Source organism: Neomonachus schauinslandi, chromosome 8, assembly GCF_002201575.2.
Source record: "Neomonachus schauinslandi chromosome 8, ASM220157v2, whole genome shotgun sequence".
Taxonomy (NCBI): Eukaryota; Metazoa; Chordata; class Mammalia; order Carnivora; family Phocidae; genus Neomonachus; species Neomonachus schauinslandi.
The window spans coordinates 136,638,994-136,783,172 of NC_058410.1; the positions used below are offsets into that span (position 1 = coordinate 136,638,994).

A 144,179-nucleotide genomic window follows, 5' to 3' on the forward strand; every position below is an offset into this window, starting at 1 on the left:
CATCAGCACAATGTGTTCTTCAAGCACTTGGCTTTGACCTGGAGGTTTTCTTGAACATGTAGGGCTGAGAAGCAGCAGACTTGTGTTGTCTGGAATGGTGCCCACTGCCCCCCTACTTCACTGGCATGCTCAGATTCCCCCCACAAAGGACGAGGGAGCCCCTTCCTTTCAGGAAGCACATTCCTGACTGACATGTGCAAAAGTAGAGTGAGGTTGCAGAGTAGGCACGGGAAGACTCCTGTGTCAGAGCAGTGCCATTTCTAAATTGCAGTGATTCAACAGATTTGGGACTGTGATTGGGACCTGGGGGGGGGGCAGCAGGTGGGGGGAGTGAGTTGGTTTTATCATCTGTTTTAAACATCACACACATGAAGTGTCCAAGGTTTTGGAGTGAGGAAGGCACATCATAGCATACCCTACAGCTTCTGGATTATTGTGTGACCTTTTCTTGAACTGAATACAACCGGCTAGGTTACGGGGGGTTCCCACATACATTTGTTGAGAAAGCACTTCAAGCAAAATCACCGTGTCATCAAGGTGTGCCTTTATTTGAGGAGGTGAAGGAACACGGTCCTGCTTTGATTTGCCCGCGTTCTGATGTTGTCAGTAGACGCAAAAGGACAAATCAGGTACAAGGTGTTTCTGATGAGACGTGCCTGGGAAGTGTTTCTATAAAAACAGTGTTCTGCCAGGGTGGGAAGGCAGGCTGGGGCGGGGGGGGGGGGGTCCTCAGAAGTGGGAGAGAGAAGGAAAGGTGTCCTAGCGGGAGACGTGCAGACAAGCAACAAGCCTTGAAGGCCAAGAAGTGCAGCTTCCCGGTCTGGGCAGGATGAAGGACACTAAGGGCGGCCGCGGGACACCCTGCCCCGGATTTGGGCGGCAGCCGCCCCAGAAGGGCGAGAGGGAGCGGCGCTGAGCGGTGCGGCGAGCGCAGGAGGGCGGGCGAGCGGGCGCGCCGCTGCCCGGGGCTCGGACAGGGTTCAAAGACCATCACCTGCGGCGGGAGTGCGACCCACATGGGAAGTAGGAAGTGCCGCGCCTGAGCTTCCTGTATAAATCAACGCGCGGCTCCCGGCGCTGCTGCCGGCGAGCTGCGCCCCACGCTCCGCGGGGCTCGGGGCGGCGCGGCCGCTCGCCGGGGCAGCGTGCGGTTGTCGGGCCTCCTCCTCCTCGTCGTCGTCCTCCTCCTCCCCCTCCCCTTCCTCCCCCTGCCGCCCGCCCCCGGGGCTGGGCGGCCGAGTCCCGCCGCAGTCCTGCGGAGCGCCGAGCGGCCGGCTGCAGAGCGCGGAGGACCGGGGCGAGAATGACACGAAGCCGCCTCCGCGGGGCGCGCGGCGGAGGCTGCTGAGAAGCCCGGCGGCGCCCGGACCCACGGGGCCCTCCTGCCAGGTAGGTTCCACGAGCTCTCGAAACGCCGCAAGCAGGGCAAGGCAGGCTGGGTCCTGGACTAGGAAAAGGGAAAAAAGAGAAAAAAAGAGACTAGAGACTATGATTCCCTGGTTCGGAGCTTTCTTTCCTGCCTCCCTCCGGTGCTTAAACCGTACAGCGTGGAATTCATTCCGAATGCCTTAAACACCTGTTAGCTTTTAAAAATAGACGCCTCGGTCAAGGTAAAGAGAAACTAATTTCTAACGAAACAGTCTCTGCAGAATGTACTGATTGGCAAATTCAAGAGGAGATCAGACCTCCCTGTGTCTTTCTTGAGGGGACACCAAAAGTTGGCGTCATCTCAGACGCTTACCTTCTGTTACTTTGGAAACGCACAGCACAATGTTGACATACATAGATAGGCATAAGCTGGGATCTTGGCCACACACGATCGTATTTTGTCAGGTAATTGCTGATAACACAGAGTGAAGCTCTCATCCTATACTGCTGTTCTCAAGTTTAAGTTAAAATGAAACTGATTGCGTTTCAGCAGAGAAAAGGTATCTTGAGCTGACTTCTATCAGGGCACCTTTTTGCTTTTCTTATTAGTTTCAGGGATTCTGCTGTGAGTCTACTCCTGATGCATATAGGTCTCACATTCAGATTTCTCAGAAATGAATTCTCCTGTCTGGGAAAATTCTTCTTTCTTGCTGCCACTATTGTGTGGCACTTTATTTCTTGCTGCTGTACAGTCTTACTAAACATTAGCTGGGGGTCCCCATAGGACTGTCTGTGTTTCTGTAATGTGGCATTTCTGGATGTTTATTTGAACACTGCAAGGTCTGAATTATAGAACAATGTATCTAACATTTCTGAAGCAGCAGATTGGTGGTGGTAGTGGTGGTGGGGGGGGGGAGGGGTCCTAGGCCCAGAAGCAAAATAAATGAACTTAGAGATGACTCAGTTCTTAGGGTGTGGGTAGGAGGCCAAAGGAACCCAGCCAGTCTTCACTGAGTTGCTGGCTAATTAAAGTATCTGGCTGTTGAATTTTCACGGGATGAGCCTCCTAGTCCCTTTCACATCCCACTGCTTTGTGGGTCCCTCCTTCTCCAGACTCTGTCCTCCCTTCCCTTATGAACGGAGCCTTAGTCCTATTCATAAGTAGTGGCCCCTTAAGTATTTCTGAGACTCTCTTGAGGAAGAGGTGGAGGGGGCAAGAAAGATCTATGTAGCAGACCCACGGGCCACACTGAGATAATTGTGTTAAATCCAAGGCCACGTTGTCAACACACCTCCTGTTTTTACCCTTGCACACCTGCGATGGTCTTTTTTTCTTTGTGGTGGACACACACGTGGAAAAATAGAAAAGAGAAAAACCCTTCTGTTTCTAAAGTAGCCTCTGACTAATTGAAACTGTCTTGATGAGTAAACAGATACAAGGTAACTGTGTATAGAGAATGTTAAGTATAAAAAAGATGTCAGAGTAGAAGAATCGGGATGCTTGACTTTTTATTTAAAACAAACAGAAGAGGGGCACCTGGGTGGCTCAGTCGTTAAGCGTCTGCCTTCGGCTCGGGTCGTGATCCCAGGGTCCTGGGATCGAGCCCCGCATCGGGCTCCCTGCTCGGCGGGAAGCCTGCTTCTCACTCTCCCACTCCCCCTGCTTGTGTTCCCTTTCTCGCTGTCTCTCTCTCTCTGTCAAATAAAAAAAAATCTTAAAAAAAAAAAAAAAACCAGAAGAAAATATACCTCCCTCCTCCAAAAAAAAACCAACCCCAACGAATCACCCTAGATAACTTTCTCCCGCACTACTGTGCTGGAAGTGAGGTGTGAGTGTGGTCAAACACTGTCCATTTACCCAGAGTTTTACAAATATTTACAGCCATTCATGCCAAATATCTTTGAGCTGAGCCCCACAGAACATTCTCAGCATTCAAAAGCTCCATTCTCATGAATGGCTTCAGTTCATTGGCAATTTAAAGGCATCCAGGCTTCCAAACTAGGTCAGTTTAAGACACGTCGTTTTTTTTTGTGTGTGTGTGTTTTTAATAATTAGTTTTTCGGTCTCCCAGATTGTGAACCAGGTTTTCTGAGGCAAACTTGACAACAGAGAGAAAAGTTATGCTCTGTCTAAAAAGAAAAAAAGCTTATTTCATCTATATAATAACCATTTAGCTTCCTGAAAACGATCTTTCTCTTCAACAGTATGAGTCCTTTTAATCTGAGAAAGTATATTTAAATGTTTGTTTTTGAGAAGCAGTTTTAATATTTTAGGTATTTAGGAACATTTATTAGGACACCAGAGTCATTGCTCCGTGGTGTTTCTGCGAATTCTGGCTTCCGTGTTTCCCCTGGCCTTGACTTACAACATCACTTTCTCGTTGAGTGAGGTTCTTCTTGTTTGAAATCACCAGTTTGAGGTAGAGGTCAGGAATCATGCTGAACCCAGATGTTGGTGGAGGAACAAAGTCCAAATAGTTTTGGGACTAAACCTGCTTTGTGCAACTGATTATTTTGGATATGGGGAAGGAGCCAAGATGCCACACAAATCATGCTTTCCACCTTGAGCTTGGGGGGAGTAGGCATCTGCAGCCATTGCTCCTGAGTCCTAAGATTTTGTTTTCCAGATATGCCCACCTTAATTTATAGAAGCTCCTTAGCTGTTGCAAATTATCAATATTTTTAGACTTTGAATTGCTGGAAGGGAATGCACATGAGAGTTAGGCCTTTAATATTCTCTCTCCTCCATGCGCTTGGAAAGAAATTATCCACTGTGGGATCCAGTGACTACTGACTGTTTGCCAGGTGTGGGCTAGATGCTGAACATGGAAAGATGGATAAGATACGCCCCCTTTTATACGAAAACAATGAATCGTGGAATTGGTGTAAGCTTGGAAGTGACATTGTTCTGGAGTGGCAGTTTTGTTGTTTTGTTTTTTTAAAGATTTTATTTATTTATTTGACATAGAGAGACAGTGAGAGAGGGAACACAGCAGGGGGAGTGGGAAAGGGAGAAGCAGGCTTCCCGCGGAGCAGGGAGCCTGATGTGGGGCTTGATCCCAGGACCCTGGGATCATGACCTGAGCCAAAGGCAGACGCTTAACGACTGAGCCACCCGGGTGCCCTGGAGTGGCAGTTTTTAATTTGTGTTGTTTTACCTGAGTATGTTAGAGGTTTTTCATCTTGACTTTTTTTTTTTTTTTGGATAATGTTTCCCATATGTCATCCAAGCATTAAGTAACTTGAAGGGGCATAACAGCACCAAAGTTAACTTATTTAATTATTTAAATTTTAATTTGCTTGTTTACCTTTAGGTATATGTGGGAGGTCTTGTACTAATGTTCTATTTTTATTAACTTTGGCATTTGCTTTTGCTCGGTCGATGTGTACTTCTAAACCCAATGCATCACACTGCAGTTTTAACAACACGGAAGACTAATAGAATACATTAAAGAGAGAAGTGGCCAATGTTTTTGCAACACAGAATGAGAAACTTCTCGTATGTGACAAGACCTCCATCCTTGAACTGAAAAACACAAGGACGTCGGTGAAATAGACTTCTCTTATTCACAGCTGGAGAGATTGCAATTCACATGGCTTGTAGCATCTGTTAAAGAACATACTCTGAAAGCCCTGTCTTACTGGTTTCCAGTTCCTCTGCAGTCATGAGTTTGAGTCCCAGGCCTTTAATCAACTGGTTCTTTGTCTTTGGGGGGAGATAGAACAAGACATCTCTCATTTGTCTCTTTGCTGGACTTATGGCTGAAGCTATAAACCCACAAATTGTCCTGTGTATTATTATATATAAAACTACTTGTTAACAATCTCCTCCACTACTTTACTCTTTGTAAGCTGGGACTGGGTTTAACTACCTTTACATCCCTAGCATCTAACATGCAGAATTCAGTTCTTCGTGGGTTGACTCGGTTTCCTGCATTATTGATTTTTTTTAAGAAACCAATTTGGCAAAGGCATACAAAAATACACATGCTGTCCCTTGTTTAGCATGGGATGGAAGGGAGCCCTCTCCCAAACCAGTTTTAAATTTGTTTCTAATTAAAATTTCCGTATGAAACTTTTAACTTTCACAAGGCAGGGTAATATATACATGTGTTTTTATTCACTTGGAGAAAACATTTTGATTTAGCTATTTGTGCTTTAGCCACTATAGTTCCTGGTAATGTGTTGACCCAAGAAATCAGCCCATCTCTTGCTCTATGGGGCTTTCTGAAATAACACTTCTCCTTGCCCTGTTAATTACATCATTGTCTGACCTGCCTTTAAGCCGCGTTCCTTCCTGCTTCTGAGCTTTGTTGTTATGCCAGGCAGGGGGAGGAAAATTATTCAGCAGGGCTGTATGAATAATTGTGGGAGGCAGGGGAACCATTGATTAAAAAATGGGGTTGGGCAGGGCACAGTGGAGTCGAGGAGGGAGTTACCATGATGAATGTGAAATTACAGTGCCAAAAATATCATTGGGCTCTTATTCTCATGCTCATTCCTACCTTCTTTGATAAGTTTTTATTGTTGGAAAAGCCGGGAATGGATTTTCTCCTCCTGGGCCTTTCCCTATAGTGGCAATGAGAACATGGAAAGAAGGCAAGAAAAAAGAAATGTACGTTTTAGAAGGATCAGCATTTTGCACATGTTAAAATTTGCCATCCCAGATGCCTGTACTCTGTAGGATTTAGAGAATTAGCTTTTCACAATGTCATCCACTTCGTTGGCCATTATGTCCACAAATCTTTCCATATATTTCTCCTATATATTTTGTAGGAAAAAAAATAGAAAAATTAGATCTTATCGTTCTCACCATAAAAAAAAATTGTAAGGGTCTGAGGTGGTGGATGTGTTAACTAGCCTTATCATGGTAATCATTTTGAAACATGTATAGACAGATATGAATATACCCACACATATGTATGATCATTACATTGTATCCCTTAAACTTACACAACGTTGTATATCAATTATATCTCAATAAAGCTGGAAGAAAATTAGATCTTATTAATAGCTGTACCAGACTTTGTACATAACCTAATTTCAAATAGCAAAGAGACTGTTTAGAAACAATACTTGCTAATATTTAAGAAGCTCCTCCTAGGAGATTATGCTAAGTGAAATAAGTCAAGCAGAGAAAGTCAATTTTCATATGGTTTCACTTATTTGTGGAACATAAGGAATAGCATGGAGGACATTAGGAGAAGGAAGGGAAAAATGAAGGGGGGGAAATCGGAGGGAGAGATGAACCATGAGAGACTATGGACTCTGAGAAACAAACTGAGGGTTTTAGAGGGGAGGGGGGTAGGGGGATTGGTTAGCCCGGTGATGGGTATTAAGGAGGGCACGTACTGCATGGAGCATTGGGTGTTATACGAAAACAATGGATCGTGGATCACTACATCAAAAACTAATGATGTATTGTATGGTGACTAACATAACATAATAAAATTAAAAACAAAACAAAACAAACAAAAAAAGAAGCTCCTCCTAATGGAGTGTCTGTCCTTTTTACCTGCGTGATAGTTAATAGGGATATATTTGCACGTCAGTTCCATTTTTAGAAGATAGCAGTTTCCATGTTACACATTTATAGTCTTATTTCCATCCTGGTAACTGTTGAGATGAAGATGTTAAAGCTAAGGAATTACAGACCGAAGTATTTTTTCATTTCCTGGTTTCCTCTGAATGAGGCTGAGAAGCAAGGGGGAAGGATACTGGGATCCCCTTTCCTAGCACATGAGGCACAATGGTAAACAGTCGTCTTCAACAATACCGCGAACTCACAAGGCCCGAGGAGGTGAATATTTACTTCCATCACATCTAAGAATTAAGTATTTCTTAGATTTGTTTATACTAGAGAATAATGTCTAATCTATTTTTTGCAAATAATGATAAAGCGTCCTTTATGTGATGCCAGGCATCTACTCATTGGCCTTGAGAATTATTCTTTTAAAAAACAATTAAAGAGATACAAAATATTTCTGTTTTTCTGATATTACTGGATTTGTATTGGTTCCTCTAGACCTTGAATGACCAGAGTGGGTCAAAGATGCAAGCAGAGAGGAGAACCACTGGCCACTATGGAGGTCTACCCTAAGTCCTTGCCTCACCAAACACTAGTACCCACTGTTCTGGCTGCTGTACCAGCCAGCTGGTCTACCTTCCATTCCAGACTGTATTTAGGGTAGAACTACAGCAAATGGCTATTGGCTGATGATGGCCAGCGCTTCTAGACTCAGTCAGTACTATTTGAGTCATTAATAGCTTCTGTTAAGGACATGAACTAGCAGCGAAATAAATAATTGTATTGGGCAGAAGTGCCAAGGTCAACACGATACTAATTTTCAGATTTTGCTGAGTAGAATCTGGTTGCCTGACGTGTCATTCTCAGTTGGTATTGGGAGAGCTTTCCTAACAAGGCAGAGATGGAATCTCTGGATTGCTGTATCTTTCTACTCTGTTAGAGTATTGGCTTCCTGAGAAAATCTCTCCATTATAAAGGCAACACTTCAGCCTTACCTTCCCCAGCACCTACCCGTCTTGAAAACCTTTCCCTTTGTTAGCCCTCCCTGAGTCATGCATTCATATCTTTTATTCCAGCTACCTCACAGCAATGACTCAGTGTCCTACATGGGCAAGTAAACATTTTGAGTGTATTCATGTGTCTCTTCTGTTTTATGCCTTGTTCTTGAGTAAATCTTAGACTTTCATAGCATAGTTTAGAATTAAGACCTCAGCACAGATCAACTGGATTTTTACATAAATATTCTGTTACATCGGTAATATCCAGTTGATTGATTTTGTCCACTTTCTCCTTCCCTTGGTCTCCTTAATTGTGCTTTATCCATTTATCTAAATTTTACAGTTTTTGCTGAATGGTGTAAAAATTCCTGGACAACTAGATAAGTATCCTGGTGAAACATTATCCCTTCCAACTGCATTATCTTTTTGTGCAATGAAATAATTGCCGTGATTTTGGGTAGTGAAACAGACGTAAACTGCATTAGTTAAAAATACTTCAAATGTTGGCTCTCCAACCCTCTGCATTTTTGGAGCAGATTGCTTTTTCAGGCTGCCAGCAGAATATGAAAATTCCTTATACATCCTGTGCTTCCAGGATAGTTTGTGAGGTATTCCTTTCCTTGGCAATTCTAACGAAAACACATGAGGGGAAAAGTGACTTTTCTGTTCTTTCCTATCAGATAGTACTAGCTTCTCACATAATGAACACTTTATAGTACGGAGACAGTCGGGGTAGGTAGAACTGCTGGTTCCCCTTTCTTGGTAATTTGGTGCAAAATCAAATGTTTTAGAGGGGCTTTCTTTGCTTGCATGCCCCAACCCATCTGCCCTGTTACATGGCTGCTTATATTTAAGCAAGTGATACTTATGGGTGAAGTCCACTCTCACCGCCCCTCACCCCCAACCCTGCCCCAACTTTAAAAAATTCAAACCCAAAGGCAGCTGTCCCTTTTCCCCCCCCCCCCCCCCCCCGCAATATACCCCTTGTGTGCTCTGCCAAAATTCTTTTCTCATTGGGTTCTTGACACCCAATAAGAGGCTCGGTCACATTTGTAATAATTATAAATGCAGTTATAATTGTTACTGTTTTTAAAACAAGCGGGAAGGGGGGGTGGTGGTGTGGAACATTCAAGTCCCTTTCTTATTTTAGGTAAAACATGAGGTATGAGGCAGAACAAGTTGGGCAAGCTAGTGAGAAGGAATTACCGGCTCTCTGGACGGGAAGACTTTTCTTGGAACCTGGAGGGGAGTGGGTGTGGATTGTCCATGTACCTGTGAAGATGTAGTCCTGTGAAAGGGTCAGGAGCTGCAGGGGTGTGGTCACCTTCCTCTGGACAGCCCCTCTGAGGTTCATGCCATGTGCTCGTGGTTTGGGTGGCTGGTGAGTTTCTACTATTGGTGCTTCCACGTCCGAGACGGAGGAATCCCAATAAGACATAAATGGAAGACCTCTAGGACACCTGGGAGCCATTCACCAGCATCTCGAGGGAGAGAACTTCAGGATTCTCCTGATGATTGCTTGAAGAGCTCTATATGCAATGAATCAATGGGAAAAGGATTTCCTTTTTTTTTTTTTAGGATTTTATTTATTTGTGAGAGAGCGAGAGAGAGCGAGAGAGCATGAGCAGGGAGAGCGGCAGGCAAAGGGAGAAGCAGACTCCCCGATCCCAGGACCCTGGGATCATGACCTGAGCCAAAGGCAGATGCTTAACTGACTGAACCACCTCGGTGTCCCCGGGGAAAGGATTTTTTGTTTGATGCTCTTTTTTTCTTTATGAAGCACTCCCTGTGTGCCATTCATTTTTAAAACATTCATTATTGATTTTGCCCAGAGTGAAAAACCAAGAAGCTGGTCTCCAACTGTCCCTGGCAACGCCACCAGCTTCCATGATGGTGCCTGGGAGGCTGCTGAGGCAGAGCTCCAGGGGGCCTGGCCCAGTGCTCCCGATACTGCTTCCACCAACACTGGGCCACCTTCTCTCCTTGCCATGGTGGCAGTTTACTTAAGACTGTGTTTTTGTAGAATTCCATTGCTTGACAAATGTTTGAATGCCATCACTTTAGGGAATTGCTGTTTATGGTGCCCGGAAAAATAAATCACTTCTTTTTGAAGAATCATTTTGGATTGCTCACATCTCAAAGAGATGAAATATGTGACCTCCTTCCTCTGTCTCAGTCACAAGCACTGCCTTGTTTGGGATGCTTGGAATTTTTGTCACTGTGGTTTTAACAAGACAGGTCTCTGCTTTGGAAAAGGCTTTTGTCATAAAAATATTTTTATATATAAAATATACTTTAAAAAGTTGTATGTATATATTAAACTACTTTATTGAGGTATGGTTGACGGGCAAGAAGCTGTACATATTTAATGTAGACAACTTGATGAGTGAGAAGATAAATATATGCCTGGGGAACAGCATAATGCCTCTATTTAACAATGCTATATTGTATACTTAAACATTTGCTAAGAGGGTAGATCTTATGTGAAGTGTTCTTACCACAAATACACGCACGCAAGTAATAATAAATAAAGGGGGCAGGAGGAAACTTTTGGAGGTGATAGATATTTTTATATTTTTATAACTTTGATTTGTAACTCACAAAGTAAGGAGTGAGCACTTAATGTGTATATGGCGAGAGATAAGATTATGTTTCAGATGGTCACGATGAACACAGTTTCTAGTTCTGCCTTCAAAAGACTATTGCTAAGAGATAATCTAAGAAGTAGTCAATTATGTCTTCGTTTCTCAGGTGTTATAGGTCTCTTTCTAAAAAATGAGATCGAGGCAACTGGCTGGCTCGGTAGCGCACACAACTCTTATTCTTGGGGTCATGAGTTCGAACCTCACATTGGGGGTAGAGATTACATTAAAAAATTAAAAAATTAAAAATAATATAGGTTGAGACTGTCAGAAATAATTGACTTTGTTGAAGAATACCTAGATCTCCTGTTAGATTGGAACAACAGGATTTACCTATTCATAACCGCTTCCTCCAAATGGGCTCTTCGTGTAATTGACATTTGTGGTGTTGGGTGGTTCGGCCTGTGTCATTCCCGTCTTCCCTCCTCAGGAAGCATTTACTGGCAGCATTTCTTCTTCTTCCTTCTTCCTTCTCCTTTCTTCTTCTTCTTCTTCTCCTCCTCCTCCTTCTTCCTCCTCCTTCCTCCTTCCTTCTTCCTCCTCCTTTCTTCTTTCTTCTTTTCCTCTTCTTCTTCCTCCCTCCCCCCCCTCCTCCTTCTAAAATTGTATTAAGTTTTAACATTTTAATTCCAGTATAGTTAAAATACAGTGTCTTGGAGAAGCAAACAGGTGATAGTTGTCTGTGCATAAACTGGGAAGAGGAGAGAGGCAAAATCACTCATTTTTACTCCTAATTGACCCTAAAGAGAGATTTTTTTTAACTTCAAAACACAGAATTTGATAGGCATGTTGATTTGCTCTTGCATGAGAGCTCATTAATAGTTAATCAAATAAGAACACCATGTCTTGAACCTTATTGGGCCTTTCCCAAGAAATATTATGGAAGCCAGTCATTGGTTAGCTTCCTATTCAAATTTATTTTTAATCCAGTCTACTACTACTCAGGGAGTAGGTGAAAAACTTTGAATATTTCAGGTTAGTAGAGTTAGTAACTATTGATTCTTTCTGGTATGACATTAAGATAGTGCAGTTAGATCTCATAGATATTTTTTTCCTTCTATCTAATCCAATTTGTTTTGCCCTCCCTTGATTTTGTACTTTTGTACCTATACGTTGAGATGTAAGCCACTGTGGGGCTATGTAACAAATGCCAAACATGTAATTTCTTTTGCCCAAAAATGGGGACAGAAAGAGTCTGGTTCTGGTAGGGGGAGAGGCTGTTTACAATGATTTCTGTGGCCAAATTTATTAGAATTGGCCACAGTCTTTTAAAGTAGTAAGAACTTTAGGATTTTGCTTCTCTTTAATTAGAACATGGAATTTCTTGATATGATCCAAACTATAGATTATTTTCACAATTATTTTACCTCTTTTAAAGATCATCTGAATAAAAACAAGTGGAAAGACTTCAGCTCTACTTTTTATTTTTCATTGTAGAAAAATCCTTTCTATAGTCATGCCATGTTTGGAGATAGATTTCACTCTGTACAGTTTCAGTGACCTTATGGTACTTGTAGTCATGGGCTTTTTGTCTCTTTCTCTCTTTTTTATCCCTCCCTCCTTACCCCTTCCTCCTTTCTCTCTCCCTGTTCCATCCCTCCATGTAATATCCGCTTGTGAGGCAGCTAATGACATAATGGACCAGGCACTGGGCTTGGTCTCAGAAGATGGAGGTTTGAATTTTGCTCTGCTATATCCAAGCTCTGAGAACTTTGGCAGATTATTTAACTTCTTAGGACCTCAATTCATCTATAAAATGAAGGAAATAATCCTCATGGTTGCAAAAGTTGAAATGAAATGACGTATGTGAAGGAACACAATTAACACTGATGCCCTGTTGAAAAAAAAATTTATTGGTATAAAATATACATAACATAAAACTTACCCTTTCAATCATTTTAAGTGTGTAATTTGGTGGCCTGAAGCACACTCACAGTCTTGTGCACCCATCACACTATCCATTTGCAGAACTTTGTCATCATTCCAAACAGAAAGTCTGTACCCATGAAATGGTAACTCTGTTTCCCCCATCCCAGCCCCACCTTTCTACTTTCTTTCTCTATGAATTCGACTTGCTAGGTACCTCACATTGATGGAATCACACAATATTTGCCCTTTTGGGTCTGGCTTATTTCACTTAGCATAACGTCTTCAAGATTCATACTGTAAGCGTGTGTCAGAGTCTCATTCCCTTTTAAGGCTGAATACTAATCCATTGGATGTTTATATCACATTTTGTTTATCCATTCATCTCTTGATGGGCATTTGGATAGTTTCCACCTCTTGGCTGTTGTGAACAATGGTGCTAGGATCCTGGGTGTGCAAGTATGTGTTTGCATCCCGGTTTCAGTTCTCTTGGGTGTACACCGAGAAGTAGAATTGTTGGATCATATGGTAATTCCTTGTTTAATTTTTTTGAGCGATATCCTATTTTCAAGTGTCTCTCTCTCTCTCTTTTTTTAAATCTGTTGGATTGTAGCGATGCAACTCCTAAATGGTGTGTTTGTTCCCTGTGGTCTTTTCATTCCTGTAATTTACACGAGAGGAGGCAGGATGGTGAGGTTGTAAATGTCAGGACGCCAGGAGCACCTTGCCAAGGTGCCAAGCTCTGGAGCCCACAGTTCTCAGAAAGGCCTTTGCTGTGTGCCTAGACAGCATGGAAGGTGAAGGTTTGCCCTGGTGGGGCCCAAATGTGTTGAATGAATATAATATTCAGCTGTATGAATGACTATAATATTTTCTGCTTTGGACCTTCCCGTAGGGATTGAGGAGACCTGAAGAACACCGAGGATAGGCTGATGGGCTCAGGTGACAGGTTCCAGTATCTCACCATGAGCACTGAAAATCCGACGGCAGGAGACTTGGCTCCAGCTCCCCTTGTCACTTGCAAGATCTGCCTATGCGAACAGTCCCTGGACAAGATGACCACACTCCAGGAATGCCGCTGTCTCTTCTGCACAGCTGTGAGTTTTCCTTGATGCTTTCATTGCGAGCGTGAGAAAATACAGATGTGGGGGTAGCACTGTGAAAGGACAGGACCAGCTTCCGTGGCTTTCTGAGAAGCCAGGGTTTGCGACAACAGCCTTCTGTTTTGGAGAGTGCTTCCACCTTTGGATCTGTTTCCAAGTAGTATCTTGAGTGGTAAATCTGGTATTTACTGGTTTTGAGGCAAAGGATAATGTATGTGTGAAATTTAATTATTGGTTAAATAAGCAGAATCTGTTCTTCAAGGACTAGGCAAGGAACAAAATAGAAATATTTCTAACATGTCTTAGTTAACTACCATCTGTAAGGCATTTTGAATGATGGAGAAAGCAGGTAGCAATTTATTGAATTTTCTTGCATAGACTTGCTCATCTTCTACAAAGCACATGAGATCTAACTCTTTGACTTTGTCATATCTTCTTTTTTTTTTTTTTTTCTATTTTCCCAATATGCCCGATGGTACTTATTTGTCATAAACAAGAGAAGCCTGTAGATCTCTAGGGGTGGGCTTGTCTCTTTTATTCTGACACTTGATATCAATGTCTGTGACCCTGATCACACGGACCCCTGACGGTTGGTTGGTTAAGGTGTGAAGATAGGAAACAGGCTGATAGATTCAAAGTGGCTGCTAGAAGTATGAACCCAGGTGGTCTTATTCAAATTTTCATTTATTCAAACATCTTTTGAGCTCCTACCATGTACCAGGGACTCTGCTGGATGTTGGGAATATAGCAGTGAATGAGATGCTTCCCACAGGGAAGATGGACACATTGAAGGAGCCATTCAAGTTTAGTGAAATCAGGAGAAGCTCGATGTACCAAAGGAACTCTCACCCACGTGGGGGTGGGAGGGACATCCTGGTGGCAGTGATCTCTGAGCTGAGGCTTTAAATAAGAGTTGCAAACGGATGCTCGTGGACCGTGTCTGGGCTCAACACATTTTTGTTTGGATCCCCAGTTGGGGTATTTCATGAGAAAATGAAAAAGTGGTAAGATAGAGCTACTCTGGGCCTATATTGATAGGCCCAGAAATAGATGATCTTAAAATTTATTTATTTAAGATTTCTTTTTATTTATTTTAAAGAGAGAAAGCGAACAAGCACGCAGGTGGGGAGAGGGTCAGAGGGAGAGAACCCCAAGCAGACTCCACGCCCAGCACAGAGCCCGACACAGGGCTCAATGCCACGACCCATGACAGCATGCCCTGAGCTGAAACCAAGAGTCGGATGCTCAATCGACTGAGCCACCCAGGCGTCCCTCCTCTGTTTATATTACCTGCCTCTCTCCTGTTTGTATTTGCATCAACTATGCTTTTAAACTGAAGATGGATTAAGACTCATGCAGGATGCCTGCTGGGATCTCGGCATGGCAGAGGCCTGATGCCTGAGTTACAATATTTAACATTTATCTTTGCTTTGGTGGGCCTTATATGGGCAGACTGTTAATATTTATTATACAAAAAGTATAATAATCACCAGACAAAGGCAGGTTTTAATGCCCTGACTTGCGAAGGAAATTGAATTGTTCAGTTACAGTGACCAGTGCTTACATCAAGGGGAGCAAGGAGAAAGGAATCGTTAAGGAAGTAGAATCATTTATCAAGAGGTATGTTTACTAAGCATACTTTAAAAAAAAAAAAAACAACATAACAAGTTAAGGTGAAATAAATTTTGCTCCATCTCTTTCCGCTTAGTTAATTTAATCAACACATGTTCTCAAGCTCGTGTATATCAATTAAAAAATTTTTTGGATTAAGGATTAGAGTAGGGAAAAGCCTTGGGATGATTTTTAGGTAAAAGGAAAGTGACTAAAATCCTTCCCTCAGGTCTCCAATTCTGAGATCCAAAGATGACAGCGAGTAGTATTGTTTATCCCTTTGATCATTTGGTCCCCACTGAGCCGTACCATGTCCCAGGAACTGTTCTAGGCACTGGGATTTAGCAGTTTAAGAAACAAAACCCAGCAGAGATCCTTGCTCTTAGGAGATTGCATTCGATCAAAGGCAGTTGCATAATAAACAATAAACATAATAAATGGGCAAGTTATACAGGGTTGGGTAATAGGGCTTTGGGAAGAAGCAGAGCAGGGCTAGGGAGGTGGAGCTCAGGTCGGAGATGTTGCGTTTCTCATCGGGTGTCAGGCCGAGGCCTCGCTGACATCTGTGCTGGTTCATCCTCTTCTCATCAGCCTGTGTTGCTTAAGGAAGTGACCTTGTCACCCAGGGGTGGCTTCAGTTTCCTTTGGTTTTGCTTTGCTGCTGAGGGCCGTGCCTCCGAAGGGATTATTTCTCTGACTTTCTCACCTATGTTTCGGACCCTTGCCTAATCCTTGAAACAAATGAGTCAGAAGCAATGCTTGGTTAAAGGCAGGATGGAAATTTTTGTCTCGGGGTGACTGATGTTGAAAAAGCAGGATCTGGAATTGAGTTTTTGCAACGAGACTAAGCAGTTCAGGATTCCAGTTTGTGCACGGGCGTCTCTCTCTCTCTCTCTCTCTCTCTCTCTCACACACACACACACACACACACACACGCAGATGTGGTGTCTGATCCTGTCACAAGCATTGTTGCAAGAGCTCTTAGTTCCCAGTTAAAAACACCACAACGGCCTCTCAGTTCTCCTTTGGCAATTTGACGGTAGGCGTTAGGACAATTAGATTATTCTGTCATCTGCGATCATACTTCCTCATTGTTGGGGAGGGAGTGCTCCAAACCAGAACGTCAGATGGCTTGGTATTTTTGATATCCCTCCAAGTCTGGAACTTTTTGTGCCTATAAACATTAACCTTCCCTGGCTTCCTGATACCCCATTCCCTGTGATCTACCAAAACAGTAAGCTGCATGTACTTGATTACATTAGTGTCTGTAAATTTGCAATTGGCATCAGACTCACCTGAAATACTACTCTAACTTTTCATTGTTTAGACCTTTTATTTCTTCTTTTAAAAAGCTATTAAAGGATGTGTCTGATCCCCCAGATTTTATTTTGCACTTAAATATTACGTATTAAATATTGATATTAAAGATACCAAGTGTGTTTTGTGTTTTCAAGGCTGAAAAGAAATTTGTGACTTTGTTTTTTGAGGATTTTATATATTTATTTGAGAGAGCGAGAGACGGAGATAGCATGAGCAGAGGCGAGGGGCAGAGGTAGAGGGAGAAACACTCTCCACTGAGCAGGGAGCCCGACTCAGGGGCTCCATCCCAGGACCATGAGATCATGCCCTGAGCCAAAGGCAGACAATCAACCAACTGACCCACCCAGGGGCCCCGTGTGACATTTTTTAATAGGGCATATACTACTAATTTCCAGCTTTAAAATGATTGGATGACATCTCCTAATTATTGGCTGGGAAAGGCATCTTTTGCATTCTGTGTCTTTAAAATAGTTTTGCTGAGATAGTTCTCCCTCCCCTCCTCATTAGGAGGGTGACCAAATGGAATGGTCCTCCTGCTGGATCCAGTATACTTTCATAGATTTATTATTATTATTTTTAAAGATTTTATTTATTTATTTGACAGAGACACAGCGAGAGAGGGAACACAAGCAGGGGGAGTGGGAGAGGGAGAAGCAGGCTTCCCGCCGAGCAGGGAGCCCGATGCGAGCAGGGAGCCCGATGCGAGCAGGGGGCCCTATACGGGGCTCGATCCCAGGACCCTGGGATCATGACCTGAGCTGAAGGCAGACGCTTAATGACCAAGCCACCCAGGTGCCCTTACTTTCATAGATTTAATAAAGCTTTTTATACCTTTTATCCTTGTCCTGTTTTCCCTAAGAAGTATCCCTGACCAGGTTGCAGTGAGCTTAAATTCTTTGTTTCCAAGATCAGTGTGCCCTGGGGAAGCAGTATGGAGAGATGTGGAGTGTCTGACTTGACCATTGGATGTGAGCCAGCTCATTCCTTATCTTTCGGGAGATCTGGCCTTTAAATAGGTGCCCCCAACCCACATGTGTTCTATGGACCCCCAGCTCTGTGAAACAGAGTGATCCTTGAGTAGAGTGTTCCGTGGTCAGATTAGCTCAGAAACTGGTATGTTCTCTCTTTCTCTTCTTAGAAGGGACATAATGCACTCGAGAGGCTCTGTGAAATCTTGTGGTTAAAAGAAAAGCAAGGGGACCCTGTTTAACTTCTCCTGAGGAGGCATTTCCATTTGACCATGCCACCTTTTTAGTTGAATACCCCTTAACTTCCCCACAATTTGTGCGCTGGAAAATGCTGCTTTAAATCATTTACGTGTAGGTAATTCTTGATTTAAATGACATCCAGAGAACAGAATGTGATGGATGTTGCTTCAGATACTCCATCAGTATAGCTAGTTTCTTGTTAAAGGAAACTTCGTGTGTTCTGTTTCTGAGGGTGGTTTCTGTTAGACTGTTTGCTCAGCTTTAATATACAGAAGAAAGTGTAGTATAAAGCAAGGAAGTCTGTACGGGACAGAAATGGGTATAGCTCTCATTAGCATGACTGAACTCATAGATCATGAGGTGCATTATGGAGCCAAAGAAGTTGATATTTTGGGGTTATGGAGAGAGGTGTTGCGAAATTACTTGTTCTTGCCCTTGAAGGGTAAGTATCTCAGGGATGTTAGTCAGCTAACTAATGGTATGCAAAATCTCTCTCTCCTCCCTTCTCTCTCTTTCTCCTGTGGATTTAAATAACCCAAACATGAAAATTCAAAATTTCCTTTTCTGGCATTTGCACCATACTCTTTCAGATAATACCACACCATTATAATTCAAGTGGAAGAAAAAAAAATTCACAAAAGTCAGTTATCAAAGGAGGGAAAATTTGTAGGTTTGCTCCCTGATGAGCAACTTTTGCCTCTCTGATTTATTTTGGAAGGTATTTCTGTCCGCCATGAATTAAAGAATAATGGAAACAGTTGTTGCTTGTTTTCATAACCTAGATAATTTCACCTGAAAAGAGTCGGTATGTTGGGCATGGCCTATTTACCTTTCAGATTGCAGACAGGATGTGCTGAGCAAAAAGAAAATAATGTCCAGCCATATTCTTGCCTTTTTTCCATTACATTTTGTTGGCTCTAAGTAGTTAGAACTCCTTTTACTATTCATTTCTGTGAGCCAAATGGATTTTCCAATGTTTAAAAAAGTGAGAGGAAATATAAAACTTTTTAGACCAAGCCCTTCTTTTCCTTGGGGCCTGTTGAGTGACCTTTAAGAAAAGCCCACATACGGCCTGGGAGACGTTTACAGTTTGGAAAGAGTTGCAGTGCGTGCGTGCGTGCGCTGGTGCATGCGTGCGTGTGTGTGTGTGTATTTGCGTTACTTGTGCTCATGTGTGTGCCCACACGGGGTGGTAACTTTCAAAGGAAGCTGAGAACCTGTAGTGGTTCTTTCCTGGATTCTAATCTACGGTATCTACGGTAGGATTTCGGAAGGAATGCTGTCTTTCTACTACCACCTCCATGTTCCCTTTCCAGTGGTGGTGAACCATGCAGATTTGGAGGGAGGGAGACCCCTGAGGCTCAGGGGCAGGCTTCGCCATCCATGAGTGTGACTTTGGGCCAGATCCTTGGCTTCTCTGAACCTTAATGTCCTCTCCTGGAGGGTGGAGGGAGGTAGGGGAGGATCATGGCGATCTGAGAGCGTTGTGGGAGGCATCAGGTGGGAACCCCAGTGCAGACCCTAGCGCAGTGCCAAGTCTCTGGTAAGTTGGCATTGTTACTCCTTTCTTTCCCAAGTTCCGTCAGTATGCTGAGCTGTTCTGTGTTTCATAACTGCTTTAGAGAAAGGAAGTCCTGTAAAGACTTGACTGTCTTCCTCATTAGCCTTTTATAAAAAGATGGTTATATAGGTGATTTCAGCCTTACTACTATTCTGAGACACCCACAGACTCGCAATTAGGATAGAGAGAGAGGTTTCTCTGTTGGATTTGTCCGAAGATTGGCTGATGGCTGGGTGCTTCAACCGAAGAGGTAGAAGTAGGACTTAGAGGAAAAGCAATGTAACTTTAAAAGTGAACAGAAGAGGGTATTTACCCAAAGAGTATGAAAACACTAATTTGAAAGGATATGGACCCTATGTTTATTGAGGCGTTATTTACAATAGCCGAACTATGGAAGCAGTCCAAGTGTCCACTGATAGATGAATGGATAAAGAAGATGTGATGCACACACACACACACACACAGGAATATCACTCAGCCTTCAAAAAGAATGAAATCTGGCCATTTACAACAACATGGGTGGAGCTAGAGAGTATTATCCTAAGTGAAATAAGTCGGTCAGAGAAAGACAAATACCATATGATTTCACTCATATGTGGAATTTAAGAAACAAAACAAATGTGAATAAAGGAAAAAAAGAGACAAACCAAAAAAACCAGATCTTTAACTCTAGAGAACAAACTAGAGGGGTGGGGGTTGGGGGATGGGTGAAATAAAGGGCATTAAGGAGGACGCTTATCCCGATGAGCACTGAGTCATATATGGAGCTTTTGAATCACTATATTGTATACCTGAAACTAATGTAACACTGTACCTGAACTATACCAGAATTAAAATAAAAATGATAAATAAATAAAACCTTAAAATCATAACCGTGAATAGATCAGCACATTTCTGATGCATGTAAGAGATCAGATGGAAATGTCTCAAGCTATCATTTATTTAAAAGCTACTTCTCCCCAATAAACATATAGTAATAGAGTAACTTGTTGGCTTGATATGTATAGTCTAACGTCATTTTAAGTTTTTTTTCATTGGGAATTCTCTGGAACTGCAAGAAATCATGAGGCATCGTAGGCCAGCAAGGTCACAAAAATTTTCTGTCCCCTCCTCTGGTCATGACCTGCCTTTCCTGAAGCTTTCAAATTCTCCAGTTCTCTGCATTCCCCTGTCTTCTAGTACTATGAAATGGACAGAAGTCAACGTGGCCAGTTTAAAGCCCTCTCTTATTCTGTTGGGTTTCTGGTACTAAAATATACGTATGGTGTGTAAGGTTCATCTTATGGGTAAAGTGAATTTATCTTTGTCAGGGTTTCAGTGGCTTTATCTGTCACTGTTTATAAATGACTTCAGTATTCTCACTGCTCAAACTCGAGAGTTCCGATGATCGTGCTGTGATGACTTTGTATTTACCAGGGAAGTCACGGATTTGAAATGCAAATTTTGGTCCTATATTTTCCCACCACCGAGGGAGCTGCTGCGGGACAGATAGCATCTGAGAAGTGGGAGCAAATTGTAACAGCATGAGAAACGGAGTAGGGATGACTCAAGGAGGAGTTGGCTTTCTAGACCCATGATCTCATCCATGCTTTAGTGCTCACCACTCACTTATTCAAGGCAAGTGGTAAAAGGTAGCAAGAGGAAAGGGCAGCAAAAGGAAGCCACACTCTGTGGGCTTGAGTGACTCTGTTGTAGCTCCTCTTTCTGGATGTTGGTCTGGTTTGGTGTCTACGAGACTGTGTCTCAAATCTGGTTGCTTGGGCTTCATTTCTTCCACATATACAAAAATATTTATTATGCTATGTATAGTTCTGAGGGTCAAGATCTAGTGGTGAACAGTGGAGTCAAGGCCCGGTTTTCAGACAGCTCACATTGTAGTGCAAAGCAAAGGTACTGACAAGCAAATACAGAAGTCAGATGATGATAGAGGCTCTGACTTAAAACAGAGCAGGGTGAGGGGGACGGCGAGTGCTGTAGGGGAGGCAGTTGGATGGTCAGGGAAGCCTCGCTGATAAGGGATTACTTGGGCAGAGACCTGGAGGATGTGGGAAACAAGCTGTGTAGGTATCTGGCCAAAGAGAGTTTTTGGCAGAGGGGAGCAGTGTGGAGGTCCGAAACTAGGATTGTGTTTGGTGTTTAGGTACAGCAAGCAGGGGGAGGGGCAGAAGGAGAGGGAGAAGCAGACTCCCCACTGAGCAGAGAGCCTGATGTGGGGCTCGATCCCAGGACCCTGGGATCATGACCTGAGTCGAAGGCAGATGCTTAACTGCCTGAGCCACCCCGGTGCCCGATTTGACCATGTTTTAAATGGATCACTGTGTTAATAAGGGTTATCCAGAGAAGCAAATCTATTGGAGATAGATATACATATCTCCAGTATGAGATATAGATGCATGTGTCTATATATAAAGAGATTTATTATAAGGAACTCGCTCTTGAAATTATGGAGGTGAAATCTCATGATCTCCTGCCTACAAGCTGGAGACTAGCCTCAGGAGAACCACTGGTTTAAGTTCCAGTCTGAGGGCAGGAGAGGACCAATGTCATAGCTCATGCAGTCAGGCAGAGAGAATGAATTCTCCCTTCTTCTGCCTTGTGGGTCTGTTCAGTCTCATCGGGTGAGGCCCACCCATGTGGGGAGGCAGTCTGCTTTCCTATGTCTACCAATTTAAATACCTGTCTCATCTGGAAACACCCTCATAGATCCACCTAGAAATAATGTTGCACCCAGATATCTGGGCATCCTGTGGCCTGGTCAGGTTGACACATAAAATTAACCATCACAGTCACCCTGACTGCTGCATAGAGCATTAACTATAGGGGCAAGGACGAAGGCAGGGAGACTAGTGAGAAGACAATACAATAATCCAGACCAGAGGTGATACTGGCTTGGACCAGCAGATGGTAGCCACTCATGTGTTTGGGTAGTCTAAGGCTTCATTTTCTTTTATAGAATATAGGGATAATAATAAATCATCTAAGGTTATAGAGAAGATTGCAATAGGTAATCTGGGTAAAGCATTTAGTCTAGTGCCTGGAATGCAGCTAGCATGTACATAGGTCTCTACTAATTTTAGTGTGATCCTTGAGATTTTGCTTGAAAACCTCCGGGAGTGGGACATACTATGACACTGCCTATTCAATTACAGAATTTTAATTCTTTTTTTTTTTTTTTTTAAGATTTATTTATTCATTTGAGAGAGCGCACGCGAGCAGAGGGTGGGGCAGAGGGAGAGAGAGAGAGACAGTCTCCAACAGACTCCCCACTGAGCAGGGAGCCCGACTTGGGGCTCGATCCTAGGACCCTGAGATCATGACCTGAGCTGAGCCAAAATCAAGAGGAGGATAACCGACTGAGCCGCCCAGGCACCTCTACAGAATTTAAAATTCTAAGCTGTGTTTTCTTCTATGTCCATTTGAAACCTATTTCCATATAAATTCTACCTATTAGTGCTGGTCTGCTCTCCAGAACAAAACTGGTTGAAATTTAATTTTTATTCTACTCACTTAGCTCTATATTATTTAAATGAGACTTACCTTACTGTTAGGACAAGATTATTCATTAAAAATTTTCCCACAGTGCTCCGTCCATTGTGGGGATATTAATAAATAGAACTTCATTCCCCACCCCTCCACCCCTTTTGTTGACACAAGCTTTTGGAATGAGCTTTATTTGCACAACATTCTTGACTTTGATCATGGGTTGAACAAGTACTTCGGGCGTTTCTATATTCTCTTTGGAAAGCATATGGTATCAGGGAAGGGGGGCGGTACTGGAATATGGAACAAGATTTAATTTCTCACAAAGAAGGTTATAAAAAGATGGTACGTTGGCAATCTGTGTTGGTGTGTTGTGGAGACTCTTTTTTTTTTTTTTTCCCACAGTATACCTTGCCAAAGTTTAATTTTTCATACCACATATTAGAATATGATAGTCTGGCCAAACATGCAAACTATGACCAGAGAGCCAGCAGAAGTGGGAGTGGAGTGAGAGAACTTTCCCTTACAGCCACTGAGTCACCAAAGCTTTTCTGTTTATTCTTTTGTAGTTGTATCTTTATTCCAATTTCCTGTAAGTCTATTCTCATCTTTTTTTTTTTTAAGATTTTATTTATTTGAGAGAGAGAGCGCACGCACAAGCAGGGGAGAGGCAGAGGGAGAAGCAGACTTCCCGCTGAGCAGGGAGCTCAATGTGGGACTTGATCCTGGGACTCCAGAATCATGACCTGAGGTGAAGGCAGACGCTTAACCGACTGAGCCACCCAGGTGCCCCAGCCTGTTCTCATCTTTTTTTTTTTTTTTTAATTAATTTATTTGACAGAGCAAATGAGCACAAGCAGGGAGAGCGGCAGAGGGAGAGGGAGAAGTAGGCTCCCTGCTGAGTGGGGAGCCTGACGTGGGGCTCGATCCCAGGACCCTAAAATCATGACCTGAGCCAAAGGCAGATGCTTCACCAACTGAGCCACCCAGGCGCCCCAGTCTGTTCTCATCTTAATCCTGATTCTACTTTTCCATTTGCTATGGCCACGTACCGGCCACGGCTCTGTGTGGATAGGCGTAACCAGTCTGGTTCTCCTGTGGGAAGCAGACCCTCTGATGAGGGAAGTACAGTGTGCTGTGGGAGCATAAGGGAAGCCACCTAAACTAGACTTGGGGAGGTCAGGGAAAGTTTCCTGAGCGGCTGAGACCAAGAGAAGACTCAGAGGTTGCTTGATGGCAGTGTTGGTGAGGCTGTGGACAGGAAGAGCTCCCCAGGGAGGACAGGCAGCCCCAGGTGAAGGCACAGAGCCAAGGAAGGGTGGCATACCGAGAAACTGAACTGAGAGACGTTCCTGGAACATATTGTGGGAGGTGTGAGGGTGCTTGAGCATGAGGTTGGAGAGGATGTCCAGAGGGTCTTGTAGACCTTGTTAAAGAGCATTATGGAGCCACCGAAAGGATTTGTTTGGGAGTAGGGTAGGGAGAACGGCTCTGGCACAGAGTGGAGAATGGTCTGGAAGGGAGCAAATGAGGGGGGCTGATGAGAGTGTGGAGAACACTCCCCTCATCCACATATGCTGTGTTTATTATGGCAGACTGCAATTTTGAGGTCTGGAGTATGAAAAGTATTTTCGTGTCCTGATTTCTCCTTCCTATGCATTTGGATACTAACGTCCGATTTCTTAAAATGTTGCTGTCAAAATGCCGCTCCTGTCATTCTTTGACGCGCTCCTGCTTGAATCCTATTCCTTAGGGCTGACGCTGAGGTCCTGTTGCACAGTGTCCAGATCACCTTCTGCTGCCTCTTATGGGACATGTTTCACACTTCCATGTCTTTCCTTCTTTCTAGAATCTTCCTCTTTTCTTCCTTTAACACACCACTGGCTCAGTTCCTGATGAAGTCTCATTGCCTGGTCAGGGCAATTGCAAGTCAGCAAATACTTTGACAAGCAGAATACTCAACTGGGGGGATTTATTGGTGAAAAATTCAAGCATGGTTCTTACCCTGGTGGCATTGGCTACCGTAGCATAAAAATGATCGACTGTGCTCTGAAAGCATTTAGCATTAAAATTGAATCAAATGGATCTCATACAAATATCTGTATTGTGGGGGTACCTGGGTGGCTCAGTTGGTTAAGCGTTTGCCTTCGGCTCAGGTCATGATCTCAGGGTCCTGGGATTGAGCCCTGCATCGGGCTCTCTGCTCCGCGGGGAGTCTGCTTCTCCTTCTGCCTCTGCCTCTCCCGCCTTCATGCTCCGTCTCTCAAATAAATAGATCTTAAAAAAAAAAAAAAACACCACCAAGTATCTGTATTGCCTTCCATTCCAGCACTCTGACCTCGATCCATGTGATCCTTGACTTGAAGTTCACTTGGGGCAGAAGCCCAGGAAGAGAGGCGTCACTGATGATAGCAGCAACCATTCATCCACCTGATTCAGCATGAGGCACTGTTTGAAGTGCTTTAACTCATTCCGTCCATCAAGGGATGACCCACATCGGTCATTAAAACCTATCCCTACTTTAAGGATCATGAAGTAGATACACGGTAGTTCCTCGTTTACTTGCCTCACCGGTGTTGGGGTTTGTAAGCTCACGTTTTGAGGCCCACGCAGCCCTCTCTCCCAAGCCAGTCGTTCACACGATTGCCAGCTGCCTGGAGTACTTGGGTCAGGTGGCAGCGAGGGTGCCCGAGCCAGGGAGCTACTGCAGTTAAGGCCACTGCTTCGGCAGAGTTTGCAGTCATTTCATGGTGGACTGTGCAGGGTTTTAGTTGCTCTGTGTATCTCTTTGTAGAATGGGAAGTCAGCAGGCAAATGAAGGCCCCAAGGGACGAGGCAGAAGGAAAGGGCACAAGGCTGATTGCTCTCCTCTCTTCCACTGTGAACCCAGAAGGGCTTTGGGTCCCAGACTTTGATTTCAGCCAAAATGAGAAAGTATGGGTCCCCAATTTCATGTACGAGGATGGGGGTGGAGGATGTAATCAGAAATAGCATGAAACCTTAGTTGCTTATTTTCTTCCTTCTTACCCCATTTTTCCTTGCTCTCTCCTTTTTAAAGACTAGTTTTTACTCTTAATAATAACCCAGTAATATGTGCCGGGTTTTTATTTTTTAATTTTTTTTTTTAGGGAAAGAGAGAGCGGGGGGCGGGCGGGGTGGCAGAGGGAGAGGGAGAGAGGATCCTAATCAGGCTCCATGCCTGGTGCGGAGCCTGATGCGGGGCTTGATCTCACGATCCTGCCATCATGACCTGAGCAGAAATCAAGAGTCAGACACTTAACCGACTGAGCCACCCAGGTGCCCTCATGCTCGTTTTAAAACAAAACAAAAACAAAAGCTTCCAGGGTATCGACTGTATGATCAGTTTGCCTTCCAGACTCCTTCTCTGTGTGCAAATATGTGAACACAAGGATGGTTATATATTCATACACATCATTTCATAGAGAAATGGGATCTTTATAGATATTTTTCTTTAACTTGAGTTTTACAAATTTAACTTCGTGTATTGTGGACACGCTTCTTTGTAAGAGTACATAGACCCACCTTCCTTTTTTTTTTTTTTTTTTTCTCTTAATTTTTTTTTTTTTTTTTTTAAAGATTTTATTTATTTATTTGAGAGAGAGAGAATGAGAAACAGCATGAGAGGGAGGAGGGTCAGAGGGAGAAGCAGACTCCCTGCCGAGCAGGAAGCCCGATGTGGGACTCGATCCCGGGACTCCAAGATCATGACCTGAGCCGAAGGCAGTCGCTTAACCAACTGAGCCACCCAGGCGCCCCCCACCTTCCTTTTTAAGTGTTTGCTATTATAAATGAAAAATTTTTGTACTTGTATAAATGTGAAACTGTTATCTATTTAGGAAAAATTTCTAGCAGTGGAATTGCCTAATAAAAAGGTATGTGCATTCTAAATTGGTATGTCGCCAAATTGCCCCCCCCAAACTGTTGTGCCAACAGCCCCCACCAAATGTGTAGGAAAACCCCCTTCTTTGACACTCTGGATATTTTCAAATTTTTTACCTTCTCTAATCTGAGATGTGAAAAGAACATAGGTCATTGTTTAATCAATGTTTCCTCTTTTCAGGAGGAAGCAAATTGTAGCAAAACAAGCTCTTCTCATGAGTCTATCTCTAAAAAATACACAGTATGTCCAGTGCTAGTACAGTTTCAGCTGATTTTATACCCTGGTATCCACAGTACTGTAAAGTTAGAAAAATGGGTCCTATCAAGAAAAGTGTATTGTATTTTGGAGACATGAATGAATGAGAACATAATGCTTATAATGTTGGCCTAATGTTGGTGAAAGATACATTTTCACACAAAAAAGTTTATGTTCTCTGATAAGATGTTACTATGTAGGAAAAGGAACTTATAAAAATGTAGACAAGTTGAAGCCAAAGAGGTTGCAAACTAGAAAATTCAGTGAACTCTAAAGCTCCACTTTCTGACTATTTAAGTGCATCAAGGATTAGTTATGTGGTGGATTTCAGGTAGACGTGGCACCTCTTGGGATCAGGCTAGACCCAGTCAATGCTCATTTCCATAGAAATACATAAGCTCTGTGTTAACCAAAAGCCTCAGTGGTTTTGAAGCATTTCCCACCCCCAGTAGGGATGTCCTTTTGGTTTGACTCTTTTGGTAAGTGTTTGTGAGTTATTAGCCACATGACTGTAGGGTGGAGGGTTTTTATTCTATGTCTTTGACCCTCAGTTTACTCATCTATTAAAAAAAAAATCAAGGAAGGACAAGAGAGGCCTTTAATTACCTGCCATGTAATATGTAAAATGCAAGAGTACTATTTTTTCCCCTGTTTACTCTTACCCTCCAGTTTACACATTAAGAAGCCAGGCAGGGGTGCCTGGATGGCGCAGTTGGTTAAGCGTTCCACTCTTGGTTTTGGCTCATATCATGATCTCAGGGTCGTGGGACTGAGCCCAGTGTTGGGCTCCATGCTGAGTATGGAGCCTGCTTAAGATTCTCTCACTCCCTCTCCCTCTGCCTCACCCTCCCCGCCCCAGCTCTCATGCTCTCTCTCTCTCAAAAAAAAAAAAAAAAAAAAAAAGAAAGAAAAAGAAACCAGTGCAGAATTAAGTTACTTGCCCAAGATCCATAGTCTTAATTCCTGAATCATAGGGTTGTTTGGATGATAAGAGCAATGTTTGTAAAAATTCATAATATACTGCCCAGGACATAGTATGTGCTCCCTTAATTTTATTTGTTAACATGCACAGTGGATGAGCCCCATGATTAGGTTTTACGATTCTACCTGTAGTTTTAAAGTTTGACAAGGGCCTATATAATGCAAAAGTGACAACTGGTTTTCATGTACATAAAAGTTTAGTTAGTACAAAGAAGATGTAAAGTGCAATTGATTAAAAAAAAAATCCAATAAGTTTTCTAGAGCCCGGAATGTATAGAATCTGAACACACTTGTGGCCAGAGCCCCAGACCGAAGGGATTGAGCGGTGTGCTGTGAACTTTCAACTATGTGACTTCAGGCACATTATTTGAGGACACCCCAAGGGCTGAGAGGTTTAAGGCATCTGGTTTGCACACTTGGAAGCTCCCAGCAAACTTAGTATAGATTCAGATATTGAAACTAAAGTCAGTGTTCGGGGCCCGACCTCCAGGTTCAAAGACTGATGTTCTTCCACACCCAACGACATCACGTTTGTGGAAGTTACTGGTATTCACAGGAGGACTTGTTTCCAAGTGATTCCTGTGTGCTGAGGGTAATGAATGGATAGGGGACTCCAAAGCACAGAGATCTTTCCTTACCACAATGGGGGAAAAAATTATAGCTGTAAAATCTGCTTTTCCTAGGTAGGGTGTTTATACAAATTGTTTTCATATGGAATGATGTCTAGTCTTTGAAGAGCTTTAAAGTTTATGGTGTTGAGAACCTTCCGAAGGAAAAAAGGTAGTGTTTTCAACTTGTAAAGATCTCAGTATTTTCTCATGCTTGAGTGTGAAATGAGGATGATAATACCAGTCTCCGAGTTTCTGTGAAGAGTAGATGACAGAATATTGAGACACACATCACACCTACCATTGGAGTTTGGCAGATATTCTCCTCCCCACTGACCACCTTTCCCCTGCCTCTCATGTAAGGAATTTTAGTTATAGGCCAGTGGTTCTGCAAGTGTCGTCCTCCAAGCAGCCACTGTGAACCTATTAGAATTACAAGTTCTGGAGCCCCACCTACTAAATGAGAAACGCTGGGGGTGGAGCCCAATGATCTGAGTTTCAGCTCATCCTCCAGGGGGTTTGTCCTGGTCTGGGGTCCTTGCAGAGCAGTCTTTGGGTGAAGCACATATGAATTGCTCAGTATCTTGTGCTTTCAAATACATAGGCTCCCTCTTCCTCTTTTGTGAGCACTGACATACATTTCTGAAACATCATATGGCTTTGACTTAAGATCTTTGCCTTAATGGTCTAATTTGCTAGAATATGGCGCTAACTCAAAATATTTGGGAGCGCCTGGGTGGCTCTTGGTTTTGGCTCAGGTCGTGATCCCAGGGTCCTGAGATCGAGCCCTGAGTCAGGCTCTGTGCTCAGTGAGGAGTCTGCTTGAAGACTCTCTCTCTCTGCCCCTCCCCCAACACACACACACACACACACACACACACACACACACACTCTCTCTCTCTCTCTCTCTCTCTCTCTCTCAATAAATAAAACTTAAAGAAAAATTTGGAAAGTGGCCATTCAAGGATAGTAACTAGGTTAGATTTTAACAAGACAGTCAAGAGCAGTCTTGGATATGCAAGCCTATGGATTTTTTAAGAGAAAGAAAAGGAAGACTGACTCAAATGAGGGCAGTTAAAGTGAAAGTAAGCACCACCTACAAAATCTCCTGATTTCTAGAAATTTGCTTTTTAGGAATGGCGGAAACATTCCCGTTTTTGCAGAATAAAGTCTTGGGGGAAAATTATGAGATGAGGGATAGTTGCAAGTTTGTTACCATCTCTATTATAAGTAGAAAGATATTCTGATTTTGCTGTGGAGTTGTTGAATAAAATCAGTTAAATTAATTTTGAATATTACAAGATAGCTCACATTCAACCTAGTCACTGTTAATCCAGCTTTTTCAGAGTTCACGTTTCTTAAATCTAATAAATTCTCTTTTGTAAACGTAGCCAAGGAAGAAGTTTGCTTAAGGCTTAGGTCTTATTTTTTTTTTTTTTTAAAGATTTTATTTATTTATTTGAGAGAGAGAGAGGGAGAGAGAGAGAGCCCGAGCTGGGGGAGGGGCAGAGGGAGAAGCAAACTCCCCACTGAGCAGGGAGCATTAATGCGGATGCAGCGAGGCTCGATCCCAGGACCCTAGGATCATGACCTGAGCTGAAGGCAGACGCTTAACCGATTGAGCCACCCACATACCCCAAGCTTAAGGCTTATGTCCATGTTAAACTGAAAGTAAGTCTTTTCTAACCAGTAGTCTATGTAGAGAAAAAAATATCCTCTTGAAGAAACTAACAGCATCACTGTTGTTTAACCCCTGGGTCATTGATGTGACCTATTTTGCATGCTGGCTTTATGTAGGTTATATCCTGTAGAAAAAAAATGTAATTGATGATGAGTTAGCTTGTCTCATTTATACAATGTAAATATTCTTGAAAAATTTCAAGAATTTAGATAATCATTAATGTTGCCGTCATTCATTTTCATTAATAAGATTTCATTTCACTATAATTTATTCAAACTGGTTTAAATACAATACAGATATTGGGGTTTTATATAAAATATAGATGATTCTTGCTTTAAGGAACATTAAAATCTGAGATTTGGTGAATGGTGTAAGTTTATTTTCTTTTTAGCTTAAAAATTTGTTCAACAGTTTTTTTTTTTTTTTTTTTTTTTTTAAAGATTTTATTTATTTATTTGACAGAGAAAGACATAGTGAGAGAGGGAAGACAAGCAGGGGGAGTGGGAGAGGGAGAAGCAGGCTTCCTGCTGAGCAGGGAGCCCGATGCGGGGCTCGATCCCAGGACCCTGGGATCATGACCTGAGCTGAAGGCAGACACTCAACGACTGAGCCACCCAGGCGCCCTGTTCAACAGTTTGTTACGGAACTGTTCAAACATAGAACAGAGGTGAAAGAGTTTTAACAATGAATATCTATTCCTCCCACCTCTTAGATTCCAACATTAAATTTTTACTGTACTTGCCTTATCATGCATCTATCGTTTGTATGGATAAAACGGATGGATACTCACTGTGCATTCTCTAGTAGAATGAAGGTACTATGTTCTTCACTGTGTTTACCTGGATTCGTTGAATGGATGTATTTTATGCAGGTAACTTGCATAGCCCTACATCATGGCTGAAGGGGTTTCTTAACCCTTTGTTAATTTGGGGTTTGTTTCCTTCTGTATTGCTGAGACCTTCTGTGAATTCTGGGAGAGTCAGAAAGGCTGCCCGAGAGTTCAAATAGGGACCCTTTAGGTGCACAGGAGGAGGATGAAGAAAGTGATAAATGAGTTCAGCGGAATCTCCCGATGTTTAATCTGGGCTGTGCTTATTCTCACTGCCTGTCCTGGGCCTGTTGGCTAGGGCCTTAGGGCCAGCTGAGGGCTGGCAGTTCTGAGGTCTAGTGTTTCTCTGGAGGAAATGGAAGGATGTAAACTTGGCAAGCCTTCTTATTTTCTTTCTCCTGGAACCATCAGTTGCTTTTCTGGGTATACCGTGTTGTAAGCACCTGGCACACAAAGATCTCTTTGGAACCCGCCTTGAGAACTGGGACCCCCTCTCTTAAGAAAGGCAACCCTGCTGGGATAAAAGAGAGAGCCTCTGAAAGGTCATATGGGAGAGTTCTTGAATTACTCGTGTTGAAAGCATATCCTTCCCAGGCTCATGCCTGCTCCCTGCTCTGACTGAGCTTCCAGTCTAGCAGGATTGATTCACTTCGTTGTGAGGACTGGATCTGTCTTCAGCATTTCCAGTGGGTTTCTCTACAGAGCTATTTCCATCACTGAGTTTCTTAATTTAGGTGTTTCATGATCACTTGAGATAAAGATAGAAGTGTTTGATTGCTCTTGCTTGGTGGGAACTGGAGGTACTTTCGATTGGGGGCCAGATTTAATCTCCCATACTGAATGACTGTTCTCAAGCATACAAGGTGGATCTTAGTACCCTTTTCCAAAAACAGCAGCAGCACTATTTTAGGTTAAGTAGTTAAAGGATCTCAATCAGAGCTTTAACTTTAACACTTTAAGCCTTCTTAGGCTTCCTTTACGGTTTCTTCTGGAACTAGCTAAATGCATGCATTCTCTATGGAGATGCTGGTTATAAAGGAGTCCTTTCTTCCTTTGGAGATCATACTTCTGAATATTACTAAATAACTTAAAGGCAGTGACGATGAACGGATCTTCCTTGATTAGACTTGAGGGCATGGATTGTATTGAACTAGCGGTTCTTGGACTTGGTTGTGTATTCCAGTCACAGAGTTTAAAAACACTGAGGCCAGCTTAACAGGACTGCAGAATGCAAGATCAATATACAAAAATTGATTGTATTTCTATACACTAGCAGAAGAAAATACGATAATGGTGCATTAAAACAACAATTAGTCGCAGTAATTTCAAAAGGAATAAAATACTTGGAATGAATTTAACAAAAGAAGCACAAAACTTATACTCTGAAAACTACAGAACATTATTGAAAGAAATTCAAGAAGACTAAATAGAAAGATACTTGATATTCATGATCAATACAGGCATACTTAGGAGGTATTGGGGATTTGGTTCCAGACTTAACTCAACAAAGCAAATATCACAATAAAGCAAACCAAATGAATTCTCTCATTTCCCAGTGCATATAAAAGTTATGCCTACGCTGTAGTCTTATACCATAGTCTTTTAAGTGTGCAATAGAATTATGTCCAAAAAAACTATGCACTCTGCTTAATTAAAAAATGCTTTATTGCTAAAAAAATGCCTAACCATCCTCTGAGCTTTCAACGAGTCACACTGACCAGCAGATCACCATAACAAATATAATATGTAATGAAAAGGCTTGAAATATGACGAGAATGACCAAGGTGTGACACACAGGAAGCAAGCAAATGCTGTTGGAAACATGGCACTGATAGACTTGCTGGATGCATGGTTGCCACAAACTTCAATTTGTAAAAACGTACTATCTGTGAAGCACAATACACAAGGAATGCCAATATTGTTAAGATGGCCATAAAATGGATCTATAGATACAAATCCTCTCAAAATCCCAAATATCTTCTTGGCCCAAATTGACAAGCTTTTCCTAAAATTCATATGGAAAACTGAGGGAAAAAGAAGAGCCAAAAGAATTTTGTAGAAGAAGAAGGAAGTTGGAGAACTTGCTTCTGGTCTTCAAACTTACAATAGCATTATAATAAAACTGTGTCACACTGTCATAAGGATAGACAGATAGATCAATGGAATAGAATTGACAGTTCCAGAAATAAATTCTCATGTTTACTGTCAGCTGATTTCCATCAAGGGTGCCAAGACAGTTCAAAGAGGGGGAAAGAGTAGTATTTCAATAAATAGTGTGGGGGACAACTGGATACCATTTGCAACTGGATACCATTTGCAAAAGAATTAAGTTGGACTGTTTCCTCATACCGTGGACAAACATTAACTCAAATGGCTTCTGCCTACCTGTTAGAGCTAAACTTGCAAACTCTTTGAAGAAAATATGGAAAGTAAAAAAAATTTCATAACCTCAGCTTAGGCAAAGCATGAACATAAGAAAAAAAATTGGATTTCATCAAAATTAAAAACCTTTACGATGGACCTCCTCGGGGAAAATGAATAGATAACTCACAATATGGGATAAAATATTTGTAAATCATATCTGATACAGGACACCTGCAGAACATAAAAAGAAGTCTTATAACTCAGTAATAAAAACACAAATAACCCAATTAAAAATGGGCAAAGGATAGGAATAGACATTTATCCAAACAAGTCTGGATCAAAGAAGTCTCCCAACTTTGCGTGCCAGTCACAAGCCCAGGTTGTTAACTGCACTTTTGATCAACTGGCTGTAAATCATAGGTTCCCATGACCTCCTCCTTGGCTTCAATTAACATGCTAGAGCAGCTCTGAGAACTCAGAGAAGCATTTTACTTACTAGATTATTGGTTTATTATAAAATGCTATAACTCAGGAACAGCCAGAGGGAAGACATGCATAGGGGCAAGGTGTGGGGAAAGAGCATGGATCTTCCAAGTCCTCCTAAATATAGCCCTCTTATCAAATCTCCATGTGTTCAACAACCAGTAAGCTCTCTGAACTAGACTTTTGGGTTTTTATGGAGGTTTCATTCCATAGGCATGACTGATTGAATCAATCACTGGTGGCCAATGATGTAACCTCCAGCCTCTCTCCCCTCCCTGGAGGTCAATGGATAGGACTAAAAGTTCCAACTCTCCACTCACAGAGTTGGTACCCCTGGCAACCAGTCCCCACGTGACCTAGGGGCATTCCCAAAGTCACCTCCTTAACAAAAGACACTTTTTTTCTCTCCCATCGCTTAGGAGATTCCAAGGGTTTTAGAAGCTCTGTGCTAGAAATAGGAAGAATGTATTTGTATTTCTTATTACAAATCATAATATCCTGGCTGCCCTTCCCATTAGTGTCCCATAGTTTCCAGTGTTTCTTGTCCATAGAAACATAACTGTCTTCTATCCTTTTCTTCAAGTCTCTGCCCTCTGCTAGGAAACTACAACCTCATCTGACTATCCTCCTGTCCTAATTATTTGTGAATGGTGACAGGATTATTCTAGAGAGAAGGTTTTAATCAAAGACTTCTAAAGGCTGAAATTTCTGGTAATGTTGACAGGTGGACTGAGGGGAGAGAGACTTTGGGGGGTACATAATTATATACACCTAATTTTTTAGAGAGCACACACGCACACACACACATGCATGCGCACATTTAAGATGTGGGGAGGGGCAGAGGGAGAGAGAGAATCTTAAGCAGGCTCCACACTCACCATGGAGCCCAACATGAGTCCCGCTCCATCCCCAGGACCCTGAGATCATGACCTGAGCTGAAATCAAGAGTCGGATGCTTAATTGACTGAACCACCCAGGTGCCCCTATATCCACCTAATTTTTAAGTCCTAATTGTAATAAGTGCTACAAAGGAGACAGAGTATTTACAGTCTTGGAAGGGTTTTAGGCAGATGACAGAAGGGATAAGATTTAGATTTTATTAAAGTTCCTTCTGCCAGCAATGTGGAGAATTATTAGAAATAGGCAAAAACAGATCCAGGAAGACTAGTGAATGGACTAAGGCAGAAACCCAGGTAAGAGGTAATGGAAAGTGGTCTAAGGATGGGGCAGAAGAGATTGATAGAGGTGAATAGGCCTAATCAGTACTTAGGACATGGGATGGAGAGGATTTTGGAACTTATTAAGTCACCCAGTCATGTGTTTTGTAGTACCTTCTACATGTTTTTCTGGAATCCATCAGAGAATAAGACCACGTCCCTGTACTTCTAGCTGAATTTCTTTTTTTTTTTTTCTTCAAGATTTTATTTATTTATTTGAGAGAGAGAGAGAATGAGAGACAGAGAGCACGAGCGGGAAGAGGGTCAGAGGGAGAAGCAGACCCCCTGCTGAGCAGGGAGCCCGATGTGGGACTCGATCCCGGGACTCCAGGAACATGACCTGAGCTGAAGGCAGTCGCTTAACCAACTGAGCCACCCAGGCGCCCTCTAGCTGAATTTCTAGTGGGGCAACAAGATAATACACATGATGGCAGTTTTTTTTTCCCCCTCTTTCTTTCTGTTTTTATTTATAGTCAGATGAAACAGATGCCTGTTTCTTCCAGAATTGTTACCCATTTACTTAGGTTTGGTTTGCAGGGGGGTTCCTATGAATGTTTTTGCTTCTTTTGTGCTTCAGCCAGAAGTACTGGGGAAGAGAGGGAGGGCTTGAGATTAAATTCTTAGTGAAAGCTGATACGAGACATAGAACGAACGTAAGGTGCTGGAAAATTCAACAAGAAGCAATAACAGGGCTGGTTGTTGTTCCTCTTGGCCTCGGACTAGAAATGCACGCTATGCTATCCCCATACTCAGTCGCTTGTGCGACACATCTCTATCCTGAACCAGTGTTTCTTAGAATTAAAAAAAGGGCATATATATATATATATATATATATATATATATATATATATATATATATTTATGCCCTGTAGCCCGTGTATACAGCTCTAACTTCTCTCCTAAAATCACGGGTCATGTAATATTGTGGCCGGGAGAGTCCTTGTTGGCAGCTTCAGAAGGTACTGGGTTTACACGTCATGGATGCAACACCTAAGAACGTTACATTAACAAATAGAACAGGGCTCCTGGGTGGCTCAGTCCGTTAAGCATCTGCCTCCATCTCAGGTCATGATCCCAGAGTCCTGGGATCGAGTCCCACGTTGGGCTCCCTGCTCAGCGGGAAGCCTGCTTCTCCCTCTGCCTGCTGCTTCCCTTGCTTATGCTGACAGATAAATAAAATCTTAAAAAAAAAAAAAACAACAAATAGGACATCTATGATAAACTCTTGGGAAAGCTTAGATTTCCACTTTACAAGTTTGCAAAAGAAGTTGAAATGCTTTTTTTTTTTGCCTGTAAAGACTCACATAGTCTTTTTGGTTTCTATTTGACTCTAAGCTTTTTCTGAAGATGCAAATAGTTCTAAAGGGAGGCTGGAATGGAGGTGTGTATGCTGTCCTGTTGCAAATATCTGTTCTGTTTATGACGCTTCTGGACCACAGCGGCTTAACTGGTTCTCCGAAGGGAGTGGAGAAAGGATAATCACAGAAGGTCAGAGGATTAACATTTCCCCACAAAGTTTTTGATAGCAAGTCCCAGATCAAGTGAAGCAGAGTAGAAATAAAACCAAATATTCTGCAATTTGTGAATTTTTCAAAGGGCGCCCATATGTAAAATTTCAGGTTTGTGTTTTGTATGTGTGTGGGTTTTAAACCCTGTGAGGTAACCATAACAGATACTATCGTTTCTGGTTTTTCGGTGAGGGGAAGCAGGTCTGGGACACAGCCTAAGTAACTTTCCCATCATCACTGGCTAGTGTGGCACCATGGCTAATGCCCAGATATTCTGATAGATGCTCGTTGCACAACGGTTCACTTTGTTTTCCCACATACCCTCCCCTTGAGCCTAGAGACCATACGTTTTTAGAGTCTTTCTGCTCACATTTCAAGTGGCAGCCGGGGAGCTCAAGGTGGTCACCCCAGCATCTCACGTTCTCAGGTGTTGCATTCGGGACGCGTAAAGCCATCCTGATGCCGGGGTGTATGTGGAGCATACACACCTCCATTCCAGCCTCCCTGGAATTTGCATCTCCAGAAAAAGGATGGAGTGCAGAGAGGTCCTCAGAACAGAGCCGGCGGACAGGCCTTCGCATCATTTATTCATTTGTCCTTGGGTGGGACGCTCCTGTTTGAGAGCCAGCTTTGCTCCCTCCTCTCAAGTGGTGCGTGTGCGCTGAAATTCTTCCCCGTGTCTCCTTGATACGGCTCTCTTCTGCTTCCCAGTCTTCTTAGCACGAGTGACCGTGTCTGGCACCGAAACTGCTAGAGCAAGTAACTGTTCACCCTTCTCTCAAACAAGAAAATAAGAGGTAAAATATAGCACTTACAGTGCAGCCAATTATAGGAAGAGTTCCACAAGAGGACCCCTGTTCCCAGACACCTTTTATTCTCCAATTCATACTGAATCAGGAGCATTTTCTCCATGTGTTTAAACATCGTTTGAAAATATTTTTCATGATTCTTCAGTGTGTCATCGTATGAATTTAGCATCATTTATTTACATGTTCTTCTATTTTGGATATTTGGGTTACTTTCTCATTTTTTCTGTGATGAATGGCGTAGGGGGAAAAAACAGACTCCTTGAAGAAGGGAATTATTAAGTACGTGAAGAAATACAAATCCGGTTTAAATGCTTTGCTTTAGTCATTACTTCAGTAGTACATTGTAACAGTAATTTCAATCAGGTAAATACATGATTAGTTTCCTGAAATAATGCCATTGTGATATTCGTTTTATTTTCAGATAGGGAAAAAGAATAAAGACGGGGGTACCTGGGTGACTCAGTCGGTGAAGGGTCTGCCTTCAGCTGAGGTCATGATCCCAGGGTCCTGGGATCGAGCCTCATGTCCGACTCCCTGCTCAGCGGGGAGTCTGCTTCTCCCTCTGTGCCCTCCACCCCACTTGCGCTCTCTCTCTCTCAGATAAAATAAAATAAAATAAAATGAGTTTTCTTAGATAAGTCAGTGCCTTACTCTTACAATTGACCCTTGAACAATGCAGGGGTTCAGGGCACTGCCTGGCCCCCCCATGCAGTCAAAAATCCACATATAACTTGACTCCCCCCAAACATAACTACTCATAGCCTACTGTTGACCAGAAGCCTTACTGATAACATAAACAGTTGATTAATACATATTCGGTATATGTGTTATATACTGTATTCTTACAATAAAGTAAGCTATAGAAAATGTTAAGAAAGTCATAAGAGAAAATACACTTACAGTACTGTATTTATTGAAAAATCCCTGAGTGTCAGTGGACCCGCGTCGTTCAAACCCATGTGGTTCAAGGGTCAATTGTATTTTGATTCTGTTTGGCTAGCTCAGCGTGAGAGTCACATGGTTCTACTTTTGGGCAAACTTTGAGGGAGAGGACCATTAAGTAAAAATGGAACTGGGAAGTCACATAAGTTAATAAAAAGAAAAAAGACAGAAGGTTTTTACCATCAGGGCAAAAGAGGGTTTCTTCTGTCCCACATCCGTGGTGGATAAAATGTGTGAGTATGCAGGAATTTGACTTGTTGCCTTGCATAAACTCAGTATTCTTAGGATGAGGTCATACGTAATTAATCACCTGTCTTGCATTCTTTCCCAAGTGGTGGCTCTTAGTGTTCACACGGGTGATAACTTTGGTTTCCCGAGTTCAGGAGCCCCAGGACTGCCAGTGAAGGAAGAGGAGGCCATGGTGGTTATGGGACCTTTGTGCTACTGTAAGGCAGTGGGTAATTGTCTTTTTTCTTCTTAACTTATAGTGCTTGAAACAATACCTGCAGCTGGCCATCCGAGAAGGCTGTGGGTCTCCCATTGCTTGCCCCGACACAGTGTGCCTGAACCACGGGACCCTGCAGGAAGCGGAGGTATGCACGAGTCCCATGACCTTCCCTCTTGCCTGTTGACGTTATTCCCTAGGATCTTGACTATGTACTTCCCTGCCGGGGCGGGGGGGGGGGGGTCTAGAAACAAAATACAGAGGCTTACTTTTTAAAGGAGTATTTTATTGCCACACACCTATGGATTCTTCATACAGACTGTTAAAACTGTTACTTACCTCAGTTCTATTGATAAATGCTATCTTCGTGTTGAAGAAGCTCTAGAATAGGCGAAGGTGCTAGGAATCAGGTTTACCAGATGTGCCGTTTGGAGGCTGAAGAGTGAGTGGTCTTGTGATCGTTAATACTTTAAAGATAAACAGATGACAGATTTTAACCAGTTATAGACAATATAAAGTACTGCAATTCTACAAAGGTAGACGGAGTTGAATCATTTCCTTTCATGTGATGTTTATCAGGCATCAGAAATATCCTTTTTGAATGAGTTCTCCCATTTTCTTAAGATTGTGATAAATCCCTTTCCTTTGTTTCTTCAGTCCCCAATCAGGAGCTTGCCCTTGAATCTACTTTTTTTTTTTTTAAAGGTTTTATTTATTGATTTATTTATTTGAGATAGCACAAGTGGGGGCCAGAGGGAGAGGGAGAAGCAGGCCCCCCGCTGAGCAAGGAGCCCAATACGGGACTCGATCCCAGGACCCTGGGATCATGACCTGAGGAGAAGGCAGACGCTTCACCGACTGAGCCACCCAGGTGCCCCTTGAATCTGCTTTTAATCATCAGGTCCTGCTCACTTTATTTATTTGTGAGAGAGAGAGAGAGAGAGAAGGAGAGCACAAGCAGAGGGAAGAGGCAGAGGGAGAAGCAGGCTCCCCGCTGAGCAGGGAGCCCGACGTGGGACTCGATCCCAGGACCCTGAGATCGTGACCTGAGCTGAAGGCAGATGCTTAACTGACTAAGCCACCTAGGCGCCCGGGACAGCTCACTTTAATTCAGAAGATAACCAATGCTAGCCCGTCTTTGGGAAGATTGTAAGCATTGCTCCATTTACTTCTTTGCTTTTGGCTTATTAGAAAATTATGGATTCTGTTATGGGAAGAGGTCCCAAGAAACAGAGGAAATAAGTTATTCGTTCAGCAAACATAGCAAACATAGCTCACCTGCTGTGCATTAGGTGCTTTCTGGGTGCTTTCATAGCTGGTTTACCATCTAATCCCTTCAACAGACTTAGAAATGGACGCCCAGGGGGTTTAAGTAATTTGCCCAAGGGTGCATATCTAAACACAGAAGATTTAGAAGTGATTCATTTTAGGAAAATCAGGAAATAATGGAATGTTTTTGATAAAAAAGTAATATTGAATATGTCATCCTGTGGTGAGAAATATTGCTTTCTTTTGTGTGAGTGAAGTAGAGAAGGAAATTAAAGTGAGGAAAGATTGGGTGAGCTATACAACTTGGAAGTGGGTTTTAAAGTAGGACTCGGGTGTTCAGGAGCATCTTTTGATGCATAATCCTTCTAGAAAAGGTGCTTCCTTTTTGATTTGCTTCTGTTGTATTCTGATCAGTCAGCAGTGTTTATTAAGTGTGCAGAGTGTGCCAAGCCCTGTTCCAGGTCAGGATAGAGAGGTGAGTAAGGTCGGCCCAGTGCTATCCTCATGGAGCTTCTGATCTAGCAGAGTGACATTAACCTGATGACAAGTGCGATTAACCACAGGCCTGTATCCTAGACCTTGTGCTGTCCAATCCAGTAGTCGCTTGTTCCATATATTACTTACATTTAAATTAATTAAGATTAGGGGCGCCTGGGTGGCTCAGTTGGTTAAGCGTCTGCCTTTGGCTCAGTCATGATCCCAGGATCCTGGGATTGAGCCCTGCATCAGGCTCCCTGCTCATCGGGGAGTCTGCTTCTCCCTTTCCCTCTGCCTCCCACTTCTTTGCTTGTGCGCTCTCTCTCTCTCTGTCAAATGAATAAATAAAATCTTAAAACAATTAAGATGAAATAAAATTAAAAATTCATTCCTTTAGTTGTCCTAATCATGTCCTGAGTGCCCCGTAGCCACATGTGGCTCATGGCTGCCAGATTAGACAGCACCGAATATGACATCTCCAACATTGCAGAAAGTTCAATGGCACGGCGTTGTTGTAGACTTTTAAAGGAATGGTAACCACTAGCCGTTGACAATTCGGGTATCAAATGTTAGAGCTACTGTGTTCAGACAAGTGGGTGAGGAGAGTCTGTCTCGCAGCTCTCTGGAACAGAATTTAACTTTTCTGATTTTCTTAGTATAGAATTTTCTTTTCATATTCGCCTGCAGTTCTCCGCTCCGTCTTGTTTCTTACCCTTTTCCCATCATACATTCTTATCCCACTTTCCTGGTACTCCTTCCATGTACCCGGTTTGACTCTAAAAACAGTTTAACTTTTAGGCTGTATGGAAACCAAACAATCCCACAATGTCATCCTGTGGTGACAGGCAAAGCAAAGCAGGGGGAGTGGCAGAGGGAGAGGGAGAAGCAGGCTTCCCGCTGAGCAGGGAGCACAACGTGGGGTTCGATCCCAGCACCCAGGGATCACGACCTGAGCCATGGGCAGATACCGACTGAGCCACTCAGGCGCCACCCCCCTTTGTGTGTGTGTGTGTCTGTGTGTGTGTGTGTGTGTGTGTGTGTGTAGCCCAGTGTGGGGCTCGAACTCTTGACCCTGAGATCAAGACCTGAGCTGAGATCAAGAGCCGGATGCTTGGGCGCCTGGGTGGCTCAGTTGGTTGAGCGACTGCCTTCGGCTCAGGTCATGATCCTGGAGTCCCTGAATCGAGTCCCGCATCGGGCTCCCTGCTCGGCGGGGAGCCTGCTTCTCCCTCTGACCCTCCCCCCTCTCATGTGCTCTCTCTCTCATTCTCTCTGTCTCAAATAAATAAATAAAATCTTTAAAAAAAAAAAAGAAAAGAGCCAGATGCTTAACTGACTGAGCCATCCAGGCACCCCTATAATAGGTAGCTCTTAATCCAGATATGATTGAGTGTATCATAATGGGGCTTATCCGCCTTATGCTTGACTGGATTCTGTCTCTACGACTATTTCTTCTGACTTTTAAAAAATGTTTAATTATACAGGTAACACATAAATATACTTTGCATGTTAAAAATAGTTCTGGTTAAGACTCAAGTTCCCTTGGTGCAGCTGCTGTTTATGTTAAAATACATGGTTCTTCATCATTCACTGTCTTATAAAATGCATGTAGGTAGGACATTTTTTCATTTTCAGAGGACCCCAGGCATTTAAGCTCTTTGCTCCAAATGCTTTCCAATGTAGATCTAGCCCATGTGGTTGCCCATGTTCCTTGCATCTGCCCCTGCTCACTGTGGGTCCTGCTTGCCTTCTTACTGCTTCCAAATGAGCTCAGCGGTGGCTCTGCCCCTGAACTTTTATTCATCAGCAATAGCTCCATTAGCAAAGCATTTAATGCCCAATCCAAGTACTGTTTGCTTCTGGAGGAAAACAGTAGAAAAGGCACCTTCGCTTCCATGTCACGCAAGCTGGTGGGAGGCTGGGGGCCCCTGGAAAAGTAAAACTTGCCCTCCCTGCATCATCTGGTAGTTTCAGCTGGTGGTGGGCTTTTCTCATGTACCTGATCCGGGAATCTTGTCAACTATGGAATTACGAGAGGTGGGAGGCAGACTGTTCTGGCACCATTACTTCAGGCAAGGCCCTGGGAGTTCATAGCCCTGTTAAAAAGGTGATGACTACTGGAGCTGTTCCCTTACCGTGTTAGGGAAGTCACGAGCCGTCCCCCGCTGGCGGAGCCTGAGCCATTTGTCGCGGCCCAGTAAAATTTGAGCGGTGAGCGCATACCTACCATTACATGGCCTGAGAAATTCAACTTCTTCCCTCTGCCAGTTGGCAGTGGAAGGCAGGGAACAGCTTCTCAACAACCAAGTCTCCTTCCAAGTCCTGGGGCATTGAAGTGACCAGCCTGCATCTTCCTGCTAGAGCCGCCCCCCCCCCATGCCCCAGAGCAAGGATGGGGGCAGCTGCTCGTGCCAAGAATGGGGGCTCCAGAATTTCTATAGGAGGGGGCTTAGGCTGTGGGGCACTGTGGAGGACTAGGAGAGAGGAAGGGGGGCGTGGAGTACTAAGGAATTTGAAGCTACATTTGCAAAATAAATACAGATTTTACTCATGTCGCATGTTTATCAGGGTGGCTCTGGGCAAGACTGCCGGAGTTCTAGTGAGCCACGTGCTCCCCGCATATGATCCCTCAGCACAGCCCCCACTTGCTGTGTCCTCTTGTCACACTCTTTCTTCCCAGCATCACAGTGTGGGGTGGGGGAGAGGGAAGATAAGGATGCCCAGCCAAGCAGCTAGGTTCCTGTTGCTGTGGGTTAAGGATCTGAATGGGAAGGGACCAAGTATGTCTGTAATAACCTTTGGCTGCGAAGCGTGTTAGCGGGACAAGAGTCGAACCTTGGGGTGGCGAAGGATAAAGGAATCTGCCCCTGACAGCGTTGATAGATATTTTTAGGGTTCCAGTTGAATTTTGCTTTGGAATGGATTTAAAGCTTTGCTTTAAAACTGCATCTAAGAGGGGCGCCTGGGTGGCTCAGTTGTTAAGCGTCTGCCTTCGGCTCAGGTCATGATCCCAGGGTCCTGGGATCGAGCCCCGCATCGGGCTCCCTGCTCGGCGGGGAGCCTGCTTCTCCCTCTCCCACTCCCCCTGCTTGTGTTCCCTCTCTCGCTGTCTCTGTCTCTGTCAAATAAATAAATAAAATCTTAAAAAAAAAAACACTGCATCTAAGTGGAGAATAATGTTTCTGTTTCTAAGCTTCTTCTTCACCTAAAGGCAACTATAAGAAGGGTAAGCAGCAGTGGGTTGAACGCATCACATGGGTGGGCACACGGACAAATCCCTTTAACCCATGGAGGAGCCACGGGAGAAAGGCAGAGGAGGATGTGGGAGGGCATCCTGAAGCCTCTGGAGAACAGGGGAAAAAGCAACAGCAAAAGCGGCCCTCTTCAGGGAGCGGTGGGAACAATTCCCGCCTGGCATTCCAGCTCCCTCCATCTTTTTCACTTCCCAGGTGGCCCTGCCTTCAGGCTCTCAGACAGTGTTGCCGTCTTGTTTTTTCCAGCAGGTTTCAGTATCTGGCATGGACAGAAGGAGACGTGAGCTTGGTTAGTACACTCAAGTGATGAATGGGAGGAGGGTAGGAAGCGCAGTTCTTATTTTCTGGGTTGAGACCGGAAACCCGGGTAGTTTTTGTATCAGTGTGATAAGACACTTATCCATACAGCTAGGACTATTTCTCTTGCCAGTATTTTTGCAAGTCATAGCACCTCAAACATTGCCAAAGCTTTGACATGCTCTAATGATCTCCTCGTGGTCAATTCCATCTTCAAATATACTGATCTCTTGTATTCTTTGGTCTCTTTAATGTTTTAAAGCAACTGTAGCATTAGTATGGTTTAAAGGGCCAAACTCAAGTGAAGACTAGGCTTTTCTTTCTTCTTTTTCTCTTCTGTCCTGGCTTTCCAGACCTTGATGAGTGGTACTTGCATGAAGCCAATCCCTAATCTCAATGTTTTAACCATTTCATTTTCCTAATATATATTATAATCTTTTATATGGGGGCACCTGGGTGGCTCAGTTGGTTAAGCATCTACCTTCAGCTCAGGTCATGATCTCAGGGTCTTGGGATCCAGCCCCACATCAGGCTCCCTGCTCAATGGGGAGTCTGCTTCTCCCTCTGCCCCTCCCGCTCCGCTCATGCTCTGTCTCTCACTTTCTCTCTCAAATAAATAAAATCTTTAAAAAAAATCTTTTATATACATATTGTATTTTATATATAAGATATTGGCCAATTGTTAGTATTATGGGAACACATCACTTTCAGCATAAATGCTTCTCTGGCAAACAGGCTCTCCCCTCCCCCCACACCCATTTCCTTTAGTTTTTGTACGGCTAGTGTCAATGTAGGTGGTGATGCTTGCTTAGATGTTAGGATCATAGTTAATGTAGTAAACAAAGGTATACCTCACTTTCCCTATTCTTCTCAATTGTGAATGTTAGATGTATCCAGTTAACCATCATGTATAACAGTTACAGCACCCCGTGTGTATGTATATTCTGAGTGCCCTGGTTATCTTGTGCCATGGTTGGAGTGGAATGGAAAACCACACTTCCAGTAAAGTAGGAACTGAGTATTTAATAAGTATCCTCAGGTTCATTTTTACCAGGAAAAACAAAACAAAACAGAGTGCAATTATGGGCAATTAGTAGCTATTTGTTCTTCTTGTTCTGATGTTACTGCTTTTATTCTGTTAAAATTAAACTGAGTTTATTTTCTCTTTGATTTAAATTTTCTTTCTTTTTGGAAAGAATTTCTAGAATGATGATGAGAAAAAGTGGTCTTTCATGCTTGGATTGGAGGAGAGAGAAATTTTGTTTAACAGGCAGATTAACATAAATTTCAAAAGAGAAATAGCAATAAAAAATCACTTTAAATCAAGATAAGAATTTCTTAGATCTGATGGAAGTGGGCTCTTGAGAAGATACTTGGAAATTTTTGTTTTTACAGCTTGAATGTGGAGCTGGTCATTAGTGGATTAGAACCCACTGAATACAATAAATATCAGTAGTCCATACCGACCTGAATAAATAAATGAATAATAAATAAATGAGGGAGAAGGGACAGCTTTTTTTTTTTTTTTAAAGATTTTATTTATTTATTTGAGAGTGAGAGAGAGATCACGAGCCGGTGGGGAGGGGCAGAGGGAGAAGCAGACGCCCCGCTAAGCAGGAAGCCCAATGCAGGACTGGATCCAAGGACCCTGGGATCGTGACCTGAGCTGAAGGTAGATGCTTAACTGACTGAGCCACCCAGGCATCCGGGACAGCTCTTTCTTACAGTAGAATTCTAATAAACAAATACAGAATGAATGATGGAAATAGAAAATCATCATTAAGCAAATATCACAGTAATGACTATTGTAGGCAAGAATTATCAATAGATACAACAATTAGTGGAGCAAAGTTATGATGAGAAACAGGATATTTGCAGAATCTCAAAATGTATACCTACAAGAACAAGATACTTGCTGATTACAAAGGGTGGAGAAATTTGGTAGACACCACCGTAACCAAGTTAAAAAGTCAACAATCCCAGTAATGAGATGGGTGTCCTCATGTACTTCCTGGATGGCTCAACATCACTTCTGTGATATTCTTACCAAAACTGCACAGCCTCAACCTAATCATGAGAAAGCATCAGACAAACCCAAATCGGAGAACACTGTAGCACATAACTAGCCTGTACTCTTCAAAGTCATGAAAGGTCAAGGTCATGAAAGGCAAAGACAAACTGAGGAATTGCCACAGATTGGAGAAGGCTAAGGAGACTCGGCAACTAAATGCAAGGAGGTATCCTGAATTGAATCTTGGACTGGAAAAAAAAAAAAAAAAAGACATAAGTAGGACAATTTTTGAGCTTGGAATAAGGCTCGCAGATAGTTTGTTTTTTATCAGTGTAAATTTTATTATTCTTACCTATGGTTATGTAAGGTAAGTTGGGGAGAAGTTGGGGAGAATGGGATTTAAGAACTCTACCCAAGTTTCACAATTCTTTGTCAGTCTAAAATTATTTTAAAATAAAAAAGCTAAAAAGGAATGTTCTGATATGATTTTGAACAATTTGGAATTTCTTTGTTGGCAGGGAGAGAATAGTTATATATCGCAAGACACCTCTTTATAATGTCTTTTGTTGGAGTTCCAGTTTTGCAATCAGCTTGAGAGTCTTTGTGATTGTTTCGGGTTTTGTTTTGTTTTTTAAAGCAGTAGCCCTTTAACCTGTGATCTAATTGAGCCTTCAGTAATCATCCTAACACATTTATTTCAGGTTTATAATTGTAAAAGACCTTGAACAATAGTGACTTAGCTCCAAATGGCAGTGGAACTGGGAATTTAATACTTTGGATTGTCTTTTTTACAAGGTCCAGCTTTCTCTAAAGCCATGGGTATAACAGAAACATTTCAGAGAACTAGTCTAATCTGTAAAAGCCAACAAATGGTAAGGTCAAGGAGTCGATTCTTTTTTTCCCAAGGAATAGATTTAAAAAAAAAAACAACCACCTTATGTGTCTTTATTGCCTTCTGAGTAATTTAAGCTCCTTCTCTGCCCCCTTTCCTCATCTGTCTCCCCAAGTTTCTGGCCACTGCTTTACCCTTGGTGCATTGTCAACCAGAATATTGAGAAGGTACAAATCTAAGTGGTGGGGTCTGGGAAGAGAATGGTGGTGATGGAACTAACTTTTTTTTTCCACCACAAATTTCTTTTCTTTTTTTTTTTTTAAAAGATTTTATTTATTATTTGACAGAGAGAGACATAGTGAGAGAGGGAACACAAGCAGGGGGAGTAGGAGAGGGAGAAGCAGGCTTCCCCGCGGTGCAGGGAGCCCGATGTGGGGCTCGATCCCAGGACTCTGGGATCACGACCTGAGCCGAAGGCAGATGCTTAACGACTGAGCCACCCAGGCGCCCTTTTTTTTTAAAAAGATTTTATTTATTATTTGACAGAGAGAATTTTTTTACCACAAATTTCAATAGAAAAAAATTGATTTACCTTATTAAGTCTTTAATTCCATAAAAATCTTTGATCTGTAAAAAATAATAAATAGGAGATTTAAAGTAGAATAAGAGACCAAAAAAGTTAGAGACCTCTGACTTCCCTGTTGGCAGTGATGTGTCCTCTGATGAAATTTATCTTTCTAATTTAAAATTAAACATCCATCTCTACTGTTGTTGACTTTTTACTGCATTAATTTGTGTCACCTTTCTCATTAGCATTTCATCTGTGTCTAAAGTACTTTATCTCCTGTTTGCTTCGTCTTCCATCAATTGTATTTGACAGAGCTGATACATATATTGCATGTCATTGAAAAAAAAATCAGAATTTTTAGGAGTTGACTTTGAGGGGTTTGAAGAAGTTCTTCATCAGTCCAGAAACTGTTTTAGACAGGGACAAGTAGAGTACAGGACTGTCCCATAGAATCAAAGGCCTTTTTTGGGGGCGGTGGTTAAAAATAGATATACAGACTCTCACTGAGATCTCTTGGGCAAAAGATAACATCATCTCCAAGTCACCTTGGCCCAAAAGTTGAAGTAGTATTAGATTATTTGTCCTCTACCACAATGAAGCAGTGACTAAGTCAGGAGTTGAATTCAGATTCCTCAGTGCCTCCCATCCCTTTGGTTACCTGTGTCTTCTGTCTCCAACTCAGAATTTTTTTGAGACACCTTTGTCTTTTCAGAAAGATGTCCAGGCAGTATTATAACAGATGAAACAAAACTGGCTTTCAGTGTAATAAAAGTCTAACCACACTTTTTAAAAAAATACGGTACAACACACATCATATAAAATTAACCATAATTTTTTTACAGTGATTGCTCAGGAGCGTTATTTAAAGTGCCAGATGAAAATGCAACCTTTTCCTCCCAGCTGGAGAAAAATGTTATAATTAAATTAAATTTATGTTTTACTGTACTTGGAATGGAGAAGACTGAACTTGCCTGTTTTGCAGTCCTTCATACATTTTAGCTAACTTCGTTTAATTCATTTGCAAAATAAATTGAATTTTTTTTGTGAGGAGGAGGATTCGATTTTGAAAAGCTTTTAAAATGTACTATATTTGTTAAGTACAATTTTTAACTGCCTCATTTTTTTACTCTTGTTTTCTTAAAGCAGACTTCCTTTCATTAGTTGCAGGAACTTCCGTCTAGATATATTTTATACCAAAGGATATGTAATGCTTTCGAGTCAGAATTGCCAAGCCTACGCCTGTGTCCTGTATCAACTTGCTAAATGTTTTGAAGCCTAATATCAAATCCTTGGGTCTTCTCAGTTATAAATCTTTTCAGCAACATCAATATAGTTGACGTCAATGGAACTATTATTTTTAGAATGCCAGTTTAAGAGCAGTTAGCTTTTCCTGCATCTGACTTTGAAATGCAATTTAAAAGGATTAATCTGAAATGTCATTTGGTTAGGTCTGAATCACTGTCATTTACTTGTAAACCTTTGGTTCATATCGCCATCTGCAATGGAAATAGGAATTGAGCCACAAGAAATATCTTTAGCATTTCTTTTCTACCAAGACATGGATGGCAATGAGGGACAACCAAGGGCCCCCTGAAGTGATTTTTTTTTTTGTCTGAAGAAATGATTTTCATGTTGCTTAGAAGGTTCTATTCCTGAGGAAACTAATGAGGTTTTCATAATTCCTGAGGCACGATCTACCTGACCTTAGTTTTTAAGGTTCTAAAGCTAGAACCATAATCTTTTAAACATTTCCTAAATGAATGTGGAGTGATAAAGAAGCATCTTGCATATATATACATAACTAATTGGGGAAGTCCAAAAGTTTGGTTGTCTGGTCCTAGCAGCTGCTGAGGGTAAGAATGGAATTTGACCAAGGAGTCCTGTCGTGGGTGCCTTGAGTTGCGACTCCTAGCCGTGGCGGAGGACTGGGGCTGCTGTAGGAATTGCTGCTTGTCTTACCATGGGAACTGTGGAGAGAAAAAGAAATTCTCAAACCACTGATAAAAAGTAAGCCAGACAAGGAGAGGTTCTAGGAGGCCGGAACTCTGGGCCCCAGTGAGGACAGAGACCTCATCTTGTTAATATCTCTGGTTTCAGATTGCCTGCCTGGTGCCTGTGGATCAGTTTCAGCTTTACCAGCGGTTAAAATTTGAACGAGGTACGTATGCCCTCTTCTTTCTGTCCCCACGGTGAGTTGTGGCTTTCTATGTGTCATCTTCACACTCACCTCCATAGAAGGCTAAGGAGGCTGTGGGCTGTCAACAAAGCCACAAGGGCACTCCGAAAGGGGAAAAACTGTAATTGCAACGTAACATTTCAGCTTTGTCAGCCACAGGCAGAAAAAATGCAGACTAGCAGGAAATAGAAGCTTCCTTATGTTGGCTGTTGTATATTTTTGATTTGGCTCATGTGAGAGAAGTTCTTCAAAAGTTGGATAGTTTTACAAAACAGTATGTTCCTTCAAATGGGTTTTACCACCGGCTTTCCCACTCTTGAAGATCACTTCAAAACCTTCATCGACCCAAACATTTTTACTGCTGCTTGTAATATTCACCATTTGTTCTTTTGATACCGCACCTGTAATCACCCTGATGGCTGTGTGTGTGTCATTCTAATACGATTTACAATCTATCAGGCTCATTTTCTTTCTGACTTTGGCCTTGGGGTAATTTATATAGCTTTTCTTTCTTTCTTTTTTTTTTTTTTTAGAGATTTTATTTATTTATTTGAGAGAGAGAATGAGAAAGAGAGAGCACGAGAGGGGGGAGGGTCAGAGGGAGAAGCAGACTCCCTGCTGAGTAGGAAGCCCGATGCGGGACTCGATCCCGGGACTCCAGGATCATGACCTGAGCCGAAGGCAGTCGCTTAACCAACTGAGCCACCCAGGCGCCCTATATAGCTTTTCTTTTTGTACTGCCTATTTATCTGTCAGATTTATTTATTTTTTGATCCTTTACCAAGATCTTTTTTAAGGAGCCATTTCCCTCCTGTCACACTCTGTACATTCTTGAACTAAATGGTCTGTTTTTCTTTCTTTCTTTTTTTTTTTTTTTTTTAAGATTTTTAAATTTATTTTAGAGAGAAAGTGTACATGCACAAGCGGGAGGAGGGGCAGAGGGAGAGGGCAAGAGGAAGCAGACTCCCTGCTGAGCGCAGAGCCTGATGCAGGGCTCCATCCCAGGACTCTGAGGTCACAACCTGAGCTGAAACCAAGAGTCGGATGCTTAACTGACTGAGCCCCCCAGGTGCCCCTAAATGGTCTGCTTTTCTATATCTAAGAAATAGGAGAAAATTGTTCCGCTAAAACGCATTGTCTCATTGCGTATATAAAATAAACTCTCATCTAGCATGAACATACAATTTTCTGATTGCTAACTTTTAAATCTGGATTAGTAAAGTCTAAGAGGTAAGATGGGGGAAAGAGGAACATTTCTCTCTCATGTATGAGTCTTTCATAGGTGGTCTTGCGTACCTTTGCTTTGATGCATTATAAATTGATCAAACAGTTTGACTCACATAGAATTTATTTTTTTCCTCACAGATACCCATGTCCCACTACAGATCCCATGAATTGATAATGGATTTTATTATCCCTATTTTATAGATAAAGAAAGTGACAATTGCAGAGGTTGAGACCTGCCTAGCATCACACAGACTGTGTCTAAGCTTCTACATCTATATGAATAATTCCATATTTTTTTATTAGGGTAACATCTATCAAAAACATAAAACTTACCATTTCACCCATTTTAGGTGTACAATTCAGTGGCCTGTTGTGCAACCATCACTCCCATCTATTTATCACCCCAAGCAGAAACTATAATTAAATAATAACTTCCCATTTCCCCTTTTTTCCCCAGCCCCTGGTAACTTGTACTCTGCTTACTGTCTATAAATTTGCCTAGTGTAGATATTTCATGTAAGTGGAATCATACAATATTTTCCTTTTGTGTCTGGCTTATTTCACTTGGTATAATGTCTTGAAGGTTCATCCATGTTGTGGCATGTATCAGGACTTCATTTCTTTTTTTTTAAAGATTTATTTATTTATTTGAGAGAGTGAGAATAAGAGAGAGAGTACATGAGAGGGAGGAGGGTTAGAGGGAGAAGCATGCTCCTCGCCGAGCAGGGAGCCCGATGCGGGACTCGATCCCGGGACTCCAGGATCATGACCTGAGCCGAAGGCAGTCGCTTAACCAACTGAGCCACCCAGGCGCCCCAGGACTTCATTTCTTTTTATGGCTAAGAATAATATTCCATTGTATGTATATGCCACATTTTGTTTAACCATTCATCTGTTGAAGGATACTTGGGTTGTTTCTACCTTTTGCCTGTTGTGAATAATGCTGCAGTGAACATTGGGGTACAAGTATTTTTTTGAGTCCTTGCTTTCAGTTCTTTTGGGTATATACCTAGGAGTGGAGTTGCTGGGTCAAATGGTAATTCTATGTTTAGGGTTCGAGGAACTGCCAATAAGACATTTTTACTATTGTAAAGTATGGGAGTACGTTACATTTGGAAGTATGTTAAGTCTGGTGACCATTTGGTTCAACTCCTTCATTTTATAAGAAAGGAAACCAAGGTCCAGAGACATTTTGATCTGAGGTGATTCTGGAAGGCAATTTGTAATTCTTCAGTATCAATTCATGTACTTCTTCATTATCATCCATAATAAAGAATTATTATTAGAAAATAGGCATGCCAGGGGGCCCGCCCCCAGCTGCCCAGGACTCCTGTTATCTCTGCGCCTAGCGAGCGCCCCGGAAGCTGCTGCCCCATCCTGGGATCATGATGGGCAGCAAGATGGTGTCTGCCAGCAGGGTCATTCAGGTAGTCAAGCCACATACTCCATTCATAAGGTTCTGTGACAGGAGCGCCTGGGTGGCTCAGTTGGTTAAACGGCTGCCTTCGGCTCAGGTCATGATCCCAGGGTCCTGGGATCAAGCCCCGCATTGGGCTCCTTGCTCCATGGGGAGCCTGCTTCTCCCTCTGCCCCTGCCTGCCTGCCGCTCCTTGTGCTTGTGCTCCCTCTCTCACTCTCTCTCTCTCTGTGTCAAATAAATAAATAAAAAATCTTTAAAAAAAAAAAATAAGGTTCTGTGACAGAAGAGACAATCCTAAACCTAATGATACCACAAGTTTTGAAATCAGCAGGACTACCGTCTCACTCTTCAATTTCACAGCATTCTAAGAGAAGTAAATCCCCAGATTTGCTGATGCATCAGGGTCCACCAGACACTGCAGATATAATAAAAACATTACCTCAGAAATACAGAAGGAAACTTGTATCTCATAAAGAAATTGAATTTATTCAGCATGGAGGTCCAGAATAATCACTTACAGTGTGGCTGCCATTTGTCATCAGACAAAAAAGTAGTCTTTACAATAAAGGGCTTCCAAAATGGCACAAGCAAAATTATATAGTAAACAACTTGAATAAATACTCTGCAAAAAAAAAAAAAAAAATCTAGAAAATTTAGATGGACAACTGTATTTCCTAATATATGTGTCTTGGTCAGCTTCTCCACAAGCTTACTTAATTATTTATATGCTTATTAAAGTATACATTTTTAAGTGTTAAAAAAAAAAAGAAAATAGGCATGCCAAGTAAGAGTAAATTTAAATTAATACAGTGTTACATAATGGAATTTACTTGATTGGCATAGTCTTTATCTAAATTGTATACCTCATTTTTACTCGGTAGACATCCTACCTCAAACTCAAGACTTATTAGCTGGGTGACTTTCAGGTCTATTCCATGAAAGGTTTTTTTTCTTTGTTTGTTTGTTTGTTTTTAAGATTTTACTTATTTAAGAGAGAAAATGAGAGAGCACAACCAGGGAGGGAGGGGCCCAGAGAGAGAGATAAGCAGCCTCCCCATTGAGCAGGGAGCCTGATGTGGGGCTCGATCCAGGGATCCCAGGACCCCAAGATCATGACCTGAGCCGAAGGCAGATGCTTAACTGACTGAGCCACCCAGGCGTCCCTGCCATGAGAGTATTTTATGTGGAACTGTTTAGAATGGAATCTTGGAATGCTTTAAATACTAATGTTGTGAATGAGCTAAATGACTTAACTGGTGGAAAGTAAAACTCACCGGTGGGACTCTCAGCTAGAGTAGAGATTGTCCTGGCTCTGGAAAAATGTAGAATCAGATCAGTGGCAGCCCTGTATCCGAATTCCAAAAATTTTCATTAGTTTTGCCCAATTCTTATTGCCTACCAAGTTCTCAGTTTTTAGTTGTCATCCGTGTTTTAATTGTCCTCTGCTTTATGTTACGTATATGGTTAGCTTGCCTTTTATAGCTTTGTTTTCATCTAAGTCTTCATGGGGAAAAATATTTCGAATAGGAATGAGCCTAAATCATCACTGTTTACATAAAGTGGAGAAACGGCATTTGGCATCGATTGGTTATTCTATGAATCCACTCTCCTTCCATCTGTGACTTTCCGTTGGCTACTGCCCTGTTTGTGGCTTTCCTTTTCTGTGTCAGGCTTCCAATATTAACAAAGAAAAGAGAATACTAAGTTTGGCATGTGTTAGTGATCGCTGCTGTGCTTTCTGCTGGTTCTCAAAGCACATGATGCCTGATGATTAATGTTAGAATTTTGCTTGTCTCTTGAATCTGCTTGCCCAGAATCTACTTTTTCAAAACAGTTTGGGTTTTTTTGGTTATTTTTTTTTTGAAAATTGGGTCAAGATTTTCCATCTCTACTCCTTAAGCACTTTTCCTATTTTTTTGTGACCTTGTTTTACTTATTATAGTTGCAAACTGCTTCCATGTCTTGGTAGGTTAACATGTCTGTTCTTGGATATTTGTATTATTATTTTTTTTTAAAGATTTATTTATTTGAGAGAGAGAGAATGAGAGACAGAGAGCATGAGAGGGAGGAGGGTAGAGGGAGAAGCAGATTCCCTGCCGAGCAGGGAGCCCGATGCGGGACTCGATCCCGGGACTCCAGGATCATGACCTGAGCCGAAGGCAGTCGCTTAACCAACTGAGCCACCCAGGCACCCCGGATATTTGTATTATCATATAGCAGCTGGAAACTCCTACAAATGGTTCAAGTGTCATAGTGTTCTCCTTGGAAAAGAAGTGAAGTAAAATAGGGAGTTATTTTCCTGTTATCTGTTAATCCTACTGCATTCGCTCACGTCTTCAGTATCTACTTTTTTGTGGACTGGGTATCTATTGTATGCCAGGTGCATTTCTAGACTCTGCTGTAAGCCGCGGCTTCATCTTTCCCTGAAAGCCGTCTGTTCTCAGCATTTGTCCCAGCCTCCTTCCACTGTGAGTCTCAACATTTATGATATGGCTCTTTGAGTTTCTTCTCGTGCCTTTATCTGTCCTTGGGGAAATGCTCCCTGCCCCTCTTTTGTGTCCGATCATTGAAGGTTTTATCTCACCAGAGCTCCATGTGTGCTTATTTGGTTTCTTTTGGTGTTTTTCTTTTTAGGGCTGTGGGATACTTTAACGACCTTACTGTCAGTTTGGTTTGATTTTTTAACACCTCCCCACCTCTCATTAGGTATCTTCCTTTTCATAGTTTGTGATCACAAGCACATTCTTAGTGTGTGTGTGTGTGTGTGTGTGTGTGTGTGTGTGAGTGAGTGAGTGTGTGAGCTTTTGCCTGTTCTCTTTTTGAGCCTGCTTTTCTGGTGTTTTGCGGTAAATGTGTGACTAAGTCTAGGGTTTGCTTACAAAGCTGTTCTGTGCTTCTGGGCGCTAACACTTTCTCCTCAGCTTCCTACTTCCTCTCCTTCACCATCAACTCTTTCTTGTGGGTCAGTTCTAAAAATCTAAAACAGTACCCTTTAGACATTTCAGCTAAAAAATGAACATATCTGCAAGAAAAGACATTTATCATGAGTAGGGTGGCATTTCTAAAGGGGACCCAAATGAGAGGCACAGTGTGAAGTGTTTGCCTCTCCCTGTGTGCACTTCATTTCCTCATCTATAAAAGGGGGATAATAATGGAAGGCTTATGCTAGGGCTGTTGTAAAGAGTGAGTTAATATTGTGTGTCTGTCACTGTGTGCACTCAATAAATTACTGTCATTATTGTGTTGTTGTTTTTGTTATTCATCACTACCACTACTGCATCTTATCTTTATCCCAGTTTTCTAAACTAAATGAAGAAGGCATCTTCTAGAATCCAGATCATACCTCGACTGAGTGTATAACACAGTAATACCACTTTTGTTCCCTTTTCGTCTTAATCCGTATCTTTTTCAGCATGTTTCTACCCTTATTGTCCTAGATTCTAAAGTGTTGTATGGCACCATGGTAAGAAAGCGAATTCCTTATACCACCGGCCATATCCGGTTCCTTCATGCTGTTACTCAAAGCATAAATCCACCTTCTCTGACTACCTCCAAGGAGATCATGACTTGCTGACCTGGAACATTCAAAGTGGCTGCTTTATTTTTTTTATTTTTATTTTTTTTAAAGATTTTATTTATTTATTTGAGACAGAATGAGAGAGAGCACATGAGAGGGGGGAGGGTCAGAGGGAGAAGCAGACTCCCTGCCGAGCAGGGAGCCCGATGCGGGACTCGATCCCGGGACTCCAGGATCATGACCTGAGCCGAAAGCAGTCGCTTAACCAACTGAGCCACCCAGGCACCCCCAAAGTGGCTGCTTTAAAGAGAAAAGGTTCCTGTGCTGATAGTGGAAATGGAAATCTATTTAATAACATGATTATGTTTTTACATAGAGAATGGTATTCTAGGAGAAAAAACAGCCCAGTCCCAGCATATACTCACTAACCATAAGTAAAGCAAACTCCTAACTTCTGTGGGTTTTAACATACCAGCGTTAGACTAGATAAACTCAGACGTTTCCAGGTTTGAAATTCTGTGCTTCTCCTCAGCAATCTTGACAGCATCCCCTCGCCTCATGGCCACATCTATTGGAGTTTATTTACTATGGCAGATGTTAATTCTGATCAGTATAGTTTAATTGCATTTTAACTATTTACAGAAGACCTTTGTTCTTTGAGATATCAGAAAGCAAATTAACTTTGGCATAATTAAAAATGCAGTGGGTCATAAAAGTTAAAACAGTTTGTTTTATTTTAGCTGATAATTAGCTTGGATGTATCATGTTTCCCACAATAAGAAATCATGGGCTATCTTTTTTGGCACAGTTTCACGGTGGAGGAAAACCCACTCGTGTTAGTTAAGAGAATTTACAACAATAAAAAGCAAACTCTGCATACCTAATGCTGATAGTTTCAGTTGGGGAAACCAAGGGTCTTGAGATCAGTTTTTGAAAACTGAAGGCAATCACTGGGGTCAGACATGGCCCTTAGGTCTCATGGCAGTTTTATTTTCTCAGAATGTTTCTATTTCTCAATAATTGTCAGGATACAGAAGTAGAAATAGCTTTAAATAGCATTTCCTGCCTTGCATAATTTATATGAACAAGCAGTCTTAGATCAGTCATGGAGCTTTACTCCAGTAATCAGTTTTAATTTTCATAAGTAAATTCTGGTTGAAGTTTGTGAATTTGTCTGTCTCTGATGTAAGTCCATTACATTTAATCACTGCTAAATCATGTTCATGTCAAAGTGCAGGGGGCACCACTGGGAATGATTTACACCGGCCCCTGGTTTCTCTTTTTCTAGATTCCCGAACTTAGCCCCATCTCAGATCTACATGAAGCTTTCATCACTGCTGATGCAGGAGAAATTAGTTGAATATGCATGAGTTCATTTTCTTCCAACTTTGGAATAGAAATTTGAAGGAGGAAGAAACTAAACCTTAAACTTTTGGGATGGGGCGCCTGGGTGGCTCAGTTGGTTAAGCGACTGCCTTCGGCTCAGGTCATGATCCTGGAGTTCCGGGATCGAGTCCTGCATCGGCGGGGAGTCTGCTTCTCCCTCTGACCCTCCCCCCTCTCATGCTCTCTCTCAAATAAATAAATAAATAAATAAAATCTTAAAAAAAAAAAAAACTTTTGGGATAATTGTGCATTTTGTTTATCTACCTAAAAACTCTGTTTCTGAGGCCAAGAGCCAGGAGTTAGAATTGAATTCACAATAATAGTAATAAAAAGTGTACTTTTTTTTAACCTGTACCTGTATAGGGTTAATGCAAAATTTTTAAAACCCTTTTTATTACAACCCCCCCCCCCGCCCCCGTCTTCTGACTCCTCTCAGCTCATTGGGGTGGAGTCAAGAGTGAGGGGAGGAAGCCCTTGTTCACAGACAGCAGTTTGGTTTCCACCTGGTGTCCATCAGTTGTTCTTCTTTGGTTTAGTTTAGGACTGCTAATATCTGATACCCCTTCAGTATTTTTTCCTTTTCTGGTAATCTGGTCTCTAGGTTCCATCCGTGGTACATCCTGTTACCTGACAGAAATAAAGCAAAATTGTGCTCTTAATGGCATATTGAAATTTTAGTAATTCTTAAATAAAATGACTCTTTTAGCGTCTATGGACATTGACTTGGAGCTGCTCTTCTAGGAGCTGGGCTGACGAGCAATCTGAAGAGCAGATGTTGTGCTCTTCAGTGTAATCTGGCCAGACTTGTGTGTGTGAATCCCTGTTCTTTTGGGAGGTGCTCTTCTCCAACAGACTCCAAGATGCCCTATACAAAAATCTCCCTGTTCCTGTTGTTTCTATTTCTGTTCTCGGGAAATATCTGAATGCAGGGCCGAGCAATATAGAACCTTGCTCTGTATGCCGCCATTATCTTTTATTACCATTGTCTATTGATCTGATACCATTTCTTACACTTCTGTTATGTTGCTTCTTCATCTATTCAACAAATACTACATTCCAGGAAGCTTTCTAGATCAGTGCTTGTTGACTTGAGATGACTGCAACCAACTGCATCTTTACTAGGAAATCTTGACTGTTTCACCTTCAAAGTATGCTCCAAATTGTCAGTACTTTCACTGCTAACATCTAATCCAGTGTATCATCTTAGATTAGATCACTGTAATATCTATGTTGCCACTTTGTTCCACCACCATCCATTCTCCCTACAGTAGCCAGAGTCATCTTCTAAGAACGGTAATCATATCACGGCTCTCCCCTAATCAAGAAGGCACTCGCCTGTCTTCCTCGGTGCTGCCCGCGGAGGTGGCAGCCATCTCCTATTCGGCATCATGGCTGCCCTCAGACCTCTGGTGAAGCCCAGGATTGTTAAAAAGAGGACCAAGAAGTTCATCTGGCACCAGTCAGACCAATATGTCAAAATTAAGTGCAACTGTTGGAAACCCAGAGGCATTGGCAGTAGGGTGCACAGAAGAATCAAGGGCTGGATCTTGATGCCCAACATTGGTTATGGGAGCAACAAGAAAACAAAGCACAAGCTGTCCGGTGGCTTTCAGAAGTTCCTAGTCTACAACGTCAAGAGCTTGAAGAGCTGCTGATGTGCAACAAATCTTACTGTGCAGAGATTGCTCAAAATGTCTCCTCTAAGAACTTCAAAGCCATTGTGGAAAGAGCAGTCCCGCTGGCCTTCACAGTCAACAATCCCAATGCTAGCCTGCATAGTGAAGAAAATGAATAGACAGCTTATGTGTACACTGTATTTGTGTTAATAAAACTACCAAAAAAAAAAAAAAAGGCATCCCCCACCAGTGGCTTCTCATCATGCTTAGGCCTAATCATCATCATCTGTGATCAGGCCCTTGATGACTATTCCCACATTATGTCCTATGACTCTGCTCACTTAGCTCCTTGTAAAATTTCATGTATAAATGCCTTATTACATGTATAAATCTCTTGCATCATTTGGATATAAGTTGGAAATCTTTCAGATCAAAATTGGATTGGCTGCTTATTCGTGGTTTTAACCTATCGACTTAAATGTGTTTTTTAAAAATGGACAGCTATAAATAACTCTCAGAAGCAGAAGTAATGTTTGCTCAGTGTCATCTGGTTCTCTCACAAATGTAACAGCTCCAGAGGCTTATCTCCAGCAATTCTAACCAAATTAATAGTTACCCAGCTGAAAAAGCAGAAAGTGTGCTTTTGAGTAGACAGGTCTCTGTCATGAATCAAAAATAAAGAAGGCTGGGCGCCTGGGTGGCTCAGATGGTTAAGCGTCTGCCTTCGGCTCAGGTCATGATCTCAGGGTCCTGGGATCGAGTCCCGCATCAGGCTTCCTGCTCCTTGGGAGCCTGCTTCTCCCTCTGCCTCTCTCTCTCTCTGTCTCTCATGAATAAATAAATAAAATCTTTAAAAAAAAAATAAATAAAGAAGGCAGAGGAAAAAAACACATCATTTAAGTATTTTTTGTACTTTCAGGCCCAGAGGCACCAATATACCTTTTCTTCTCATTCAAAATGTCCTTCATGAATTTCTATACTTCTATGGAAATGTGCTTGTGTGTGCTGTTTGACTGCAAGGGATAAATCTCTTTAAGCCTATCTCCATCTCCAGTTAGAGAAATTGAGTCACTACTCTTTTGAATGTTCTGTTAACTCCTTGTTAACTTACTCAGCTCCTTATGGTAATATAGAAATATAAAGCTGAGGGGACTGTCAGGAATTTGGCTAGATTTGTCTTTTTGCCCCAGAGTAGTTATTTACTCTGCTCTTAATGGTTTATCAGGAAGACAATAGCACACCTCCTTTGGCAAGTATCTTTTACATAACCAGAACAGTATTTCAAAGCTGTAGGATAAGGTCAAGTACTTGTGTAAAGAATATCTGTGCCCCAAAACAAACATTACATAAACATGTGATATTGTATTGCTACTGTGGGTGCTTCCTGTGTTGAGGGACAATGCTCTAAGCTTTAATCGCGTCAGATTCTAACTAGCCGTGCTTTTTTATTTAAATTCTTTAAAAGAGTGGCTGATGATCCAGCAATTGCACTATGAAGTATTTTCCCAAAGGATACAAAAAAATAGACTTGAAGGGACACATGCACCCTGAGGTTTATAGCAGCATTATCAACAATAGCCAAGTTATGGGAAGAGCCCAAATGTCCATTCACAGATGAATGGATAAAGAAAATGTGGTGTATATGTACAATGGAATATTACTCCACCACAAAAAAGAACCATTTACAACAACATGGATGGAGCTAGACAGTATTATGCTAATAAGCAAAATAAGTCAGAAAAAGACAAATACCCTATGCTTTCACTAATATGTGCAATTTAAGAAACAAAACAGATGAACAGGGGGAGAAAAAAGAGGCAAACCAGGAAACAGACTCTTAACTACAGGGAACAAACTGAGGGTTACTGGAGGGGAAACGGACGTTGGGATGGGTTAAATGGGTGATGGGGACTAGGGAGGGCACTTGTTAGGATGAGCACTGAGTGTTGTATGTAAGTGATGAATCACTAAATTCTACACCTCCAAGTAAATATTACAATGTACGTTAACTAACTGGAATTTAAATAAAAACTTAAAAACAAATAAAAGGGTGGCTGAAGGGGGGCTCTCTTTGAGAGAAGTAATTGGTTTAAATTAATAGATATCTGTCCTCTGTTTTCTCCCGTGACCCTCTGTATTTATAAAGGAAAAAATTTTGACTTGCTGGGTGGACAGGAGTGTACTGAGTGCATCACATCTGATTGGCGCTGTGAAGGGTGCTTGGAAATCAGATAGGGAGATCCAGAAATATTTACTTGTGACATGCTATGGTTCTTTTTCTTTTTTTTTTTTTTTTTAAAGATTTTATTTATTTATTTGAGAGAGAGAGAGCGAGCACGAGAGGGAAGAGGGCAGAGGGAGAAGCAGACCCCCCGCTGAGCAGGGAGCCCGATGCGGGACTCGATCCCGGGACTCCAGGATCATGACCCGAGCTGAAGGCAGTCGCTTAACCAACTGAGCCACCCAGGCGCCCGACATGCTATGGTTCTAAGTGGGAGAAACAGCCTACCTGTCCTCTAGGGTAGCTCTCACTGGAGTTAAAGATCCCAGTCAGATGTACAAAAAGCAATTAATGAACAATAAACGGGAATATGACCAAATACCAAATGCTCTTTAGAAGAAGAAGCTACGTACCCATCGGAGACATGAGAGGTTCCTTCAGGTATAAGTACTTTTCTATATGTAGAATGCTCAGGAAGGGGAAAAGACTGGCCAGCAAATATAGCCAAAGGAACTGCCACTGTTGTAGTTTCAATTTCTCTTCTTCTTGTGCTAAGTTCTGTTCTTTGGTTGCCCACTCTGTGCCCCCCACTTGACGGTGTTGAAGTAGGGTTTATATATTTAAGTATTTGCTGTCAATTTGTTCAGTGATATGTTGGTAAGCAGATTTGCGGGGGAGTGGGGAGGCTCTGATTTATAGTGTTTGCCAATTTCCATGGTGTAAATACTCTCATCGTGGCTGATTTCTCAAGTGGGCAGTTCATGTGATGTCACTGAATACAAAGTTGAGAGAAGATGGAGTAGGTTCTTGACTGCAGGCAAGACCCCACTTTAGGAGGCAACTGCTCATGTTCTTGCTCGGTGTCTTCTTAAATACAGAGTCTTTATTCCAATATCTGGAAGGAGACTGTTCTTTCCCTTTTATACCTTACACACTCTGGCTGCCTACAGAGTTGCTATTCCAGGAACTGTTTGTTTTTTTAATCTCTGTTTATGTGGTGCTTTAGCTCTCTCCAACTTAATCTCTTTGTGTTTTATCTCAGCATGTGCCATCTGCTTTGTTCTGTGATTAGGAATGACCAGTTTTACTTCCTGAGTTTAGAGCTGATTAAAAGGGAAAACTTCATTATGGAAGAAAAGCATTAATATATTTCTGTATTAAAAAAACTTTCTGTATATTAAACATTCCTTACCTCCACTCCTAAAAGCTGCTCACAGATAATAATAATTTCATTTATGTTATCTTGTGGGGTGCTCTGTCAGTTATTACATTCTTGGTTTTTTGTTTTTTTTTTACATTTTATTTTAAACATCTCTTGTCCTTTTCACACTGAGATTTCTGAGAAGCAAACCTCTATTTTCATCTCTGTAAGCCCAGGGTCTCTAAAAAGTCCCTGAAATTGATCATTTGTTGAGTGAACAATGAGTAATAGCCATTTGCCTAAGTTTTCAGGCATATCATCACAAGAAGAGAAGCCTAAAGAAGTTTGGAATAGTCCAAATTAAAGCAAGATTGAGACTTAGTCATGGCTTGGGTTCTGTAAACAATACCGGAGAAATCCAGAACTGAATCTTAGACACCATCCACTGATGGAACCAAAGGAAGCAGTATTGATGTGAAAGGAGAAGGAAGGTTGTGGGAAGAAAATAGAGAGGCTGGTGCCTTATGGAAGAGAGCTACAAGAGTATCAGATAGAAGATGGAATGAGAAACATTTGCTGGATATGAGTAGAGGGATGGCAGTTTTAACTTTCAGAGAGTAGTTTATTAATGAGCTGGGAATAAAAACTTTAGAGACTTAAGGAGGATATGAGGGGATTGGAATGAAAATCAGTGAATGTGGATCACTCATCCAAGGACTGACATGAGACAGGAAGGTGAAATGGATGTTAGGTACAGGGAGACAGTAAGTTGGGCTCTAGCAAGGGTAATTATTATCCATTTTAATGTTAGAAATTTTTTTTCATTGTCACCCTTATAAGTGACGCTTCATAAAGGAGGTTTAATTTTGAAAGTGCTATATGTAAATTTCCATGTTTTGTCAAGCTGGTGTCTTTCCAAATGTAGAGAGCCTAATTGAGGTGGATGGAGATATAAAGTCTAATAATGATCGTAACATACTTTCAACCCCAGGACTGGTATTGGATGATTTTAGTGTGCCATGTACATCTGTTGATGAGAGTCCTAGAAGAGAATGGAAAATAAATTCCAGTGCAAGGCAATTCAAGATGGTATTAGTAGTGGATGTATTGTAAGTCAATTGTTAGCAGAGGAGTATATCTAGCTTTTGCAAAAACCAAGAATGACTGCTTTAAATCAACAGGAAGCATCCCATCACCGTGTCAGGTATATTGGAGCACACAAATAAAATAAGTAGCCTTGCCTACAATCTAAAGAGAGAAAGGTCATCTCCATGAAGTGACTAGAGCACAGCAATGAACAAGATACGGATTCTGTGACACCAAAATTAAGACAAGTATGTAGTAGGTACTTTAAAGAAGGTCCTTTAAGAATGCATAGGCTAGGGGCGCCTGGGTGGCTCAGTCGTTAAGCGTCTGCCTTCGGCTCAGGTCATGATCCCAGGGTCCTGGGATCGAGCCCCGCATCGGGCTCCCTGCTCCGCGGGAAGCCTGCTTCTCCCTCTCCCACTCCCCCTGCTTGTGTTCCCTCTCTCGCTGTGTCTCTCTCTGTCAAATAAATAAATAAAATCTTAAAAAAAAAAAAAAAAGAATGCATAGGCTATAACTCGGTTATAGATGAAGGGATTTTTAGGGTAAGGAAAAGCATAGAATGAGAATTGTACACATGGAGAAGAATGTGAAACAGAGGGGAAATTTGAATACAGAAAGTAGATGATTTTCCAGAAGACAGCTTAGATCCAGAATTATTAGTCTGCCATTCATATACCAGATTGATAGTAGCCTTTTATTTTTTAAATTTTAAAAAAGATTTATTTATTTTAAAGATTTTATTTATTTGAGAGAGAGAGTGAGAGCGAGAGGGAGAAGCAGACTCCTCGCTGTGCAGTAGGCCAGATGTGGGGCTCAATCCCAGGACCCTGAAATCATGACCTGAGCCTAAGGCAGATTGCTTAACGGACTCAGCCACCCAGGCGCCCTTATTTATTTATTTTAGAGAGAGTGTGCAAGCACAGGGGGCGGCGGGGGTGGGATGCAGGGGGAAGGGGTGGAGAGGGAGAGAGAGAGAATCTTGAGCAGACTCCCCACTGAGCGCAGAGCCTGAAGCCGGGCTCGATCTCCTGACCCTGAGATCATGACCTGAGCCCAAACCAAGAGTCAGACGCCCAACAGACTGAGCCACCCAGGGCCTTTTAAAACTAGCTTTAAAAAATTATAGAAGTAGTATTTGCTCCTGTTTCTTTTTAAATTCAAGTTTAGGGGCACCTGGGTGGCTCAGTTGGTTAAGTGGCTGCTTTTGGCTCAGATCATGATCTCAGAGTCCTGGGATTGAGTCCTGCGTTGGGCTCCTTGCTCAGTGGGGGGTCTGCTTCTCCCTCTTCCTCTGCCCCCTCAACTCATGCTCTCTCTCTTTCTGTCTCAAATAAATAAAATACATAAAATATTTTTTAAAAATTAATTCAAGTTTAGTATTAAAGTAAATCTTTGCCTCCTCTCCCAACCCCTGACCTTTACTCAAGGATAACTGTTTTTATGCTTCTTAGATATTCTGAAAATGTTAAAACATATTTCTCTCTATATATATTCTTATAAACATGGTTCATTTATACTCTTCCTCAATCCGTATTTTTGAATTGGCAGTATAACTTTGGGATCTTTCCGTATCGTCACGTTGATTCACCTTATTTTAGAGCTACGTAGTGTTCAACTATATGGATGTACCTTATTTGTCTAGTAACCCACACAAAAACCTTATGGGTCTGGCATAGTGTGTTAATTTTTTTAAAAAGGTTAATAATAAAAATAAATTTTTATTATGGTAGATAAGGTTTTCTACAGGACAATATGTGTAGTATATATTTTATTTCTATTTGCATACACACATTTCCATGTGCCTCACCTATAACCTCGGGTTGGAAAAGACTTTAAAACTACGTGCCGCAGGGGAAGAACAGTCCTTGTCTGACCTGGGCATTTGCTCACTATTGCTAGAGGTAACCTTATGGGTTGAGATGCTTTCATCTGCAAGGAACAGAATGCCGGACTTAGAAGTGCCTTAACCAGTGAAGGTGCTGAATTACCCCGCACACAGGAAATCCAGAGGTAGGCTGTTGCAGGTGTGGTCGACGTAGCGGCTCAACTTCTCCAACTCATGTAATTTTCCCCTCAGAGTTCCCAGAGTTGTCTTGGCCCAGGCATCACGGCTTCCCACGGCTGTGTTCAAAGTCACACAGACTGAAGGGAGATTCTTGCCTAAGGATGCAGAAGAAATCTAGTCCCAGAAGCCCCTTGACGGACCTCCCCTCACCTCCCTTTGGCCAGAACCAGGTCACATGACCACACTGTGGCTATGTGGAAGGCTGAGCGTGCAAGTCTGCGGTGTTCTGTGTCCATGAACATGAGCGCTCTCAGCGAGGTGGAGTGGAAGGAGTTGGGACAGACGTTGCCTGGATAATGCAGAGGTGGCTTGAGTAGCCGATACCATTTTTGGATAGAGTTAAAATCCATCTCCTGGTAACTCGACTTTGGGTGTTGGTTAAGCTCTCTAAGCTATTCCTAAAGAACAAGACTTCTAACGAAATAAGTAGAAAGCTGGAATGTCTCTCTTTTGCCCCTTCCACCACCCTCCTTCGCATGATCATTTCTGTACTGTCAAAGTGGAGAAAAATACAAAGCATCACTGTTTTCTGTGGCTCAGACTCTTCCCTTGCTTTTTCATTGGACTGTGTATCAGCTGCTTTGCTTCCTAAGGTTTTTGTTGTTGTTGTTGTTGTTTTTTTATGGGAATTCATCAAAATTTGTAACTGCTCCCGTATTTATTGTTTCAGCTTTTATTGTGGCAATCAAGATACATGAAATAATAAGTTGGTAGAAACAAACAGGTCAGAATTTCTACCAAATAATTTGGATTAGAATTATGAGGACAAGTTGTATCCTTGTATCTTTTTAGCGTGATCTGCAGGGATGCTACAAATTTAACTATAATATGTGTCTTTCCTTTCTCTTCTGTATTGTCAGTCTTTTAAAAGACCCGTGATTTAGAATGGGTGGTTAAGTAGGTAGGTGATGTGGGTATCCTTAGCTCTAATTTATATACCAGACTTCATTTCTCTGGACTTAGTGTTTGTGAAGCAGTTATAAGAGTTTGGAAAAAAGTATCAATGGTGTGGAAATAAAAGGTCAGACCTTGGAGCATAGGTGTATGTCACTGTCCCCTTGACTTTCTAACTAGCCTGTCCCAAACTTTCAGGGATTTCTTTCAAGGGCCCATCTCTCTTGGGGTCTGAGCACCTTTGAATCATAGGCTTCCCTTTTCTGATTTTATTTGGCTCATCATTCTCCAACCCCTATTCCCCAGAATCATTAGATAAGAAAATATGTGTAAGGATGCTCTTTTTGAATGAAAACCTATAATAAGCATGGATCTGATTGTTGCCTTTTCTAGATGAGAGATTAATGGAGACAGTGTTTGCTGGAACATTTTGGACTCATTTCCCCTGATACTGAATTTGTAAAATTATTACCTTTAAAACTAAGCTCATACTTAATGCCTTCATTTCCTTTGCGCACCACTCTTTGGGTCTGTTTCCCTCCTGTGTGGAAATTTCCAAGAATCATAAGCCTTAGGAGGTTTAAAACTGGAATCTCATTGGTTTAAAATTTGCAAAATACATTGGTTCAGAGAAAAAAGGGCTACTCTACTCTACTCAAATAACATCATTTTCACATGATATATTCCCTTAAAGGTCACATTATAAGACAAGAATGTGAGGTCTGTTATTGAATAGAAAAATGGAAAACTGCACAAGATTTGTAAACATTTGAATAGAATGACAGTCAGCTTACCCCCAACTCCATATTCTTCCTATTCTTTCCTGGATGTGGCTGGTGTAGTGTATAACTGACTATCATTTTATGGTTTGTGAAACCTTTTGATTTTAGAGCATGTGAGTCTTTTACAAATGTCTCTAACATATGGTAGGACAACGGAATATCCAAATTGACAGCCAATCTGACTTCTTGGCTAAGCCACACCAGGCACTGTTTGGTCCCTATTTGATTTCTTTCTTGTTCTTTCAGTTCCCTCTAAAAAATAGTAAGGAAACCTCACTACCTATTTCTCAGTCCCAGAGAGGACAAAATCCTTTTTAAATTTCTTTTTTCCTTGTGCTTCAGTAGGACCTTCAGGTCCAATTTTCCTCCAAGACAATGCCCCAAATAATTGTAGCAGGGACTTGAGATTTTTGCCTACTTTGAGTGCTGAAAGGCAAGAAGTATTCCAAAAGAATTGCCAAGTTTGGTTAGTGAGAACACTCCCTGTCTGTTCATAAGGGCAGTGGTGGCCTCTTCCACTAGCACCTACTTTGAGAAACATGGCAGGGCTGAGTGACCTTGAAGGTTTGGGTCCATTATGAAGACCAAGAGTAGAAATCACTGCCCTCAGTGGTACTAACCTTCCATAAATATTAGCCTATAAAAGAGAAGAACGGAGGGGAGAAAGCCTGGGCCTGTATGAAAGACACACAGACCGTCCCATTTTCTTTGTTTGCGCTTTAGAAGTTCACCTGGACCCCTACCGAACATGGTGTCCTGTGGCAGACTGTCAAACGGTGTGCCCTGTTGCCTCCAGTGACCCGGGACAGCCTGTGCGGGTGGAGTGCCCTTCCTGTCACCTGAAGTTCTGCTCCTGTTGCAAGGATGCTTGGCACGCAGAAGTCTCCTGTAGAGATGGTCAGCCCATCGTCCTACCAACAGAGCACGGGTAAGAAAGGAAGCCGTCTTTGGGATTCGTCACCGGTTTTCTCAGAAAGCCCAAATAGGTTGCCTGGAGAAGGAGTTCTCTTGTGATGGAATTTAGAGATTAGTTATTTCCCTGGGCAACTTCCCTGAGACGTGTCTCCAAATTGGGAAGTTGCTAACAAAGAGTAACTGACAGAGCCTTTCTGAGGGACTTTTAGGTATTGACCCTTGGACAATCTCCCTGAGACTGCTGAAATTAGGGTTTGTAAATATTTTGATTCCTCTTCAGATAGGGGGAGGCACACGGGCCACTGGTTTTCAATAGCAAGGCGTGGCTTGTCCACAGCCTTTTGCTTAGGAGGCCTGAGCACCTGTTATGGATTCACCTCGTTCTTCCTGCTTGCAAAGCGGTGCGGAAATTATTTTGTGACCCGACCATGTGGCAGCTTGTGAGGTGTGCCGGTCCTGTCAAGGAGAGCACCACAATAGAAACAGCAGTCCTTCAGGGCAGCGCAGTGCTCAATGCGCAGGCCCTAGAGGAAAAGGCTACATCTCTCAGGACTTGGTGCCTAGAAGGTGGTGCCAAGGCTCAGATTCTGTTACAGCGAGAAGCAATTAAATCTGTACCTTTCAGTACAGAGGGATTTTATGGCAGCAGAAAGGCCCAGAGCGAGAGACTTTTGTGCTCGATCCCTTGCTTTGCTTGAGGCCCTGGCTATTCTGCATGAGCAAGAACAGAGGTGCTGGTGTTCCAGTCCAGTTGGCTGACTCAGCCCGCACCCTCAGAGTGTGTAGAACCATTCTTCAGGAATAGTAGCACTACCTGGCTAGGATAGTGTGCTCGAATCTTGGACCAAACCAACCAAGAGGAAAAATAGATCTAGTGCACATGGCAGGCATGCGTCTTCTTAGCCAGTACCCTCTGCACATGGCAGTGAGGTGTGTGGGTATCATGGGACAATGTGAAGATCCCAGAGGAGAGAGAGGTGGAGTTCTTTTTTTATTTTTATTTTTTAAGATTTTATATCTTTTTTTTTTTTTTAAAGATTTTATTTATTTATTTGACAGAGACACAGCGAGAGAGGGAACACAAGCAGGGGGAGTGGGAGAGGGAGAAGCAGGCTCCCCGCAGAGCAGGGAGCCCGATGTGGGACTCGATCCCAGGACCCTGGGATCATGACCTGAGCCGAAGGCAGTCGCTTAACCAACTGAGCCACCCAGGCGCCCCAAGATTTTATTTCTTTAAGAGAGAGAGAGAGAATGAGAGGGGGGAGGCTCAGAGGGAGAAGCAGACTCCCCACTGAGCAGAGAGCCAATTCGGGGCTCGATCCTGGGACTCCGGGATCATGACCTGAGCCGAAGGCAGACGCCCAACCGACTGAGCCACCCAGGCGCCCCGAGAGGTTGAGTTCTGACATTGTCGCTTGGTATCTGTGGGACCTCATGGAAGTCACTCAGCCTCTATGAGTCTGTTTCTCTATTTGAAAAAAAAAAAGGTGGTGGTGGGGAAGAGAATTAAGATAGTAACTGTCCCCCTGCTCTAATAAGGTTATTGTGAGTACCAAATCCAATCCTGGATCCGACAACACTTTGTGAACTTGATGGCTCTGTGTGCTGGGGGCTGGTTTTGATGAACGGTAGCTAATGTGCAGTGTAGCACTGTGGCCCCCCTAACCTTCCCACCCCAATGTGTCCCACTTATTCTCCATGTCCCCTGAGACTGTGAGCCTGTGCTGACCTATTCATCTGTCTGGAGCAGGTCTCTTTAATGAGACTGGGCATTTATTTTCAAATATTGATTATTGCCTCCCCCGACCTCTTCCATTTATTTATTGGAACAGATCACCAGAAAGATTTATCTATGCTGTGTCAGATCCAGAGCTAGTTTTTCTGTTGTGTAGCAGAATGCTTGTGTTTTTGATTTAGACAGTGTGTGCTCAGGGAATGAAATACTAATTTGGCAAAGTAATAAATTAAGTCAGGTGTGGAAAATACAATTATATCATCACTCCAAGCCAAAGGTAAATAAATTAAGGTTCTTTTTTTGTTTTGAGTTATCCGAACAACTAATAATCTGTGTCTCTCCTATTTTTACCCCCACCCTCTTCCATGGAAGTGAATTAATCAGGAGCCCTAGGAATTCAGTTGGTGACCATAAAGTTAACGGTTGAATTAATTACACTCCGCCCACTCTTCCCCAGCCCTGGTTAGTGTACACCCTTGTGGTTCTAGCAGCATTCTTGACCCCCCCCCCATAATTTCTCATCCATTTCGTGTCTAGGGCCCTCTTTGGGACAGACGCAGAAGCCCCCATTAAGCAGTGCCCTGTTTGTCGGGTTTACATCGAACGCAACGAAGGCTGTGCTCAGATGATGTGCAAGAATTGCAAACACACATTTTGCTGGTACTGTCTCCAGAACCTGGACGTAAGTTCCACTTGGAAGCGTCTTCTCCTGTGGTCTTTTTCTCCATCGTGTCTGTGCAACCGTCAGGATCCTACAGGCTTTCCTTTTAAAATCTTGAGCCTACATTTGTCCTGCAAAAGAAGGTTATTTTTCTTAAGGATACTTTCTGAGCCTGCTACTTTATTTTTATTTATTTATTTATTTATTTATTTATTTATTAAAAGATTTTATTTATCTATTTGAGAGAGAGAGCACACAAGCAGGGGGAGGGGCAGGCGGAGAAGGAGAAGCAGCCTCCCGTGGAGCAGGGAGCCCGATGCGGGGCTCAATCCCAGGATCCCGGGATCATGACCTGAGCCGAAGGCAGATGGCCAACCGACTGAGCCACAGAGGCACCCCGAACCTGCTACTTTAGATGTCTAGCAAATGTCTCTTTGAGTCCCTTAGCTGTGTCAGCTTAGCTGTGAAGGCAGGCTTTTGTTTTAGGGACGTTCCCTGCTTTGGGGAGCAGTGTCTCCTTTTATCATGTAAAGAACTGTCAGTGTATTCATTTATTTTGCTGCTGTAACAAATCACCACAAACGAAGTGGCTTAAAACAGCACAAATTTATTGTCTTTAGTTCTGTCCTCTGGCAATCTGACGTGTGTCTCACTGGGTTAAAATCCAGGTGTCCTCAGGGCTGCATTCTTTTCTGGATTCCAGGGGAAAATCCATTTCTTTGCTTTTTCTAGCCTTTAGAAGCTGCCTGCCTTCGTTGGTGTGTGGCCCCTTTCTCCATCTTTGGAGCTAGCCACATCACGTCTCTCTGACCCCTTCTTCCATTGTCACGGCTCCCTCTGACCACAGCTGGGAAAGCTGCTCTGCTCTAAGGGCGAGCTGATTAGATTGGCCACATCTGGATGATTCAATGATTAGATTGGCCACATCTGGATGATACAGTGATTAGATTGGCCGCATCTGGATGATACAGGCTGTTCTCCTCCATCTCAGGCTCTTACTTCAAGCACACTTGTAAAGTCCCTTTTGCCATGTAATCACCATATTTTCTGCCTACCATAATTTGGTTCTCTTCCTCTTTTTGAATTTAAAGAAGAAAGCCACTCTAATCAATGGGATGTCTTAAATAACCACTTCATTCATTGGCACAACGGCGGCATTGCTCTCATTCGGTTGGGGATCCGTGCCCGGATAAAGGGGTCTGCCCCAGGGATTCTTTCCCCTCACCATTCGTGAAACACGTCTTGCCCGGTTCAGGTGCAGCTCATTCAGTCCCGTGCCGAGGCCCATGGTAACCTCAGAGGTAAAAGGTGGTGTGAAGGACTGATGAACAGATCTTCCTTCAGTTCTGGTGTTTCTTCTAGCATGTGTGCTACCCCAAATAGGAATAGATAGTCCCCATTTTGGCAATCTGGACTCATGAAATATGTCCGTATCAGTGTGAGCCCTCCATCATGGTGAGGTGGACATTCTTTTCTTAATTTTTCTTTTTCTTTTCTTTTTTTTTTTTTTTTTTTACAAGACTTATTTATTTATTTTAGAGACAGAATGAGAGCAGGTCAGCGCAAGTCAAGTCCAGGGGAAGGGTAGAAGGAGAGAATCTCAAGCAGACTCCATACTGAGCATGGAGCCCGAGGCCGAGCTCGATCACACGACCCTGAGGTCACAACCTGAGCCGAAATCAAGGGTCGGACGCCCAACCGACTGAGCCATCCAGGCGCCCCACTCAACTTTTCATTTCAATTGCTTGGTTTGCTTCAATTTGATGAGCAGCTCTGGTGATGCTTTTGTATCACACAGTCAGTGAGTCGGTGTGCAGTTATTACGGGATGCATGCTGGTCACCACATGCCTGATTTTTAACTGAAAATTAGCTAAGTTGTTTCAGATGACATCTGTGAGGAAGAATTTTAAACAGCCTGATCTCAGTATTTCAAGCAGTGCTATAAATTGGGGGAAAGAAAACTGAATTTTAGACTGTGGAAGCTCAGCAACTCAGGTTGAAAGAAGTGTTTTTATTTTTATTTTTTAATACTATTTATCATAACCCCTTGAATTACAAGTATGTGTGATATTTGAGACCCATTATGATTCCAAACGTGTGGTACTCTGGGCGAGGTTTTCATTGATTGCACACCCCCTGTGTCTTTACAAAGGAAAGAAATCTTTTCTGTTTGCCTTCAGGTTTAACCAGAACATTAATTGGGTTCATATCCACAAGGAAGCTGAGCCCATGAGGTTCTTTTTAAGAGGCAAGAGTATAAGGGAATAAAGATGTGTGCCAGATCTCCCCATCCTTTGGCTGAAATATGTTTGGGGTATGGTGTTGCAAAGAACACACTGTTCTGTTACTTGGACTGTTCTGGTGCTCAAGTTGAAATGGTACAGATGTTAAAAGACTGGATACACAGACTTCAAATACTGAAGCATCTTTTTCTGGTCATTGTTTTCTGAGATCTCATTTTCTCAGTTTTCGCCAGGGGCACTGGCTTGTTGGTAATCATGTTTTTCTCTTGACAAGTGTTCTGTGTCAGATGGTGGTGTTGATCTTTGTTTATAGGAAAGTTTCAGAGCATGGGTCTGGGAGCAGAATGATTGTCCAAGAGCCAAGCCCGAGACGGATGCCCAAACGGAGTGATTTTTGAGTTTTGCTGGGGTGTCGAATTTGCTCCTGCCTTGGTCCTCATCCCTGCTGGTTCAGAGGATGAAGTGTTCTTAATCTGCTTGGGGACCTCAGAGACTTGTCCCCTTCCATTATCTCTTCTCTCTCCTGTGCCTTCAATTTCCACTAACCTCTCCATGTGCTCAGTGTGTCCCATTTAAAAACGAGTCACACTTTTCTCAAGCCTACATGTCTCCCTTACTACCATTCTCTCCCTCTCCTTCTCTTAGAAGCCAAGCCTCAAAACAGCATAATCACCTCTTGTTGTTGATACTTACCTCCAGTCTTTGAAGTGCACTCAGCTGGCCACATCGTCACAGCCTTGACTGTGTTTTTCCAAGGCTTTGAGTGCTGTCTTTTGGGTAAAATCCAATGGATGTTTCAGTCCTCCTCTTACCTAGATTCTCCCCTGCCTTTGATGTCTTGACCACGTCTGTTTCGGTGATGGCATGTCTTCTGCTTTCCTTCTACCTTTCTGGCCATTTCTGTTTCCTTTCCAGGTGCCTCCTTGACTCATGCTTTTTTCTTTTCTTTTCTTTTTTTTTAGAGTTAGATAGCAAGAACGGGGAGGGGCAGAGGAGGAGGGAGAGAGAGACTCTTAAGCAGGCTCTGCACTGGGCGTGGGGCTCGATCTCACCACCCTGAGATCATGACCTGAGCTGAACCCAAGAGTCAGATGCTTAACCAACTGTGCCAAAACAAAACAAAACAAAACAAAAAAACCAACTGTGCCACCCAGGGTAGTCCTCCTTGACATTATCTTTGCTTGCCTGTCTACACTGTCTCCCTGGGTGATCTCATCTACTTCTGTGGTTTTTCTCCACCCCATGTATGCTGATTCCCGTCTTCCCCAAAATTCTCATCTGTGTAATCAGCTGCCTTTTGAACAGGGTGGCTTGGATATCTCAAGTGTCCCTCAAGTTAAACATGTCCAAAGTGTGGCCATCGTCTTCCCAACAGAGTTCATCTCTCTGTTGTCATTTTCTTCTCCTTCTTCCCACATCAAGTTAGTTACCTTCTCAGGACCCCATGTCTGCATTTCCCATCTCAGCTGCTGGCATTTTTTCTCATGTGCCCTCCACTCCTGATCCTCATTCCACATCGCACCTGTCCTGGAGCCACCTTTCAGAGATGACTGGGCAGGACTCCAATCCTTTCTAGACTCAGTCAAGAGTCTCGATGATTATGATCCATTTTCACTCGGTGATGTGTAAACCTACTGAGATAGAGTCTAAAGATTGCAGCCTTGGAATCCCTGGAGGCCGCCATTTATATTCCCTGAAAGAGCCTTTGCTTCCACCAAGGTGATCCGATGTGGTTAGTGTTTATGTCTCAGTTCAAAAGAGCGTGTGTACTGAAACCTCTGTCTTTGTTTTTCAGAATGACATTTTCCTCAGACATTATGACAAAGGGCCGTGTAGGAATAAGCTGGGCCACTCGAGAGCCTCGGTGATGTGGAACCGAACGCAGGTACCCTGACCTTTAAGGGAGCAGGAGATAATACCAGACTTGAGATGGCTTAAAAAACCCACCTAATCCTCCTCCCCACCCTGTTCTCTACTTACCCATCCCAGCCTCGGAGGTTCTGGGGAGCATGATCGCCTTGAGGATAAGTAGTAGAGGGCAGGGTGCCAGAGCAGCCCACTGATTACCAGTGACTGCCAGAATCGAGGCAGATACTCTTTCCTCTTGGAAAAATGGTAGGATGACTTTCCTAAAGCCCTGTAAGTCCTATTTCATATAAAAGGCAGTGCTCTAAAATCCTGTGAGCCCCCGCTGAGGCTTAGATCCCTCTGCACACGCCATTGTGTGTTTCTGTGGCAGGTTCAAAGGGAGTCCTGGTTTGTTGGTTTGTTTATTTAATTTATTTATTATTTTTAAAGGTTTTGTTTATTTATTTGACAGAGCGAGACATAGAGCAGGAACACAAGCAGGGGGAGCAGTAGGTAGAGGGAGAAGCAGGCTACCAGCTGAGCCGGGAGCCCTATGTGGGGCTCGATCCCAGGACCCCGAGATCATGACCTGAGCCGAAGGCAGACGCTTAACTGCCTGAGCCACCCAGGCATCCCCTGGTTTATTTTTAATAGTGCTTCATATTTATGAAAGACTCCGTTACCTTTAAGGGCATCAGTGTTAATAGCCTAGGAATCATTGTTAGCATCCCTATTAGGCTGTCAAGGAGACTCAGGTAGGGAGGGAGCCAACAGCAACAATTCGGGGTTACACGGAGCTTGTGCCAGAGCTCAGGTGAGCGTCCGGTTTCTTCCTCTCACCTCCGATCTAGTCCTTGCTGCCTCCCTGGTTTATATCCGGTTCAGGTCACACGGGGCACTTGCTGAAAGGTCCCATAACTGTAACTGTTTCATGTGCCTGGGGTCGTGTCTTCGTTCAGGCTGCTAGAAGAAATTGCCATAAAGCTGGGTGGCTTGAAAAATAGACACTTATTTCTCCCAGTCCTGGAGACGGAAAGTCCGAGATGAAGGTGCCAGGATTGGTTGGGTTCTGGCAAGGACCCTCTTCCCGGTCTGCAGGTGGCCTTCTTCCTGCTGTGTCCTCACCTGGTGCCGAGCTGGGGAGAGGAAGCAAGTGCTCTGAAGTCTCTTTTCGTAAGGGCACTAATCCCATCGTGAGGGCTCCGCCCTCGAGTCCTAATTACCTCCCAAAGGCCTTCATTTCCAAATACCGTTGTATTGGACATTGAGGTTTCAACATAGGAATTTTTTGGGGGGTGGGGGATACAAACATTCAGTCTGTAGCTGATGGCTTAGTATACATATAGGAAGATCAAACTGCTGAAGTGGGCTTTTCTTCGGAATTTCCAGGTGGTGGGGATTCTGGTGGGATTGGGCATCATTGCCCTGGTGACTTCACCCTTGCTGCTCCTGGCTTCCCCGTGTATAATCTGCTGTGTCTGCAAGTCCTGTCGGGGCAAGAAGAAAAAGCACGACCCATCCACGACCTAAAGGCCTCCGCTCCTATCCACGTGCCACAGACGTCTGGGGTTACAATGAGAAGCACAGTGATAAAGCCCCACTTAGTGAACTTGCCTCCCCCTTGCCAAACTTTGAAAGTGCCTCTGTGTCCAGACTTTGAACTTGCCTGCCTGCCTTTGGCATCAGAAAAGGCCGAGCCCGTGTGAAGAGAAGGACCCGGGTTCTGCAGTCTCGGCCGTGTCTAGGGAGCATGTCGGGAAGCTTTGGGGTTGCCGACAAGGAACGAACCCACCGTCATTTTATCCTCGGGAAGGATCCCGCTGGGACCGTTCAAGTTCCAGCCAAATTCGAGGAGCCCGAGTGAACATTCAGTATCGTGGTTGGCAACACACATTGTAACTGACCAGCTAGAGTCTGTTCTGTGTTGATCTGACCACCACGAGAAACACGGGAGAAACCCACTCCCCCACCCCCCATAGGATGGAAAGGATAACACTGTTGAAGGGGGAATTGTCCTAAGCGCCTCGCAGCAGGCTGCTTATCTTGGGGAGCGGGTATGTTGGTTCTGCCTCTGCGGGCTCCTGGGCATGCTGTTCCAGGCATTTCCACAGTGACTTGGCAGAAACACAATAGGTTTCTCCGTGTGTGATCTCAGCTTCAAGCAGGAGAAACTGCTGTGCAGACGGAGATGTCCCTTCCAAGTGAAGGGGTTGCAGCCTGTAAAACAATGGGGTCTGATCGAGTAGCTCTCCCTTGGCAAGTGCAACTTTGGGAAGGTGATAAATTCTCCTCCTACAGCCAGTAGCTGTGTTTGACAGGATTGTTTTATATGAAATACTGGTCGAGTGGCCGAGGTTAATCTTCATCATAGGTAACAGAGATCTTTCCTGAGCTCTGTGTTCATGCACCCCACACATTTAGAGTTGGACCTAAAAGTACACACCAAGAGTGAGTATCAAAGTCCATGTGTACACCAGTCCACGTAAGTTGCTGCCTACCTAGAATTTCCATCCACTGGGCCTGCGTGAGTCTATCCAGTGGTACACGTAAAATAAATGTTTCCTCGAAGCCATTCTCTCTTTCCTTCTGGGACGAATGTGGTTTATTATAAATCAACCTAAAGGGTTTTCTTTTTGCATATTATATATGTAAATTTTGGTTGCAAGTTCATAACTTACCCAAAGGTATAGACTCATAAACCTAACTCTTTTAAAACAACGCCTAGTGTGATGTCATGCCATCTCCATTTGTAAAAATACTGATAATCCAGTTATTTACATCTTTCCAAACACAACTCAGAACAGCTCTCTTCTCAGCAGAGTGTCGTATTGCTCTTTCAGCATCTGGTAGGGCAATCCAAATACTTTCAGTATCAGTACAACGCACTGATAAAACAACAAAAAATGTAAGAAATAAAATGTAAATGCTTCAAGTATCATAAATGCTTTGGGTTGGTATCGCCTTATTGCGACTTATTTTTCCTGTTATCCATTGGTCAGATTTTGAATAAACGGGTTTTGAAAAGACGGTAACTTTTTCTCCATTGACAGGATTACATAATTGCCATTAGCCAACGTAGCCTGGTGCTTCATGAGAATATGTAAAATGCTCGTAGAGAGCCCTCCTTGAAACTAGGGACCCCGCATCAGGGACTGTCAGAACCCCTCATACTTTCCTGAGGTAACTGGGTAACTAGGTTATTAAATTGCTGCTATCCTGGACCTATTATTAAAGAACGATGCTTTGTTGATGTAATGGAATGTATCCTAAGTGGGGATGTGTATATTTAAGGAACTTTAGTTCACACGTACATATTGATACCTGATTTATGTATAGTACATCTCTTGGTCGTGTACATTTTTATTTACCATGTGTATAGAACATAGATGAGAACTCTGGGAAAACTTTTGAATGGCAACCAGCCAAAAACATTTTTAATCATTTTTTGGAAATTTCTCAATATTAAGTGTCTTTATTTTCCTTTGAAACTCTGTAAACGCTTCAGAACAAGAATACCCTCTTCTATCGATGTATTTCATATTAGTCTAAAGACAAGTGTACATATATTTGAATAATTTGCTTTGTCTTAACACTGCCTCATTATAGCAAAGGGCATTTATAACTGCTCAGGGGATCACAGGAACTCAGCTGAATTTGCATTTTTGTATCAAGAACGTCTGTCATGGCAATGTCCTCCAGCACGAGTGAACTTTCTAAGCTCAATTCCACAAAGAATCTTTAAACAGGAGCTGATTTCGAGTAACCTAACATCCTATGATATAAGAGGTGGAGCTCCCAAATTTGGAGTTAAAACATCCATATTGTTTCCTTGGCAAAACTGAAGGAACTTGTCTTCTCACAGAGAAACTGTAACAGAATCAGCTACTTTTTTTCTAGGGGCTAGGGAGTGGGGGGTTGTTTGTGAAACAGATTTTAAACAACTGGATTTAAGTTTTTCTGTGTTGAAAAGTGCCTGGAAAATCGTGACGTCTTCCTTATATAGCACATGAATTGGCCTGTGTAAGATTGTCAGAATCAAGAGGAGTAGGTTGGTGGGTTAGACCGAGATATATCTCTGGTGCGTGAAAGGGCGAGATGTCAGTCGAGCTAGAAACTTTGTTTGCAAAGGAGAGAGTTGACAACTTCGCTAACAGAGACTGATGTTTTCATCTGGGATAATTGGCCACTGAGAGAGTTTAACCTGTCTCCTTCCTCTATCTGTCAGCCCCATCTTCTCCTAGTGATGCTCTTTCTGTACTAGGAAGAAACGTGGGTCTATGTGATCATGTTTGGATGTCGTGGCAAAAATCTTCGTGTTTGGAGTAGTATAGCCTATTTGAAATAGAAATCAATACTCCTTCGCCAAATTGTAATCTGGATGTAATAACCTCCCCCCATCCAGAAACATTAACAGATAGAAGGGCACGACATCTAGCTGCTGCCCCTTCTGGGAATTTTTCTGTTGTTATTGGATAGGGAGGTGAGGGGAAAGGCATATGGAAGCAAATTTTAGAGTCGTAGGCATTCTGTTTGTTCACGCAATGGGTGTTTGCTCTGGACTTGAAATCTCTATTTCGATAAGGAGGCCTTTGAAAAACAAATAATTCACAGTGTGAATTTTCTTGTAGCCTGCATCACGAAAACTTTACCTATCTAGATTTGAAAATCTACATGTTTATTTGAATGTAAATCACTGTTGCTTGGAACGCCAAATTGTCTCTTAAAAATTATTCAGAATCTATGTATTATTTTACCCTTCTCTACACAGTGCTTGACTTATTGTTCATGAATGGATGCCTTTATGTATATAGAACCGTGTATATATGTGTAACTCTGAAAACAATTTCATAATGCCTTAGATGAGTGACATTTTATAAAGCTGTCCAATCGATATCTGTAGGCTATTACATCTCATGTTGATTCATGATCCAGAAAGTTTTGTTATGTATTTAAGAAATTGCCGTTGTATTATATTTTTCCGAATTCTTTGAGAGGAAAATAGCTGTTTTAGTCTCTGTAGCCCCAATAAATGCAGAGCAGGAAAGCAAGTGTGGTTAACCTTTGTTGTGCTGCACGTTTCCAGACACATTCACTTTTATCCTCCAGGAACCAACGAAGCACTCTTAAATCCTAGGTTCAGAATTTACAAAAAGTACCCAAATCTGCGATACCATTTATGGAAATAACTCTTGCTACCTTGTTTGTTAAATAAGAGGAAGTATAACGCCTTCACTTGTTGCAGACATTTTTGTCGTAGTGGGATACGCCACCCTCTCAGTGCACAGGCATTGATCATTATCTAGAGAAATGACCAGTAATTTAGGTCTTTGATCATCCTGATAAAAAATGCTGCCAGGCCTCAAAGCCATTAGTTCTACAAAATGAGGTTTGGGCTATGTGCTCTCTATGGTCAGTTTTAACCTTCCACAAGTCTGTTGGAGGAATGTATTCCCTCGTTAAGAATGTTAAGGGATTTACATTAGGGTTAACTTAAGGTCATTTCCATTTAATCAGTATTCAAGGCAGGAATCCCCAAACGCTGAGTGCCAGAAGTTGGTTACCAACTAGAACTTGTGTTTCTGCAAAACGGAAAGCTCACATTCCTATCTACTGGTGATGGTGCCTCTTTATTGATCATTATGTGGTTGTACTATGATCCTGGGGACAAAGACTTAGGATTGACTTGTAAGTCAAATTCCATTTTCTAATCATTCAGTTTTGAGGAAATCAGTAAGATAGTAATAAAAGATTTTTCGGTTATGGTTTCTTAATTTGCTTAATCCTTTCCTAGAATGTCAACATTGTTTCATTTTTTTAAAGTGTCATTGTTTGCTAAACTTGAGTTTGCATCCCCAAAGAATGACTGAATGAACCATTTTATACAGCACTGATTTTAATCAGTGCCCAAGCAGCAAGCTCATTGCTATGTAAATTATGAGCCTAGTGAATCTGAAGAATTATAATTAGGTTTTTCTGTAATTCAATTATTTTCATCTGTTAGATAAAAATAAATTTATTTTTTTAGACCCTAAAGATAGTATCCAACTCTACATTATGAGAAAGAAATTAATTTCTTCAAATAATTCAATAGCAATTATACTATGTTTTATTTATATATATTTACATATACTTTTTAAAGAACTTTTGAGAACAATCCTGAGATAAATGGAGTAGGTATTAGATCCATTTCATAAAGAAAGTAGTGGTTTATGTTCGTGTCTTGCCAAGGGTCACACTGTGATGAGTGGCAGCCAGAAAAAGAATGTAAGACTCCTTCAGAATACTTTCAACACTCTCATTAGTAATTTGGATCCGGCCTTCGTTCCGCTGTGAGTACCAAGAGAATGAACTCCTCTCTCAATTATCTGCGCCGGTGGAGGTATATGTAAGAGAATTATTATTTCAAATAATTATTGAGCATCCGTGCTTTTGTGTGTCTGACAGCCTGCCTGGGGCAAATGGCTCCCCTGAGGTCAACCCCAGTCCCTCCCTGGTTTAGGTAGAGGAGAAGGGCAAGGGAGGGAGGTTAAGTTAGTCAAGAAATAACTAGGTGGTGTGTATCCTGCTAACAGTGGAATGAGAATTACAGGTGGGTCCGTGTACTTACTTCAGATGCCAACATGTTTGTTTGCCTCTTTTCTACAATATAAAGTATATGCCCACAGCCTCCTTTGATGTTGACAGTCAACACTCAAAGCGATTGTTAAATCCAAGTCCTCTCCTTTTAACATTACCGGCTTGTGCTATAATGTGTATTTGTGGCTGATCGTTAAATCCGTCAATTGGCGAAAAACAAGAAATGGGGCTCTAAATAATGAACTTATTGAATGAATTCCTGTTGTGTATAAAGAAGTTGTGCTTCAAATTCCGTTTTCTGCCTCTATGTTTTTCAATTTTACCAATACAATTCTATCCTTTTTTTTTTTTTTTGTATGTTGAAACTAGAATTCAGGCTTTAGATAAGAAGGGAATGAAGTCTCTTGTTCACCTTGATGATTGAAGGGGCATATTTTCTTTTTGGAGGAATGGGGGGGGGTGGTTCACATTAATGCCACTGAATGCATTCAAATAAAATGAACATGAAGTTTTTCTCAAATTGTGAGACTTCTGATCATTGATCAGTCTGGACTTAGTTTTTAGAGCCAGTCCCGATTGTTTAACTAAAAGCAAACAAGTCCAGTAATCCACACACCGCCCTGCATGATGTGTCCTGAATTCCAGCCTGGCCTTGGGACTTTGGCACCACAAGGGCACGTGAATGGAATGTCGGGACAGGATTGGCAAATCTGATGTCACCCTGGGCACGGAACAAGCAGGCAGTGTCCTCTGTTCTTCCTGCCCCCTGCCAGTCCAGACGGTGTGGGGGTCAGGGGACAGACACCCAGCTCCTCGCAGTAAGATGACATTACTCTTGATGGGTGATGTGGTCCGGGGCCAACCGTTTATCCACACTGTCATTTCCTCCGTCCTGGCTCAGGCGTAGAGGGTCAGATGAGATCACAACTGTCAGAGGGACATTGTTTTTTAGGAGGTGTGAGGAGGTGTGTGCTCTATGGCCGTGAGTGTGGGTGACCAGTTTTCAGCCAGACCCCCTGCTCCCAAAGGAGAAGAGGGGGACTAATACATTTCAAGTCGTGGATGTGTGTTGAGGGAAGAATGACCTCCTCAGAAAATACATCGTCTTTCTAGATTTAAAAAATGCCTTTATGTTGCTTTTTCACAAGGAAATGTTTCACAGATAAAGATTTATCTAATTGTGTGCTCAATTAAAATGAAAGCTATGTGGACAGAAAAACGCAGAATTCGTATCAACGCAATGATTTTGGTGGGGGGGGCAGTTTACAGTAAAAACTTACAATTACACAATTCCATCTGGTATGCAAAGTACTTTCAAACACATTTTCTTTTGCTCTTCCTACCACTCTATCAAGTACATATTAATACAGCCCTCTCCCAACTGACAGGTGGGAGGTAAGATTCAGGGGTTAGGTGACATTCATACGGTGGGTTAGTGGCAAAGCTGGAAACATCTTTCATGAGCCATGAGGACCTCTTAGCATTATTTTAATTTTTTTTAAGTGTCTTGAAGCAACATGTTTATTAACCGCAGTTTCTGTACATCAGAAATTTGGCATGAGGTGGCCGAGCTCTCTGCTCAGCATCTTGCCGCGATCAAGGTCTTGGTTAGCTATTGTCATTTGGGGCTCGGAGTTCTTTTCCAAGCTCATTGATTGTTGGCAGAATTCAGTTCTTTTTTATGCCTGCCTTGTGGTCCCGTGTACCTTCAAGCCACGTTGAGGTGTCAAAAGTTCAGAAATAGCAGAAGTAAAACCAACGAATCACCCGAGAAATAATTAGTAAAAGTTTATTGAGCACACACCAAAAAGACAGTTTGCCAACCAGGAGCACTCACTGAACCAAAACGGAATGAGGTTCATTGTTCTATTGTTATAAAGCAGCTTAAATAGTGAGAAAGCAGCGTCTGTTCTTCACAGAGATTGTTTATAATAGTAGCATTCCCTTAAATGAAAATGAATTGGTCAGTGGTTGCCTCATACCAGCCTTGGGAAGTAGTTCAAGTTGTGCATATAATTTTCAGAGGTATAAGCAAGAAATGACCCAGGTCAAGTTAGTCTGGCAAAGTAAACTAAATTAAGCTTTGTATGACTAAACTGGTTTTAAACTACAGTTCAGGGAATTTTCTTTTTTTTTTAAAGATTTTATTTATTTGACAGAGAGAGAGAGAGCACAAGCAGGGGAGGTGGCAGGCAGAGGCAGAGGGAGAAGCAGGCTTCCCGCTGAGCACGGAGCCTGATGTGGGGCTCGATCCCAGGACCCTGGGATCATGAGCTGAAGGCAGACGCTTAATCAACTGAGCCACCCCGGCGCCCCAAGCAATTCAGGGAATTTTCAAGACTGGTCTCTGTTTTTATTTTAATAACTCCCCCCTTTTGGTCATTCTCTTAGCAGGCTGAGAGTAGTATCAACTAGTATGGTGTTATTCTGTGTTACCACTATTGATGTAGTCAGGTTGAAGAATCACACATTTGAGGTTTTTGTCCAGTTGCATCATCAGGCCAAGATGCAATCAACATCTTCATCACTTCTGTGGTTATTGTTGGTTTCATCCAGTTGTCTGATCCTGACAGATGCCATTTGGCATGTGAGTGGCTGCTGACGATGTAAAGCCCTAGAGAATACATAACACACTGGAGAAGTTGATATGATGACTATAAAAAGAGTAATAGCTAAGGATTATAAAATTCTCTAGAGCAGAGGTTCCCAGGAGCCAAGATTTAGCCAATTAAATAACTCAAATGGGTTATAATTCTTGAACTTACGTACGTAGGCACAGCACGATGTATTAGCAATCGCATATCCTCATGATTACTTAGGATAGGATGAACCTGAGATGTTTTGTTTCAAGAGGTGGTACTGTAGGAGGGCTTCCACCTAAATTAGGCTTCTCTATGGTGTGAGCAAGCAGGTAATTTAATGAGAGACATGTCTATGGAATAAAAAGTAAACAAAGGTTGATAGTTCAAGCAGATTATAAAACTTGCTTATGAGTTCGGAGAGCAGCCTGTTGAGAAGATTTCTGGACGTTGGGTCGTGAGCATCTTCAGATGGGGCGAGGGCAGGTGGTAGACATCTGTCAGGTTTTCGGGTTTGCGATGTGAATGTTTCTGAGTGGCCACATTGCAATAGGCACGAGCTACCGCACCACCCATGAGCTGTTGTGGTGATTTCTCTGAAGTCTTTATCAAGTAGTCCAGCTTTAGCTTCCATGGTTTCTGGGAAAGAGCAATTTTAGTTTCATAGCAATTCCAAGTCAAAAGAGTGGGAGAAAATTGGAAATGTTAGCTTTTGGAGAGCTCTAGCCAAATATTGGAGGGGAACTAGGAAAATTCAGAGTTCAGCCCAGTTTATAGGTAGAACACAAAACCTCAAAGACAACGAACAACTTCGAATCTGATATCCATAAATATCAGATAATTTCCCTCTATATAATCATCTTCCTTTTCATGAAAGATAACCACAATAAGTCTTATTGGTCTGCAGATTAAACTTGTCCTGATTATTTACATAATTGCAGCAAGAATGGTGATTGACCACGTAGGCTGTTTTAAACCTGCTTTGCTGGAGCTCTTCATAAGGAATCTCAGACTGGACATTCAAAAGTCACTTGAGGCCAGGAAGCCGAGCCAAGGCCTTGTCCAATTGTGTCCTGTTTCAAGGAGAACAGATTCTTATTGAACTTACGCAAGTATATATTGTGTTATGAAAATAGGAACATTTAATAAGAGTTTCTGAATTCTAGAGGGATCAAGAAGGGAGAAAGAGATAAGCGTTTCAAACTTTGTTGCAAAGATACACTCTACCAAATTGCTGTAAGTTATAGAGAGCTTAAAAGAGGAGAAAAAGGGGTCCTTTAAATCTAGGAAACAAAACACTGAAGAACTAGCAGTGTTTTAAATGGAATCATAAAAAGTTATAACCATCTTCATCAGTTCAATCTGCTGTAATTATTCCTGCTTTGCTTCTTCTTGGGTTAGCAGCTTTATGAATCAATCAGTTTTCCATCAGAGTTTTAGCAATTCTTACCCAGTTTGGTGTTATGATCTTCAAGTTCTCAGAAACCTGCATTTTAGAGTACTTGTCAGGGTCTTTTCCACGAATCTCTTTGAAGATGGAGTACTTTTGTTTACAGTTCATTGTAAATGCTCTCAGAGAAGAATCAAGAGTAAAAAAATAACTGTCTATAAGTGACAAAAGACTTAAAAATGGCCCTGGTTAAAGATCTGATAAGAGTTCATTATAATGCAATTGACAAGGGAATGTGGTTATTTCTATGACATACATTTAAAAATTATGACTGATAACATTATCCCAGGACATGTTAGATTTTAGGACTTTCATACAAAGATCCCCTATAGAAAGTTTAGCATCACTTCTTATTTATTTTCTATCAAATTTAACATGTACAAAAAGTTACATAGCTGTAAAAAAAATTTAGCTCTTTTACTAGAGAAGACTCCGTTTTCTTACATAACCAAGGACCTGACCAAGACAAAACACAGAATCTCAGTTTTCTAGGCAGATTACATTAAAGGTAAAGAAAAAACTTTGCTTACAATTTCTTATTTAAGAGCAGACCAATAATCTAAGAAAACTTTGTCCCTTTAACAGTGAGAAAACCAAATTCAAATTTTACAGCAGTGTACTTTTTTTTTTTTTTTAAAGATTTTATTTATTTATTTGACAGAGAAAGACACAGCGAGAGAGGGAACATAAGCAGGGGGAGTGGGAGAGGGAGAAGCAGACTCCCTGCCGAGCAGGGAGCCCGATGCAGGACTCGATCCAGGGACTCCAGGATCATGACCTGAGCTGAAGGCAGTCGCTTAACCAACTGAGCCACCCAGGCGCCCGACAGCAGTGTACTTTTGACATTAAAACTCTACTTTTTTTTCTTTTTAACTTAAATAAATCCATTCCGATCTTAGTCAGACTTGACCACACATAAAATTTCTTTCTCAAGGTTCCTTTCCCACAAACCTACAACTTTCTATATCCATTCAGCTTTTGTCCTCTTTTTCTTTTCTTATTCTGGAAAAATCATTTTACTTTAGGACAAAATTGCTTTCTTTTTTCCTTTACCAAAAACAGCCAACCAATCAACATCATGTCCTTCAGGCCTTTCCTTTAATATTAAAAAAAAAATCTATTTTCCTTACCTGCTTTTCATATACAGTCATTTTCTTCCATTTTTATTATTTCTAGCAGTTTTATTTTTACATATGGATTATAAATTTTAACTCTTAATAATCTTCGCTTTCCAGAGAAACCTTGGAAGCAAGCAATTGTGAGCTATCATCTATTAGTATCTCGTAGTAGATTAGCAATTTGTAAATACATTTCATAATTTCTAGAAGTGTGTTCTTCCTCATAATGAAATTTTCGGGACACCTGGGTGGCTCAGTTGGTTAAGCGTCCTCCTCTTGATATGGGCTCAGGTCATGATCTCAGGGTCCTGGGATAGAGCCTGCCTGGCCTCTGCACTCAGCGGGGAGTCGGCTTGAGGGTTTCTCTCTCTCCCTCTGCCCCTCCCCCCCCACTCGTGTGCATGCGCGCACACCCTCTCAAATAAATAATCCTTAAATTTTTTTTTCATTATGGCAAAAAACATGTTCACTAATAAACCTAAATATCGTCTGTCTCTATCAAAAATTAAAAGCCCAAAGTAAATACACTTATCTTTATCATTTAATGTTTACCTTATTTTTAAATGGCTTACATATTCAATAAATATCTATTATTCGATTTAAGTTAGACATTTTTTTATTTACATGTATTTAATTACTTGCTTTTACAATTATGTTTGGATTAGACATGAAACGGCTAATCATTATCTTAAGATGTTTTTCTTAAATGTTCAATTTCAGGGTTGATAAGAAAGCAGAGAGCTCATGGGCTCTCTGGGTACCAGACCCATTCGCTCACTCGCCTCAGATTCATTGGGGGTATTTTTTGGATCCCATTTCTCATGCCACGAAATGGCAAAAGTTCAGAAATAGAAGTGAAACCAGTGAATTGCCAAAGTAGTAATGAGTAAGAGATTACTGTGCACACACCAAAAAGAAAGTTTGTAAACCAGGAGCACTCAAACTAAAAGATGGAATGTTAGGCTCAGCAGCATATTGTGATAAAGCAGTTTATATAGTGAGAAAGCAGTGATTGATTATAATATTAGAATTTTCTTAAATGATAGGGAATTTGTCACTGGTGACCTCCTATGAACCTCAGGGAAGAGTTTTGCTTGCGATTTTCAGAGGCACAAGCAAGAAATGACCCAGGTCAAGTTAGCCTTGCAAAATAAGCTAAATTAAGCTTTGTTTGTATGACTAAACTGGTTTTGTCTGCTCGGGGGAATTTTCAAGGCTGCGTTCTGTTTGCATTTTATTTTAACTGAGTTCTTCTCATAGTCACTTCAGATCTCTTTGACTTTCTCTTCTGCTCCATCTCTGATTTCCCTGAAAGGGGCAAAGGAGGACATGTTTATGGTGGTCATTCTCAGTGGGTGATGTAGCCTTTGGCTGTTTTGTTTCCCTGCTCTGTGAAGCCAAACACTTCACAGACATGATGCTATCAGCTGAAGAGTTCACAAACTCAGGGAAGAGTTAAGAGCAAAACCCAGCTTTCCTACAAGGAGACTGTTGGTCTCCAGTTTCAGTTGGACCTGGTGTGGCCAAGGTGTGAGCAGCATCCTTGCTTCTGGCTGGGAGGTCCTTTTGGTCTTTTCGGGAGACAGAGTTTCCCAAACGGACTTAGAGGAAAACCTGATCTCATGTTTTTCAACAAAGCTTCAGAAGCTTCAGGATTGGATCGACTCTTGTGTTGGTTTCAGAAGGGACAAGGCCTTGTGAGAGCGGTTTTAAAGTACAGGATGGTGTTTCCACTCAAGTCAGCCCCCTAAAGCAAGGGCTTTGAGTTAATCTGTTGCTGCGTGTTGTTGAGGGGCCTGCACCAGAAATCAAGGTCATCTGCTCCTTCTCTCTCCTGCCCAGTGCAGGAATGCAGACCCTGACCAGGTGTTTTAAGCTAGAATGGCCATTCTGAGTAGAGATGGAGTAGAGGGAGGTGTGAGAGCTCTATCAGCCCCTTGTGGCTTTGGACGATATACAAGTTATCTTGGCTCCAGTTCCCTCATCTAGACAACTGGAAGTGACTGTTTTCTAGATCCAGTTCAAATCTAATTTTTGGTGTAAGAAGGAAAAGATCACCAGCCCCCACTGCGAGTTTCATCTGCATGAGAGTAGTTAGCACAAGGGAACTTCTTTTTTTTTTTTTTTTAAGATTTTATTTATTTGACAGAGCACAAGCAGAGGGAGAGAGAGAGAGAAGCAGGCTCCCCGCTGAGCAAGGAGCCCGATGTGGGACTCGATCCCAGGACGCTGGGATCATGACCCAGGCCGAAGGCAGCCGCTTAACCGACTGAGCCACCCAGGCGTCCCAGCACAAGGGAACTTCTTATTAGACCAGGAACTGGTAATTGCCAGAAGCAGCTTCCAGGCACCAAATTATGGATAATTCCAGATGCCTGTGAAAAATATTACCAGTTTATTTAAAATAAGCAAATTTAAAGAACAATGGTTCAACTTCATGGTTTGTTTATAGCTCTCAATGGCTGGAAAGACTTACAGCAAAAGTTGCTTCGGGAATTTCCAGGGACATGTTTCTTTTAGTACTTATATTAGAGACGTCAGAACCTCATTATCCTTATTTGAAGCACACAATGGATTATATATTCTGCGTGTATCAGTCTTAGGATTCTTCTTAACATTCAGTTGCTTGCTGTTGATTAATTTTTCTCTATGATTCTGGTACACATTCCTTGTTCTATGAGTTGAGTTAAATTTAAGGTATATATACCTATGTGTGTTGATGGATAGGATAGTATGTGAAAATGTGTGTGTGTGAGCGAGTAGTAAATACATAGGTGGATAGGGGTGCCTGGGTGACTCAGTCGTTAATCGTCTGCCTTCTGCTCAGGTCATGATCCCCTGGGATTGAGCCCCGCATCCGGCTCCCTGCTCTGCGGGAAGCCTGCTTCTCTCTCACTCCCCGCCCCACCTCCCCGGGGTTCCCACTCTTGCTGTCTCTCTCTCTGTCAAATAAATAAATAAAATCTTAAAAAAAAATACATAGGTGGATAGCTGGTACATCTACTTAGATACAGTGAAATTTTTATTCAGGCTGAAATAAATTCTACTTTCAAACGTAGAACACAAAACTACTTCCGGATTTCAAACAGTAAATTAAGAATTAAAAGTTACATAAATATATATATTTTTTAAAGATTTATTTATTAATATTTTTAAGTGCTTTAAAAAACATTTTGATTTTTGAACTAGAATGTGTTTATTTTTCCATGGATTGCTTGAAACCCACAATAAGCTGTTCTTCACAGAGGATGGCTCTCATTTGTGACAAAATGTTTCTACTTAGGGCTTTTAACATTGGAGAGTAACATTTTTAAGAGTGGTCCTACTAAACTTATTTCTAGTATTTATATCAGATGTCACAAATATAACTGTAGCCGAACCCACGTGAGTTCCCTCCTTGGTGAGTCCCAGATACAGCAGGTGGAGTGGTCCCACAAAGGAAACTTTATTTGCAGCAAATAAGATCACCGAGATTAACTTCCAAAGCCGTGACTCCCTGAGCAGGGGTGGATGAGTTCCTTTTATTGAGGGTTAGGGTGAATATTTAGACAGGGAAGCCTTGGCATCATTCTCTTTCCATTTGCCTGAGTTCAGAGATAAGCTGGAAAGAAGAGCTTAAGGAAAAATGTGGGACGAAGGTGAGTGAATACAAGCAGGTGGGCAGTGCAGGTCAGGTCTTGGGGTCTAGCTGGTGACAAATCCCTCCTCTAGTATTTTCCTGGTCCTCATTCTTGAGCGGCACAAGGAGAAAGTCCGTTTTCTGTAGCTATTTACTGCTGGACATGGACGGAGTCATAGGAATTGATAGAGGAGCAGATTATCCCTCGGCTAGCTTTAGGCATGTCTGTGGGTCACCAGCTTTCCCCCACGCCGCTCATATCCTTGTGTTATGACAATATGTAATTTGATGATCTCTATGCACGTGGACCCAAATAGTACCCAACAGTTAAGTATGTGAAGTCCAATCGGTAATAAAAGCAGTCTTCAGTTTGTTTCCCTCTGCTATGATCCTCCCGAGATTTACTAGGGAATTTAGTTCCCAAGGATGCTCTAGTGTGTTTATGGCTTTTTGCCTCTCTAGGATAATAGTGACCAGGACTGACATCAAGAAGGTGTTCATTTTATTTATTTATTTATTTATTAAAGATTTTATTTGTTTATTTGACAGAGAGAGACAAAGCGAGAGAGGGAACACAAGCAGGGGGAGTGGGAGAGGGAGAAGCAGGCTTCCCGCTGAGCAGAGAGCCCGATCTGGGGCTCCATCCCAGGACCCCAGGATCATGACCTGAGCCGAAGGCAGACGCTTAACGACTGAGCCACCTCGGCGCCCCAAGAAGGTGTTCATTTTAAAATCAGACCAAGGTAGAGGGGACTAGAGTATTGTCTATTTTGTCACATACTGACAGTAAGCTGGACAGTCACAGAGAGAATGATTTCGTGTCCTGAACAGGAGTGTCACGTCAGTGAGTGGCTCACAGGAGTATTTGCTGTCATCTGGTGCTGGTAGCATTTCTTTTGGGGCCTCCGGGCAGATGCTTTTTTACTCTAGTATGGTGGATCCAAGGCACGACTCTCTCTAATTTTAAGGAAGAGTGTGTGGTTAATAGCCCTAGGCAGAGCCTGTCCCTATAGAGTATAGTTGATCCTGGGGTGGCCTGTTTTTCTAAGTTTTGATGTACACCCAGTCCCCAGGTCCATGCAGGTGAAAATTTCAGGAGGCAAAAGTTTCCATATTTGTTGAATGCATCTGCCACCTGTTGGAGATTAGTTATATGCTTAAGGTCCAGAGAAACCTCTGGAGGTTAGAAGGAGTCAGAGCCTTTTGGAAAGAGCCTCACATAACTCATTTTGAATGGGCTGAGCTTTTAGTTTGCCCTTTGGGGCAGCTCTCATTCTACGGTGAGCTATTGGTAGTAACTTTAATCAATTTTCCTGTGTCTCTTGGCACAATTTTGCCAGAGTCTTTTTCAGAGTTCGGTTAGCATGTTGTGTCTTCCCAGAAGATTGAGGCCTCCAGGCAGAGTGTACTCTCAATTTGATGTTTAAGGCGTTTGTTACTTTATTAGCTCTTTCTATCCTACAGGAAAAGGCCTTTATCCATCCAGTAAATAAATCTCTGAACACCAAAAGGTATTTGGACCCTCCAGGGGCCTTTGGCATTACAGTGAAGTCTGTTCACCAATCCTCGCCTGGCATTGTCCCCCAAATTTGGGTTGCTCTAACTAGACGGGGTACGGGAGGTCTGGTTTGTACATTTGTCTACAGGAGACACATTGGTTTGTTATCCTCTCAATAATTTCCTTCATTGCTTCCTTCATTATGCATGCACATAATCTTTATTAACAGTAGGTATGAAGCTTACCCTGATGGGTGAGTTGTGTGTACTCTTAAGGAATCCCCAAGCAATCTGCTTAGGTACCCAGATTCTCGCATTATTGTTTACCATCCATCCTGTGACTATTGGAGCCCTATATTATAGCCTCTTTGATCTCATCCTGGAAGTAGGATGGGGAGAATTTACATAGTGGTAGAGTGGGAGTTAGTGGCAAATGCAAAATCTCCCCAGACTTGGGAGCCCTTTTCCCTCCATGTGGCTCCATGGGCAGGAATTCCGGAGAAGGCATATTTAGTACCAGTCTAAATAATGAACACCCTGTCTTTACTCCATTCTTAGGTTCTACCTAATATTTCTGCCTTTTGGGCTGAGGTGCCTGGGGCCATCTTTTCGTCTCTACGAGAGCATTTGGGGGTGCAACTGTATATCCTGCCCTTCTTAGTCGATTTCCCATAAAACTGCTGCCATCTACAAACCAGACTTCCTCTGCATTGGACAGAGGTTCGCTCTGGAGATCTCTGCGCTAGAGTAAATTTAATCAAGTACTTCATGATTGGGGAGTAGGGTGGCAGCTCTATCTGTGGGGTCTCTATGAGCATGGCCTGATGTTGTAACATTCTGTTTTGACTCTAGAAAACTCAAAACCTGGTGTGGGGTCCAAACAGTCATAGGTTGGCTGATGGTTTTTCTGTTTCTTTTACCAAGAGGCATGAGGCTTCTACAGTTCTTAGGCAAGGGGACCAATCCCTGGCCACTGTGTCCAACTGTTTAGAAAAATAAGCTACCATGCTTTTTAACGGCCCCAGCGTTTGGGTTAACACACCTACAGCTATTCCTTGTCTTTCATGTACGTACAAATCAGCTTGTCAAAATCAGGTAATGCTAAGGCTGGAGCCTTCCTAAGGAAGGTTTACATTGTCCAGCTTCAGGAAAAAGGGCAGTTTTAGTTTTCAATGATTCCAAGTCAAGAGAATGAAAGAAAATTGGAAACCTTAGTTTGGAGGTCAGAGACAGATATTCAGCTCCTAAGAAACTAGGAGAATTCAGGATCTAGCCCAGGTTTATAGGCACACAACTAACACTAGATAATCAGAACTAGAATCTAACACCCACAAAGACATGTTATTAAAACATAATTTTTCTCTAAAATCACCCTCATTGGCATCAAAGATAGCCAAATTAAGACTGATTTGTTGGTAAAACAAGTCCAGTTTTAGCAAACTTAGCCTAATTATTTACATAAGCTTGGCAAGAATAGCAGTTGACCCTGTAAGTTTTTAAAATCTGCTTTGCTAGAGGGTGCCTGGCTGGCTCAGTCAGTAGAACATGTGGCTTTTGATCTTGGGTTCAAGCCCCATGATGCCTGTAAAGCTTACTAAGAAACAAAAACAAAACAAAACAGAAACAGAAAAAAAAAAAAAAAAAAAAAACCCAAAAAAAATTTTTCTTGTTTTTTAAAAAAAATTTTATTAAATTTTTTTTTTTTAAATTTAAATTCCAATTAATTAACATATAATGTATTATTAGTTTCAGAGGTAGAGTTCAGTGATTCCTCAGTCTTATATAACACCCAGTGCTCATTGCATCACATGCCCTCCTTAATGTCCATCACCCAGTTACCCCATCCCTCCCACCCTCCTCCCCTCCAGCAACCCTCAGTTTGTTTCCTATGATTAAGAGTTTCTTATGGTTTATCTCCCTCTCTGATTTCATCCTGTTTTATTTTTCCCTCCCTTCCCCTAAGATCCTCTGTTTTGTTTCTTAAATTCCATATATCAGGGGCGCCTGGTGGCTCAGTCGTTAAGCATCTGCCTTCAACTCAGGTCATGATCTCAGGGTCCTGGGATGGAGCCCCGCCATCGGGCTCCCTGCTCCGTGGGAAGCCTGCTTCTCCCTCTCCCACTCCCCCTGCTTGTGTTCCCTCTCTTGCTGTGTCTCTGTCAAATAAATAAAATCTTTAAAAAATAAATAAATAAATTCCATATATCAGTGACATATGATAATTGTCTTTCTCTGATTGACTTATTTCACTCAGCATAATACCCTCTAGTTCCATCCATGTCATTGCAAATGGCAAGATTTCTTTTTTTGATGGCTGCATAATATTCCATGGTATATATCTACTACATATTCTTTATCCATTCACCTGTCAATGGACATCTGGGGTCTTTCCATAGTTTGGCTATTGTGGACTTTGCTGCTATAAACATTGGGGTGCAGGCACCCTTTCGGATCACTACATTTGTATCTTTGGGGTCAATACCTAGTAGTGTAATTGCTGGGCGATAGGGTTTTGCTGGGACTTTTATAAGGAATTTCAGATTGAACTTTTTTTTTTTTTAAAGATTTTATTTATTTATTCATGAGAGATAGAGAGGCAGAGGCAGAGGGAGAAGCAGGCTCCCCGCGGAGCAGGGAGCCCGATGCGGGACTCGATCCCAGGACCCTGGGATCATGACCTGAGCTGAAGGCAGACACTTAACCAACTGAGCCACCCAGGCGTCCCCAGATTGAACTTTTAATAACCTCAAGGCCAGAAGTCAAGCCAAATACTTGCCATCAGATTTGTCTGCAGTACCTGTAGATTTGGGTGAGTTCCTCTTCTTGAGGTTCCCAAAATATCCCATGGTTTCCTGCACCTGCCAGGAAGTGACATTTTTCACTCACCTGGTAAGGCTGCTGGGAACTCTGTAAGCAAGGTATCAGGTCAATATTTCCAAGGGTCTCTATTGACTCCATAAAGTCAACCTTAGTTCCCTCAAGTTGTCCAGTCATATCTGAGTCTATGCAGGTCTCTCTCAAATATGACATTCCAGTCAGAGCCTTGGTAATATAACCAATGTTTCCCGTGGTGTCCTGTTACAAGGAGAACAGATTCTAATGAACTTAGGCAAATAATTATAATTGCTATGAAAGGAAAACTACTCATTAAGAGTTTCAGAATTCTGGAGGGTTCCGGTAAAGGGAGAAAAGTTAAATGTTTCAATTTGTTCAAAAAGGAATACTTTATCATATTTTTGTAAGTCGTAGATATCTGAAAACTTCCTTACATTTAAGGAACCAGCAATGTTTCAAATAAGAGTCATAAAAACTATTATCATCTTCCTCAATTCATTTAGTCCCATGTTACTAATTCTTGTTCCATTTGCAGCTTTCCCACTAGTTCTGGAAATTCTTACTCAGCTTAGTTTTATGACCTTAAAGATATCAAAAAATCTGTGTTTGTCAAAAAGTCCTTTTCATGAATCTCCTTGAAGATGAAACATTTTGCAAGAGCATTAGAATATTAACTATAAAAGACAAAGAAAAGCTCAAAAATGGCCATGGTTAAAGATCTGATGGGAGTTCATTATGATGCAGATGGCAAGGAAATCTGGTAATTTCGTGACACACAACATTTCAATAATTAGAATGTCAAGCGATGACTTGACATATTAAAACTTTAGGGGTCTCATATAATTTCTAGAACAGTTATAGCATTTACCCAAACAACATAATCTAAGAAGGTTTATCATCATTTGTTTGACAACGTTTCCCATTTAATTTAACATACCAAATAAACAAGCCTAATTTAGTCAGAAAGGCTTCCTTTAAATTTGAATCTTAGGGATTTTGTTACAAACCTCAGAAGGTTTTAAAGCACATGCCTAAATTGGATTACAGAACATTATAAACCTTAATATTTAGTATCTATTTACCCAAGCTGGCAATATGATATTCTACAGAGAATTACACAGTTGTTAGCAAAACTTAGCCCCTTCAATATTGAGAAGTTTTAACTTTTTAAGTAATCAAAGACCTGATAAAGACAAAGCATAGAAACTGTGTTTTTCTGGGCAGATAAGGAAAAACTTTGTTTACGGTTTCTTATCAAGAGTAGGTCAACAAAGGGCGCCTGGGTGGCTCAGTTGGTTGAGCAACTGCCTTCGGCTCAGGTCGTGATCCCAGGGTCCTGGGATCGAGTGCTGCATTGGGCTCCCTGCTCGGCAGGGAGTCTGCTTCTCCCTCTGACCCTCCCCCCTCTCATACTCTCTCTCTCTATCTCATTCTCTCTCTCTCAAATAAATAAATAAAATCTTTATTAAAAAAAAGAGTAGGTCAACAATCCAAGAAAACTTTGTCTTATTTTAAGAGAGAGAGAAGCAGAACCTCAATTCTGACTTAGTGTACTTTTAAGGCTCATTCATTTTAACCTTAGTTTGTCCTGATCACACATAAAATTTGTTGAAAGATTCCCCTTCACAAACCTTCTATAACTTTCTTTTTCATTCATATTTTGTCCTCAGCCTTCTCTCTAAACTGTCAGTCTTAATTTTAGGACAAAATTACTTTCTTTTTCCCCCCCCCTCAATATATTCCCATTCCTTGTATCTTATCGAAACACATCTTAACTTTTCTTGCATACTGAGTTGTTTTCCCTATAATTTCTAACAGACTCAATTATATTTATTAGGATTTTGACTTTTAAAAACCTCAGTCTCCAGTGAAAACTAAATAGAAAACAATGGTAAACTGTTACACCAGAATTCTTTAGATTGACAAATTTATGAATGTATTTCACAATTTCTAGAAACATTTTTTCATAGTATAATTTCATTAAGCATAAAGCATTTTTATTAACAGACCCAAGTATCTTCAGTTTCTCTACAATATGAAGCCAAAAGCAGACAAACCTTCGTTCTGTAATCAGTGCTTTAGTATTCTATCTTATTTGAAAAAAAAAAACAACCAAAAAACCTAGATATTCAATGAATTCAACCCATCATTTAATTTAGCAAAACTTCAAAGTTTCAGGTTATCAAAGGTTTTGAAAGCTATTTAAAAACTTTACTTGCAAACCTTTTTATCTATTCAACCTACTTGTTCTTACCTATTACCCATCACGTTTTTAGGAGACAGACAAAATCAACCATCCTTTTAAGTCATTTTTGCTGACAAATCACAACAGATACAATATGAACTTAATAAATTCAGATAGGATGAAAGTTGATTATCTGTTATATTTGATGTTGGTAACTCCAAAAGACATGTCCATTTCAATTTACCAAAGATTGTCTCAGATGACGAGAACTTGAAAAATCTTTGGGTTCATTTTTACCTTTCTGACTTTGAGAATGCCCAATGTTTGTAAGTACTTATCTTTCAACCAATGAAATCGAGCTCTTACCTGTTCCTGGTGCATGTTTCCAGGGAAGCCAAGCGCTATAGCCTCCTATGTCCAGGGTTGTAAGGGAAGGAGGAGGTGCACAAGGGCCAAGAGCCAGGGTGGAAATTTGAACAGGGAACAACAGCAGCAAACAGGCCGAACAACAGCAGCAAACAGGCCAAACAACCAGGTGGGATGGAGATTTCTTTCACTCTCCTAGACCCTAGACTAGTCTCTATTAGATCACTCCCGTTTCGCCAGGCTGGAGCATCCAAGCCTCTGAATGGCCGTGTCATGGGATCTTTTGTCACCGGGGATGTCTAGATTCCACACCAATGGAGTGCTCAATGCCCCAGAGTGTTTACCAGAGAGGTCCTGTTTGCCCAGAGTATTCCGATTGTTATGCCGGCTTGCCCAGACTTTGTGAGACAACTCTAGCTTTACCTCCCAAAGCTGTGCCACGGATCTGGTGTAACTCACCCCAAAACAAATCCTTTTGAGTAAAAGTAATCAGAGTGGCCCCTGGATTTCAGATGAGGCCAGAATGCCAGGCCAGCAGTCACAAGCACCAAGAAGAGAGAGTCCTCTCCAAGGAAGCTGCTCCTGGTCCCTGTAGCTTGAACTGGTTCTGTCGGGTGAGCTGCCGCAGCCCCTTGCTCCATCCACTGGAAACCAGGGGACCAGAGGCCAGAACCTCAGAAGGACCAACAGTCCCATCTGGAGCACCAAGTTTCTAATGGAACCCACGTGAGTTCCCTCCTTGGTGAGTCCCAGATACAGCAGGTGGAGTGGTCCCACAAAGGAAACTTTATTTGCAGCAAATAAGATCACCGAGATTAACTTCCAAAGCCGTGACTCCCTGAGCAGGGGTGGATGAGTTCCTTTTATTGAGGGTTAGGGTGAATACTTAAGACAGGGAAGCCTTGGCATCAGACGTAGAGACGGGCATATGGTCGCGCATGCGCCTTAGGGAAACACGCCTCTACATACATTGCACGTTATGTAAATGAGGCTTGCGCTCCTCCTTGGGCGGAGAGTTTAGTATTATGCTGAGGTAAAGGTCATTGGTCCTTCTGGAGGTCACGGCATGGTCCATCTGCGCAGGTGCACGTCGGGGCTTCCGCTCAAACTGGTGTGGGTGGTCCCGGCGGGCTGGAGGTCCCGGCAGGGAGGTGGCTGTCGCTGGAGGGGCGGTTTCTCTTTCCATTTGCCTGAGTTTAGCGATAAGCTGGAAAGAAGAGCTTAAGGAAAAATGTGGGACGAAGGTGAGTGAATACAAGCAGGTGGGCAGTGAAGGTCAGGTCTTGGGGTCTAGCTGGTGACAAGCAGGGAAGTAAAACAAAGACTTGAAAAAAATCTTCAGACTTTGGGCGCCTGGGTGGCTCAGTCGGTTAAGCGACTGCCTTCGGCTCAGGTCATGATCCCGGAGTCCTGGGATCGAGTCCCATATCGGGCTCCCGGCTCAGCGGGGAGCCTGCTTCTCCCTCTGACCCTATCCCCTCTCATGCTGTTTCTCTCTCTCTCTCAAATAAATAAATAAAATCTTTAAATAAAAAAAAAAATCTTCAGACTTCATTTCTGTTACCCGTTTTAATGAAAACAAAAATGTATTGATTGCATCTTAAAATGGAAATGATTGTATTCTTTCCCTATTAAGCATTCCTAATCTACAGGGTATTTCTCAAATGTTTCCACATAAACATCCTCAGCTGGTGTAGGAACACGACTTCACCCCTGGCAGAAAGAGGAGGTGACCTGGAAGTCTTGCCCAAAGTGAGCCACTGAGGACTAGAAATTTACTTGAACTCTCCTGTTTTGTTTCCTGGTGTTACTGTCTTTAAAATTCATCTAAAAATTACAATCTACTCCATGTCATTTGGACTTCATTTTAAAGATAACATTGTAAATTATCTAAGTAAAATGAACTTCTCGAAGATGCTTCCTTTTTTATCTTGTTTCCTCCAGGACCCACTGTGTACCCCTGGGGTGCACCTAAGCTTGTTTGAGAAGCATGGACCTATGGCTGAGCTCACTGAAGAAGGTAAGGCTTTCAGACTACCCTCCTAATTATGAAGCACGTATTCAGAGCCTTTGTATAGACAAATGTGTGGCAATTGCTCACCTCCAGTGGTTTACTCTGGTTTAGGAGAAAAAGCACACCGGGCCATAGAATGATGAATATAACCACGTAAGGCCATGCCTGGTAAATGCCAGGTGAGTGGCAGAGATATGTACTATGAGCATGTGGAGGAACACAGATGTTACTGAAACTTTTTGGCTAGGGCTTCACAGAGCTGGTACTGGATCAAGGCTCTGAAAGATTGTAAGGATTGTGATCCCAAAGAAGGGGACGAGGGCATTCCAGAGAGGGGGGTGTGGTGACGGCATGGTGCCTTGGGGGGGGGGGGTGATAAATAGTCTAATTAAGCTGAAACAAAGCACCTGTAGCGTTGAGGAGAGCCAGATACAGATGAGAAAAGAGACTTGGCTGCCAGGCTCGGGAGTTGGTGGGTCTTTCTACAGTGGGGTTATTTAAGGGCTGTACGCTTGAGGGGTGATTTGTGCAAAGGGACACATTTGCTGGTTAATCTGACAGCAGTGTGTTGGTTGAATTGTAAGGCATGAATAGTTAGAGGACCACAGCAGTCGTCCAGGTTATTATTTAATTAAGGCCTGGTGCAAAATAGTGTCCACAGAGGAAAGAGGGGAGGGGAGACAAAGCGAATGAGAAAGATGTTTCATGCCTATAAAATTTAATAGCATTTTGGTGATCATAACCTTTACAGAATAAGTGCTTTTTAAAAAGTATTCTGTTATTCTGCTGTTTTCTGGCTTGAACATATTATTGAATCGAATCCGAAAGCCCCCATACAATTGCTCTCAGTCTTTACCCAGAACTAGCTTAGAAGAGGTTTTGTTAACGGGAAGCTTACTCACGGGGTTTACCCTTAAATCCTCTTTGGAAGAAAGCAGAGAATAAATAAAATTACTCATGAGGCATGATAACAGGGCAGAGAGGGCGAATGTAGAACAACTGTGTGGGAGATGGATTGCTCCTTGGTTTTACAACTTTGCTTGATTCTTAGGAAGTAAGGGGCACAGGAGAGTTTCTTGTAGAAAGGAATTCATTAAGTGTTTAAGAAATGCTTTCAACCCAGCTACCTTCTCCTTTTTTGGAGAAAGCTTGAAGCACCGTAGTACATGTGCAGCTTAACAAAGACCGGAAATGGAGCTGAGTCCTCAGAACAGCCCTCTGAGGACGTCAATTGACCACGTTGTTTTCATTTACTTGGAAAGGAATTCCCTTTGAAAGTGCAGTAAGGTGTGTCTTTCCCCTTACTTAGCGGCCGCTCTGTCTGCTAAGAAGATATACTGAGGTAATCTTATGGTACATACTTCTGTCTTACATGTGAAGAACTAAAGGTTATAGCAATTAACCACTTAACTCAGTGATTCTGTTTTAGAACTGATGATTAGCCCATCCTCGTTAGAATGTTCTTTTGCCCTTTGCCCGTGGAAAGCATTTGCTCGCTGAAAGTCTGACACAGCTGTGGGAGCTCTGCTTAATTATAGCTGAACAGAGACCAGGGAACACTGAATTCTGGCCAGCTTGGCCCCTGTCAATCAATACCCATTATTTTAGGAGAAAAAAATAAAAAGGAATAGTTGCATAAAATGATCAGAGACCCATATGCCCTTCCATGTAACAAGCAGCAGAAGGGCTCAGCCCTCCACACTTCTGTGCTGATCAGTTGATGAGCAGGAAGGAAAAGTGTAACTTGGAGAAATGCTTGGACTGTTGTCCTAAGTTCATCCGTAGATATGGGCACACACAAATGTTCCTTTATCAATTCTGCTGATACTTCTGTTGTATTGAGAGGGTGAAGAGTTAAGTCAGAGAAGTCTTTTAATTAAAAACAATCTCTGGGCCACCTGGGTGGCTCAGTTGGTTAAGCGTCTGCCTTTGGCTCAGGTCATGATCTCAGGGTCCTGGGATCCAGTCCCGCATCAGGCTCCTTGCTCAGCGGGGAGCCTGCCTCTCCCTCTGTCTGCCGCTCCCCCTGCTTGTGCTCTCTCTCTGTCAGATAAATAAATAAAATCTAAATAAATAAATAAAAACAATCTCTGATTCTCAGAAATTCTGCTTTTATCTTGTTCCTTCTCTGTTGTTTCTTAATAGCCAGATGTTTGTTTTCTTAGTTTTTTCAAACAATGAATTTTTGGATGAATTTTATTTTGCTTTCTAATTCATTAACTCATTTTTTAATCTTTGTAATTTTCCCTCCTGCTTTTCTTAGCTTTTAATTTTTTTTCCCCTTTCTACTTCTTGGGTTGAATTTTTCACTTATTTTCATTCTTTCTTATTGACTTATAAAAAGCATTTAAAACCATGAATTTTCTGGGGCACCTGGGTGGTATAGTCAGTTAAGTGAACGACTCCTGGTTTTGGCTCAGGTCCTGATCTCAGGGTCGAACCCCCGCGTCAGGCTCCATGTTCAGTGCAGAATCTGCTTGAGATTCTCTCTCTCTCCCCCTCTGCCCCTCATGCTTGTGCTCCGTCTCTCTCTAAAATAAATAAATAAATCTTTAAAGAAAGCTATGAATTTCCTATCTACATAAGTTTGATAACATCCAACAAATTTTAATAAATAATGTCATTGTTGGTCTTTTCTGCAAAATAATCACCATACTGATTTCTATTTAATAATGGTTTTGGTAAGACGGGTCTTAGTTTCCAGGTGTATTTTGTCTTTCCTTAAAAATATGACAAATTTCTAAGATTGTTTGCTTTTGCATTGGGGTCATACAGCCTGTATTGCGTCCCCTTTGGGGAATATACTGAAGCTTGCTTTGTGGGGAAAAATCAGAAGATATTCCATAAACAAGTATTTTCTCTGAAGTGTACAAGATACCATGCAGTATTTGTTTTTCTTTCTTTGACTTATTTCACTTAGCATAACGCTTTCAAGATTCATCCATGCTGTCACAAATGGCATGAAGGATTTCCTTCATTTTCACAGTTGAGTAATATTTCATTGTGTGTGTATCTATACATGTACATGAATGTATGTGTGCATATTACATCTCTTTTGTTCATCTGTGGATAGACACTTAGGTTGTTTCCCTATTTTGGCTATTGTGAATAATGCTACAATAGACATGGGAGTGCAGATTATCTCTTCAATATTCTGTTTTCTTTTCCTTTGGATATAAACCCAGAAATGGGAGCACTGGATCATGTGGTAATTCAATTTTAAATTTTTGGAAAAACCTCCATACTGTTTTCCACAGTGGCTGCACCAGTTTACATTCCTACCAACAGAATCTATCATCTATCTATCTATCTATCTATCTATCTATCTATCTATCTATCATCTATCTATCATCTAGCATCTACCAAACTCTTGATTTGGGCTCAGTTCTTTTTTGTTTTGTTTTGTTTTTTAGATTTTTTTTAAATTTATTTATCAGAGAGAGAGAGACAGAGGCGGGCAGAAGGAGAAGCAGGCTCCTTGCTGAGCCAGGAGCCCGATGTGGGACTCGATCCCAGGACCCTGGGATCATGACCTGAGCCGAAGGCAGACGCTTAACCGACTGAGCCACCCAGGCGTCCCATGGGCTCAGTTCTTGATACCTTTTTTTTTCCTCCATATTCTCGCCCATATGTGTTATCTTTTGTCTTTTTGATGATAGCCATTCTAACAGATGTGAAGTGATAGCTCATTGTGGTTTCGATTTACATTTCCATGACGATTAATGATGTTGAGCCCCTTTTCATGTACCTGTTCATCATTTGTATATCTGCTTTGGAAAAATGTCTATTCGGGTCCTTTGCCCATTTATAAATTAGATTGTAGGTGTTGTTTTTGTTTTGCTATTGAATTGTATGAGTTCTTTATACATTTTGGATATTAACCTCTTATCAAAATAAAGACTTTGCAAATATTGCTTCCATTTTGTAGGTTGCCTTTTCATTTTGTTGATGGTTTGCTTTGCTGCGCAGAAGCTTTCTAGTTTGATGTAGTCCCACCTGCTCATTTTGCTTTTGTCACCTTTGCTTTTAGGGTCAAATCCCCCCAAAAATCATTGCCAGAACTGATGGGCAGGAGCTTACCACCTATGTTTTTTTTTCTTGGAGTTTTATGGTTTCAGGTCTTACATCCAAATCTTCCTGCCTCAACTTGTACCTCTAGGCCAGTTCCAAAGTTGTCATGTTGAGACGTCCCTTCCTGCTCCTGGTTCTGATCTACTGTTTCCTGAATCCCAGGTTTTCATTTTCTTGGCTTATCCCCTTGTTTGGCTGGAGTACATCTTTAACTAAGATATGTGAGGAAGGCAAAACTTCTGAGTCCTTGCTTGTCTGCTTTTTTTTTTTTTTTTTTTTAGTCTTCCCTCGAATTTATCCCTTCCTTGGATAATTGAGAGTTTGGCTGAGTACCGAATTTTAGATTGTAAATTTTTCCCACTCAGATTTTTATAGATGTTAATTCCATACCTTCCGATGTCTAATTAGTTTGCGGGAGATTTGTTTTCTTCCGTCTTAACTTTCATAGTCATATTTGTAGATATGAGAATTTTTCCTTTGTTCTTATTATTAGTTCATACATCTTCTTGATGTTAAGACAAGTCGTCTTCTCATGCCCTGGGAATTTTCCAAAAATGGAAGGAAATTTCCTTCCTTCTTTGCCTCCATTGTCATCTAACACTCCTATTAAATATTGAATCCTCTATGTTGTCCTTTATGGGAGACTTTCTCTATTGCCTGTCAACCATTCTACTTCAATGCGTGTTTTGACAACTGTTGTGAATCTCAAGAGTTTCTTTTTATTTACAGACGCTCCTTTTCCATAGCATCCTGTTGCAGATGCTGTATCTATTCTAATCTCTCTAAGGATGGTAATTAGAATTTTAACCTTAAAACAGTTTGCCACGGGGTGCCTGGGTGCTCAGTCGATTAAGTGTCCAACTCTTGATTTGGGTTCAGGTCATGATCTCAGGGTTGTGAGAGCGAGCCCCGTGTTGGGCTCCATGCTGGGCATGGAGCCTGCTTGGGATTCTCTCTCTCCCTCTGCCCCCTCCCACTTGTGCTTTCTCTCTAAAAAACGGTTTAAAAAGTTTGCCACAGTCTCTTTGATGCTGCAGGCTTCTCTTAAATGTTTGTTGTTCCTTGGTTGTCTGTTCACACTTAGGATGAGTCAAGTGAATGATCAGGAGTGGGGTGTATGTGACTGAGTTCTCTTGGCTGAGGGGCTTCTCTTTGAGCTGAGTGGTCAGGAAATTGACCTCTACACTGTAATTTTCTGAGTTCTAAATTAGGATGTATTTCTCTAATTACCAACATCCACACTGATTGCTCTATTTCTTGCCCAGCAGACATTTTACTGACTTTCTTTAGAGAAGAGTCTATCTATCTATCTAGCTATCATCTATCTATTATCATCATCTAACCTATTATTTTGGCCTTGGGGTAAATGCCTTCTTCAGCTTCTGGCAAAAGAGGGGAAGGCAGGGGCGCCTGGGTACTCAGTCAGTTAAGTGTCCAGCTCTGGGTTTCCGCTCAGGTCGTGATCTCAGGGTCGTGGGATCGAGCCCCCGTGGCATCAGCCTCTGCACTCAGGAGGGAGTCTGCTTGAAAGATTCTCTTCCTCTGTCACTCCCCCTACTCATGATCTCCCTCTCTCTCTAATAAATAAATATTTTTTTTTTTAAAGAGGGGAAGGCCGATAGTGAGCTGTAGTTGGCGCTTCCTTTTACAAGTCTTCCACCAATTTCCCTACCTCCAGATCCAGTTTTCACTCCCTATCTCTGCTGTATATGCTGCTTCTCAGTCAAGATCCCCTTTGGGTTCTGTTGAGGAAGTTAAGTCGCTTCATTGTAGGAGCACTTTCCCCTCATTGTTTATATATTAGGTGGCTACTTTTTGCTCTGCTTCATCCATTGGTCAGTGCTTTTCCATCTGTGTTCCATTCTCTAGAAATTTATTGAACTCTTCTGCACTGATGGCCTCCCCTCATTACTCTTTATTTTGGAAGGCTTATACTTTTAAAAATGACTGCTTTAATTAAAATAGATTCTCATAGAAAGGAAAGAGATACTTCAATTCCTGCAGGCCTCCCATTCTGAAATGAAATTCTGTTTTATATAATTAAGCTCACACATACACTATGTTTAGTGCAAAAACGTTTATGACTGTTACACCTACCTTTACATTCTACCTAATAGAAAAATAAAACAGCTTCTTTTGTCCCCGTTAAGGCTTGTCTGCCTTGGATTTAACTTTGCTACTAATATTGCAGTTTTCATTTTCTTTTTGTTAAGTGCTATATAGTTTTTAAATCTTTAGAGTTTCTTTTATTTAATATGTATATATAGAGGGTACAATGGTTTTTCTATCCCCTTCCTCCCTCATACAGTTTCATCTACGATTATATCTTCAGAGTTTTCACACGAAGATAAATACAACATCTGATTAAGATGGAATATGGTTTCTAGCAAATAACCAGGGAAAGTTCAGTAATAGTATTCACAGGAAAGAATGAATCCAAACCAATCTGGAGGAGGAGTCCAGTATTAGTAATAGAGAACACTTAATATATCACCCATCCCAGAGCTATTTTAATTATAGAGTGTTCAATTGCTTGAGAATTTTTTTTTTAAGATTTTATTTATTTATTTGACAGAGAGAGACATAGCGAGAGAGGGAACACAAGCAGGGGGAGTGGGAGAGGGAGAAGCAGGCCTCCCGCTGAGCAGGGAGCCCGATGCGGGGCTTGATCCCAGGACCCTGGGATCATGACCCGAGCCGAAGGCAGACGCTAAACGACTGAGCCACCCAGGCACCCCTCAACTGCTTGAGAATTTAAAGGATAAATTTAATAAGACTTTGGAAAGGAGCATAGAATACATTGGTTCTGAAATTAAGTAGTTTTTTTACCTTGGACAAATTGCTTAGGAAGGTCCTCTTGTGTTTAGCTAAGCGCTTTGCTGGGTGTATGGGATATAACAAGTAATATATGAGCCATGCCCTGAACATGCTCTAAATGGATAGACATATAATCAAATATAATCTAGGTGCAGTGATGGTACAAATCAGGAAGTGATTAATTTTCCTTGAATAGGCCCAGAAACGGCTTAACATAATTGTGCCTCTAATTTTCTATCTTGATTGCAAACATTCTTGTGATTTCTGACATGCTAGTTCTGTGATACTCTACCTGAAGAAATAGCACTTTACTTCCTTAAAATGATGGCTTTTGTGCACCTGAATAAATTCATAGGTGGTACGCAAATGTATAACTCAGGACCCAACCAGAAGACAGAGCCACAGAGTAACTGGAATAAGGGAAGTTTAACATAAGGACTTAGTATCTATAATAGAGGATTAGAGTAATAGGGAACTGGCCTAGAAGAAGTAAAGAGAACTCAGAAGAATTCAGAAATCAGATATAAGGGACATCATTACATCTAGGACTGGGATGGAGCATTCCTTCTCCATCAGGGCTGAGATACAGACTTCACTGGAGTGAGCACAGCCTTGGCTCACGGGATACTGGAAGAGTCACTGAGATGCTGTGCTTTTGGGTCTTGCTGGAGATCTACCCTCTGAGGCGCTGGGGAGCAGTCCACAGGGCCATGTGTGCCCTGCAAATCACTGCAAGGCCAGTCGAGGGAGTGCTGGGCCACTGAGTGCTGCTGGCTGCCCCCATACACTGTAGGAAGCAGGTGCTGAAGAAGCCATGCATTATAGAAACGGTTCATTGTAGAGCTGGGTATGCAGAAGCGATGCACTGCAGGTGCCCATGCTGGAGAAATCAGGAGCTGTAGGAGCCTGGCAAAGGAACTTACCATACCGTGAAGAGAAAATACCTCTTTGCCTCCAGTGTCCCTCCATTTCCCTCCACCGACAAAGCTTAGCATTGTACCAACTGGCAAAGAAGAAATATATAAAGGGCCCATATCCATTTCTATAGAACAGACAGTGAAGAGTGGATTTGGAGCTTAGAGGCAAACACATTGATAATTAACACAATAGGATAGAGTTTTGTGACTCTTTTTCTGAAACGGATCATCTCTTTGAAAATTCACGTCATATTTCAATGTTCATTCCTTATGTTCTACAGAAGGTCTCCTGGTTTACTTTCTCCCAATATTTGCTTAGAAAATTTTTAACATTTCCATTTTGGCGTTTACCTTGAGAACTAAAATTTAGAGACATGTCGGGGCACCAGGGTGGCTCAGTTGGTTAAGCGACTGCCTTCGGCTCAGGTCATGATCCTGGAGTCCCGGGACTGAGTCCTGCATTGGGATCCCTGCTCAGCAGGGAGTCTGCTTCTTCCTCTGACCCTCCTCCCTCTCATGCTCTCTCTCTCTCATTCTCTCTCTCTCTCAATAAATAAACATCTTTAAAAAATAAAAAAATAAAAATAAAATTTAGAGACATGTCTGACTTCAAGGTGCTGTTTCTCTGCCCCCATAGAATGATGGGATTTTTTTTTTTTTTTGGTTTTCTATTTCTAGAATCCTAGACTTGTGTTTCCTTGGCTAGCTAGTCCATCTTCTTGCTGAGCCCTCCATGCTAACTCTGGTCGTCATTATCTTCCTCTGGCCCTTCCCCTCTCGTTATATTCGTAGCCTTAATCTTCTCAATAGTCCAGGGAGTGCAGGACTTCTCACGGGTAGGAGTTGGAATGAGTTTATAGCCCTTCAGGATTGATTTTAATATCCTACAAGTATTCCATAGAACGGAATACATTCCGAGTGTGGTGTCTGATGTTGAAGACAGATGTCAGTCAGCCTTACTTCCTGTAATCAAGGTACTGTATATTTCCTGGCAGTTGGATTGCAGGGTTTTTTGGCTCTCTAAACTTGCTGCTTCTTGGTTTCAAGGAAGTTTAGCAGGTGATGTGGTCTAGTATGGAGTCACCTATGTGTTAAAAGCTACCTTGTGACATAGGATATTTCAGTGATGGAGAGATTGAAGTGGAAAATAAGCAACAGCAACTTGATTAAAAGGGACTTTAACAAATATAGGGGCCAAGCCATTGATGTCTTAGAAGAGGGAAGGTAGCAGCCTTTATAAAGAAACAGCAGCAAACATACTGAAAGGACATTCTTAACCAAGGAACAATTCATAAGTGATCAATGACTAATAATGAGAGCACATTCTGGAAACAACCCGACTGAGGCTAGTAGAAGAAGGTCCAGAACTGTAGGCTTGAGCCCAGACCTCCTCTTTGGCATTTCCTCCAATGCTTGTGTAATACTTTGGTAATATGTATGAATCTGGTAAGAGTAGGGATATTGGAAGATCTTTCAGCAGTGATACATAATCTGAAGAATTAATGCTTGCCATGATTAATCATAGTGATAATAATAATGGACAATACTTGAAAGTCCACTATGTGTCAGGTGCATTGGCATTACCATTTAAAACAAAATTTATACCACTTAACAAGGGGCCAATTATAATCCTCCATTTTGAGAAAATCAAGTCTTGTAATATCTTCAGATAACTTGATATGGTAAATGTAAGGCTAAGTTTTGAACCTAGATATAAGCTCTGTGGAGCCAGAAATCATAGCAGTCTTGTTCACTTGGTACCCCTAGTTTCTTGAAAGTGTCTTTCACATAATAGGTGTACAGTAAATATTTGTGGAGTAAATGAATAATTCCCACATCTGAATGCTTTCCACTGACTTCTTTTCATTGTTTTGTATTAAGGTTATCTAGGAATTTGGGCCAGAGCCCTCTTAGTTCTGTATAGCAAATATTCCATGGGGTTCTGAGAGTGGGAGGATAGTAGAAGGTAGTAATCTTTGGCTGGTGAGCTGGAGGTCGTTGTAGGAACAGGCAATCCATAATGACTGGCACAAATTAGAAGTAATGACAGACCTTCAAGGGTAAACCCTCATTTAGTAAATGGTTTTATCCTTCTGTTTAATACATTTCATACAGGAATCTTTAATTTAGGAAGTATAATCTAGGAAGTATAGAGCCCAGGGGAATCCCTGGGAGGTCCTCAGGAAGTCTATCAATACTGAAATTGTATGCAAAATTGTGTTGTGTATGTATTTATCTGAAAGGAGGGTTCTGTGACTTTTAGGGGGGCTGTGACACTCGAAAGAGAAACAGGGTTCAATGGGAACATTTATCATTTAAATTCTGGGGAGTAGGTACTTATGTGTCATGTTGGAATTAGAAAGAAGCATTCTTTTTGTTGGTTTTTAGAAGGAGAAATTTTGTTTTCTCCTACAAATAATGGATTTAAGAGGGTTTTTAGGTATAATTGACATTCCTGAGCTTCAGGCTGAGGCATATTTCTTATTGAAAAGGCTAAGTCACTCATTATGTCAAAGCCCAGAAGAGAATATTAATTAATTTCCAACATACTCTGTGGCAGCATGAAAATAAGTTGGTCTCTCTTTCTGACCACCCGGGCTGCCAGCTACCCTGAATGCTTTTTCTTGTTCCTTCCTGTTTTGGGTCCGAGCTAGCTAAAACAGGGTCTTTTAGAGGTTTTCTTGAAATAAGGTGGTGAGCATTGACCTGTCCCTAAACAAAACCCACAGACCTGCTTGCCTGATTCTGGCAACCAAAGCCGCATGGCCGCTAGCAAGTTTGTCTCCCCTTTGATCTGTGATGTGTACGACACTGTATTTTTTGGCGGCTCTAAAGCAGACTGCCAATTAGATCCAAATGTGTCAGACAGCCTCGGAGAAGGTACTAGTGGCCAAGTTTCCATTAGTGGTTCCTACTGATTGATGCCTGCAGCATTCTGTTCATTTAGAAATAGAAACCTGTTCTCATCTTTAATCTTGGGGCTGGGAGTTGAAGTAATGGGGAGGAGAAAGTCCCAGAACACAATTAAATCTCTTTGTATCTCTCAGCTTTTAACTTTTGTTTTTCTTTTAATGCAGCTAAAGACTCCAAACAATAGGAGACTGTGATTCTCTTGTTCAGAGGAGGGTATGCTTTTAATTTTCTCCTGTGTAGAAGGCTGAAGGGAAGAGGGAGGAAAGCCACGTTTCTAGAAAACAGTGCCTTGCCTGCAACTGTGTTAGATGCTTTCAGGTGTGACCTCATTTGATTCTCTAACAACTCAAGGAAATAGCAATTAGCCTTCTGCACACTGTTGAGGAATGTGCAGTTCAGAGAAGAAAAATACATCCTTCTGTGTTGTATGCATTATAAGAGGCAAAACAAATTCACCTAGGTAGCTGTTGGGTTCAACAGCCTGTGCTCTTTCCACTCCACTGTACAGTAATGTGTGTGAGTGATTTCGGCGCTAATCCCTCTCGCACCTGAAAAGAGCTTTGAGAAAGCCTCAAGTGTGCAATGGAAATCAGGGTATTTAGGCTAGAAGCTAGCCTGTGAGTCACCGATAGACCGGTTTGGAAAAAAAGAAAAAAAAAGACCAGGGACTTAATTTCTAGATTTCATCTTTTGCATTAATACTTAGAAATGGGCTGCTTTTTATTTTTTTTCCCCTTCTAGTCCCAAGCTGTAGTTTCTTGAAATCAGATCACTATTCTGAGAAACCAGCTGCACCGGGGAAAAGGATGGAGGCGAGAAAAACCAAACCTCTTTTCTTTGTTAATGAGTCATATTGTCCGCACTTGGTTTTTCATTGACACCAGCTGGAATGGGTTTTGCCCATCTCCCAAGGAGGATCCTAATGATTGTTCATGGGGCCTGCATTTCATTTGTGGTGCCAGTTAATTCTGGAAATTCAAACTTCAGTCAAGTGAATATATGCTGGGGAACCCTTTCTTCTTTCTGGAGGTGTGTAATTTGATATTTGGGACTGTGTTACACAAACGTTGATGAAGTGTACTTCACTAGGGCTCTTCAGGGAAGGAGGGTTTATGGTAACCTGCACTTTTTAGCTGTGGTGAACAGCCTAGAGCAGAGGTTGGCAAACTTCTTCTGGAAAGTTCCAGATAGTAAATATTTTAGGCTTTGTGGGTCATGTGGTCTCTGTGGCAACTACTCAATTCAGCTGTTATAGGGTGAAAACAGCTATAGACAGTCTGTAAACAAATGGGTACAGCTGAGTTCCAATAAACCTTACTTGCAAAAACAGGAGGGGACCAGATTCAGCCTGTGAGTTGTAGTTTGCCAAACCCTAGCCTAGAGGATATCTCAGGTTTGTCCATATATATGACACTCCCTGCCAAGCACATAAGAAATGCTCAATGATGTTTTTTAAATGACCAAATGCAAATGTATGAAGGAGCAGCAAAACTCTCACTATGGCCTGAAATCATATGTTAGAAACCTAATGCCCAAGATGATGGTATTTGGAGGTGGGGCCTTTGGGAGGTGATTAGGTCATGAAGGGAGAGCCCGCGTGAACGAGCCCTTATAAAAGGGACCGCAGGGAGCATGGTTGCTTCTTCTACCATGTGAGGACATAGCAAGGAGTTGGCGGTCTGCAGCCTGGAAAAGGCTCTCACCAGAAACGGACTGTGCTAGCACCCTGATCTTGGACATCTGGCCTCCAGAACGGTGAGAGATAAATTTCTGTTGTTTATAAGCCACCCAGTCTGGGGTATTTAGTTAGAGCAGCCCAAACAGACTAAGATAGCTTTCTAGACTTTATTCTTACCAATTGTGTGATAAATTAGGAGTTAGTAGGGATAGCCTCAATTTATAGGTAGAAAAATGAAGCATGAGAAACTAGGATCCCAAAAGTTGGAGGCAAATTTTCAGTTTGAATTCAAGCTGCTTTTAGGTGTCTTCTACACCTTAGCTTTACTGTTTAATTTTTTTTAAACTGAGGTATAATTGACACACAGTGTTACATTAGTTTCAGGTGTACAACATAGTGATTGACAAGTGTATACATTGTTATGTTCACAAGCGTAGCCACCATCTGTCACCATACAACACGATTACAGTATTACTATATTCCTTATGCTGTGTCTTATTCTCTAACTAGAAGCCTGTACCTCCTACTCCCCTTCACCCATTTTGCCCATCTCCCTACCGCCCCCCCCCCCTTCTGGCAACTGTCAGTTTGTTCTCTGTATCTGTGGGTCTGATTCTGCTTTCTTGTTTGTTTATTGGTTTTGTTTTTTTGGATTCCACACATAAATCCTATGGTAGAATTCAAACATCTCGCCTCTATTTAATGCCCCATTTACTGAACCCCCTTGGTTTTATTTTATTATTCTAAGGCAAGCTTCCCCCCCCCCCCCAAAGAGCATACTATTTCTGCTGTATCAGATAAGGTACTCTGTGCTGCAAGAGATGGAAAACCTGGTTCAAACCACATTCAACAATACAAGGAATTTGTTTGTTGATATAATCGAAAAGTCTAGATGTAGAGTGGGTTCCAGACAGGCGTGGCTCAGTCACTCAAAGTTACCAAGAACCCAGTTCAGCTTTGCTCCTTTGTTCTGCCTTGCACTTCATTCTTCACTATCAGATTCCACCCTGTGTAACACCCTTGAAGCTTTTCTTGCTTGGGAATAGTGGAGTGAGGAAAAGGAACTTCTCAAACTTCTGGCCTTGGCTGGCTAAAGAAACAGAACATAGAGAAGAATGGGCTAACATGTGTCCTGGTTTGGGTGTGGGGAAAAAGAATGCCATTAGGTAAGTCAGTCGAATATTTGGAGGTCTTGAATACTGGGAACAAACCAGAGAGTAGGTGCCTTCTAGGGAAGGGAGCTCCTTTGGAGGTATGCAAGTGTCTAGCAGTTAGGCTAAGCCCAAAGCCAATGAGAGTCCCTGCAGTCACAGGAGAAGGTGAGCCACAGGGGTGGATGGACAAGTAGGGAAGGACCAAATCCTGAAGCCATCTGAAAAAGTCAGTTTTTATCTCCACATTGAATGGGGATTGCTGAAGAATTTTGAGCGAGGGAATGATGAAATCAAACTTGAACATTAGAAAAATGACTCCAGCAGCTTCGTAGAAGGAGGTTCAGGGAGAAAAGCAAGGAACCTAATCCAATTAGTTGGATGTAGCATAGCAATGGCAGGAAGGGGAAGAGAAGAGTAAGAGCCTCTTAGAAGTAACTCACTGGATACAGGGAAAAGTGACCTCTGGGCTACTATTTCAGCAGCTGGGTGCATGGTGTGGCCACAGACCATGATGGGTGAATATACCTATCCCTGTGCCTTTGTTGTGGGAGTCTGGGAGGTATTGTGTAGCCTCACATGGGATGAGGAGAACTGTAATAGTGGTGACAATCCCCAGATAGTCTCCTGGTTGTTCAAGTCTGGAGTGGCAGGGAGGGGAGTCTCTGCAAGCATCTGTAACCAGTTTATAGCCTTGGTTCCTACTGTTTCTGAGAAGTATAGAGCGCTGGCCAGATTGAATTCAGAGGGAGCCACAGAGCTCCTGGGCTGCTCAGCCTTTTCAAATTACTACTGGGTGGGATCATTGTGGAGTGAAACTGGGCGCCCTCTCTAATCTCCTCTGGCTGCTCTTGCTAATGGAACACACTCTAATCGTCAGAGCCACCCTCAGCCCTAAAGGGAAAAATGCCTCTCTTTTGCTTTTGTGAAGAGGCCGCATGAGGGTTCGCCATAGGCTAGTGCCTTGGGCATCCTGTGGGTGAGGGACGTGAGGGGGAGCAGTCCAGAGCCCTGTGTCCTGACTCAGCCAGGCCTCATAAAGCGCATTTTCCAGCCCTTCGGGGGAAGAAAGAGGATTGAAAGGAGCCTTGTCATTGTCATGGCTGTGGGAACATAGGTCAGAAGCATCTCTGCAGCCACTGCCCACGGGCTCCCAGCATTTCTTCCCAGGCAACGTCCTGTGTTAAGCTGGTGACCGTAGCAGCGCTGGGCCGGCACTCGAGTGACCAGAGGAGGGGTGGAATGCATGGAGATCGTGTGGGCGGTCACGACTTGGCAGGACACCCTCTCCTCCTTCAGGGGCCAAGCTCCGAAGACCTGAATGTTAGGGATGGTGGCTGGGAGGTGAGCCGGACAGATGATTTAATAAATATTGGTTCTTTAGTTAGAAAACGCTTTGAGACTATGGTTGAAAGGATTCAAAATGAAAATGCAGATGTCATTCTCATTAGAGATCCGGGAAGCCTTTGAAAGCTTCCGCGTGGGTGAGCTGCTTTTCAGGTAAAACCAGTCCCTTAATCCCAGTTGAATAGGCGGTGGGGCTCCAGGCGGACTGGGCAGATGTGGCGTGCAGCGATCTGAAGTGAGGCTGTGAATGGTGCAGAAGAAAGCTTTTCGGCCTTCTCTTGGCTTCCATTCTTCCCTGGCCCTTCTGTTTCTCTGCAGTGTATTAAAATGCCCTCTCCTGATACGTTGGCAAAGCAAGGAGTCCCTGGCACTTGGTTTTAGGAGCACACGAACAACTGAAGTTAAGGAGAACTCTGATCAAAGACAGCCTGTATTGGATGTTCATGGTGGGCCAGGCATTATGTTGCGGCTGAAGGTCAGGGAAGGGGTGATAAACGAGTTAGAGGCCCTACTCTCAGGGTGCCCAGTGTTTCCGGGGGAGGACAGGCGTCTAAGTAATTGTGACACACGTCAGAGCATCATCAGTGATCTGGGAAGGGTATAAACAAGGTAGCAGGCAAGGCAAAGACGAATACAAGTGTTTGGACAGGAGACATGGGGAAAGTTTCAGGAAAGAAGGGACCTGGAGAGCGAAAGCAAGAGAAGGCAACAGTGAGAACAGACAGAACTGTTGCTGGCGAGGAACTGGAAGGTTTTGAGGGCCTGTATTGCTGTCCAAACTCCGGGGGCGGGGGGGGGGGGGGGGGGGGTGTGACCCAGCAGGAGGCCACCTAGAATTAACTTGCTTCCCCCGGGGTCCTGGAATTCAGGACAGTTGCTCTTTCATAGTTAGAAAAGTAACACCTGGGGTGCCTGGGGGGTGGGTGCGTGTATGCGCAGTCGGTTGATCATTTGACTCTTGATTTCGGCTCAGGTCATGATCTCTGGGTCATGAGATCAAGCCCCACTTTGGGCTCCACACTTAGTGCACAGTCTGCTAGAGATTCTCCTTCTGCCCCTCTCCCCTGCGCATACTCTCTCTGGAATAAATAAGTGTTAAAAAAAAATTTAACACCTGATGGAGTTTGAAACCAGCTTAGCTGGCTGATCCTTATTGAAGGAGGCGGGATGGATTTCCACAGTCTCTGATTTAATGGCTAAGTCAGGAAAGGAGAAGAGCAGAGTTTCTCCTGGTCTGTTTTTCCTTTAATATTTATTGAAAGTTCTTTCTGGGTGCTGTGGAAACCCTCTGATTACCAGGAGTGTAGAGTCTGAGGGAGGAGACATATTTTATTTTTATTTTTTTAAAAGATTTTATTTATTTATTTGACAGAGAGACAGCTAGAGAGGGAACACAAGCAGGGGCAGTGGGAGAGGGAGAAGCAGGCTTCCCGCCGAGCAGGGGGCCCGATGCGGGACTCGATCCCAGGACCCTGGGATCATGACCTGAGCCGAAGGCAGACGCTTAACGACTGAATCACCCAGGTGCCCCAGGAGACACATTTTATTGCTTCAAATAGGACATTGATGTTTTTTAGAGACTCCAAAGGCACTGAAACCATTCATCAATCAAAATCTATCTCTTAGGCTCCTACTTTGCGCAAACTAAGACAAATAACAGATCTTGATGTCTTGTTTCAGGCATTCCTTGAGAAGTGTGTTTCCAAAAACCCGAGGAAATGATGTGCCCACCTCCTTTTGATTCAGTGACTGCCCCTCCTGACTTGGTTGGATTGTTAGGTAGCATCTTCAGGGTTGGCAGGGCTCCTCCTAAGAAAAGTGGGAAAATGCAAAGGTGGTCCCCCAAGCCCTCTGGAAGGGGTGGGGTGGGATGGGGAGCGTAGATATTTGTGGAGTATCTGCTGAGCATCGTGCTAGGTACTTTGTAGGTACTATTTTAGTCAGTCCTCAAGACATCCCCCAGAGGCTGATGAACGAACAGACTCTGAGAGGTGAAGTAACTAGCCCCAGGCTGATCCACTCAGCAACGAGGCAGCCATGACTCATGGGCCGGATGCCAGGCCTTACCCCACCCTGCTCTGCTGCTCATGGGTTGAGCGCGCTCTATCAGAAAACAAACAATGCTGTTCTTTCGTTGTGCTCCTAGCAGGAAAGGAGAAAGGGCAAACAGTACGATTTCTCCCAGCAACCTTGCTACTGCGGGGACAACACTCAAATGTTTTTGGTCCACCGCTGTAGTAAGAAACCTCTTTGACAGGAAGACCCAATACAGTTTGATACATAAAATTTCATGAAGCAATTCTGACATGTCCTAAGTGTGACGTGCTCTGTCCTATCGAAGTAAATCTGTTCTGTTTGTTCAATTTTTAAACAATCCTGGTCCTGACCCTCTAATTTCGGGGGTTGCCCGAATAGTGAAAGCACTCACTGCGTGTAACAAAATGGAGATTTGTTTGTAGCTTTGGACAAAGGAATTTTGACAACCTCCTTCCTCTTTTGCATACACCCCTCTGCCTAAGGACATGATGTTATCCTTTCATGACTGACTTTTCCCATAAAAGCTGTCTGGTTCTATTTATAAAAGAAATAGGTAATTGATCTGTCTCCAGGAGACTTTCACTCTAATTTACATGGCAGGGTTACACCCCAGATAGAGTCTGCTTCTCGAACCTTCCTAGGCACGAAGGACTCCAGCTAGCCCTCAACCAAGAAGGAGTTTTGAATGTGAGGAATCTGACCATGTCTGCAAGAAAAATTAATTCTTCTCATTTAGGTCACGTAGAGGTTCTCCCTTAGGTCTCCTACCTGTGAGTATACAGAACTTTAAAAACAGCACTCTTTACTTCAACTATGGAAACTTTGCTAGAGTTGGTGGTCTCAAACCTGTAATGTTTGAGGGGAGTGGAGGAAGATAGATCGTGTTTGGTGAGGTGGGCTTGATGAGCCTCTCAGAGTGGAGGGGATCCCATTTGAGGATCGCGCTTGTCAGATCTGTGGGGGAGAATACCTTCGGGAATGTTTGAAGGTACTTTGTGTGCTATGAAGTGATAGACACATGGGAACAACTGTTGCTATTAGGTGTGATGAGGAGTAAGAACAAAACTCTTTCTCCTGTCTGTACAAGAAGGCAGGCCTTCTCTTGACACAAGTAACAAATTGTTCTTCACCTGACCACAAAAACTGTTGCTCTTTATTTGACCAATAAATCATATACACATTGATTCCCTGTTACATGGTAAATATTATGCCAGGTTTTGTGGAGGCTGGAAACAAATGAGATGTGGTCTCTGCGAGTGAGATGCTTATGATTGATCTTCAGGGAGAAGAGAGATTAAAACAACAAAACACAGGTGAAAAATCCATAGTGCCTATCTCTGTGCTGAATGGTGTGCTGCAAATCACGAGGGGAAAGCTAAATGGTCAGATGAGTCAGGAGTTCAGACCTGCCTCGTGGTCTGTCAGAGAACCTCGATGTTAGAAATTAAAGATAGGAATGAGGAGGCAGCAGAGGTCTGTTTGTCCAGAAAATTCTACTCCGTAACCTGTGGCCCTCAGGATTTGTTTAACCTTTGTGGTGTTGATAGAACTCAGGTTTCAAGACGTCCCGGGCACCATCGCATTCACCTGAGGCCTTGGGAGAGCACTTAATTGAAGGACTATGACTTCTGAGTCTTGGTGTATTAGCTCAGGCTACCATAACAAAATATCCTAGGCTGGCTGGGTTAAATAATAGAAATGGATTTCTTGCAGTTCTAGAGGCTGGAAGTCCAAGATCAAGGTGCTGGCAAAGGAAGTTTCATTGTGAGGTCTCTTCCCTTGGCTTGTAGGCTACTGTCCTCTCCTATGACCTCTTTGTGGAGAGTGCTTTGATCTCTCTTCTTACAAGGACATTCGTGTCCTCATGGGAGCCCTATCCTCATGCCCTCATCCAGACCTTATGTCCCAAATATCCCCCTAAATCTAGTCCCAGCTCTTTTAGGGACACAAACTTTGGGGGATACAAGCATTCAGTACACAAAACTTGGTACGCTCAAATTCTGTGATGGAATGGAGAAAGGGAATGTAGAAAGCTTCTACCTCTTCTGCCATCTTTGAGCTTTGTGATAGATGGAATGCATCCTAAATACTCCTATTTGATGTGTTCTCTTCTTTCAAGGTCGCACTATTATCAGCTTTTTGGGCCACATTTGAAATTGCGGCTCTGAATGTTAAATTGGAAGGCTGCCATAGCATCGTGCACCAAATTATGTGTGGAGTATGAAGGACTCTTGAATGTGTGCACTTGAGAAATGTACACTCTGCTAGCCAATTGTAGAACGTATCCATCAGCTTCCATAATTAATCTCACATATGGGTAGTAGAGAGGCCACTGCTCCCTTACTTCCCAAATAACTGCCTAATCCTGACTTAACGATAGCCAAGAGTTCTTGGCACTATGTATTCCTTCTTTGGTTTGTCCATTCAGTATTTCCAATGACCTTTTCCTTTCTGAGCCTTCTCCTCTGCCTCTTCTTCACTGCCCAGAAAGCCCTCACTAAAGTAGCCATGAGTTGTTTGTGTGTTTATTTTTCTGGCTCTGGACCAGGAGGAGCCATGCCTGGTACATTCATTTAAGATAAGCAGGGCTGGGCTGTGGTTAAGTATTTATGAGGAACGTTCCAAGGAAAATAATGTGTGTGGGGGAAGGTCAGACGGGGTGAGTACCCTCTGAGCCAGCATCAGAAGAGGCCCCTGTTGTGCTGGGTGAGGCAGTGTTTGAGCTGTGGGAAAAGAATCCCACAGCCTCAGTCGTGGCCCATGGCCACTGAGCTACTGAGGGTTTTCTTTCAAGTAAAGCAGGGACCTGGGCAAATTCCAAGGAAAGAGACCCTATTCATTCAAATGTCATTTTTTCTTAGCAACATTCAATTTCTTACGGTGCTTTGCCAAGGTGGCCTATGGAGGCAGGTCTGTTCTTCGGGATGACCTAAGTCCCACCACTCAAGTCAGTACAGAGGATGTCCTAATGATTATATGAAACCAAAGAAATGTGAATGGAATAACTTTAGGGATTATTAGTCCAAAGTTCTTGATTTGAGGTGATGAAAGCAAGGCCCACAGGGACGGTGTTTTGTGTTCCTAAAAGAGCTGGGACTAGATTTAGGTCTCCTGACTCCCACTCAAATCACTGTGCTGCTCATTGTGCCCTTGCTTGGAAAGTGTTTGCATTTTAATTTTTTTTTTGTGGTTGAGATACACTTCCTTTGAGGATTGCCTGGTATCTTAGCTAAATCCTGGGAATTTTATAAGCTCGTGGTTTAATAGGCAAGGTTGGCATTGATATTCCATCTTTAGTAGAACAAGTAGCCAATCTAAAGAGGTAGTAAAGTTGAGAAAATGTGCTTAGTCTTACTTAAGCCAGTAAGACTGAGGCCATGTTTTGTTCAGGGCTCTGAGTTTTGTTGTTAATTCATTCTGGGGTCAGACTGAACCACGGCCTTCTTATAGGCTGTTTTCATAGGTGGTTGTATGAAGAGATGCTGTCTTCTGGCACTGCGATATGTATTAGCTACATTCATACACGTGAATGCCATGTGTATTAGGTGGGTTTGGGGTGGATGGACGGGTGTGGTATCAGGGAGAAAGAGAGAAGTGGGCAGTGTAGCCAGAAAGGAAATGACGCTTGTCAGGAAATGTATTTCTTCTCCATCATGGTTTTGTTACTGTGTTTCACATCTTAAGGCTTTTACTAATAGGAACAATAAAGATTAATGGTACACTTTATGGTAGGTTGTGTGTTCACCAAAGGTCTCTCAACAGGAAGCCAGGAGACCAAGTAGTCTCCACCATGCCGCTAAGAAGCCAAGAGCATCTAGTAAGAGATCTGTGTCCCTTGGACCCTGATTTCTTTATGTCACGAAGGGGTGAACTAGACGATTTGAATTCTTTTGTAGCTCCCAAATTCAAGATCATTCCTCATGGCAAGATACCCTGTTTCTGGAATCCTTCTGATTTGGTTGTATATCTGGCCAGACTCTGCCACAGCTGTTCATATGTACAGTCCAGAATTGTCAGACTTGCTAGTTAAGACTCTGAGGGTCATGAGTAGGAGGCTGCCTGCCCTCTACAAAAAACTCGCTAGCAAGATTGTGCAATCTGGGGATATAGGGGATGTTCAGAATTCTTTCATCCCTTGCCTCAAAGTCTTGTTGTGATAAAAGTACCCAGCTCAGTACCTGGCATTGAATAGCTGCCCAGAAGTGTAGATCCCCTCCCTCTCTGTGTGTCACTTGTGGAGGCCAAGGAGGGCTCTCGGTAAATCATTTTGATTGCTTGAGGCAAGATCTCAGGTTGCCTTAAGTGAAACAGGCCTTGGGGCATTCTCTGATGGCTTCATGCTCAACTACTTTGGCCCACCTTTGGTCCTTTTCTTGGCTGTGCCTCAGAACTATCTGATTTCCCCAGGCTGTCTCCACAGGCTTTAGAGTTCTCTCTGTACTCCCCAAAACTTCCCTGTCATGTCCCGTGTTCCCTCAGGTGGTAACCATTCTTACACATGACAGCCAATGACTTCCTCCTCGCAATCCTATCTGTATCTATATGTGTATTGTTATATGTCTATAAATACTTAGTCACGAGGGAAGGGAACACCATCTACAAAGTCAGTCTGTGACAGGTCAAAGAAAAACAATAACTTCAAAGCTCCCACCAGATGCTAAAAGGTGATGAACCTTTTTTTTTTTTTTTTAAAGATTTTATTTATTTGATAGAGACACAGCGAGAGAAGGAACACAAGCAGGGGGAGTGGGAGAGGGAGAAGCAGGCTTCCTGCTGAGCAGGGACCCTGATGCGGGGCTCAATCCCAGGACTCTGGGATCATGACCTGAGCCGAAGGCAGATGCTTAACGACTGAGCCACCCAGGCGCCTGGTGATGAACCTTTTGTTTAGGAAAATACTGGATGGAATATTTTGGTTTAAAAAAAAAAAAAAAAAAGTTAAGCCTCCTAGAATGACCTACAGGAGAAGAGGAAACCAAAGTGCTAAACTGCTTTGTGTAATAAAATGCAGGGACTGTGAACTTTCTTGGGTGGAAGCTTGATGGGAAGGTGGTGAAGAATTCTTGGATTTATGACAGAAGGAAGGATGGTGGAAAAGTCGAGTTGGATACAGCAATGTAGAAAATTATTGATGACTAAGGGAAGCAAACAAACAAACCAGGCATCGGGAATCTCCTGGGGCAGGACTGAGAATCTTCAAGAACAGTGATGTCTTAGCACTCAGTGGCAAATTTTTCTTTAGGAGCTGTAGTCTCCTTCTATTAAACTTTTAGTAAAGGTTTGGTCCATGAAGCAGGGCTGATCAGGTGGCCGCCAAAGGTGAGGGGATGGGCTGAAGAAACAGGCCAGTCTCTGCAGGAAGCAAGATGGTGGGTGGGACTGAGAAACTGGCGATCATGGGGATTTAGAGTGAGATGAACCAGGAAAACATGCTTCCTGGATGCCTCAGAAATCAGGGAAGTGGGTGGGTTTCTCACCATATGTTAGTAGCTCAAGTTATTGTATTTGAATGTTTGTGGAAAGAATGACCTTTACATAGCTGGTAAACTTGGAGATCTTAAAGTTATAGAAATAGACCTGTGCACACACAAGATGTACAAAATGATCTGGCATCGGGTACACATTGGAGGACACTGTACTCTCATACGCCCAAGTCCACAGTTGCACAGCGAAGTCCTACATGGAGCTTTAAAAAATTACTTTGCCCTGTCTGCCCCCAAACATTTGCCTCAGTTGGCCAGGGTGAAGCCCAGGCATTGATATTTATTAAGAATCTACTGGGGCACCTGGGTGGCTCAGTCGTTAAGCGTCTGCCTTCGGCTCAGGTCCTGATCCCAGACTCCTGGGATCGAGCCCCGCGTCGGGCTCCTTGCTCCGCGGGAAGCCTGCTTCTCCCTCTCCCCCTCCCCCTGATTGTGTTCCCTCTCTCGCTCTGTCTCTCTCTGTCGAATAAAAAAAAAAAAAATCTTTAAAAAGAATCTACTATTCACTTATTACTCCATTCAACAAAATATTGAGCACCTACTGTATACCAGGTACCATGTTAGGTGATTTGCTGGAGTGGACTCCTTGAGGGTAGGGTCATGTCATGCTCATTTGTGGATCCCATGCAGTGTCTGGCCCAGAGAAGGCATGTATGTTCTTACTGAATTCTGACAACTATGAGGTGGGACTCTCCCATCCCCATGAAGCCGGGCTGATAGTAGCTTTGGGTATCTAAAGAAAGTGGGAAGGCGGTGGCCAAACATGAGGGGATGGGTGGAGGAAGTGGGCCAGTTCATTTCACGGGTGGAGGAGATGAACATGGCCAGAGACTCCCCTGCAGGGAGCAAGATGGTGAGCGAGATTCAAAGAGATTAAGTGATTTGTCCATGTCCTATAGCTGGTGAGTGGAGTGATGGCATTTAGATGTCAGTCCTGGGCTGTGTGATTCCAAAACATCATGCTGCCTCTCAATTTTGGGTAGGCATCATTCTGTTCAAAGAGCCTTCTACAGTAAGGCATTGACATTTTTGAAAAAGATCCTCAGTTGATTCCTGATATGCAGGTAGGATTGAGTATAATAGACCAATAGCTATTTTGGGATAAAAATCCAAATGATTTTTGCTCATTCTTACTTCGATTTTAATTATAGAGGTAAAAAGTGATCTGTGGGGGGGTATCAACAAAAATAATTCTTTACATTTATTTTTTTTATTTGTTAAAGATTGATTTATTTTAGAGAGAGTGAGAGCCGGGGTGGGGAGGGGCAGAGGGAGACAGGGGAGATGGGGAATCCTCAAGCAGATTCCCTGCTGAGCGCAGAGATGTGGGGCTCCATTCCAGGGCCATGAGATCATGAACTAAGCTGAAATCAAGAGTCGGATGCTTAACTGACTGAGCCACCCAGACGCCCCAACAAAAATAGTTTAGATAGATTTATAAAACATTGAAAGTTTATATCCCAAGCTGCACAATTGTAATTAATTATTGTACAGTTATTAAGCAATATCTGTTAGGTGCAGGATGACATGAATAAGTCATTAAATTTGAAGTCTAGTTTTGATTCACACCAGCACAATATATTGGAAGTTTAATTTCCTCCTCTAACAGGGCTAATACTATCTGCCCAGTCTGCCTCGTGGCGTTGGAATGAAACAATGTAGTCATAGTTGAAACAGTTTTTGATAGAGGTAAGAAAGCTTTATGAAAGTGTAGGGTATTGTTTTTTGCCCTTTGTAGTTCCACTGAGTCACATTCATGAAGGGTTGTGTATGTGTATATGTATGTTTACGTAGCTACAGAGAAACATCAGTACATGTATACACAGATGCACATGTATGCATTCTGTATATTCAGTATCCCCTTGTCCTTTGGGAGCAGGGGTGTGCGAGGGCAGCGCTTATCCCACAGGAGTGTAAGTCCTGGGGCAGCAGTGACCTCAGCCTTACCTTGGTGCTGTCAAGGCTTCCTGACACGTTCTTAGGATGATTGAATGAGCTTCATGTCTTGCTTCTGTTTCTGCCCTTGGGGTGACTTCTGTGGAAGTCCTTTCTAGGTATAGGATCTAACAAGGAGAGGGGAGTGGGGTGCCCTGGAGAGCCATGGCCACTTCCCCAGCTCTCAGATCAAAGTATTTCATACCGATGTCCATTTTTTAGAGGGGCCATTTGTAGGATTGCACCCTCAGAGGACAGGTGGTGGCCCTTCTCCAAGGCCGTCTTTGAGTCTTCTTAATCCTTGTTTACCTCCTGCCCCACGTTGACACGTTCAGGACCGAAGGTGTTCTGGGCACCACCTTCCTGCTCTAGAGAAGGGAATCTCTTCCCAGGCCTTGGACTCACCCCAGTGGGGAAGGACTGCCAGTCTCACAAAGGCTTCACTGTGTGCACGTCAGGCCTGGGCTGGCCCATGAAGGGCATGAGGCTCTGTGGTGCCAAAGAGGAACGGTTAGTAGGAATGGTCGATCGGGAAGAAAGGCTGTGAGTGGGGGTACTGTCAAGTCCTAGGAGGGGATTTCAGTAAAAATGCCAAAAGTATGTTGTAATGCTCTCAGCAGCCTAGGATGTACTTCCCCTGTGGGCCATCCTCAGGGAGGATTAAGAAATCTGGATTCAATGTTGAACACTATATCAAAAACTAATGTACTATAAGTTGGCTAATTGAAAATAAAGAGAAAAAAAAAAATCTGGATTCAAGAACCTGGTTTTACTGCCCAGATCTCTTTGCTTTTGAGAGCTCTTTCTTCCATCTTTCTTGTAGCTTCCAGAATAGTCCTTGGGATGCTGGGAACTGGGGCTCTGCATTTAGGTCTGAATCCTGCCAGTTAGGTCTGAGAACGTAGGCAATTTATGGCATCCCCTTTTTCTCTGGTGGAAAGACTATCAGTTATCAAGTGGTGTGAAGAGTTACAGTATTGCTAAGTTTTGGGGCTTACATTGTGGCTAGCTTGATTTGTTGAGTGTGTGTATATAGGGAGGGAGAGTTTAGGGTCAGAAAGAAAGATTCTCTAAATCTGAAAGTGTGGATGCTGAGGGGCATGGAGGGAAGGGAAGAGCACAGCGAGTACTGCATCAGAGTGTGGTCGGTTGCACAGCTGGGGTCGAGGCAGGAGGAGGAAAAGCTGGCTGTTAAAAGCTATGAAAGATAGAAGGTAGCAGGAGGGGAAGAATGAAGCGGGGGAAATCGGAGGGGGAGACGAACCATGAGAGACGATGGACTCTGAAAAACCAACTGAGGGTTCTAGAGGGGAGGGGGGTGGGAGGATGGGTTAGCCTGGTGATGGGTACTGAGGAGGGCACATTCTGTATGGAGCACTGGGTGTTATGCACAAACAATGAATCATGGAACACTACATCTAAAACTAATGATGTAATGTATGGGGATTAACATAAGAATAAATAAAAAAAAAAAGCTATGAAAGATGATTTTTCCAGTGGGAAGAGATGGTAACTTAAAATCTCTTTACGGTGTCTTACATTCAACCATTAGAGATTTGTTCCTTTGTTTGAAACCCTGTCCTTTTATTACCATTCTCATGTAAATATAGATGTTTCTAGAAGGGGTAACATGTTAAGCCATCTGTTCCTTTTTCCGTTCATTTTGTGGGCTAATGGCGATTCATACATAACCCACCACAGTTTACAAAAGCCTTTCAGATCCATTGTGGTCTGTGGTGCCCGCATGTTTCTGTCCGGGAGCTGGATGAAATTCTAACTCTAAATAGCATCCGAGGAAATGAGAACTCAGAATAACTTGGAAAGTCCTGGTCTCCTTGAAGCCCCATCGCTGGCCATGTGCATTAAATCAGAATGTTGACAGTGAGAACGGTAGGTGCTTCTTTTGTTAGAATATTCGTTTTTGTTTCCTCAGCTCTTCTCTGAGGAAAGTGACCGGCGAGGGCCAGTTTTGAAGCACTGTACGTGGGGTGCTTGGGAAAGCTGTCCGCTAAGGCCATGCGGGCCGTTACTCTTCTGCGGCGGGTTTCTAGCGCCATCTAGTGCTTCGCTGAAGTCATGGCCGATGCACGGCTCTTGCTCATAGGAGGGCAGTGATTGTAGTGAAGTGCGTCTTTTTTTTTTTTTTTTTTTAAGATTTTATTTATTTATTTGACAGAGAGAGACACAGCGAGAGAGGGAATACAAGCAGGGGGAATGGGAGAGGGAGAAGCAGGCCTCCCGCGGAGCAGGGAGCCCGATGCGGGGCTGGATCCCAGGACCCTGGGAGCATGACCTGAGCCGAAGGCAGACGCCCAACGACTGAGCCACCCAGGCGCCCCGTGAAGTGTGTCTTAAGGTGACAGTTGTTTTTCTCAAACTGGGGTCTGTGGGTCATTGTATTTCTTCCTAGAGGTTTTTCAAGAATTATTTTCTTTACAAATTACCTGTTCTCAGATACTTTAGGTTGGGGAAGAAAGACCTGATGAACAAATCCATAGCATGCCTTGTTTTACCCATGAGTAGTTGCATATTAACAGGTGTACAGAGACAGAACAATAATTGACCCCCAAAGAAGGGACTCTTCTAAGGGCCCTGAGTCATTTGAGGGTAGGGGCCAAGTTGGCCTAGGAGACACCTGCTACATAGGGGCACCAGCAAATAGATATTCAGGCCACCACTGATGGCATGATTTCAGGCACAGTGGCATCTATAGAAGGAAGACCTACACCCCACGGTCTTAGTGAATTATGGGATTCTTAGTACCACAGAAGCAGGTTGCCTGAGTATGGGGTGTATATCTTTAAGGGACAAGTACCAACCTGGTCCTTCTCTAGAAACAGGGCTGGATTTTGTTTTTAAAGGATAGTTAGGACATATGGTGAGGTAAGAGCATTTTAAGACATGAAACAGAATGTTAAAAATCCATTTATAGGCCCCATCCTTAATATCTCCAATTAGGGTCAGAGTCAGGGACCCTAACTGAGGGACAGGGTGTGCACTGAACCCCAATTTTAGAATAGTTCCCATTAGGGCAGAACTTCCCGAGATACAACTCTTGCCTCTAAGGATGAGCTACAGAAGACATACTTGGAAACAAATTGCTCTTTAGACATTTAATCCTTGCCGTTGGTAACCCTGTGTGTAAGGCATCAGCAACCATCCCTTGTCCTAGATCTCACCTGGCTGCTTACTGTTGAGCTGCGGTGAGGGACGTAGCAGTGTCGGCCAAGGTTAAATCTCACAGCCACACGGGAAGTCATGTGCTTTGAACCTTTCTATTAGGAAATGAGACTCAATCTAATAAGGCAGAGTCTACAGGCCTAAGATAAGACTGATGATACTTACCCTTCGTTTCTATTTCATTTTCTCATTTGCTTTTAGCAACAGCTGTGTGCGTGAAAATTTGTGTGAGACAAAATATGCTTTCACATCTGACTATTTAAAGGAAACTATGGTTGGTTCTTTTGAAAAGCAAAGATCTTTTTGTAGAAGAAGAAAACCCAGTGGTTCAGCTTGATAATCTAGGAGTTGGCTAAGCTATGTTCATTAAGGGACTCTGTTATTACCGATATGTCATGCTTAGGGGACTACAGAAATTCCTGTAGTCCTTGAGAAAGGAATGAATTGGCTTTTTTTTTTTTTTTTTTTTTTTTAAGAGTGTGAGGCTGGGAGTAGGGAGGGGAAGGCAGGGGCAGAGGGAGAGAGAATCCTAAGCAGGCGCCACACCCAGCATGGAGCCTGAAGTGGGGCTGGATCTCACAACCCTGAGGTCATGACCTGAGCCAAAATCAAGAGGCAGACACTCAACTGACTGAGCCACCCAGACGTCCCAGCTTGTAGATCTTTATTGCAGCAAAAATACACATCCCTTGACCTACAAATTTATAAATCATAGTGTTCCAGATTAACCCTCCAAAATTAAACCTATGATGTAGGTTAAATAATATTTGTAATGAAACAAGTCAAAAGAGTAGTACTAGAATATTCAAAATCATAAAGGAGATAACAAACTCAACAAGAATATATTTTTGGTTGTCATTAATGTTTGCATAAATGCACTGTCAGAAATATGAAGACTTTTGTAAAGATTGAAGGACACCAAAAATTTGAGAGGTTGGTGGCACCGATTCTTGTGTCTAAAAGTGTAGCTTTGTGTTTGAGTAGATCTGTCTTAGCTTTTATTTCTCATATGTGGCCATTTCTCCCCCTGAGAATTGAAATAGAGTAAGAAGAGATTCTTCTGGACTTAGTAGGTAAGATCTAGAAGATGAAGATGGAGGAATAGAGTTGGGAAAAAAAAAAAGTTAAAGAAATATCTTGATGTTAGCAACTGGCCTGTAGGTAGAGAAATTAAGAAAATCAACTCATGAGAGTTTGCACAACTTCCCTGATTCCTGAAGGAAGGGAGTCTGTGTGCACTGGTTCCCATGTTGGCTGACAATTATTTACGTTAAAAGGAAAATAGCATTTTATTTAATGACTTTCAAAAATAATTTGCAACCCCCCCCCCCAAAGCAACATGATACAGTGGAGTGGGAAAATAATTTTAATTCAGGAATTTTCTTTAAAATCAAAATCTAACCCCCCCCACCCCCCCGCAAGTCCCTTTAGAATTGCTGTTTTGAGTCCTACGCCAGTGAAGAGTCTAGCTTGGGCTTCTCAGGGTGACATCCCATTACAATCCCAGGGCAATCAAGCTTTTCACAAGTATCCAGCTGGCTTTTTGTCTCTATATGTGTCAAATAGGCAGGCAGCTGTGAGCCGTCAAATACACATTGGGGTCATTTGGGAGCTTTATAAGAATGAAAAATGGGTTTGAGGGCTTATTGATTTCTTCACTGCAGTGTGGAATGAGGAAGCTCGGTCAAGTAATGCAGTGGATCCTTAAAGTGGGGTCTAGGACCAGCAGCATCCAAGGGATGCAAATGGGAACTTGTTAAAAATGCATTTCTGGGGCCCTGCTCCAGACCCACTGAATCAGGAACTCTGGGTGCAGAGCTTAGTATCTGTTTTAGTAAGTTCTCTGGGTGCTTGGGGTGCACACTCAAGCTTAGAAGGACTGATTAGTGTGTGGGCGAGGTGGCAGGGGGTAGTGGGGTAGGGAGTGTGAACTAAGGCACTAGCTGGGAAGGGAAACCAGGTCAGGACCACTTCCTCCAAAACACTGATGTTATCAGATGGCTGAGAGAAGTTTGCAAGGAACTTTAAGGATGATCATCCTCGGGGTTAGGAGATAAACACAGCTTGAGGGAGAATGGAGGTGGATGGGAAGACCCCTACCGACTCTCTCTTGGGGTTGAAGCTGAAAGGGTTATTAAGGTTACAAAAGCTCTGAAAACCAAGAATTTCACTCTAAGTTTGGCACCAACATTTTTTCATGGCAAAACCTGTCTGGAATTCATGAAGCTATTTATAATCCTTCTCCTTCTCCTGCTTTGAGTGCATATTTGTGTTTTGCTTTGATGATACATTTGATTATGGGGGTGTGGCCCCAGATCTCACTGGAGCTCGTGGTAATGCAACCTCGCTGCTTTCTAAAATTCTGAAAAATTCTCTGGTCTGAAGCTTATCTGGCTCAAGGATTTAACTTAAGGGACTGTGGATCTGTAGGTTTAAGAGCCTGTGGTCCTTTTTCAAAAGCAGCCAACTGAGCCAACTCCTTTTTCTCCCTTCTTTCTTTCTCCTTTCATGACCCAGCTGTTTGAAGTTCAGGGGTTCTCTAAGCCAAGGTCTTACAGCTTCAACCCCACTGCTAAGGATCGCTCTACAGGGGAGGCCATCAGACTAGTAGAGCCGGGAGACCCACCTTTGCTGTCCAGTACTCCCTAGACTGCAAATTCCTTGAGTGCAAGACCATAGCTTGCTTACATTTCTTTGAGCCCCAGTACCCTGCACACAGCCTGGTGTGCTAAATGAATGGGAGAGGCGTTGTGATGGAAAGGCTATCCAGCTGCCGGAAGGTTATGCTTTGCTGCCATCTTACTAGGCCACTCAACCATCAGAGCAAAGACTAACTGGAAGAGGGTGCAGAGATGACCTTCCTTCTCCTTTTATATATTTTTTTAAAGATTTATTGAGAGAGTGTGTGTGTGAGCATGAGTTGGGAGGGGCAGAGGGAGAGCGAGAATCCTCAAGCAGACTCCCCGCTGAGTGTGGAACCCCATGTGGGGCTCAGTCTCAGGACCCTGAGATCATGACCGGAGCCAAAATCAAGAGTAGGACACTTAACCGACTGAGCCACCGAGGTGCCCCTCTACTCAGATCTTATTTGTCTGTAATGTCCTTTTTCTGTTCCTGGATCTCACCCAGGACACCCCAGTACCTTTAATCATCATCCAGCTCCTCTTGGCTGTGACAATTTCTCAGGTTTTCCTCGTTTTTGATGCTCTTGATAGTTTTGAAGAGATTGGGCAGGTACTTTGTAGAATTGTTCTCCGGACTTGGATGGTGTTCTCCTGACTAGCCTGGGGATATGGGTTTTGGGGCAGAGCCGTTCTCATCCCCTCATGTGAGGGGTTAGTCTTTTGACAAGGCTGTTCTAGGCTGTGGTTGTCTCTTGCTTGTTATGTTCTTTCTCTTCATGGCCGGACCCCAGGCTCTTGCTCTCCGGGGTATGCTCACCTCTACAGAGTCCAGAGTGGACTTTCAGTTGGCTCAGCTGTGCTTACATAGGCAGGTATGGCTAGTGAAAAGACCCAGCCCAAACCCAATTCACAGAAGAATTTCTTCATTTTCTCTCTCTTCCTTACAAAACCCGGAAGGCTAGTTTCAGCTATGACAGGATCCAGAAACTCAATCACATTCATTAGGAATCTCTCTCCTCTTTTGGCTTTGTTTCTTTTGGGTTGGCTTCATTTTTAGGCTGGCACACTCCAAAATTTAGAAAAGAGGATTCCTAGAAATTTCAGAATCTTTATATAAGCTTTTGAGCTAGATTTTCAAGGGGAGAAGAACATGCTTTGATGAAAGTCTAGTGGAAGCCCCAGGGGAGGGGTTGCTGGTCTTCGTTTAGGTTGGATGCTTGTTCCAGAATAGGCACCAAGGTCTGAGCTGCCCTAATGGCCAGGCCCGATTCACGGGCTCATTCCCTGCACTTGAGGGGTGGAGCCAGCCCCGTGCAAACCATGTGGATGGCAAAGCAGAGAAGGGAGAGAAGAGATAGTGGGTTATCCAAACTTGTTTAATAGAATAGAAATAGTAATATGTGCAGGGGATACTCTGAGAGCAAAAAAAATTTATTCAGCGCTTACCATGGTAGGCCAGGTGTTTCTCTAAGCATTTTATATGTGCTAACTCCTATAATCTTCAGAACCACCCAAGGAAATAGACATCATTGTTACCTTAATCTTACAGACCAGGGAGTCCAGGCACAGAGGGAACTTGTCCATAGTTCTACTGATAATGGTGTCAGATTTACCCTGGTGCTCTCACCCAAGATGTTCTTACCCATCTTATGATACTGCCTGCAGAGAATGTCTTGGACGGTTAGTGCAGTGGGTGCTGTGGTGTCTGGCCCAGACCTCCCTCCAGGTAAGGTGTTCAGTTACTCATGTCTGCGGTTGCTGAAGAGTTGGCTGCTAATTACTTTTGGAGTCCCTTGCTTCTAACTGCCCTCTGTAGAAGCAGCCTAGCCAGGGTTCTCTCTGTTGTTGGGGACAGCCTGTATCCAGGGACTGGACAATGCAGAGGTCCAAAGGCCTGCCCTCTCTAGGGCCATCCCAGCTCCAGAGATCCCCGTGAGACTAGTCAGCATGTCCCTCTGCCCAGTGTTGCTTCTCTTCCTCCCTTACAATGTTGCTCCCCAGAGCGCTCCTAATAAAACTCCTTCCGGCACACAAATACCAGTCTGAGACCATTTCCCAGGGAACCCTACTCAAGACAACTGGTTGCTCTTCCTCTTTGGGTCTTTCACAGAGTCTAGTGTAATGGAATCACTGTCTGAGATACTCCAAGATGAATGAATGAAGAGAGAGAGACCTTTCTCTAGGGCTGTTCAGATGAGACCTATTGGCCCCATCCCTTCCTGGATCTAAGGACCCCAAAGTACATGAAGTATCTACTTAAAGTCTCTGCTTCTAAGTCCCTCCATTAGCAAAGACTTTTCCTACCATCTGATATAAAATTCCACTCCTCCCTGTATCATCACTCTCAATCCTTCTTACTTTGCCTTATTTTCCATTTTCTTACCATAATACTTGTACCAAAGATTTCCTTCTCTGCGTCTATTACCTATCCATGGAGGTACTAGAAGGTATCTATAGACAGTAGGGATATTTACATATCTCTCATATATTTTGCATGCACACACACGTTCTTTCTCCCGTCCCCAACAGTATACATGTTCCATGAGAGGCAGGATTTCTGTTTGGCTCCCTGGTGTACCCTCAGTGCTTCTGTTAGTCTCTGGCTCACACTGGGTGCTCGTTAAGTATCTGCTGACATGAGTAAGAGGTGAAACAAACATTAAATAAAAAGGGGGGGGCAAAAAGGCAGTTTGCAGAAAGAGTAAACTGATGGCATGGGGAACATCGGCTGCAATCCTGTGGGACACGCATGTCGCCGTGGGGCTGACACCTGTTCACAGTGCCCCCCCTTCCCTGGAAGGGGCTTGCACCTCCGTCTTGACTCCTAGACCCCTTTCCAATGGGCCATCTTGAGTTTGCTAATCACAGGGTCTGTGATTATAGACAGATCACTTTCAGACGTATTTTTTTATCTGAAAAACGGGAATTATGTACTTCTTACTTAATAGGGACTAAATGTGATCCTGTCCATAAAGTCCTGGGAGAGGCATGCACAGAGTATATGCTCCGTAAATACTGCCACTTACTGGTTGTGGTATTTGTGGCAACACTAGAAGATGGATAATCTGTTGGGGGATTTTATAGACAGGATTTATGGTTTGGATTGGAGATTTGATACGATGATGGCTCTTGTTAATTCCAAGTCTGTGGCTTTGGGTGACCATCTGAGTGGAGGTTAATTTTCTAACCAGAGCAAAGCTCCCTTTGCTTTGGTCTGCGTAGGGCATTTTTTTTTTTTTTTTTAAAGATTTTATTTATTTGAGACAGAGAGAATGAGAGACAAGAGAGCATGAGAGGGAGGAGGGTCAGAGGGAGAAGCAGACTCCCTGCCGAGCAGGGAGCCCAATGCGGGACTCGATCCCGGGACTCCAGGATCATGACCTGAGCTGAAGGCAGTCGCTTAACCGACTGAGCCACCCAGGTGCCCAGTGAAACTTTATTTATTTATTATTTTTAAATAAAGATTTTATTTATTATTTGACAGAGAGAGAATGAGAGAGAGCACATGAGAGGGGGGAGGGGCAGAGGGAGAAGCAGACTCCCCGCTGAGCAGGGAGCCCGATGCGGGACTCGATCCCGGGGCTCCGGGATCATGACCTGAGCCCAAGGCAGCCGCCCAACCAACTGAGCCACCCGGGCGCCCCTACGTAGGGCATTTTTCCTTAGAAACCTATATAGGTCATTTTGCAATACAGTGCCATGATTGAATGTGAACTCTGGAGTTAGGTCACTTGGTTTCAGTTGTTGGCCCTAGCTGTGATGCTAGGCAGTTATGTAACTGGCTCAATTTCTTCATCTGTAAAATTGGGATTATATAAAAGGGACTAGGTATGCTGTGCTCTTTCTTAGACCTCAGAGATGTCTATTTGGGCAAGCTTGTGGACTGGTAGTATCACGATTGTCGTGTGACTGCCCATCTGTTATAAGGTCTCTGGATAAGAAAGTGATCCGGCACCAGTGGGGTTGTAAATAAGGGCATTTAGAACCAGGTGGCACAGCCAGCTGGCACAGCTAACTGACTAATGTTGGTTTCTGAAGCCATAGAAAGCAATTATCCAGAACTTCACCACGACAGACCTTCCTGCAACCTGGCAGCAGGGGCTCTCCTTGGACGGGTAGAAGACCACTGCCACCAGCCTGAGCTCATCTCCTCTCCGAACCTGAGGAGACTTGAGACTTCTCCCTCCGATATCATCTCCCTAGCTTGATGTCCTCTCTTGCTATCTCTGAGCTTTGTAGTGAATGGAGATCTTTAGGATTTTTGTGTCGAGACGCTCCATTCTACTGGGTCTCCAACTTGATCATTTGTAGGACCACCTTGATTCTAAGCTGTTCTGGAGTCCACCTCTCTTGTTTCCCCAGCCATCCTTTTTTAAGCCCTTCCAAAAGGAAGATAATGGGCTAATTGGTGAGTGTAAATCTCGTGGGTCCTGTACAACACAGTGGGTGGGGTTATTTTGCTTACAGAGCAAGGATCTGACTCTGCTCTCTCCCTGCTTCTCTTTAAATCTGTAAGAAAGGCGAAGGAGATTAGCACTGCCTGTATCCTTGAGGTAAGCAGACTGAATAGGACCCGCTTCAGTAGATTAGCCCTACCTGTTGGGATTTATCAGGGTGACTTGGACTGCAGGTCCGGCTCTCTGCATTTCGAGAAGATGTAAGAAGGAAGTCCAGTGTTGGCCAAGACTTACGTTGGTGAAACGATTTGTTGAGAGGTGAGGTTAACTTTGAACATGGGTGCTGCTCTGAAAGAGACAAAAATTCATGTCTTCAAAATTCAAACTGACCCTTCAGTTGCCTTGAGGCCGATGGTGTCGCTCCCACCTTGCCCACATACATCTGGATAGGGACGGGAGCTAGCAATGCGCAGACATAAATGTGAGGGATCCCTGGGTCCGAGGGGCTGTGACTGGCCCCCAACCACCCTTCATGGTTCAGCATATGCAGCTCTGTGGGTTGGGGGCATGCTCAAGCGAGAAGCACAGATCTCCCCCTCTGTAAGGTGGTATCTCTCTTGCCCTTGACAGGTCTGTGGCATCATCTCCTGGAAAAAGAAGGCTCTTCGAAGGTGAACTGATACAGAGCCATTAAGTTTGCGCTGTGTCTGCAGGCAACACTTGGGTACTTAAAGTATTAAAAAAAAAAAAAGGGGGGGGGGTGGGCAATGTCTCCAAAGGGTGATATTATTCCAAGAGGTTAGTGAAGATTTTTCATGCATTCCAGAGCTGTGGAACAGCAGAGCCTTGCCACTTGCTTTTCGAGCCTGCCTGTTGCGGCTGTCAAGGTCAGATTGCCCTTGCCATCCCTCAGTGCCCATCAAAATAGTGCACACATAACAAAGACTGCAGCTGCTCGAATAACCTCTGCAGCAGCCTGGGCTTTTTTTGGGTAAACTGCCAGAGGCCTCTTTGCCTTTCTCTGGTGCGGCAGAATCTCCTCCGTCCCCCGCTGATTAGGGTAAGACAAGGATTTGCAGTAGATGGTATCAGAGCAGAGTTGAAAGCATTACTAAAGAAAATTAATTATTCTCTGAGCTCTCCTTCATTTCCTTTTCTCTAGACTAAAGTAGACTAAGGTGATTTCTTCTGAAATCTCTCTGTACAGCCACGTCTATCCATCGTCTGTCCATCTTCAGGGGCATGTTTCCACTTGGTATTCAACTGTGGTTAAGCATTTGATACTTAGTGTTTCTACTATTAAGATCTTTTAAACTGGTTTTTTCATTAAACATTTTTAAATTAATAAAATAATTTTTACTATGAAAGGATTATGTGATCATGAAAGAAAACTTGGAACCTAACAAAAACAGAAAAGAAAAACATCCAGAATCCCAATATCCACAGGTAAGGGTAAGAGGGAAAATTAAGACCTAAGTTTTCGATAGATGTGGAAGCGCTCTGGCTCTGTTCAGGTCTCTGTGGATCAATCAGGTTGCTCCCCAGTCTGGCAGTCTCACTTGAGGGCTGGGATACTTATTAATTTTTCTCCCCATAGGTTTTTATTTAATGTTGTTTTATAGCTTCTTTGAGGTGTAACTGACAATAAACTACACCCATTTAAGGAATTTTTACAACAATCACATAGTTTTTAAAAAACAGGAAATATATTTGAACACACACTTCACCAAAGAAGGTATATGAAGGGCAATTAAGTGCATATAAAGATGTTCAACAACATTAGTCATTTGGGCTCAAGTCTACAACTTGAGTTCTATTATGTATACATGTATACACACATACTTGATCTCTGTGGTTTCACAGATGCATATGATGTAGTTTTGGAATATAGGTGAGGTTCAGTGGGATGGAGCCGACGACTAAGAAAGAATTCTTGAGACATCTTTGGTGCAAAATGGTGGTCTTATTAAAGCTTGGGGACAGGACCCGTGGGCAGAAAGAGCTGCTGCCCCAGGGTTATGAGGGGTGGGGAAAAGGGAGGTTTCAAGAGAACTTTCATATGCTAAGGAGGACCTACAAGCTACCAGAGGCCTTGCCATTGTCAAGTTAAGGTTGTTTTTCCCCTCTAGCAAGGCATTAACATTACGATAGGAGATTCCTGGAAGAATGTCACACCACATGTCCCGTCCAGGAGTGGGGGGGTGGGGGAGGTTGTAGGGTAGTCAGCTTATGCTTTGTCTTCAGCTAGCCTTCTGCTCCCTCATCACATATATATGTATATATGGATGTGTATAAATGTATCTGTGTCTGTATATACATGCATATGTATGTTTGAAACCATCACCAAAATCAAGTTAATGAACGTAGTTATCACTTGCACAAGCTACCTCATGCCCCTCCCCTAGCCCAAGGCAACCATTGGTTTCTATAGATTAGTTTGCATTTTTGAGAATCTTATGGAATCTTATCTTTTTTATTTAAAATTAATTAACATATAGTGTATTATTTTCAGAGGTAGAGTTTTGTGATTCATCAGTTGCATACAACACCCAGTGCTCGTTACATCATGTGCCCTCCTTAATGCCCATCACCCAGTTACCCCAACCCCTCACGCACCTCCCCTCCAGCAACCCTCAGTTTGTTTCCTAGAGTTAAGAGTCTTATGGTTTGTCACCCTCTCTGATTTCATCTTATTTTTTCATCCTTTCCCTATGTTCATCTATTTTGTTTCTTAAATTCCACATATGAATGAGAGCCTATGATAATTGTCATTCTCTGATTGACTTATTTTGCTTAGCATAATACCTTCTAGTTCCATGTCGTTGCAAATAGCAAGATTTCATTCTTTTTGATGGCTGAGTAATAAGGAATCTTATCTTTCTTTTTTTTTTTTTTTTAAAGATTTTATTTATTTATTTGAGAGAGCGAGAATGAGAGAGAGTACATGAGAGGGGGGAGGGTCAGAGAGAGAAGCAGGCTCCTCGCCGAGCAGGGAGCCCGATGCGGGACTCGATCCCGGGACTCCAGGATCATGACCTGAGCCGAAGGCAGTCGCTTAACCAACTGAGCCACCCAGGCGCCCCAGGAATCTTATCTTTCTAATTAGGATCTTTTTTTCCCTTGTCTCTTACACCCAGAATCCTTATTTCCAGATTCCTCCATGTTGTGTGAATCCATAGTTCATTCCTTTTTATTGCTGAGTAGTATTTCATTGTAAGAACATACCACAATTTCTGTCAATTTTCCTATTGGACATTTGGATGGTTTCTGGTTTTTGGCTATTACAAGTAAAGCTGCTATGAACATTCATGTATGTCTTTGTGTAGACATGCACATGCGCTTTTGTTTCTCTTGGATAAATACGTAGGAGTGGAATGGCAGGGTCCTATGGGAGGTGAAGGTTTAAGTTTTTAGAAACCGTTTTCCAAAGAGGTTGAAGCATTCTGTGTTGCGACCAGTAGTGTATGAGATTTCCAGTTGCTCCACATTCTTAGAAACAGTGTGGTCGGTCTTTAAATTCTAGCCATTCCAGTGGAATCTCATTGTGATATCTCACTGTGGTATTACTTGGGACTAATGGCCCAAATGACTAATGTTGTTGAACATCTTTATATGCGCTTAATTGCCCTTCATATACCTTCTTTGGTGAAGTGTGTGTTCAAATATATTTCCTGTTTTTTAAAAACTATGTGATTGTTGTAAAAATTCCTTATATATTCCTGATACCAGTACTTTAGCAGATACATGCTTTGATAAGATCTTTTCCCCCCCGATCTGTGTCTTAAATCTTCAAAATACAGATCCTCCTTGACTTAAAATGGGGTTACATCCTGATAAACCCATCATAAATTGAAAATTTCATAAGTTGAAAATGTATGTAATGCAGCTAACTTACCAAACATCCTAGTTTAGCCTATCCTACCTCGAAAGTGCTCAGAACACTTACGTTAGCCTACATTTGGGCAAAATCATTTAATGCAAAGCCTCTTTGATAATAAAGTTTTGAATATTGCATGTAATTTATTGAACACTGTACTGGAAGAGTGAAATGGTTGTGTGGGTCCAAAATGGTTGTCCATGTATTGATTGTTCACCTTTGTGATCACGTGGTTGACTGGGAGTGGTGGTGGCCGCTGCCCTACATCATGAGGACCATATTGCACATCGCTAGCCCAGGGAAACCATCCAAATTCAAAATTCCAAGTATGGTTTCTACTACATGCATGTGGCTTTCACACCATTGTAAAGTTGAAAAATTATAAGATGAAATATTGTAAGCCAGGGACTGTCTATAGATGTCTTTGGATGAAGTTCAGTGTATTCTTTTCCTATTTAAGAAATCTCTGCCAGGGACGCCTGGGTGGCTCAGTCGGTTAAGCGGCTGCCTTCAGCTCAGGTCATGATCCCAGGGTCCTGGGATCGAGCCCTGCATCGGGCTTCCTGCTCCGCGGGGAGCCTGCTTCTCCCTCTGCCTCTGCCTCTCTCTATCTCTCATGAATAAATAAATAAAATCTTAAAAAAATAAAAAAAAATAAAAATCTATTCCATTATCCAAGTAAACATATATATCCACATATTTTAAAAAAGTGGAAATCAATATATACATGTATGTTTGTCTTTTTAAACTTATTTTGTAATATGCAGTTTTCCATATATTTAAATATTCTAGATCACAACTATTTTCATAACCTATCACATGTATCTACTTATTTAGCCAACTCCCTATGTTTAACAATTTGGTTGTTTCCAATTTACAACATTAAAATGATTGGAGAGATTGATATTTTTGTGTGTATTTGGACTATTTTCTCAGAATAAATACCCAGAAATAAAAATATTGGTGAAGGGTCAGAAGAACATTAAGATTTCTGTAGGGACAAATCACTGTGTGGAAAGTTTGAACTAATTTAAAATCATAGTAGCAGTAGATAATAGCCTTCATTTTATCACATAATTGACCATAGCGGGCATTATTTAAAAAAATTGCCAAGTTGATAGAATAAAATGTTATTGCTATTTTATCTTGCATTACTTGATTACCTGTGATTTTTGGACTCCTAAAATGGACTTTTTCGGGCCATTTCTATCTACTCTTCTGTAAGTTATCTCTTTTATGGAATCAGTATGTAGTGGTGGTTCACTATGTGTGGAGCATTCTGCTGAGTCAGCAGAGAATGAGCCAGACCATCCTGCCCTAATGGAACCTAATGCTTGATCCCGTCCTTTCTCTAATTAAAAAAAAAGAAAAAAAAAAAAAATGAAGCTTTTTATTGACCTATAAGATCTCTTCATACTAAGAATTTTAAGTCTTTGTTGTATATGTTGCAGATTTCCTTAACGTGTCTTTTACCTTAAAATTTCCTTCGTGGTGGTTTTTTTTTTTTTTTAAAGATTTTACTTATTTATTTGACACACAGAGCACAAGCAGGGGGAGCGGGAGAGGGAGAAGCAGGCTTCCCGCTGAGCAGGGAGCCCGATGCGGGGCTCGATCCCAGGACCCTGAGATCATGACCCGAGCCGAAGGCAGTCGCTTAACCAACTGAGCCACCCAGGCGCCCCTTCATGGTGGTTTTTGATGTAAGGAAGCAATATACAGAAATGTAGGAAAATTGCTCTTTCTCTGGTTTATTTTCTTCTTTTAAAATTTTGCTTACAAAGGTATTCTAAATTCGAGATCACAAATTCACGTGCATTTTCTAAGGTCTCCTGAGTATAGCATTTACATTTAGCAACTTAGTTCATCGAAATGATGTATTGTTGTATATTATAAGGTAGTGATTTATCTTCTTAAAATGGCTATTTTCACACTCTTTATTAAATAATCCTTCCTCCTCCTGCATGATTAGTAACGCTACCTTTATCATATACTAAGTTCTTTTTTTTTTTTTTAAGATTATTTGTCAGAGAGAGCACAAGAAGGGGGAGTGGCAGGCAGAGGGAGAAGGAGGCTCCCCGGTGAGCAGGGAGCCCCATGTGGGGCTCTATCCTAGGACCCCGGGATCATGACCTGAGCCGAAGGCAGATGCTTAACCGACTGAGCCACCCAGGTGCCCCATACTAAGTTCTTTTTTTTTTTTTTTTTTTTTTAAAATTTTTTTTTTTTTGAGAGAGATTGAGAGACAGCATGAGAGGGAGGAGGGTCAGAGGGAGAAGCAGACTCCCTGCCGAGCAGGGAACCCGATGCGGGACTCGATCCCGGGACTCCAGGATCATGACCTGAGCCGAAGGCAGTCGCTTAACCAACTGAGCCACCCAGGCGCCCCTAAGTTCTTTTTAAGTAGACACGTGTTAGATTCTACTATATACTATATACTACATTGTTACTGTGGTGTCCTATCAGGTTTTATTATGGGGGAGTGCGAGTTCACTTAGTGTCATCCAAACTGTGCTAGTAGCCACTGGAGTTTCAGCTGACTCCAGTGATTGTATGGTTTTTGTGATGTCACAGAAGATCTTAATATTAAATATTTTACCTTTTTAAAAAGGAGCTTTTTTCCTTCTGACTAGAATGTATCAAGTTTGTTGTAAAGATTTGGAAAATCTAGAAAGGCACAAAGGGGGAAAAAAAAAGTCTCCCAATTCCATCACCAGAGATAGCTGTTTAAAATGTTGAGTCCCATACTTCCAGTCTTTTAGATCTGCATACATACAACATGTGTGTTTTATATTACCCTGCAGATAGTGTGATTTTTATTCCAAAGTATCTCAGTGGAGCATTTTCTATGTCATTAAATACTTTTAGTCTTTTAACACATGGTTTTAATGATATATTGAGTGTATCATAACATATTGAATCAGTCCTCAAGATTATTTGCAATTTTTTCCATTTAAAATGGTGCCATGATGAACATTCTTGGGTGGTTAGGGTGGACCTTTTTCTCTAGTCCATCCTCCTTTTCCTTCTTCCCCCAGCCTCGGTCTTTTGGCAAACTGGAGAACAGTGGCAGTTTTGATAGCCTGAGGGTATAAAACCCATTCCCCCAAACTTGTCAAGAGCAGCAAGGTTATAGTTGTCACAGAAGTCAGGTTACAAGATGGAATCCTAGAGTTATACTGTATCTTGGGTTTGCCTTCCTAACTGGGTTGTCCTCCCTATAAAATGATGATATCCCAAAGATTAAATATAAATTTCCTAGATCTGTGCTTGACACTGTGGAAGTTTAAAGCAACTAGCAGTTTATATTAGTATTAGCAGGAGAAAGTTAAAAACACTTTTGAGGATATTCTGTGAAAATTCTGGTGGGTTAAAAGCCGCCTCCAAAAATCCAGAGAACTTTGAGGGTCTGCCAGCTTTACTGGGACAGCAGGACACCTGTATGGAGGGCAGACACCTAGAAACAAACCTGGTTTGTCCTGCGGGAAAAGGAGGAGGAAGATCAAGCAAATAAGGGAACTCTCAAATAGGCACCTGAGGTGGACCTGATTTTGAAAATCTTCAGGCATATATCTGATTACTCCTCACAGTAAATATCTAGAAAGGGAGTCAAAGGGTATTGGTAAGTTTAGAGCATTATACTTCCCCAAATCTGATTTGGGGGCATCACGGCTCCTAAGGCATGCCACACTCGTGCACTGTGCTGGGAGCTGGTGGCTGACAAACGGAAAATGTTGTCAAGGGGCTGGCATGGAAGTGCTCCGCCGTGAAGCTCCCAGACCATCATTCTACCTGTACCGTGCCTTCCATGCCCCCACCCTCAACTCAGTACACAGTAATATTAAGAAGCTTAAGAGACAAGAAGATGAAACCAGAGAGGGAGACAAACCATAGGAGACTCTTAATCTCAGGAAACAAACTGAGGGTTGCTGGAGTGGAGGGGGGGTGGGAGGGATGGGGTGGCTGGGTGATTGACATTGGGGAGGGTATGTGCTATGGTGAGCGCTGTGAATTGTGTAAGACTGATGAATCACAGACCTGTGCCCCTGAAACAAATAATACATTATATGTTAATAAAAAAAAAGCTTAAGAGAAATTCTTTCCATGTATATTCCTTATGTATTTTTTGTAATTAAGTTTTTGCTTGAATTCCAGTTAACACACAGTGTTATGTTAGTTTCAGGGGTATGGTATTATATTCCTTGTTTTTAAAAGTAATCTTAAAATCGAATGGATCCCATACAACTAAGGGCATAAAGATAGCCGGGTCAGAAGTCTCAACTCATTGGTCTTAAACAGGAGACCTGTTCATGCTCTTGAACCTGCCACATAAGACTTCCTTTTCCTGTTGGCGCTACACAGCCTCTCAGACCAGTTCCATACATCTGTCAGCTCTTCGGCTGTGAATCACATTTAGGTGACTTGCTGCTTGCTGTTCGTTTTTAAACTTCACATTCTCTCGACATTCTCTCTTCCTTTAGTAGGTGTGCTGAGCCCACAACCCGAGCTGCCTAGACTCCTGGTCTTGAGGGGGGCTCCTGGGAGAGAGGGGTGTGTGCCGTTCTCTCACACCTTCCATTCCTGGCGCTTGGGCTCTGCAGCGAATCCCACGCTCCAGAGCTTTCTCCAAGTTCACAGGCGCTTTTCCTTGGCTCTTTGGTGTGTGATGCAGCCTTTCCTCCTTACGGAGACAATACCTTTTTCTTTTTTCACCCAAATCCTGTACACACTCCACCAGTGTCTCCAGCTTGCTTCCAGTCTTTCTGGAGGTGGAAGGGGCACTGAGTGGAGGTGGTGGTGGTCATGCTTTTACAGCTGAATGCGTCTTTCCAGGAGGCTCTTCATGGAAGTGGTCAGCTGCGGTAACTGCTGAACCTCGGAGCTCAGGATGGGCTCTACGTATAGACTTGTTCTCAGATGCACATCTAGTCCCCTATTCTGCCACTTTCGGCACCAAACGCCATTGGAAATCGGAGCTAATGAAGCAGAAGATTAGAAAACAGTAAAAATGAGGACGAGGTCAGTACACAAAATGTGGGTCGTTATCCATTTCAAAATGCTTTGAAATTACTGGAGGAAACTCGGGTTCACAAGATCAGCTAAGTTTTTGTAACATAGTAGAAAAACACCATCACTCATTGGCATTCTTATTATATCTTTAAAGGAGAAAAAAGCAATTGCTTAGAAGTAACTTTCTGGAACGGAGATAAACTGCTCCCTTGGTCCTTATACAGAGAACCCTGTATACCATAGAGAACAGTGTCCTCAACAGTATCCTCAAAGTCAATGTCACTCATTACATTCTGTAATGTGAGCCAGTGGTATAAACATGAAATACAGTTTGGTGAGAGCAGTTCTGTTGGGGGACCAGACTACGGAAGCACAGTTTGACAAAACAGATCGATGTGGGCATAAGTACTAAGAAACAAAACAACAAAACAAAACACAAAAAACCCAAACAAACCCAGAGCTATAATTGACACACAAGAATTACATATATTTGAGGTGTACAATTTGAGGTTTTGATATTCATTTTGAAACCATCACCACAACCAAGCTAATTAACATATCCATCACCTTACATAGTTAGTTTTTTCTGTGTGTGTGTGTGTGTGTGTGTGTGTGTGTGTGTGTGTGTTGAGGGTAATTGAAATCTACCCTCTTAGCAAATTTCAAGTATATAATATAGTATGGTTAGCTGTAGTCCCCATGCTCCAGAATTTACTCATCTTGCAAAACTGAAACTTTGTACTCCTTAACCAAGACTTCTCTCCTTTCCCTTCTCCCCAGCACCTGTTTTATGCTTCTAGGAGTTTCTCTGCTTCTGAGTTTGACTGTTTTACATTGTACATGTAAGTGAGATCAATGAGCATAAATGTAGAGGAAGAGAGACTGCCCAATCATCTTTCATAAATATTATATCTCTTTAGCTAGGTTTTGATACAATTAAGCATCAGTGACTTCAAGGTTATTCCTTTCAGCAATAGCTGAAGAACAGGTAAGCCACGTTGCTGGCTGAGCACAGACCCACATTCTTAACAGCTAAGCAGGGAGTAGGGTTGACACTTTGTGGAAGTTGAAGTCTAAGAGGACACTTGCCACATGGAAAGCTCCCCAGTTTCCATTTGGGATTGGGTGGAGTCCAGGCAAGACTTCGACTCTTTTTGATTCATAGCTTCAGGTTTGCTCCGGCACATAGACCAGTGGGTAAAGCAGGCTCTCCATTTCCACTCTGAATTTCTACTCCAAGGAGAATGGCCCAATCTGTAGATCAGGGGACAGTCCCTCCAAAAACTGTAGGTTAATTATTTTATGTGTTATTTTTTTTTTTTCATTCCTGCAATAATTGAGTACCATCTATGCATTTGGCACACATTTTTAAAAAATATTTTATTAAAAATGGTACTAGGGGCTATAGCATAAATTCCTTTGATATCTTTGGAGTTTGGCATTGGCACACATTCTTTTAAAGTGTGTCAAATATTTTTATTTTTATTTTTTTTTAAGATTTCATTCATTTATTTGACAGAGACACAGCGAGAGAGGGAACACAAGCAGGGGGAGCAGGAGAGGGAGAAACAGGCTTCCCATGGAGCAGAGAGCCCGATGCGGGGCTCGATCCCAGGACCCTGAGATCATGACCTGAGCGGAAGGCAGACACTTAACGACTGAGCCACCCAGGCGCACCTGAAGGGTGTCAGATATTTTTAAATGGTCAGAGTAGAACTATTACTTGTGGGGGATCTGCAAGACTGTCCTTTGACGTTTGAGGTTCTCATGCTTTTAAAATGTGTGGACCATTGCCAGAGGCCATACTACTTAACTTTAGCTTGCAAAGCTTCAGAGATGTTACAAAACATTTACTTGCACCATTAAAAAATCTTAAGACTCCCACTGTGCAAGCACTTGCATAATTACACTGCATGTATTGTCAATCAAATCAGTTGCCTTCATAGAACCTGGACACTGAGCAATGAGCACCACGTCTTCGCCCCAGCTTCCCTAGGACTCTGGTGACTGCCTCAGTGGACTTTCATGCTAAATTTTTTTTTTTTTTTTAAAGATTTTATTTATTTATTTGACACACAGAGAGAAAGCACAAGTAGGCAGAGAGGCAGGCAGAGAGAGAGGCAGAAGCAGGCTCTCCACTGAGCAGGGAGCCCG

The 144,179-nt window shown here is 42.5% G+C and overlaps 1 protein-coding gene, 1 long non-coding RNA gene and 1 pseudogene across 2 annotated transcripts in view; all 3 read left to right on the forward strand.

Moving 5' to 3' along the window:
• Nucleotides 1-722: 722 nt before the first annotated feature.
• RNF144B (ring finger protein 144B) lies at nt 723-80,442 on the forward strand. Its single transcript, XM_021697145.1, has 8 exons — nt 723-1,389; nt 13,297-13,498; nt 38,751-38,855; nt 49,513-49,573; nt 67,673-67,877; nt 70,137-70,281; nt 74,300-74,389; nt 75,742-80,442. The coding sequence occupies exons 2-8, from the start codon at nt 13,334-13,336 to the stop codon at nt 75,880-75,882; spliced, it is 912 nt and encodes a 303-aa protein (XP_021552820.1). The 5' UTR covers nt 723-1,389; nt 13,297-13,333; the 3' UTR covers nt 75,883-80,442.
• LOC110586841 lies at nt 52,204-52,791 on the forward strand (annotated as a pseudogene).
• Nucleotides 80,443-98,508: 18,066 nt separating the features above from the next.
• LOC110586761 overlaps nt 98,509-144,179 on the forward strand; it is a 200,782-nt gene continuing 155,111 nt past the window's right edge. The window contains exon 1 of the long non-coding RNA XR_002480728.1: nt 98,509-98,597. This is a non-coding gene — a long non-coding RNA (uncharacterized LOC110586761). The remainder of the gene's footprint in view (nt 98,598-144,179) is intronic.

What these genes read in the sequence shown, in the direction of transcription:
- RNF144B (XM_021697145.1), top strand. Translation starts at nt 13,334, where the DNA reads ATGGGCTCAGGTGACAGGTTCCAGTATCTCACCATGAGCACTGAAAAT. An exon ending in GGACCCTGCAGGAAGCGGAG is followed by an intron (nt 38,856 to 49,512) that starts GTATGCACGAGT and finishes CTCTGGTTTCAG; the next exon opens with ATTGCCTGCCTGGTGCCTGT. An exon ending in TGATGTGGAACCGAACGCAG is followed by an intron (nt 74,390 to 75,741) that starts GTACCCTGACCT and finishes CGGAATTTCCAG; the next exon opens with GTGGTGGGGATTCTGGTGGG.